The sequence below is a fragment of the Leptosomus discolor genome, chromosome 1, assembly GCF_034619465.1.
Source record: "Leptosomus discolor isolate bLepDis1 chromosome 1, bLepDis1.hap2, whole genome shotgun sequence".
Taxonomy (NCBI): domain Eukaryota; kingdom Metazoa; phylum Chordata; class Aves; order Leptosomiformes; family Leptosomidae; genus Leptosomus; species Leptosomus discolor.
This window is the reverse complement of record NC_141391.1, coordinates 87,044,247-87,188,425: the sequence shown is the minus strand read 5'-3', so window position 1 is coordinate 87,188,425 and position 144,179 is coordinate 87,044,247. Positions and strand designations below refer to the sequence as shown.

The 144,179-nt window shown below is 39.4% G+C and overlaps 2 protein-coding genes across 2 annotated transcripts in view; both read left to right on the top strand.

The window, feature by feature from the left end:
• The first annotated feature begins 57,410 nt into the window (after positions 1-57,410).
• On the top strand, positions 57,411-132,809 carry RPS6KA3 (ribosomal protein S6 kinase A3). Its single transcript, XM_086477282.1, has 22 exons — positions 57,411-57,482; positions 70,772-70,828; positions 94,401-94,517; positions 96,698-96,779; positions 100,583-100,663; positions 101,682-101,761; positions 104,198-104,304; positions 106,680-106,717; positions 107,086-107,228; positions 110,405-110,475; positions 114,248-114,336; positions 114,614-114,678; positions 114,779-114,881; positions 115,702-115,826; positions 117,856-117,981; positions 119,778-119,867; positions 124,127-124,285; positions 126,488-126,649; positions 126,848-126,924; positions 127,980-128,097; positions 130,251-130,391; positions 131,601-132,809. Exons 1-22 carry the CDS (start codon positions 57,411-57,413, stop codon positions 131,721-131,723), a joined length of 2,226 nt encoding a protein of 741 aa, XP_086333408.1. The 3' UTR covers positions 131,724-132,809.
• A 5,562-nt stretch (positions 132,810-138,371) lies between these two features.
• Positions 138,372-144,179, top strand: part of EIF1AX (eukaryotic translation initiation factor 1A X-linked) — a 9,601-nt gene continuing 3,793 nt past the window's right edge. The window contains exons 1-5 of the mRNA XM_086466626.1: positions 138,372-138,439; positions 139,484-139,567; positions 141,353-141,456; positions 143,112-143,162; positions 144,129-144,179. The exon at positions 144,129-144,179 is cut by the window's right edge and continues 31 nt beyond it. Coding sequence (XP_086322752.1) covers positions 138,424-138,439; positions 139,484-139,567; positions 141,353-141,456; positions 143,112-143,162; positions 144,129-144,179 — 306 coding nt within the window. The 5' untranslated portion in view covers positions 138,372-138,423. The remainder of the gene's footprint in view (positions 138,440-139,483; positions 139,568-141,352; positions 141,457-143,111; positions 143,163-144,128) is intronic.

The window sequence follows — 144,179 nt, the reverse complement described above, 5'->3', positions numbered from 1 at the left end:
AAATGGTGGAAAAATGGTCATATCTGATGATCTTAGAAGGAATTCAACCTTGCAATTAAGTGCCTTCAGAGCTACTGGAGAAGAAGTGGTATCAATATTCACAGATCATGTTCAGTGGACTTATCATAGTCCAGATTGTGCTTACATAACTCCCTGTGACTGCTGCTGTTCCAGAGGAGTGTTTCTCTGGTCTTCCCCTTCTCTAATTCTTGCAGTCTACCTGCATGGGAAGAAGGGAGCAGATCAAGCACAGAACATATGTTTTTCTCCTTTAGTCTACACAGAAGTAAACGTGCAGAGATTTCAGAGTTGGAGGAAATGTCAAGTTCTCCTTTTTGCTAGTCAACAGCATGGGAGGAGCAGTTTGAGGTGACTCAGATGTTCACGAGTGAACCGTGCCAGGAAGACGGAGGTAGCACAAGGGTTGCCCTGCCAAGTGAGGGACCCTGGAGGCAGGCAGAGTGAATACACATCCAGCTTCGTACTTACTAGAAAACAGAGAACAAAAATATTGACGTGACCAAGGCAAGAAAGGAGACAGACTTTCAGGACAGAGGAAGCTAGAAACTCACGACTTCAGGAGGAAGGCTTCATTCCCACATCCACTTGCAACAGAAGAGGAACAAGTCCTGCTGGGAGAAGGCTCAGGGCTGGCCCTTTCTCTCTTCAGATTAGGACCAATGCTGTCAGAATATTTTTTCAAGCGTTAGTGATCAGTGACCCCCTTCTGTAGGAAGGAGAAGCACCCCTTTGCGAGCCAGACCTATCAGACCAGCAGATTTGGTGCTGGAGCAGCTTTGTCTGGAGCCCAGATCCATGATACTGTAGAGAGATTGCCAAGGCCCAGGCAGATGCCTGACTGTTCCTCTTTGTTGCTCATCCACATGGGTACCAGTGATACAGCCACAGAAAACCCTGAGCAGATTAAAGGTGATGATAAAGCCTCAGGGATCAGGGGCCCAAGTAGGTTCTTGTTAATCCTTGCAGTCACAGGGGGAGGCCCTGAAAGGAGCATATACAACTGGCAGACCAGTGTCTGACTGCACAGCTGGGATCACTAGCAAGGATTCAGCTTCCTTCACCATGTTGTCTTGTCTGACTATGAGCAAGGGCTGCTGAGAAGGGAGAAGACCAATTGGACAAAGAGAGAGAACTTTGTGGCCATGTTTGTTGAACAGCTGAGATCTTTAACCTAGAACAACAAGATGACAGGGGCTGAAGTCCAGAGATGAAAGAGAAGCTGCAAACGAAGGAGATATGCAAGAGAAAAGGCCCCCAGAGGGACTTTTGCATTCCTGCTTGGAGGGGAAGTTCATTCAGAGCCTTCCTTCTACTGCTTGTACAGAGCTGATGTGCAAAGCCTGGACAACGGAAGGACCCACAAGTCCAGGTGCAGTTGCAGACCTACAACAGGACTGGGATGGTGGTGACATGGTGGGATGCTGCACCCACAATTGGAGCATGGTTCTGGGTGAGTACAGGCGGATCAGGAAAGACAGGCAGGGAAGAAGAAGGGAAGCAGTCACGATCTGTGCTAAGGAGCTCTTTCACTGTATAGATCTCCAGTAGGAATGTGGAAGTGAGCCTCTAGCTCAGTACCAGACATTGGGAAAAGCATGGGGAAGGAACACTTGGAATGCTGAAGTGGGATCTGTTGCCATTTGCTTTAGAAACTGATGGCTATCCTGGTCACCCTTCTCCTTCATGGCAGCTCCCCAAGGGATCATGCCTGGTGATCCTCGACTAAGCCCCCATTTATTCCCCCAAGGCCTGAAGTCCCAAGTCTGCTGCTTACCTTCCAGTCTTCCTCTGGACCCCAACCTCCAGTATCTCATGGTTGTTGCAGGAGAGGCAACCTTGGGTAACCAGTGCTGCCACCAATTCTTTCCTTCTTGTAAGCAGCAACTCAGGCTGGCAAAGAGAAGGCTAAATGGCACTGTCATGACAGCCTACTTGGAGGTGAATTACAGAAATGATGACCAAATCCCTCTTAGTATTGTGAGACAGATGATATGACCAATGGCAACAAGCACAATTTGTTGATCAGAACAATCAAGGTGGGCGTTAGGAAAAACTTAAAAAGAAAAATAATGCAGTACTGGGTCAGGCTGTCCAAAGAGATGCTAACGTCTCTGGCCGCCTGGACTAAGCTGATCTGGCACTATCAGCTCTCCTGCTCTGAGCAGGAGCTGGGCGAGGTGGCCACAAGGGCTTCTTTCCATCCAACATTTCTGTGACTCTGCAATTCCTCTTCCCTGATTTGTTTTCCTGTCTGGGAAGCTAAGCTGTTAGGTCAAGATCTAGCCTTTAGGGTGCCTGAGAGACGTTTTGCCAAAAAGCAACCAGGCCAGATCTGTCAGGGGAGGATAGGTTGTCATTATCAGTGTTCTTGGCGAAGAGGGAAGAGTAATGATGCATTTATTTTTCTATTAAAGTATCCGCTTGCCTAGCATTAACTTACATATTACACATTTGTATAGACAGTGAGAACTGTGCTTTAGGAAGTAGCAAACAGACTTTTCAGCACCTGGTTGACAACCCTAATGCATTCTGGCTTTCTCAGGGCTATTGATTGTTAGGCATCAGCTACAGGTTAAATGTTGTTGTGTTGTTGTGGTCTCTGGATGGGTTGATCAACAAGGTTGTTCAACAAGGCCAACTGCAATGTTCTGCACCTGGGCCACAGCAATGCCCAATATCAATACAGTCTGGGGGATCAATGAGTTGAGATCAGCCCTATGAAGAAGGACTTAGAGATACTTACTGGTGGTTGAAAAATCAGACGTGAGCCAGCAATGTGCACTCACAGCCCAGAAGACCAAACCATATCCTGGGCTGCATCAAAAGTGTGGCCAGCAGGTCGAGGGGGGTGGTTCTCCCCCTCTATTTCGCTCTCATGAGACCCCACCTGGAGTGCTGCATCAAGCTCTGGGGTCCCTAGACGAGAAAGACATGGATGTGTAAGAGTGGGTCCAGAGGAGGGCCATGAAAATGGTCAGAGAGCTGGAACACCTCCCCTTTGAGGACAGGCTGAAAGAGTTGGGGTTGTTCAGCCTGGAGAAGAGAAGGCTCTGGGAAAATCTTGTTGCAGCATTTCAATATATAAAGGTGGGCTTATAAGAAAGACAGAGACCTTTTAGCAAGGCCTATAGTGACAAGACAAGGGGTAATGGTTTTAAACTGAAAGAGGGTAGGTTTGGATTAGACGTAAGGAAGACATTTTTTACAATGAGGGTGGTGAGCCACTGGAACAGGCTTCCCAGTGAAGTTGTGGACGCCCCATCTTTGGAAGTGTTCAAGATCAGGTTGGATGGGGCTTTGAGAAACCTCATCTAGTGGGAGGTGTCCCTGTTCACTGCAGGGGGGGTTGGACTAGATGATCTGTAAAGATGTCTTCCAACCCAACCCATTCTGTGATTCTATGACCCTATGATTACACAAGTGAGATCACAGCCTCTTAATAAGGTAGCTACATTTTTCAGTTGAACATGTTTACAGCACAGGAATAAATGAAAGGTAAATAAACAAAGGAACTACCTTTTTGCTTTGATCAAGAAAAAATATTTCCGTCTACCATGACAGATATAAGAATCTTGAGCTTATAAAAAGGGCATTTCTGTCATGGAAAAGATCATCTTTTTTTTCTTTCAAACTAAATTGAGCTCTAAATCCAGAAGTAATCACAAAAGATTCTCTCCTTCAAAAATAGTTTTTATGACTCCAAATTTTCAGCTCAATAAACACCATTTTAAACCTCTTTTTTGTAGAAAAACAAAGTGTATTTTGAAGTGATAATTTTTTCACTCTGTAAACTTTTTTCTCCAGAAATAACTCCAAACAGCAATCCACTGAAATCTGTATCAATTTAAGAAATACATTTCACTAGCGCACTCTTCTTTCTAGAGACAGCTGTTCAACAAATGTTTTTGAACAGCTCTTATGGAGTCTAGATGGGGAGTTACAAGGAAATATGTCTCGTCTTTATGATACGATCAGGATAGTTTAATTGTTAGAAAGCTTTAGCTACAACATGCATGTCATCTCCATCAGGAGATAGAAGTTGAGGTATCCTACCCCCCCCTGTTTTATGTGGTCACTAAAACAACATAAAAGTGGCCAAATTCAATTAGTGGAGACAGATCTTTTGCAATATGATAAAGGTTATGCACAGAGCTCTTCTTTCTTTCCCAAATGTACTCAGAAGCTACACCCTGATCTTTTAAAATAGATAAATATACAGCTATTAAATGCAGTGGTAGCCACTTGCGAGAGTAAATCTGCTGCTTTAATGCTCATCTTCCTCTTTTGTGTGAATATGGAGGGGTAAGTGTGGAGTGCATGTCTCCTTAGGGAGAGGAATCTTTTTTAAACAAATCTCACCAAGGTTTCTACAGGGTTATAATTAAAAGACATTTAAAAATAATATTTATTTTGCACCTTCTGTCCATGATCTGTTAGTCCTGTGCTGCACTCTGAGATCAAAATGCAACACAAGCAGAAAGATGTACCACAGTCTTTTCCACCACAGTGAAAGATGCCTGTCTCTCTCTTATTTTCTAGCCGCTACCATTTCAGCAGAGTGCCTTTATGGGATAATCAAAAGAAAACATCCCGGAAATTTCTGACATAACTTCACTTTTTTTTTCCCCTCCATCTCAAACAAGGGCCAGATGCACACTCTGAGACTGAGTCATAGTGAGGGACTTTTTAGTTATCTAATTACAGTATTTAATTAACGTGAGAAAACTTAACTGATCCTAAATAGTGGTAGCAGTTGACAAATCACAAGAGCACTCCATGCCCACAGAAAAGCCAATGCTGCAAGGAAAGCACAGACAGTCAACACTAGTTTATAATCAGTTACATTTCAAAGAAATAGTTTTTCCAAGTGTCTCTGTGCATGTGGGATTACTATAATCTTTGAAGTTTAAATCGTTTTTAAGATCTGGCTAGGGGTAAATTAGATAAGGTGGCTGTGCAATGAAATTAATAATTTGGAAAGCTCGTATGGTTATAAGATCCAAATACTTATCCTGATAAAATGCTGCCAACACTTTAAAGAGGTGTACTGACTTATTTTTTACCTATAAATTTTGTTGCTGACAGATTTGGTAGGTGCATGATTCAGTGCTTAGCACTGGTTACATGATTCATGCAGGTTTCCGAACAGTTGTCCGAGACGAAGGCTCCAGTGAAAATTCTAGCACTGTGAATCAACTTCAGTAGGTCTTGGCCGCACTTGCAGTACAGCTTGGAAAGCCTTGCTGAGCCAAGGCTTGGGGCTGTTCTCCAGCTCAGCCCACTGAAAGAGGCACCAAAAACATCTGCTTGAGGTGGTGCCAGACCCATCGAGTCCCACACATGATCACAAGGCTCATTTCTGTACTCCCCTTCACACCCACCAGCCAGGGCCTCTGAGCAGCTGTGCCTGGTGCCTGGCTTCCCTGGGCAGGGAGGGCTGCGCTGCAGCCGGGGACAGACACCACTCACAGACAGATGCTCTAGCAACAGCCTCTCCCATGGCACATGCTTTCCCTGTGCCATCTTTGTCATGTTGTCTGGCACACTCATCATATTACTTCGTCGCCTGATGAAATGCCTGCCGCCATCACTGAGCCCAGTGCAGGGTTCCTGCACAGGACTTCGCTAACTTGAGAGGTCTGTTGTGATGGACCGTCAGATCCGCACTCTGCATCTCCTTGTAGATTATGTGCATTTGGACTGTCAATCACTCTCGCTGACAAAGAAATCAATTCTTTCCACAGAGTCAAGTGGCTCTGTAAGATGCATTCTGAATCATATCAACCGGATGCCTTTATAAAGCTGCATTTGTGGCTAAGACTTGATAAAAGAAAGGGAGTTGCAAACTAAAGTATAGCGTAATCTTTAAACCACTCGAAAAGTCAGCTAACTGTATGGAGCAATGGGAGGCACCTGGAAAGAGAGGTGTTACTTCAGCCTGTGTATATATATCTTCATTTCAGCAAAAAACTCCAACAAAAGTAGTCTAATTTTTTAAGGAGGAAAAAAAAAGTCTCATCTGTGCTTGCAAAAAGAGAGAGCCAAAGCTTCATGTAGACTCCTTTCACACAGACTTCAGGAGCTGAGCCTGATTTGTTTGAGCAGCAAGCGTTCAAAGTGATTCACTGTGATTCACTCCCAGAGAAGTTAGATACCTGTGTTCTTCTGAAAACCCTATTACATGATAGTTTGCCTCTTTGTATTCCTGAATATTTTTAGAAGTCTGCCCTGGTTTGCCTGTCATGTAAACACAGTTAAGGTGAGGTGTTATTGCATTTGCCAGACTTGGAAATGGACATGCACAGAAGTTGAATCATTTACCCAAGGAAGCACACAAGAACAGTCCACTGGGTTAGAGCAAAGATCCACTTAACCCAAGAGACTGTCCTGAACAGTGTCAGCAATGGAGACTTAGGACAAGGCTGTAAGTAACATATCTTGAGTTGTGTTTCCTCTGTTTTGCCTTCACAGCTCCTAGCAACTTTTAGCATAGAGACTTTCTGAGACAGAGATGCATCCAGTAGACCATGTTCAACAGCCATCAACAGAGAAGCTAGCTATTAGCTGAGAATGGAACAGATACAAATTTTTAGCCTCTTCCTTGTAGGCTGGATGCTTGTAAAGGATGTCTGAAGCCTGAAATCAAGTTGACTTTAAGACTGAAATCTCCTGAAGATGAAAGAGTGAAACAATTGTCCCCTGAGAAGTTGGAGACAGAACTCAGCCTGGCTTCAGGGACACAAGGTTTTCACAGGGACTCTCTCACAGAATTTAAATTTTCCATCTGAAACCTGGATCTACCAAGGTGAACAGAAGTTTTATAAAACCCCACAGAGACAGCTGTGCAGTTAAGTTTGACATCTATGAGACAGAGCAATGTGAGTCACTTAGCACCAACATAACATTCAACATGCTCCATAAGAGGAATCACTGAGAGCTTTCAAGAGCACTTCAAGGTTTTCTTAGCTGCAGTATCTGTTGCAGAGGACTGCATTTTCCATTGTAATGTACTGCTTTAGGAGGCATTCTAACAAGGTAAATTTTTCTTAAGCTATTGTGGCATTACAATTTTAATAAATATTTTCTTTGTTGGTTACAAATTTCCCTAGTACTCTGCAACCAAAGCGAGGAAGGAGTCACTGCAAGCAATGTCAACTAACAACTGAAAGGATCAACAAATTCACCAGCTGGGCATCACTCACTCATCAGCATTTACCTAAAACACCCAGTAATGATTAACAGTATTTTACTTGCCCACTAAAGAGAAAAACCACACTTCTGAGAAATTAGCTGTATTACATCTGGTAGGATGTTTGTGGCAGAGGGAGGGGCAGGTTCTGCAGCTTTTTCCAAGAAAACCCATGCCTTTGCTTAAACAAAAAAAGTCAGAAAAGCACAGGGTGAGAAACAGAGGGCAGATGGGAATGACGCTGCAGCACCACAGCTCCTTGGAAGCTGGACAAGGTTACAGGAGCATCTCTGGTTGAGCAAGTCAGTTCTGCAAAGTCCTAAGCGTCTCTACTCCTGCTGGAGTTAATGGGCAGCCAAAATCCTGAAGGAGGAGAAATATTTCTAAACTAAAAACTCTTTTACTCAGCAATTTCTTCTTGCTGAAGCAAAAAATCACCAAGCTCAAAATCAGTGAAAAGCTGATCCAACAGCTTATGCAAGTGCGTTTCTTGCCAAAAGAAGGAGTGCTGGAACAAATTAATAAGTTAAGGAAAAATGGGAATACAGTTGTAACATCTACAATGATTTAACAACGTGTCTGATCCCATTAAATTAAAAATTAATACACGTTTCAGTTCTCTAGTAAAAAAAAATACAATTTTTTTTTCTAGACTGGAGAACTGAAACATGTATTTATATTTCAAAATAAAAACCTAAATGTCATCTTGGCAATTATTAAGCAGTTATAGGTATTTCAAAGGAATCAAAAAAAAATAATTGCAGTTTATGTTTATATAGCACAATGCAGTATCATGTAAAGATGCCCAGACTAGCCCTTAACAATGGATGTTGGAGAAGGGTATTGCCAAGCGAGCAAGGACACTATCAATGCAAATACAACCTGCTGCTGCTTAGGAAGGGTAGTAAATCAAGGCAGGTCATGCTGTGATGACCAGGTCCCTTCTAAAGTCAGAATTAGTTTGTAGAGACCTGGCGTGAAAATTTCTGGATGGCACTGCTCTTTGCTATGTAGTCTCAAAGGAGGTTATGTACACATAGACGTTTTATCTAAACCTCTTTCTGGCTTACAGAGGTTTTTGAGCAGTCTTCTAGACATTGTGTTTGGTTTTCCCTCTTTGTCATTCTATTCCTCTGTATACTTTATTCAATGTTAAAGGGGGACAAGCTCATAAAATGCAACTGATGCATGTCCAAGCTAAAAAACTTTGGGTATTTCAAAAACAAGCAAATACGAAAAGTATCAAGTGAATGTATTTAGGCTCTTGTGACAATCCACACCGCTCATAAACCACGTGTCTGCAGTCCCTGTGGAAGTACTGGCCAGGAAGCCAACTGCGTTTTGGCTATGCAAACCTTCACCTTGACAGACACCCTTTCATCTCCATCTTCAACGTAAATTCCCAAGGGCTGTTAGCACAGACCTAAAACCAGAGGCTCACTAAGTGAATTGGCTCCTTCATAAAAACACGGAGAACACAACAGAAAGGGATTGATTTGACAGGTCACTTTGCAGCTCTCCTTGGCCATGAAGCTACCAGGACAGGGTTTCCATCCCCAGGGGAGCCTGATCAGGGTGTCACGTGCCAGTCACACTGCACTGAGATCTGCTGGGAGACGCTTGGGAGCAGAAGGAGGGTTTGACACAGAAAAGACTGTTGAAACTAAGCTGCTTTAGACAAGGGACAGTACGAGTAGTTGAACAGGTGGATAAGCTAGAGGAGAACAAAATGATAAATTTGACATGCGTGTCCATACTTTTTTTAATAGAATTTTTATAATATTTCTGTGAAAGACAGACATTGTTTTTCGATACAGTCTATAACAGGTCTTTGAACAGAGCTTTACCGTTTTTTGCTCTATTTCCGCTTAGGTGTCTGTTATCTTCCTACTGAGATCCTAACAAGCAAAAACGCTGTTTTCTGTAACCTCATCCCTTTCTCCGGTATGCTGCCATTTGCCCTAGCCTCAAAAACTGAAGTCCCAAAATACTTTGGGAGGAGGCTGGAGGAGAAGCAAAGAACACAGTAAAACTCAAGTCTAATTCTCCTGATGAGACCAACATATTTCCCCTCCTGCTAGTCTTGAGGTCCTCTGAAAGCCACATTGCAGATATAGAAAACCTCACCAGCAACAGTCCTGTGCAGTAGCCCTACCTCCTTTTCCCAGGCATAACTGCAGGCAAATGTCTAACCTTCTCATCACAGATTTTTGATAGCATCCAACTTCAAGATATTTGAAAAACAGAGAAAAGCAATTTAGATAGATTTGATTTCTGCAATAAAGAAAAACCATCATTTATCTAGATTTACAGGACTTACCTTATTCACTCTGACCAAAAGGCACTTTATTCACGGTCTCCAGAACATAAGGATGTATTTCCTTTTAGAAGTGCTGTAGAAATACTGCTTGGGCATATCTCCAGCTTCTTCCTCTTCTCACTTTTCACAGTTAACCTCATTCAGAACTGGCAATACTAGTTTCCCCTTTGGACGTGGCAGTTAGTGTAATTGCTGGAAAAAGTAAAAACCATGCTGAAAAGAATGGCCTGAGGAGCCCACAACATTGAAAGTCACATAACAGACAGGTAGGCAGGTCACACTTTTAAGAGGAGAGTCAAAAAGCAGAGGATTTTCATGAATTCTGGAAAATGGCTACGTACCTACCAGCTGAGGGCATGTTGTATGGTAGGGAGTAATCAATAATAATGTGCCAGATGTGTTCATCCTCCAAGTCATATTTCCTTTTGTGCGCCTTCCTTCTGTTTGTAGCAGTGTGCAGACTGCTACAGGCTACTTGAATGTTTTCTTCTTGCATCTCTCTTATTTCCAGAAGATCATGTCAGCAGAGGTATTTCCACTCTCGGCAAAAGCAAAGTGTTTCTTTTTGTATCAGGCAAACCAGACGGAGAAAACAAATCATTATTTTATGACTTAGAAGATACATTTTTATGACAGGACTTTGTAACACCCAGCACTTCTTTTTTAATTTAATTTTTCATGACATTTAAAGCAAATAGGAAAGTAAAATTAGAAACAGGAGATTCCTCACAGCGACAGCATGCTGTCCTCAATCTTCTGGGTGCAATTGCAGATCCTCTTCTACCAGTAGTAGCCCCAGGTAAATCTGTTCCTGCTCCCCCATACTCTCAGCACCCTGACACTGGTGGATGTCAGCTGCCAGGGCTGTCTGGTGGGGAAAGAGGGGCAGGGATGGGCATTTGGGCATCTGGGGACAGCAACACCTTTACTTAGCTGAGCAGCAGCAGAACAGCATGCCTGACCGCAGCCTTGGCCAGCAGGGATCAGTCTAGCCCAGAAATCCCATCTCTTCTTTGGTTCCGGATGGTATCCAACAGCAGGTGACCTTTCCTTCCCCATGCTCCTCTGCCAACCTCAATGGAGGAGAGGCACTAGTTTTATAAGCCTGATGAAAACATGCCTGACTGCCTCCAGCATTTGGCAATGCTTGGGAAAGGAGGCAGGATTTTCACCCTCCTGTGCACTGGCCATGTTTAGTGCTTTGCACAGATACACCCACGGTGTCCTGCACACAAATGTTGCACCCTCTTGCTAGCAGGGGCTGGGGAGCGAGCATTTGGGGTGAAAGGGTCCCGTTAGCCTGTGACAGCTCCCGCTAGCTCTGTGACAGGCGTAGGATCACTTCTCTGCAAATAGCCCAGGATCTTACACTTGCAAGATTTCCCAACGGCCAGGGAAGGAAAGGCCTGATCAGAAATATTGCTTGTCATGCTTTAACGAGGCAGGGAGCCTTTCCATCTCCCCTATTGAATAATTCCCATAGCAAAAGAAAGCATGTGCTCACTCTCTCTCTGCTCCCACAGCTCCTCAAATTGCTTCACAGAGAAAATGATTTGTGTACCTCCGAGTTCTTTGGATAGCCCTTCTTGGTTTTTTCATGGACCTCTGTGCATCACAGTTATTAATCACCCAAGTCATGGATAATGCTGACACAGAGACAAGGTTATGAAAGTACACATGCTTTGGAAACTGGACGTGATTATTGGATTTTTCTGTAGAACTGCTCAGATTGTGGGAACAGTGACAGGCTCAAAGAGGGCAATTTAATTTTTTTAAGTCAGATGAAGCGGCTGCTGCTTTTAATTAATTGCCAACTCTATTTTTCAGTACTAAACAGAAAACAAATTCTATTCTATTCCCCATAATGAGCCAGTTCCAATTAGGGTAATTACAGTGGGATAATTGTAGACTACCTATGGTTAATTAGGGTTCCTCTGTGTGTTTACAGCACTCCAGGGGTGTAAATATTTTATGATAACCACAGCTTCATACATTGTTACCACTTAATTTAATATATTACATCATTGTTATTGGGAGGGTGGGAGACAGAAAAGGCAAAACCTTGAAACACAATCACAAAAGCTGCAATGGGCTCTTTTCCCTGTAGTAAACCACCACCCCTGGTAACGTCATTATGCTGAAAGAGTCACTTTTTTTAGGTCATCTTATGTTCACTCAGCAGGAAAAACAAGTGCACCATCATCAGCACTTGAACTTCTCTGGGCTTGATGGCAAGCAGAAAAGCAAAGAGAGTCAGGAGATGGTGCTGGACTCGATCCTCCCCACACAGCCCCATCTCTCTGGAGCACCATGCGGGTGGAACAGCAGGCATCCGCATCCTCACTCCACTGAAAAACACTTCACGAAACACAAATAATGTTATCGGGATGAAACAAATAAGGAATGATAAATATCTGCAAGTTGTACATGGTATGGAACGTGGTTGGCTGGTCTCCTTGGAAATGTATGTGGTTTTCATTTAGTTATTGTTTCATGAAAAATGTGACATCATGAGCAGGAAGAGAGAGAAAAAGCAAGCATTCAACGTCTGGAGAAACATACAGGAAATTCCACTTGCAATCGGAATGGAGATCGGGAATATAAAACCCACAGAAATCCCTCAGTTTACTAACTGGCCCCTCAAAAAATTGTCCAAAGAAGATTCTCCAAAGCATGTCCATATGGGGGGTGTGAGCAACTGATACAGTTTGACATTTGTGTAGTGTAACTCTTAATCTGTTAAAGCCTTTTCTTAAACATACAGAAGTCCAGAATCCCCATCCCAGACAACAAAGAAAAAATTTAAAAATCAGTTCCTTCCTCTTCACTATACAAGTAAATACCCGTGTCTGATACGGTCTCAGTGTGAGTGTTCATTGCAGTTTCCAGCTTTATCGGTACTTCATGATAAAATAATCTCATTCATTTGTAAAGAAAAAGTTTAGTCAAAATCTTGGTATATAACCTTTCTCACAGAACAGCCCTAACCACAGCAACTGAGTTAATAACTCTCATTGCCAGTCTCCTTCAAGATAATCTCCCATTCAAGACACAACCGTGACAACCAGTGATTTTGTTCTCCACTTAAATTCTTCTATTCTCTGAATACTATAAGTAATTTGGAAACGTCCTGCTTGAATACCTCTGGTGTGCTTCAGAAGGGAAAGCTAGGTTTGCAGCACAACTGGTGAAAGCTTCTTTATATGCCATGCCAATGCTAACGGGCATTTTTGCTGCTGATCATCTTCCACTGACTTCCAGCCAGAACAATAAATCAGACACATGGTATTATTAAATCCCTGAGTATAACTCAGCAGTTAGATGAAATTATGAGAATTATAGACATCCATGAGAATGATAATGTTTTGTTCACGCTATGCATCTAACCGCTGGACTGTACAAGCTAGGAAACTAAATGTGTTTCATCTGCCTCATTTTCTGCAGAAGCAAGAAAAGGGTGGGAGCACTGTCAGCAATTTGTATCTCCTCTGGAGACGGCGGCAGTGCCACTTCTTGACCCATAAGTATGTCGGTAACTCCAGGACCCCTATTTATACATAGCCTCTGGGTCTAACCCAAACATGAATCACTGTTGGTGACAAAAGCACAAGTCTATGTGCATTCCCTGGCTTATTACCACCCTCTTATCCCTCGTGAAGAATTATTTCAGACTTATTTCACAATCCCTAAATATAGTATAATCATGCTTACAATTTTGATAGTTATGAAGAAATCTTCAAAAGCACAGAATATTTTAAAGTGTTACTGTACTGGCTGCCTGAGTCTGCAGACTGTTGCCAGCTTTGTGGTGCCCAGTTCATCTTAGAAACACTGAATGATGACAATTTATATGAAAACTTTTTGTTACCTTCCAGTTCTTGACATTAACGAACTTTGAAATGATTTGGAGTTTTGCTCATAAAAAATCTCCCATATCAAACATTTTAGATGCTTTTCTAGCCAGCTGCCAAGAGCTGCAGCCTACTTTTGGTAACTTCATCAACTGAGTTAGGACTGCCTTCAAGAGAATTTAAAAGATACTACAATTTGAAATTGTGGGACAGCATTAAAAAAAAAAAAAATTAGGGATTGTATTGTATTTTCAAATTACTGTATGTATCCAGTTTTCAAACCATGGCAGAATATCCACTTTGCAAGTTGTAATAGTCCTCTGTTTTGCATTTAGTGTTGCTGCCAGTTTTCTCTTGCACTTAATCCAGAGATCTCGCAGGTAATTACAATCTGTTTTGCTTCCAGAACTTGACAGAAGGCCAGCTGAGACACTGGCATTCTTGGCTACTTGCATATTAGCAAAAGGCAAAGGCAAAGAAATTGCAGTCATTTAAGAAGCTTTACCAAAGGCGGACAGGAGAGGAGGTAAGTGCGGTTAAAAGGCTGTCCTTTGTGGAAGAAACGTACTGCAGGAGAGGCGTGCTGCAGGAAGGCAGAGGTCAGGCAGAGGGGATCGTGGCTGAGGCATCTCAGAAACAGGATAGTGAGATGGAGTCGCAGACAGCAGATCCCTGCAGACACCCCTCGCCTTCCATGAGCATCACCAAAGCCTGCTGCGCTACCGGGAACATGCTGGTCTTCCACGAAGTCCAGCAGCTCAGGAAACAGCCTGCCCGTTTCTTTTTGTTTCCTTGTGGGTTCACACCTTGCACGAAATGTGGATCTAAACTTCAGCTTCTGAAGGTATTATTTTATTAGATTGGCATTTCTTGGCTGCAGACTGTAGCAACTGAGTGAAATGTGTTTTATTTTCAATGCCAAAGAAAACGAACAACTGCATTAAACACTTACAGCTCCATCTTGAATAAGATTAACTAAAGTTACCTGACAGTCGTTTTTCATTTCCACTCCTCATTAAAACTTCAACATTAGTTGTTTGCCAGAAGTAAAGTCTTATTTAAATATGCAAGTGATAAGTGATTTATTTCAAAGCTAAAACTAACAATTCTTACAAGAAAGCCAGAAGCTCATACAGTAAAGATAAAATCCACCTGATCTAATCACATTTCCCTTTCTTAGACTCATCCTACTATTTAATAGCTTAAATCACCTCTGAAGGAGAAAAATAATCAATCCACACACGTCTTTGGAGCAAAGCAGAATTATTTTTAGATTGCACTTTGTGGCTAAAGCTATAACATACTGTTCTGCTCTGAGAAAACACTCCCTAAACGTGGCATCACACAGGTCTGCTTCAGCGAATTTATCAGCTGTTCATTTCTGAAAGAGCAACAATAAACACAATGAATTAAACTTTTGAAGAGTATACTTCCTTTAAAAACTATTTTATGGCTGTACCAAAGATAAAGGCCAGTAAACAGTTGCAAAGTTAGTTATAATCTCAGGAGGACAACTGTTGTACACAGCCAACCCTCTTGAAAAATCAGGAGGAGGTAGACAATGAAATAACTGCCATATGGATGCACTTTTCAAGGACCTTAAAAAAAAATACATCAAAAAAATTTCAGGAAGGAAATCTTTATACATCGTAAAGAAATGCTACACAACAGATTCGGAAAACAGTCAGCTGTCATTACTAAGAAGCTATCAGATCTTAAGCCTAGGCAAATTCCTGTATAAAAGCGGGTCACAGATGAACTGATCACACTTACTTGGGATATATAAAAGAGCAAGGGAGACCAGGAGAGCAAAAAAATGAGCCTGATCCTGTTTTATTTCATCTCTGTGCTCAGAGCAATACTAGAGTATAAATGCAGGGGGCAATATGGCTTTAAGGTAGCTTCTACTTCTACTTAAAGGTGACTTTGAAAAGAACAGAAAATGACAGACCCAGAGAAAACAGAAACTCAGCAAAACACAAGCCCCATATTCTGTGCTCCCTTGGTCCATATAAGAAAAGCAGGTGTCCGTACTAATTCATTGGCGCTCCCCACCATCCACTAACGATTCGCTCTTTCTCAAAAACTACCCTGGTCAGCTTCCAGTTCCTTTGGATGTGCCCAGGAGCAGCCAGTTCTTCAGAAGTTTCCACTTCATATCTAACTCTCTTTAGCACCACTTTCAGCCACATTTGACAGCTGTGCTCTGGAGGCATTAAACTTCTTCCAATCTCTTCTCATAAGGAAAGCCAAGTCCATAAAATACGTCTTTCTCCCTGAGAAAAAGCTGTGGGAGAACGGTATTGAGCATAGCAGGGCAAGGCAATTATAGATAAAGTTGAAAATGTGGCCTGTAGCGGACTTTATATACAAGCTGCGCTGACCCATTTTAAGGAAAATGGGAGATAGTTGATGAGTTACATAATCTCTGTACCTCCTACTGCCTGCATGGCTTAACTTGCCAAGCACTCGTAGCTGTTGAGCTATTGTTTTCAGAAAAAAAGGGTGTGGGTGAGTTTTATACTCCTTCATGCAGAGTGAAACATTCTCTTCGCTCTCCCCTTCAAGTCATAATGTGCTCTGGCTAAATTGTCAGGTGGAGTCAATACCTTTTGTCTTCTCAGGATCTTCCTATTTCTGTGTCTTTCTAAACTCTGCAAATGCTCTATTGCATTTCAGAGCAGATGCCAGCATGGACCTACAAGCATCACTTCATTATTTCTCAATTACACAAACCACATTTCTGAAATTGCTTGGTTAACTTTATTATATCCATGGGTTTTTTTAAAGGGTTTTTAATTATATCCCCTGCTGTCTTAGGTATCCAGCCTTTTAATAGGAAGCAAATTTATAAAATTAATTTCACAACAGGCTACAGCAGCAGTTGTATTTCTCAAAAGACCAAAAAGGACCGGATGTTTTTGTCTATACAGTAACACAGATTCAAAACAGAAATGCGAGACATCAACATGTCAAACTGTGACCACGGTAGGCATTGCAATCATTCTTTTATTTTAAGAGAGAGAAAATAGATTTTTTAAAACATCAGTTTAGTTCCTTGGTATTTTGATGACTGTTCTATACAGTCCAAAGACAGAAGAAAGATTGGGCATGTGAATACTAGTGTAACCCAAAAGCAGCATACTCATATAGTCTAAACAGCTAGGGGAGAAGAAAGGTTTTTCTAAGGCAAAGACTCAAGAAGATGCAATTTCCATAAAATGCGACCACGTTAAGGAGCTGCAGTAGAGCCACAGTAAACTCTATAATGAACAACCTCACTTAGACAGACCTTATGAAAACAGAAAACAAAATAAATGAAATGCCTCTTTTATCATATAGATCATTGTCCGTGCAGCAGTAAATTTGAAATCTGTTATGCCTGTAGCAAAATACGAGTTTTCTTGGTTATTTGCCACTGATGTATTTTTCTTGACCTAAAGATCCCATTTTGCGAGTCACGATGGAACGTGTCACTGTGAACTAAAACCTGCAGCGAAAAGACCTAAATAACAACCAGGCAGATCATAAAGACAGTGAACGATCCATTTGCTCAAAGCAAAATAGCAAGAGGAGTGATTTGTACTTGGGCCTTGCTGAAGATATATGCTATGGAAAAGAATTATTATAGTTTAACATATCTATAGGTCATATGGATTTGTTTATGTAGCCACTAAACTCTGAAAGTGGGGAATATTGTGTAGCTACAGATGACAGACTGTATCATGACAAATGTGTGAACTATTTTCACTCTATTATACAGCTGATGCAGTCAGGAACCAAAGTGTCATACCCTGAGCTGTGCTTCAAGATGATGGCGTCATGTGAACCCATCTGATAAAAACATGGTGCTCAGCACTTAGGTGGGTGCATTGAAGCTTCCGATGAGAATCCTTCCAGACATTTAAGAGTCTTGGACCTAGAATATGGCAACTGAATCTCTTCAACACATATATCATATATATTTTCACTTGCATACCATGTCAGGTTCATAATCTTGTGCCATCTTCCTTTCTGTGAGAAATTTTGTCCTGAAGTTCCTTTCATATGTCATCAAGATCAGCTTTCCATTGCACAACAACCCCATACCTCAGTCAATCACTTGAATATTTTTATTACTTGCTACTAGCACTGCAGTGCTGGAAACCATAATCTATATATGTAAAGATTTGGGAAATCTACCTATGTTCAGATGAAATTATACTATTGTTAGCTTTAAAACTGAACTATTGTGGAAAATTGCTGGGTGAATATATATTTATTTTTGAGGCCTGTAAATGTTAATTTTTTTTTTTTTAGGGGTGGAAGCATCCCATGACGAGAGCTCAGGTGAAGCCAGCAAAACCAGTTTTCTCCTTCCAGACAAAAAGAGAACGTAGTCTATAACAGAGGAAGAAAATCAGTACCCATAGGAAAAAGCCAAGCATTGCACAAAGCTACATTAAAAATCTCGTACACTCTATGTGTTCTGCAGCATTGGCGACTGTCTGTTGTAAAGAATTTATTAACATATTGTGGACCCTCTTATTGAATTTACAGCTTCTAATGTAATCAAACAATATTTTCTTTGTAACACTGATTACTTTTTACTGTATATGCACAGGTATATTTTACAGACCATTTGGTGCTATATATGACCAACTCAATTCATATCATTTCCAATCAGTTGTCCACAAAAAAACACCAAATAATAAAAGTAAGGGGAAATCCTGTTTCCATTAAAGTTAATGAATACTTTGCTATTGTTTCCAGCACAGGCGAGATTTCCCCATAGAAGATAACACTTACATAAACTCAGTTTGATTACTTGGCAGAGTCACAAAATTGTATCAGTATCTTTGCCCGTAGTTTTAAGGGGAAGAAAGATCTTCTTCCAGTCATTTTTATATTTGAACTCCATATGATGCCATTATGAATGTTTTAGGTATTTTACAAGTAGCTGGGATATTTTAGAAAGGAAAGAAATTGGTGAAGAAGCCAACTAAGATATATTAGACAATCTTGTTTCATTGCATTTTGTCTTTGATAATCCAGAGATATATCTCTACTGTCATTACTATAAAAAGATTTCAACACTATCAATTTGCTACAAATCCCTTGTTGGAGTGATGTTTTTATTGCCAACACACCCAGCTGATTGATCAGCCAACAGCTAACAGCTGACAAATTCAGGTTTCATCAAATGAGGGGATAGAAGGCAAATCATGGGATTAGCTTTAAATGATTCTTCTGGTGTTCCTATATATCTCAGTATTTGTCAAGTGTATATTTGTGCTGCTGAGGACGAGTCACTTAAATCAAATTCATCTTCCACAGCATTTTCTGTATTCCTGCAAGGATAAGTGCAGACCTCTGCTCTGACATGAAATATGTAAGAAAAACTCCCTGATCTCAGTAGTGGGGAGCATGAGATTGACAGAAAGGAGTGAGCTCAACTACCTGAGCTCTAGTGTCATGCCCAGTGGGGTCAGTAATGAGCTGGACAGTCTAGCTGAAGGTGATCTGGTGTGGACTTCAATTATGCTCTGTTTCACCTTTTCTGTAGCTCCTACTTCTCTCCTGTGAAGCAGCAAGCTAAACTAGAAGACACAGCTAGATTAGATGCAACTTGATCTTATCTACAGCTGTGCAGCTGAAATCACTGTAGCAATAGTGCAGCTTAGGATGTCCCACTGAACGCTGTCCTCAAAAACCAGAATAAAATTCAGGGCTCTAATTACCAGCACTAAAAGGCATCAATAATAGAAGTGCCTGCTGTGTGTTAGCAAAAGGGATAAAATGTCTGAGAGTGCAAAACCTGGAAGCAGTAAAACAGACACAAACATACTCTCTGTGTTACTCTCCAGGTAGGCAACAGCAACTCAAGAGGTCTCGTCAAACTGTCCTGTAAAATGGTGTTGAATTTTACGTACCTTGTTGCACGGATTAGCAGAATTAATATGATGCCAGACAGGCATCTAGACAGACTGACAGTCAGAGGAAAAGTAAACAATAAAAATAAACTTGTGGAGAGCATGGAGGCGAAAGGATCTACAGTCCAGAGAGGGAACAAAGGTATGCTAAATAGTACACAGAAATACGCTTAAAATGCTAGTACTATAACATGGAAAAGAATATTAAAATAAGTCTAGTTTCAAACAGTCAATTCTGTCATTCTTATAAATTGCTGTCCAAAAAAAGTGCTTAACACATTTTTCAAAACTTATTAAAGGATATTTTAGTGATATTTTGGTGACTCTGAAAAAATATTTGGACTAGAGTTTCATTAACATGCAGGTGACCCAACAGTCATTGCTAATTCATCCAGTTCTGCTATATATCCCTGAAGTAGTATGTAACATCCCTTACATTTTCTATGAGTCTGACATCATGTGAGAAATGCTACTGGAAACAAAATGAATGGATCAATTAGCTCCTTATTATCTGTGTGCATTTTCAGCTTTTTATAACAACATGAAAGCCATTAAAATGACAAGGCACATTTTATAGATATTTATGAGTCTGTGGTCCACCAAGAGAAAGAACTGCTCCCTGCCATCTGGGATAATATGGCTTAAATTTAGCGAAACCTACAGTTTACACTGTTCAATATTCATACAAATACTATACACATAGTGTACAATATCAACAGTAGGGACTTTTTTTAAGAACTGTAATAGCTTTATAAATACAGTATATATTTTTATATATCTTGCATACATGAAAGTGTGTGTATATATACGTATATGTAGACCTGTAGTAATTTTATTTGATTTCTTCCCAAGAAAGGAACCATTTATGGTGTCCAAGACAGAATTCAGCCATGTCAGACTATTTCTGTGCTTCCTGTAAAATTTATTTCTTAACAGTTAAATAAATAAATAATCCTCTAATTTGAGTCATTATTTAAACAACACTTCACTGTGGACAGTTGATTTGTTCTCCTTTATTGTTATGAATTTGATTCATTGGAGATTGGGAAGCGGAGGGAATGTGGCAGAGGGAGAGTTAGGGAACAGTAACTGTGTTGATCCTGACCTGCACGAATTCTGGGTTCCTCACTCACACTAGGTTGCTGATGCCTGAAAACCAGCAAGCAAAAGGTAAGCTGTTTCATCTGTATTCTACAATTTGTGTGACTTTCATTAAAATTAATAGAATATACAAGCAACGAAAATTAGCTGTTAAAATAATGATGGGAAGGGGCTGAATAGGCAAGTCTTCTTCAGGTAGACCTCAGTACAATCCTCAGTGGTTACTGACTCAATCTACAACAAGAAATGTAGTTTCTTGACTGGGAAGAATAGTCCTTTTGCCATGTTTCTTGCATTTACAGAATCAGAACACAGCCCAAGCATTCAGATGAACAGCTTTCATTTGGTCCATTATATCTCCCAATTCAATGAAGAATTTATTTATGATTAGTATGACTTCTCAATTAGACTCTCCTATATACATTCTTACCCATACATAAGGCGTTGAGGAGAACAGTTGAAAAGCCAAGAGGAAAACTGACTGAAGAAGTCCCCAAATTAATATTAATAAAATGTAAAATCATAGCAGCATCTGCCTCCTTGAGCTGTCTCTCATTTTCTGTTAGAGGTGTACCTGAGCAGTCCCAAGGGCTTAACTAGGTAGAGTCTGACTTCCCTGACAGCTGATTATTTTGCAGTCATTGCAACAGCTGATGTTTTTAAAACTGGCAGGTTGTGTTAAAAAACAGTTGGGTATTTTATGCCTCCCGTTTGCTTTAACTACAGTGCAACACACTGTATTATCTTCCAAACTGGAAATTATCATTGATTATGGCTGGGGAAAGGGAGGAGTTGGGAGGGTCTCAGAAGTGCTGTGGGTTCAGCAGAAAAAAGCAATGAGCAGTTTAAAAAGATAATAGACAGAAATGACCGTGAAGTATCAGTTGCATGATTTCCATCTCTCAGAGGAACCCTGATAAGGAAAATGCTTAGAAAGCACTTTGAAATCTTCCAGTGGTAGCGCAAACTGTTATTACTATTATAATTTCCCTCCCTCCCACAAGTTGGATTGCTTAGTCACTGGAAGTCAAAAATTACTCACGGAATGGGCATGTGTTTGTGCCTGATCGCAGGCACGGAGAAACGTCAGGAGATCCCTGGCTTTAGCGAGGAAGCTAAGGAAGGAATTGGTGTGCCGGCAGACCCCTGGAGCAAAGGACGGAGGCTCAAAAACTGCTCCAGCAAAGCTCAGTGGTTTTGTTTCAACAATTGCATGCTCCTGAAGGCTGAACCAAAGCACCCAGAAGAGAGCGAACCCAGAGCAGGTCCTCTGCCAGGACAGGTCCTCAGGCACTCAGGCCAGGCTGAGCCACTCGGACCCAAACAGTTTCATTTTGGACATGGGCATTGGACTGAGCCTAGAGAACCCTCAGAGGATGGCTCAGCCAGCCTGTGACAAATGGACATTAGAAATTGGGTCAAATAATCCTTCCCGTGGCTCTCCCAACCCTCTCGTTGTCACTTTTCCCATGTGACAGGCACCCTGCACTGGTGTGCCTGTGCTACCGTCCCCATGCTGGCTTCAGCACAATCCTCATTCAAAGGCAGTGTCACTTCTCCTGAGAAAAGCTGGTTGGGATGTGCTAGCTAAAGGCCAGGTCCGGTCCAGAGGGTGACCTGAAGGAATTAAATGACTAGGAGATATTTTGGGAGACAATGAGGGACCTTGTGCTGAGAGGTAATTCAGGTCCAACATCTGTACCCAGGCAGGCACATAAATGAGACTTTCTTTGGCATTTTCTAGTGTAACCCTTGGCAGCTGTTAGACAGAGCCCTGTGTGAACGCATTAATAAAATATGCCCTGGCATTGCTAGCAACGATGTCAGCAAGTTATTGTTCTTTAAATGCTGCAATAACATTCATGCATGAGGAGCATAACACTGAACGGAGGTTTCACCCTTGGCAAGGTTTATCCTTGCTCTGACTTCCCTGATAAAAGAGGACGTACAGCAGGCATTAATTGTGCCTGGTATGTCCAAGAGCTTTGGACATGAACGCAATTGCTTCCTTTGACGGCAGGAGGAATGTGACTTATGTAAGAAGAAGAAAACGACATACCCTCTTGCAAATTACTAAGCACATTGTGTGCCGAGACAAAGGCTGCAGGAATAGAAAGCAGCGGGCATAGCTGGGATCTTCAAACGGTGTCCTTGGCCGTGCTTCTAACATGGCCTTGACCATGCTTTCACACGCCTGTATAAGCTAAACACATCTGAAGAAATCGGCAGCTGCAAGGATGAGTGAAGCACAGCAACACCAGAGGAGCAGAGCGCAGCCCTGACAGGGGTGTCCTGAGGGCCCCCTGCGGGGTACGTTGGAGAAGCCTCTGTCCTGGCTCACTCTATGGACCATCTGAGTGTGTGGATCACACGGCCATTTGAGCTCACCTTCAGCAGGGTGTACTCGCAGGCGAGCTCTGCTTCCATCCCCATAAGCAGATAGAGAGTGGGAGGGAAAGGAAACATTGAAACTTCTCTGTGGGGGAGGAAGGGAGGATGCGCAAGTCCCATGGGTGCAAATGGGCTTTTCTGCAGAATTCTCACATCTTCTGGTAGACTCGTAAAAGTGACCATCATCGGCACTTTTTCGCAGCAGAGCATTAATCCCAACAACGGAATAAGCAGAGGACACCTTACTTTGCATTTTTCAAAGTAGGAATGACATGCCAAGAATATGCGCATGAATAATTATTCGAGAAAAAATACAGGAAGCTTTGCCAAATGCTACACATCAGGAAGCACTTTAATCCACATGACCAAAAAACATTGCATTCATCAGTGCTTTCATGATAACAGGCTTTCCTATGCTTGAACAGCTAAAATACATTGTTACATCTACAAAAGGATTGGTGACAGTTGTTTTGCACTGTATTTCCTGCACTTTGTCTGACAGCTCATTTCTCACAAAGGTGCTTGAGCTGATCCAGGCATTTATATACATACATATGAGATGACAGTAATTCAATATTGCAGAGTGAATTCTACCTCCCATGATTACCTGTATCGTTTGAAAATTAAATGGGTTTGAGGATGAGGATTGAAACTCACACTGCATTATGGTTCTTCAAACACAAAGCTGATGTAAATCTTCATCAACTTTCCTTCAAGCAACAAAAGGACATTAAGCTTCTACCCAGAAGCAGTGCTTGTCTTTTTCCTCAGCTAAACAGCTAGCTGTTGAAAGAAAATAAAATTAACCAGAAATTAAAATATTAAAGCTTTAAAAAGTTGAGAGAAGGATATGAAAAAAAAAAAATCCTTGCAGATACCTCTCAAAAGCAAATGCACATTTAGTGTCTTGTGTAGAATAATATGTTTTGAATAAAGTTTGCAATGTATTTACTTCTAGGTCACATCTGTACCAACCAAAAGTCTTTCTGATCTAAAAAGCCATGTTTGGGACATCAGTGTTCTCACAAAGAAGAGAGGACATCCTGAGGAAGGATTCGTGAAGAGGACTACCTGACAGAAACTTCTCCCCAGGTTTGGTCCCTCTCAGGCTTTGCAGGCAGAGAAGTGGGGAGCAACGCAGCAGCCGCAACCACCGTCCTGCTTCTGCCAACCCCAGGAAATGGTCGCAGCTGGAGGGGTTCACGTGAAGTGTCACTGGCCATGCAGTGCCTCTGTCCCCCAGATAGAATGCTCCCTTTTGATTACCAGAAGCAGGGAGTCCTCAGGGAGGGCCCATAAGTCACTATGGGGACCTCGGTGACTTTACAGTACATTTTTGGCAAATGCCATCACCACCATTGCCAACATGGTGACACCTGCAGAAGAGGCTTGGGAGAACTTCCCTGGTGAAGAGGAACCTTGGAAGAGACCTGTGGTGGGTCTGATGAGACCTGAGAGAAGCAGTTGTCCATTTGTCACTCTTCTGAAACTTCCTTACCATGGAAGTGAAGGGAAAACGGCTTTAAAATTTTCATCACAGACCATCAGAAGGTTGCACAGGCATTTCTGCACTGGTAAGGGGAGGGTAAATATAAGCAGCAGTGAATTTCTTCCGCTTTCAGCCTTTGCCATCACAATGAAACTACAAAAAATACCTGTCCTACTGAACAGCTTATTATGTAGGGTGATTTACTGTTATTGCATAAGGCACCTGGAGATAGTAATTAGAGCCCAAATGCTGCTGTACAATTTATGTGCCCTCTTGGAGGCCACAGTTAACCAAATTAACCAAATCCTGATTTGGGGGAGGGTGGGGAGGCTTTTCACGACCCTGCTGACTTTGCAGTGAGAGTGGTGGTCCCCAGCACCAACCCCAGCTGCAGGTTATTTGCTTCACCATCAGACACGAGGAGGGGTGAGGAAGGACTGCCAGCAGTGAACGACCGGGAGCTCAGTTCCTGTCACTCGCCAAATTTCCCAAGCCTGAAGGCAGGCCTGCTCGTGCAGGGGCATTTGGCCAGAGCTAGAAAGGCATGCAGAAGAAGAGAGGCAGAGCAGGAGGGCGGTTAGAATTAGTACAAGAAGAGAAGTGTCCCATCCCCCTGGGGTACAGGGGGACAGCTCTGCCGAGGGCACGGGGCCAGGGTGCACTCCCCCTGGGCTTGGGGAGGGGGTCACACCAGCCCCAACGGGCTGCCCCTGCCTGCCCTGCGCCTGGGAGGCTTCACTGGGGACTAGCAGAAATGCCACTTTTCTGCTGGGTTTGTTCTGCTGAGGAGGAAGAGAGTGTGTGTGGTCTTCTGGCTTATGAAACTCTCAGCGTTTTATTGCTCCTTAGCTTTAGCGTAACTGAATTGCAGCAGTTTGTCTGCTGTCCGGGCCAAGCGTGCCTCAACTTGCATAAAAGGAAATTAACACTGAGGGTTTGGAGCTAAGATCATTTCTATAGTAGGGTAAAACTGAAGCGTCTTGACACATTGAGCTAATTTGTGCTGTAATCTAAACAGTGGGAAAGAACTCCCTCACGTTAACCCACAAGCAGCTAATATCCACTACAACTCCAATTTCTTCCTCCATAGAAGGGACTGAATCCTCTCTCATTAGAAAAAAAAAGGCAGACATCCCTGAGGATTTCAGCACATGTTCATTCACACTCATGAAACATCATTTTTCCCTGGTTGGCACAGGCCCTCAGCTAGGCTGAAGCATTCATGAACAGTAAGTCTGGAGGGAACACCAAGAGCTTTGCTTTGACAAACCACTGCAGCTGGACCTGGACTTCCTGAGCTATGCTGAGCATTAATTGGCTTTATTTAATTTATTTCTTTATTTTAGGAAGGGCTAATGAAGTTCACCTACGGTAAAAACTAAAGCAGTGAGATATCTTCACTAAGCAAATCCATTTAGCATTCAGAGGGCTTTAAAAGCATGAAACTATAATGTCACTGACAGAACATAACCCAAAGGGGAGGCTGTGTTTTCATCTTTGAGGTATTGATTATGACTGTTATTGTTCTTAGAAAAAGTCAGATGCCAGTAAAAAGCCAAACTGCATCACAGTTTTACAACTGTAATGATCCTAAAAATGATCCCCAAAAAATGATCATCTTATTTACCAATTAAAAAAACCAATAGCTAAAAGTAATATGAAGCTAATTATTTTGCGACAACAGCACATACAAATCTAAACCCACCCATTTCAGGGAACCACAATTGAACAGCAAGAAAACGGTCATGCAATTCTACACAATCTCTTTCTGTGGAAATTTGTATTAGCTGGAAAAGAAACTATAATCATACCTCACTACATGGAATGGGGAAAGACTCTTCAGCTGCCCCATGAAAAGTGAACAAGATTGTGCTTTCTGTAAACCTTTGAGGTCCATCTTAAGTACAGTACTAGCATGAGTGTAACTTTTCTGTGAAACATATCTACATCTGACCTGTGGCTCCTGAGATTTTCAGCTGCAAACCAGAAGTTTACATTGCCAGCAGTCTTCTGGGAAAGGAGACTTTAAACTACAGAGGTAGAGTGAAGAGTTAGAGCCCTGATCCTGAGGGCAGCCAACTGAGACAGTGAGCTCCTGAAGAGAGGAGCCTATCTCCTGACAAGTAGCTTAATGGCACTGTTACAGGTACAGAGCTGGAGCTTCCCGAGGGATCCAGCAGCTTTGTCCAACAATTACAACTGATCGGTGAGGTCTTTCAGCCAGGCAAGTGTCACACAAACTTTAAACAGTGAGGTTTGTAGTAAGATCCCCACAGCATTCAGGCTATGACTGACTACTAGAAAGAAATATTGAATGCTTAGAGGAAAGTAATTATTTATACTAACCAGCAGAGATGTCACCACAGTGGGTTAGGGTCTGCCTGAAGCTGCACAGTGTCTTTCAAATACCCACTCCTTGCTGCTTCAGAATTCCTTCCCAGCCGATCAGTCTTAGTGTTTTGACATCTGGCTCCACTAAACACATCTCTGGGTGAAAGTGCATGCTGGCTCGTTTGGCTTTACCACCTCCAGAAAGAGAATACAAACCAAACTTACTGGTTTTACTCTGGACTTGCCTCTTTGCAGGTGACAATAGAAGGGGCTATTCTGGAAGAGCCAAAGGTTGATATCTGCATTGCAAAACTGGAGATGAGGTTCCCAGAGGCAGAGCAGAGCAATGAAGTCTGTTTCTAGACTATCTCAGTCTGCTCACCATCAAATTGATTCAAGGCTATTCTCGTGTCCTTCATCTACAATCCCTAAGTCAGGCCTTGGTCAGTAAAAGTGCACCATCAACTACTCCAGCAGCACCCCAAGAGCTGAATACCAACCTCTCCCAGGTTTATCAATACAGCCCTTTCAGTTTTCCTTCCTCAGTGCCAATGAGGTATTCAGGCTTTACCTCAAGGTTGCTTTTGATATTGATCTTCTTTGAGCTACTGGCTCCTACCACTTCCCTAATTCAGATGGGAAATTACTCATGCATATCATGACCGGCTCCTAGAGACCCGTCCAGATACAGGTGAAGTATTCATGGCTTATCTCGGGTTGAGGGGTTATCTCAACTATTCAAAGCACTTCCTTGTTGTTACATTTATAAGGCTGATCCCGTATGCTACTAATTACATTTTAGTTGTACGTACTCTTACTATGTGTCATTAAACAACCTCTACCATTATTTTGGCTTTTCATCAAGATTACACCATGCATAGATATTATACGTGACAGACGTTGTAAAAGGGCTTTTAATCCAAGCAGCTTCCATGCCACCCCACCAAGGCACAGGACACTACAGTGCCATGCTGACTGCTTCAGAGATGAGGAGATGATACCTGTGAGAGCCACAAGTCTGACGTCTGCAAACACTGATCTTCCGCTTTGATAGCTGCTCTGCAGTTGCTGAGACTGGTGTTGCCTGAGTGAATTCAAAACAGAAGGGAATTACTTATCCTGTTTTTGAAAATTACAAGAAAATTCAGCTCATAACAGATTTTCAGTAGAATCAAATGCTAATCACAAATAGAGGCCTGAGTACACGAGCCTAATTATTGTATGGGGCTGTTTCTCCAAGATTATGAAGTGCAAAAAGTAGTCATGCTGCTTGGCTCCAATTCTAAGCTAAACTACTACAGTAAATACTGCTTCATGATCCTGAATATGATGACATATTTGTATTGTTTACTGTGTGATTTCCTATGGCCTTTTTAAGCAAGTCCAGAAAACTGACACACACACAGCTGGAACTAAAAAGGCTTTTATATTTTACATTTAAAATGCAAGGATACTAGGAGGATAAAGAAGAGTTTAAGTTTGTGAGACATTTTATTGTCGGGTTACTTTCAAAAGTTTATCTGTGGAACCTTGGCTTCCTGAAGCGAAACCATTCAGGACTGCTAGGAAAGCACAAGAGACAGGGAGAGCATTCTGGAGCCAGGGGAATGAAGAGGGCTGTGCTGCTCGACTGTACTGCTGCACCCCAAGCAGCACAAGCGCTCTGCACCCCATACTAACCCAAAGGCAAGCTTTGGGTCCCTTCAGTCAAGCTTGACCAGAAGGTGTAGCTTGTGTCAAGTTGATTTCTTTGGCATTTTAGGCCACCTCCATGATGGCTGGAGACCAAGACTAGCTTTAAGGGCAGGTGCAGCCAGCAGGCATGTGCCAGGGCACAGAACCCACCAGCACCCGAATACCGGCCCCACTCCGGGCTCTGCCCCTCCACAGACCGTGGGCACTACTTATGCAGAGTTATACCTGTAATACTAACAGTGATGCCAATACACATTATCTTTGGGGTCGGAGAGGTGCAAGGAGCATCAGTCTTGGTAGGCCGTAGGCTAGAATGCCATTTCTTCACTGGTCCTCTAATCCCTCTGTTAATAACATCTGCAGCTATGTATGGGTGTTCATAAAATCTGCTGGCGACCACGTATCTCGTGACCTCAACCCAAAACTAAACTCTTGCTTTACTTGGCATTTATTGTTGTCATTCACATTTCCTTTTTCTATGTACACAACTATAGCATGTCCCTGTGGGTTAATAATTTCAGAAAGCTGTGGTATGTATCCTAGGAGCTCTGACAAGGGGACTTGCATTGATCTGATGTGTATTCAGGGGGCAAATGCAAAAATGTAAGAGGAAGAAGTATTCAGCTCCTGAAGACCCCAGCTTTTCAGGTATTGCAAGACGTAGTCTTCCCACCCACCAGGCCCGGCTGGCAAGCAGAGCAGTTGGGGCACTTGCATGACATAGTCATAAGCCAGAGCTGTTAGGCAGAACTGCAGTACTTTCAGCAACGTAGCCACAAAAAAATAACAACCCCCCAAGAAAAAGGAACAAACACGATTTATTTGTCTGCATCTTCATCTACTAGTAAATATGCAGTGCCATCACATAAGACTGCTTCCAGTTTAAAAACTTATTAAATAACTTCCACAGTCTATAAAATTTTCAGCACTTCAGAAAGACCCCGGTTTGTGCCATCTTCGTTTTGGTCGTCTTCATAAGCTAGCTGAGTCACTGAGATGGCAATCTGAAGGGAAACGGCCGTTTCTCTGAGCCACTGCATCCAATGTGAGTGTATGAATGTGACTTTTTGAGGGCTCTTGGAAGGAAAAAGGACAGGATAATGTTCCAGATATAAAAAAATCAGAGAGGCTCTGTAAAGTACTTCAAGCACATGCAACGAAGGAAAGGACTGTTAAAGGCTGCATCAAGAAAATGCCAGCACTATGGTGAAAAAGCAAAACAAAAAGAGATAAAATCTAGAAGCCAGAACATGAAAGACAAAAAACTGCTTGCACGCGTTAAAAGAAAAAAAAAAAAAAAGTAGGGGGGGAAACAGGCACTTAAGATCAACAATATAATCAAAACTGTCTGAAGATCATGACATTTGCTGCCTACTGGCACTGGCCCTTTTATGAATCACCAATTGCAAAAGTTGAGAATTATTTTAAAAATAAGCTGCAAACCCATCGTTTTTTCTCAACTTTCCTGCTGGGGCACTTGCTTGTTTTTCAACATGATACTGCAACAGGTAAACTGGAAACCTCCCTTACACAGTGATTGGTTTTGATATGTACTAGTCACTCTAAAACTATTCTCCTGACACCTCAGGAATTCTGTGTGCATGTTACAAAATTAAATTCATTCATGAAATGTCTCTGTCACTCACTGATCTGGAGTTTCTCAAAGATGTTACCCGTGAAAACAAAAAGAATGTAGATCTGTGCCAAGTTAGTGTTTATTTCCATAGCAACTATGTGCCAAAAAAAAAGGTAAGTATTGTCAATGTGAAACAATTCTCTTGTTAAAAGGTTAGAGTCATCATAAAGGGACAATAGAAGCAGGAACATTGCTTGTTATCATAGCCAAAGTCTCCCAAAAAGACATCTCCTACTTCATAGGATCCCTGCACTGATCATAAGAATAGTCATTCAGAACTGGACCAAAGCCATCTAGTCAAGCATCTGATGGTGAACAATAGCAGATACAAGAAAGTTTATAAAACCAGGACAGGCATATGAAGATACTCTCCCAGAATACTCTCCCATCCCACGCAATGCACTAAATAATTTTCTGAACCAGAGGTGCATGTTTAATCTCCACATTAAATAGGCTTTGATCTTTTATTGTTGTTTTTTTATTTTATCTTCATGAATTTGACTAATCACTTTTTGAATCAGTGTAAATTTTTAATACCTAGAAATCCCCAGGCCTGCGTTCTACAGCTGAGCTGCTGTCTGCTGATTTCCTTGGATGCTCTCTCTTATTTTATAAGAGCAAAATGATCCTTCCTTATTGATCTCCATCCATACACGTTTTTATAGCTCTCTTTCTCATCTCCTCTGAGTCAACTTTTTTCATAGTTAGAGTCCTTGTATGTTTGATTTTTTTTTGTATTGAGCCGATTTCATACATATGATTGTCCTTGTCGCTCTACTATGATCTTTTTTTGGTCCTATTTTTAATATATATATAGTGGTATGAGGGCTAAAAATGTCCACAGCATTCAAAATATTGTAGCCTAATATTGTTTCATTGGTTATTCTCCCTTCGTTCCCTGGTAATTGGCTTTATATTGACTGCCATTCAGCATTGTGCTGATGTTCCTACAGAACTTGCTATTCTAATTTCAGAATCTTTGTACTAGTTGATAATAGCTTTTTCAGAGTCTGTAACTGCATATATTAAATTAGGATTTCTCTTGTGATCTCTTTTTATATTTTCATACGTTCTCTTCCCCTACCCCACTATGTTATTCAGTATCACAAGATGTTATTACAACTCTTCACACTTTGCTAGCTTTTGCTTTTTCCACCAGGAATTGTTCAGAACAGTCACTGAACTTTGTTGCTTCATTTTTCACCCCTTTTCCCATTCATTAGTGAATGTGATGAAGAACAGGGCTCCTCAGATAAGTCCCTATGGGACCACAGTGGTAAGCTCCCTCTGGTAAGAAAATTAACTACTTATTCTTTTAATCAGTTGCATATCCATTTCAGCACTGTCCATCTCATCCCAATCTTAATTTATTTAAGACTCTTTGGTGAATGACCTGGCGTACTACAGGCCAGTCAGTCTCACCTCTATGCCTGACAAGATCATTGAGTGGATCCTCCTGGAAACTATGCTAGGGCATATGGAAAACAAGGAAGTGACTGGTGACAGCCAACACAGCTTCACTGAGGGCAAATCATGCCTGACAAATTTGATGGCCTTCTAGAATGGGGTTATAGCCTTGGTGGATAAGGGAAGAGCAACCAATGTCATCTACCTGTGTAAGGCGTTCGACGCTGTCCCACACAACATCCTTGTCTCTAAACTAGAGATACATAGATTTGATGGATGGACCACTCAGTAGATCAGGAATTGGCTGGATGATCGCACTCAAAGAGTCACGGTCAATGGCTTGATGTCTGAGTGGAGACCAGTGACTACAGGTGTTCCTCATGGGCCAGTATGGGGACCGGTGCTGTTTAACATCCTTGTTGGTGACATGGACAGTGGCATCGAGTGCACCCTCCGCAAGTTTGCTGATGACACCAAGCTCTGTGGTGCGGTCGACATCCTGGAGGGAAGGGAGGCCACCCAGAGGGACCTTGACAGGCTGCAGAGTCTCATGAACTTCAAACCTCATGAAGTTCAACAAGGCCAAGTACAAGGTCCTGCACCTGGGCTGAGGCAATCCCAAGTACAGAGACAGGCTGGGCCATGAGTGGATTGAGAGCAGCCCTGTGGAGAACGACATGAAGGTATTGGTGGACGAAAAGCTAGACATGAGCTGACAATGTGTGCTCGCAGCCCAGAAAGCCAACCACATCCTGGGCTGCATCAAGAGAAGCGTGGCCAGCAGGTCAAGGGAGGTGATTCTGCCCCTCTACTCTGCTCTGGTGAGACCCCACATGCAGTGCTGCATCCAGCTCTGGGGCCCCCAGCATCGATATGAACCTGGTCGAGCAGGTCCAGAGGAGGTCCAGAAAGTATCCAGGTTATTGGTTGTAGGTGAGAGATAAGTGGCTGTATGCTACAACAAGTAGTTCAGCTGTTTCACATTTGCATCTCTTTAGAGCTCTCAGGTGAAAAATGTGGTCCTGCTGGTAAGCCTCTGTTAACTCTCCATGTGGTGTCCACTTAGGGCAACCTGTATATTCACAGGTTTGCCATTGCCAAGGCTCAATCCTCCAAAACTGCTTCAAGTTTGGGACATTCTGAAGTCATTCCTTATTCCTGTGAAAGTAACTGAACTGAGAGTTGTGAAAAGGCCAGGAGAGGAAAAAAACCGTAACAACCTGTCACTGGAAGACCACATCAGAATGCTCCTTTTGAAGGGTGGACATTTAAAACCTCCTTATTTAACTTCCCATGGTGTTACTTGAAAGGCTCTGTGGATCAGCAGAAAAGCAAGAGCCTGTGTTCACAACAGCCTCTCTTCCTGTTCAGTTGTGTTTCTTTTTCAGTCTACACTCTCCTGGTTCAAAAGTAATGAACAAACAAAATGTCATGGTGCACAGGCATGCTTTTTTTAAGTAGGATGAGCCATCATGAAATAAAAGTTTCTGTAACAAAGGCTTTTAGACACTGGGGCTTTTTATACATTGCTCACATATAATTTAGTAATGAGTAGTTACCAATGTAGTTAGGCAGTTGTGGACCCAATTATCCAATTACTGCAACTGACTGCACAAACAGAGTAATTGTACAGCAAACGTGCTCATGTACTTTGCATTCGTGCTTTTGTAAGCCTGGCGTTACCCGTTCAGTGCTATGGCAGAGTGGGGATGGCTCACCCTGTTTATTATCACCTCTGTCCTTGGGGAAGTTTTAGCGCATATTTTGGGGAGAAAACATTCTGGGTTTTCACAAAAGGCAGCAAACAGTAGAACTACCATGAGGTATCTGGCAAGCAGGAACATTAATTCTCTCAAACTCAGATGACATTGAAGTTAAATTTTCTGGCTTCTCTGAGCTTCCTATTCTCAAAGTTCTCTTTTGTGATAAGATAATTCTATTCCTTATAGATGCTGAAAAGCCACAGCTGCCTCATCATCCCAAAATTTGCATGCAACTGAAATAAATCGACAGTGAAAACTGAATTTTCTCCTTTGTCTTAATGGAATATTAAAGTTCAGTGCATGCCACAAAACACAAACCCATATTTAACTCACAACAAATTTCAGCATTCTTCATGTTATTCTTCTTGACACTTGGGTTTGGCTTGAGAAGAGAGAGGTGCATCTGTCAAGTCTGTGCTTGTGGACCAGCAGTATAAAGAATTAAGCAAATTTTTCTTCAAGTTCATGTGCAAAGCTAAATAATAAGAGTAGATTGTATGGGCAGTTGCAAATAAATCAGATCAAAATTTCATGCCAAGAGGGACTGGGGTACATATTCTTCCACAAACTGAAGCAATGTGTTTCCCTTCACACTTACATTTCTGACTGTGAATTGTTGTGTAGGAAGTATAATGGCTTGGCACAATTACGGAATAAAATGGCACTGCAGGGAAGGAGATACTCTTTGTGGGATGTAGCAAAGGTAAAATCACAGTTTGTTCTAAATTGCTTGTATAGAACGTACCTTATAAGCATAAAATGTGTAAGTACTTTCGCCTTGATACAGCAATGTTCTTACAGTGTTAATCTTTTCTCTATTAATCTCCTGGATTCCCACAGTGCATAGTTCTCTTCCATTTGTCCCTTATCCTAAAAAGTAGTTGATCAAACTCCAAGACCATGTTTATCTTGCTGGAGGCAATTAGTTAGGACCAGCTGTCAAAGCCACAGCCGGTTCCTAGCACACGTGTGTGTAGCTTGTCAGCATGCACAAGTAACAGCATATGCCTTCCAGAAGATAACGATACTGATCTTGAACTGGAATCAGGTTTTGTTTGGTAGAATAACACATGGAGAACCAGATTACACCATAACCAAATACTATGATATTTCAATAAATGATTCAACTTTAGGCCTATTTTTGGTTTTGTAGACTGTTAGCACAGCAGCTGCTTTTAATATAAGCTCTGGTTTATCTACGCCCTCCCAGTACTTAGAGGTTTGAATACTCCTTTTGAATTTAGTCCCATCTCTATTTTTAAAAGTTCATTTATCAGATCAGTGCAGCTGAAAGACCAAGAAACTTCTAGGCTTTGAATGGGTGGATTAGCTTAAAGTGTTGGGCATAAGAAGTGAAGATTTTATTCAATTATACAACTATACAACTTCCCCAGTGTGTTTTCAACACTTTGTCATATTTAGAATCTGTTTAGCTGCAATATTATTAGAAACACTAGTTAAGTGTTACTTATAAGAGAAAAACAAAATAATGTTACCAATTTGTGAGCCAGAAAAGTCTACCTCCTACTGAATGAGAACTGTCAAACAATAAAGAGCTCTTTGAAATCTATAAATGGCTCCTGTAGCTAAGTATGATCTACATCAAACCTCTGTAATTCCCAACAAATTCAAAATGTAAAATTGATAAAGAACAAATGAAGATTAAGCTCACAGCAATTGCTAAGTATTGGTCAGAGATGGGAATATTTCATTCGAGGAGGGGCTTATCAGGATCGAGAAACTCTGTATTTGGGTTGAGATACATTTCTAAGATGAGTTTTATTCCCTTGCACTCCTAAACATGCTGCCTCCCTCTGAGAGGCTGCGACGTCCCCAGAAGCGAACCACAAAGGTCAGGGGCTTTTCTGCACAAGCGCCTTTAGGAAGAGAAAGTGTTATCAGGTCTGACAAGGCTGGAGTAGTTTATTGGGAAACTGAGACAACCGTCTGCTGGAAGGGAAGTTCAAACCCAATGTGGTGATCTCTTCTGAAACTGGGAAGTAGAAAAAGCAGCAACAAACTGCTGAAGCTTGAGCCACTGATAACTGCACTGCCTTGCAATAAACAGGAAGCTTATTAAAAGCAGACGAGTTGATGTCTTGGAAAGAAGCAAGACAAGAAAGGCTTTCCCTTTTCTGAAGCATAGATGTCCCAAGCTGGATTTGGACATGTGGATGTGCTTTCTGCCTATGCATAATTTTGACTATTAGCTTTGACATTTAAGCCAATGCACAACTCCTGAGCAGCAGAAGTGTTTGGATTTTTTTATTTGCTTTTGAATTGCTGGGTTCTACACTATGGAGGTGATTGACAGCCTCTTTAATAAAAGGTGTCCCTTTCTTTAGAAAAGGGAAATGGGGCTGGAAGCTCACAAAAGGGGTAATTTTGAAACTCACTATCTCCACACTAAATCTTCAAAACTATTGCAGGAAGAGAGGCAAGATCATAGCAACCTCTCTCTATTCTGGATTGCATTCTGTGAAGTGCAAGCCAGAGGAGAATATGAGCAAAAGAAGAAATGGGAGATGGGAATGGAAAATGTTGAGCAGATTTTTAAAATTATCCAAGTAATGTCTTAAATTAACGTAATCCTTGACTATGAATGCAGAGGCTACAAGTAGATGGGCCTTTCGGGTAGAGAAATCTTCTTACAAATCAGAAAGAGAAACTCTGTGCAAGCAATCTAAAAGGAGAATAATGGTATTAGTCACTCCTCATGCTCTGCGATTAAATCCTTTCAAAACACTGATTACAGCTCTAAGTGCAGCCCCAAACTGGAATTTACAAATCAGATGAGAAAGCGTGACTTTAGCAGTTCAGTTTCAGAGCCTATCCATTCCCTTTCTGCATAACTAAGAGTAGCTTTTATAAGCTCATGACATTCCACTGTATATAGTTTTTCATCCTATATAGTGAATCTTCCCTATAAATCATATTATGCTTCGGTCAGTTTGACAGCTTACTGCCTAGGACTGAAAGTTGTGCAGTGTAACGCAGCCCGATGAACAGCCCCAGCTACTGCAGAGCTCTGTGAAATGTCTCTCTGCTTGGCTTTTAAATCTCTTCAGGCGTTTGCATAGAGAGGGCAGGCTGAAAACATAATTTTGCACGTGGGTTTCTTGCCTTCTTTGCCATGTTTGGCCTCCCAGTTGACACAGAACCCATGGGAGGAGACAAGGACAGTTCTTGCATCGAGCACAGGGTGCATGGGAACAATGAAGCCTGACCAGCTACTTTCATGTGTCACACTTGGATATGCTTGGCTATTGTTTAGGGCACAAGAGTTTTCAGCCCTGAATACCTGGGGTCAGTGATAGCTAAGCAATAAATTCTGTTGCGAGAGGATGGTGAGCCCCTGACAGACATCTGGAGAGAATAACACAGAAGACCCATTTCGGGAAGAAGACAGGAGGAAGAAAGAAGCAGGAGCAAAGAAGGTTGTCAGGCAGTAGGGACCCTTCTGTCAGAGGATGCCTAGTCTGATTTTTTTAAAATTATAGCCTGAGAATTTCAGCACAATAACCCTGAAGTAGAAAACTTCCATGGATTCTTATTTAACAAGCCTGCATGTTCTCTGGCTTCTCAAGGAATTAAGTTGCAGTCAGTTCCTGCCTGCTTCACCTCCAAACATCTGGGGGTTGCATATTGCAGGTGCCCAGAGCCTTTTGCAGGCTCCTAGGAAGACGAGTTTGTCTCAGAAAAGCTTCTCCCCTTCTCTCTTTGCTTTTTCTCCCTTGTTCCTGAATATGCATGGTGAATCATGGCACCCCTAGGCTCGACTCAGAGAAAGGACATGTTTGTCCACCAGAATTCACATAACTTTAAACATACGCTTAAGCTCTTGCCCAAATGAAAGCTTTAAGCACTGCTTAGCTCATACTCTGCCAAATGAAGTCCATAAGGACTAGTAACACCAGTGCTCAACGATTATGAAACTGTTTGGTCAGACTAACAAAGCAAGTGCTCATCCTATGCTGAATCTGAAGGAAGCAGACTGAAAGCTTGTTAACATGGATGATGTTGCTAGAAAAGATCCTAATATAATTTTAGGATTAAAAAAAAATATGTAATAAGTACATTTCATTATTGGCATTCAGAATGTACAGCTGGTAACTCAGGTGAAAGTGAATTGGTCTCAGTCTATACATTGATACTGTATCACCTATATGTTCATTAAAAGCACATACATTTAAAGAACATGTAATGCTGAGGTTATGCATTCAGTCTTAAATGAGTCCCTTTCACTGTTTCTGAACTGGTAATACAACATTTATCTCTATTTCTTTATTTCTTCCACTGTATCAAGACATTTATTTTATATTCTCACCTAGTCCCAAAGCCAGCCATTTTTCCTTTAATTGTTCCTCAAAGCAGTTATTAGTGTGTCCATAGATGTCCAAATATTAATATCAAACAGAAATATTTTAAAAAGGAACAAGCATCATTGCTTCTTTTACGTCTCCTTTTTCCTCTTTTCAAATTATAACTTCACTACTCACCTCCTGAATTAAATGTGTTTCTTTGAGATATACATAGCTGAACTAGGGTCCAGTTCAGTTCCTATTCGAACCAATTAGCAGAATTCCCAATGATGCAAATGAAAGGGAAAATGAGACTCAGCTGTATCTCTCACTCCCAGCCTTAGCTTCCTTTTTTCTCTTCCTTCTTAGATGCACTATACGTTTGGCTTGGTTTCTGAATGAGATGGGGCTTATCTGACCACATTTTCTGTCTGCCCACCTTCACTTTTGACTCTCTGACTAAATCTACCTTACCTTGAGAGAGCTACTGATCTCCAAGAGATTATATTTCTGCACATTCTGGGGAAATAGCAGAGAAGAGACAGCCAAACCATTCACCCCTCTAGTAGAAAGGCAACAGTGTGAGATGGGTAGTTACTCCCCCTGTTTTGCCAGTCTGTGCTCCCTCTTGCTAAGGCAGAACTTGGGAAGCATCAATAGCAAGGTTGGTAGCTTGGTGTCACAGAACACAGAGAGAGATGAGCTGGCATAAGTGTGACAGGAGTCTTAGGCAGATTGGATGCCAGACTCTGGAAATTAAGATTCATAAGTGACAACTCACAAACTGAATGGTCTGTAAATTAGTTTGGGTTTGTTTTGGTTTTTTTTTTTGCGGGGGGGAGGGGGGGTGTCAGTCTGATCATGACTTGCAGTCCTTGTGCAGATCGAAGTTCTGAAGAGAAATCCAGCTGAGCATTTGGCTGAGCTAAAACTCAGCCCGCTGGCAGCAAGAACTCAGTTCCTCAGAGCATTTCCTCCCCAGATGTCAAATGACTATTTCACCAGAGTACCAGCTTACCTCACCCAGGGCAGCTGTGACAGCTCCTATCAAGTCCAGCTTCTAAAAGTACTATTTCACCTGGTGTTGGATTTTTCCCTCTTCCCTCAGTGATAAATTCAGCAAAACTTTCATTTTTGTTTCAGAAATACGATACACCAAATCCCAGTTCTTAAAAATGAAGGCTGCTGTATGTAATGTCTTGCAAACGTAAAAGTAGGACAAGAAATATGAAAATCAAATCCCATGGCACACTCAGTTGTGGGAATTTCTTTCATTATAATAGCCAATGCAGCTAACATAGCTCAGCTACAGCTAAAATTGTTCATATGTATGTTCCATTTTCTTCTTCATGGCAGCTTTGAAATTTAAAAAAGCTTAATTTAAAAATGTTTTCCCCATATACTGATCCCATAGTCACATTGGCCAGGTCCTCTAGCACCTTCAGGTAAACCCTATCCAACACCATGGTTTTGAGTACATCCAGATTATTTCAAATCTCTAACATGTTTGACCCCTCCCCACTGAGGGAGGGCTGTCCCTCTCCATCCCAAAACATGCCAGCACGAGAGCAGCCTTTGCCTGTGAAGACTGAGGCAAAAAAAGTAATTGAATACTTAAGACTTTTTTTGCTCCACTGTAACTAGGGTTTCTTCTCCACCCATCAGTGGGCCCATGCTTTTCCCAAACTTACTTCAAATTAGCATTCCCAGGGAGTCTGTCTTGTTCCCGTCAGTGGACCTCAGCAGTCTCAGCTCCAGCTGGGCTTTGCCCTTCCTGATTTTGACACTAAGTACTTAACACTGCTTTAGATTGTGTGTCCTTGCTTCTACCTCTTCTCCACTCCCTTTTTGTGTGCTAGTTCAGTGAGAAGCTCCCCACCTAGCCATGCAGACATTCTCCTGAAATTCCCAGTTTTCCCACATGACAAGACGGTTCACTCCTGAGCTCTCAGTAAGTTGCCTTTAGAAACCAGTCAGCTTTCCTGGGCACCCTTCCCCTTCACAGCAGCTTCCTGGGGGATCATGCCAGGCAATCGCTGAACAAGCCCCTCTTTGCTCCCGCAAAGACCAGCATCCTCTGCTCGCCTTCCAGCCTTCCTCTGGAGCCCAACATCCAGCATCTTGTGGTTGCTGCAGCCAGGGCTGCCCTGTGTGACCAGAGCTGCCATCAGCTCTTCCCTGCTTACAAGAAGCAGGTTGAGTCAATCACTGACCCTGTTCAGCTCATCTTCTGTTTCCATGAGGACCCGTCACCTATGCAGACCAGGAGCCTCCTGGGTTTCCTGCCAGATGCCATGTTGCCCTCCCAGCAGGCATCTGGGAGGTTGAACCCCCACCCCGAGGATGAGAGCCTGCAAGCAGGAGCCTGCTGCTAGTCAGGAGCTTGTGCTAGTTTCCGAGGAGCAAGCACCTTTCTGCTGTGGGTAAGCGTTGTCTATCAGTACTAGCGGCATTGCCAGCCACAGCTGCTATTAAACTTCATAAGACAGTTCCATAATAGTTTGCCATTGAAGAGGCTAGCTGGTCTATTTTTAGATCAGTGAGAGACTTTCTATCAATTACAGTGAGGCTTAATACAACGAAAATTATACTTCTTTAAAAATCTGGACTTTTGAACTCCTTTCTGAAAATAACAGGAACAGCAACCGAAATTCCTGCTTATTAAATGCTGATGTAATTGGAAGATGTTTTACGTGCAATACAACTTTCCAGTTTGTTTTCATTTTTAATTATTTTCTGGCATGACACCCATATATCTTACCATGCTCTGGTCAAAGATTTCTTTTTTTTTAAATTTTAATACAGCATCTGGGTCTTGGGAGGGGATGCTGGTGGTTAAAAAACCAAAATAGTATTGTACTGAAAATACATTTTTTTTAGGATTAAATAAGAAAATTACCATGTCTGTACTATGGCACTTCTATTAAGCACAACTACACTTTGTCCAATCTGTGATTATGAAACCACTGCTTAGTAAAAGCAAAGATCCCTTTGAATGCATCGTGGGTGCAGGGAAGAGTTTTCAGCATAGTGGTAATGGAGTCTTATGTCCCTGACAACAATAGCATGTCTGAGAAATCCCACTCAGGGATAAAAATGGTATAATTATGGGGAAAAGAAAGATATATTGACTTGACATTGGCAGCAGTTTGTCAGGCTGGGTGGCTAAACCAGTACAGTCTGCATCCGTGAGACATGGCCTTAATACTATGTCGCAGTATACATTAATGTTTTTATAGCATCTCAAATCTTCAGTGCTGAAATTCAGATCCAAAATGTGGAAAGTGATCAAAAAGCAATTACCTTTGAGACTTTTCTCATCTGAAAGACTTTAAGGCTCCTTTTTCTACAAGAGAAAAAGACATTCCTACCAGAGCTGCTGAGTGTGGTATACAAGTGTTTTAAGCAGTTTTAGTCTGTGGGCCAAAAAAATAAAGGCAGAGAGTGTTGGTTTTCATGTTACTATCTATATTCTTCCCTTTCTATGCCATTCTTTTTGATCCTTGAGGTTCACACTCTACAGATTTTCACTACTAGAAACTCTAATTTTAGCATCAGAGTAACTAAAATGAGATCCTTATTCCTGGAGATGAAGAATACACCGAAGTTGATAAAGAAATGCAAATAATTCTCAGGAATAACTATGACAGAAATTTAGAAATAGACAACTTTGGCCCATCTAGTCCAATATATCTTATTCCAGTCAAAGGTATCAGCCACCAGTAAGGATTTCTTTCAAAGCTCAGAAGTTGTGTGGTGCTTTGCTGTCTTGGTTGCAGTAGAGTGGAAGTCTGCAGTCCTTGAGTATTTTGAGTTTTAAGGACCATATAGAAATGAAAATATTTTTCCCTAATGTCTTATTGCTTTCAAGTTTCTAGGTTAATGGTGTTCACCAGGCCACCTCTGTAATGTAATCACTGTTTACAAGGCATTATTTTGTATTCCCTACCTTACCCTGGCTGTCTTTATCTAATCAGGTTTGTACGTTGGCTCTCGTGCCTAAACAGCTGAATGCTACCAGCAGGAACTTGATTCTAGTATCTACAGGGGCATATTATCTTCTAAGTAATTACCCACCCTCTCACAGCCAGCCACTAATATTTTAATTTTAGTTTAGCTTTAGTTTCCTCTGTTATTGACACGGGCTGTGTCTGCCCAAGTAGAAAGGCTAGAGACAGACCCAGGGGCAATGGACTGGATGGAATTTCCCGGTGTATCAAGTTCCACCTATCTGGTATTACTGGCAAACAACCTGCATCTTTCTTTTTATAAACTGATCAAGTTCTGTTTTAAAACTACATAGGTTCTATCCTCCCTTATTTCCACTGTTTTTTTAAAAACAACCACAACTTTATTGCTCTGATGGTTATAAACCATCCTAGCCTTCAATCTACATTTATTCATGGTCAATTTATACTCATTCATTCCTGTGCCAGTATTGTTCTTTAGCATAAGTGCCTCCCTCCCTTCCAGGTGTTTTACCTGTTTTGCATTCACAGAGAGTAACCATGACCTCTTTCAGCCTTTGCTTTTCTAAGCTGAGCAAGCTCTCTTCTCTAAAACACTTTTCATTGACATCATCACTTCTCTGCACCTGTTCCAGTCTGAATTCACTCTGCCTCAGTCACTGATGCTCAGAAGTGCATACAATACTGCAGATCAGGTTTTGGCAGAGTCACGCACACCTGCATGAATATGTCTCATTTTTTCTACAATTACCTCAATTGACACATCTAAGCACTGCGCTTCAAGGAAGCTTCTCATTAGTGGCCCATAGTCAGATTCTGATCAGTTAATACACCCCAAAGCACTTTATGCCCTCCGTCATTCACACCTGGTACTCCCACAACACGTTCCCCGGGATATTTCGGCAGGCAATGGTTTCATTCATACAATTTCAGCCATCTAAATGTTAGTGGACAGACTCATCAACTTTAAAGTACCTGTCCAAGGTGATTTAGGTAGATAAATCCCACTCTGTGATTCATCCTATCTACCTCAAATAAACCTCTAGTACTAACTGGATGTCTAAAACCAAAGGTCACACAGACTCTGGGACACGTGGGCCATGTAAATATGTGCATGTAAATATCCAGCTCTTGCCTAGGACCTTGGGGCCATTTCTCTGTCCCACACTAGCCCTTTAAGCCCCATTTCTGACCACTGTCTCCCCAGTTCTCCCTGAGCTTACACCATCCCTAGCCAACCCAAATGAGTGAAAACCAAAGCTCCCACACTGTCAATCAGGCTTACCCACTCTGTGTAAACAGTGACTCCCTTGGCCTTGAATTACCCAACACCAAAGAGATATATGAGATGTGTTTTCACAGAAACCATATAGACTAAAAGTTACTCCAGATGTTAAGTTGGGATAGAAAACGATGAACAGGAAGACAGTAATGGGGCTTGGAAGGGATGTTAGGAAGAAGATAAGGACTAGACTACTGCTCACTTTCCTGGTCCTGGAACAAATGGATGGACAGATCTAGACCTAAGACAGCTTTAAATTTTGGTGAACCAGTCTGGGGAATCCCTGAGATCATAGACTATGGGACAGCTCAGGCCATGGCTGCAGGAGGGGTAAGGGGAGCTGCTGAGGAAAACACTTTCTCCTAGACATCAAAGAAGCAGTAAATACTCACTACCACAGTTTTTTTTTTTCACTCAGAAACTTTGACGAAGAGGTTTATAGGCAGGAGGAAAAGGTTTTTAGGCATTGCTTTATGATCTGAGCTCAGGCCTTTTCTTCCAGGATTGTTTGTCAGATGGTTCCTGAGTGTAGCCATAGGAAGTCCAAGCAGGGCTAGAGCAATGTTAGGGAAATGGCCTTTGACTACACCTCTCTGTGCTTTCTCATTGTTTGAAATGGGCAACGCCAGGACAGACATGGGACAAGCCCACACTATCTATGGAAAAGCTGTTGTCACTATCTGAAAGAAAATAATGGTTAGAATTTAATTGAGTATTTTCCTGCATGAAAATCCCAGGCTTAGGACCCCAGCAGTCATGTCTGACTTGACAAGGAAGGTGACAAGGTAGGTTTAGGTCCATCCATCCATTCCAGAACTAGGAAGGCAGATACTATGACTTCCCCTGAACCTGATTATCTGAGCAACTTCCTGGTTGTTGTAGTTTGCCCAGCTGGCCCCCAGTTCTGCTCTCAGGCCCACACCCAGCGTTTGCCCTGACCACAATCCTCCTGCTCTTATCACTGCAGGTATTTCGGCACTTTGACGCACTGGGTGTCACTTTTTCAATTTGATTGGGTTTGTGATTTGTTATTTTTTAACATTTCAGCCCAAGGAGTGAAGGTTCACCAGCACACTGCTGACTGCCCACCACTGTCTGCCAGCAGACAGAGGCTTCCCGCGCAAAAACTCTGAAAAATGCACCCTATTTAGGTGCAGCCACTGGTCTGCTTCTTCCTGTGAGGGTCAGCTCTCACCTGACTTGGCTGGATCCCTCTTGCATCTCTCAGCTTTGAGGCTGCTGTGAAGTCTATCGAAACACCCAAGGCTGTCTTTAAGAGGTGGTGGGCTGCACAGCAGATATGTGTCTCCTGCCATGCCATCCAATGCATGGCTGAGAAAGGAAAGGAGGAGCACTCTTGCATTCTGGGCAAGAAGTGTTCAAAATTAGGGGCAGAGCTGTGTGGCACCATGCCAAAGGATTCCCACTAAGTCCTTCAAGTGACTGGATAATTGTTTTGTACAACACGGATCTCATGCAAGAGAAGAGACTTCTGCCAGCCACGTTCTCTACTCCTCAAATCCACGTTCCTCTAGTGGTAGGGAATTTAGGGTGGTGAGAAATGTCTGTGTGTGAGAGTAGCAGTCTGAGACACAGGCCCTGCCAGTGGCTGCCCAGGGGATTGAGAAGCTTGGTGTGTATCCATCTTTCTATCATTTGCAGGTTTTGAAGACCACTGAAAGTTAACAGCGCATATCTCAATGTAACAAAATTGTCAATGATAATTTTCACATTCTACTTTACAATTTTCAGACAGTGAAGTTTAGCTGCATTATCATCAAAACATGCTACAGATGTGCTAGAACCAACACTTCTCAACCTTAATAAATCCTGCCTCTCCATCCTAGAGAAAGTTTTTTGAAAGTGTGTTGTCTCAATGTCTCTGAAAAAAGGGCATTAAATATGTTTTACAAAACAATACAAACTCATAAAGCTGGGATAGCTCTGTATTTTTTATTCTGTCATAGTCCATGCATCCACCTGGCACTTATTACATCATAAGTGCTATAATAAGAATGTTGATGCACGCATCTATTTAATTTTGGCAAGTCCCTGATTGCAGCCTTTTGTGCAGAGGCAGTTCCTGGTGCTTAAGAATTGCGGCTAGGAATTGTGATAGACAGTAAATCTAACTGATTTTGAATTGGGAACAATAGTTGTAATGAAGATTTGCATTTTTAAAGGCATGTAACTAACATCAGTATTAGCTTCTTCCTCCAGCTAGAAAGTCAAGCTGAACTACCTTTTGCTAAACTTGTGTTGGGTTTTGTATTTCTTCTGCTTTGCTGACAAGTATAAAGCATGTAGGTGAGCTGCTGCCCAGGTAATACTTTGAATATTGCTCATACAAATGGTTTACCCATGAGAGAAGCAGCAGGACAAATCAGTAAATGTGCCAGGAACCAACAGATGAAACAAATACATAGCTTATTTCAGGGCCTGATCTCAGACATTACCATTAGAAAACTTGGGCTTTACTCTGCTTTGTAAGGCAAAATTATACAGTGCATAAGGCAAGACCTTCCCTTCCATAGTTTCTTCACTTCTGTTGCATTTTATGTGCACGTTTAGCTAATGCACACAGTATCAAACACAGAAATGGCTTAGGTGTCCTTTATGCTCCTCCAGCCTTCAGATGTAGAAATTCAGTGAGTTTGAACAGACCCCTATGAAAGCATGACACTCAATCCAGCTATTACAATTTTTTAAACATCACCAAATATGAAATAGAATAATATTATGGTAGACAAAGTACTAATGCTTATGGTTTTGAACAACTTAAAAATCATCTATCCATCAAGAAGGCTGAGTTTCTAGTTCTTGCAATGCTGTTTACTTACTATTTCTATCATTTTTTATTTTCCAGGTATGGTTTCTTTAGGTGTAATGTCCTTCAGCTTGTTTACCAAGCTCAGTAGTAACAGTGAAGAATGACTTACTTGAGCTTTCTCTGGCCAGTTCCTCAGGTTTCTGTTTAAAGTTTATTTGATTCTTTGTCAGACAAAAATTGATGAGCTTTCAATGGTCTTTGCCGCTCAAAAGCCACAAGTATAAGCCATTTTATAGGATGCAGAGCAGTTTACATGAAGAGTTCACCAACTGTATGCAGAGCTAAAAAGCAAGGCTAAGCATGAACCTTTTAGAGGCCACTGTGGGATGAAAGATGAAGTCCCTCCTAGTCTTGTTTATGACACAGAGCCCTTGAAGCATGGAAATTCTAGTTGTCCAAGTTAAAGTCCTTTATCAGCCAACAAGCAAAAGGAACTATTCATTAATCTTCATTAATCATTACAGGCTGAAAAATAAATACTTGGATGTTTTCACAGAAACTGTGTGTATTGGTATAGCCCATTTAAGCCAGAGATACAATTATCTAAGGTAGTGCTGCAAACTCTCCTCATCCTTCATTCATCCTATCCTGAATCTAGGAGGATTCCTAAAGCAGGATTAAATTAGACTACCATCATCTGCAGCATTAGGATGACAGTCTTCTCCATGCCATCCTAGAAATACCCAGATACAACATCTAATTCTGAGTACAGAGACAATGTCTTTTAAATGCATGGTGTTATACCAGAAAGCTGTTTTGACAGCTCCTAAGTTGAAGGATACTATGCAGCAGTCCTCTATATCTGAACGAACTTTGCCATTTTAAAACAAAAGTTAAAAAATTAGATTGAGTTTTGCTCCTGTAGGTATTTATTTAAATTACACCTATGGTTTCAATGGGAAAAGAATTGTATTCATTATTTTAATGTACTAGTACATTACCTTCCCATGTACCTTGTTTTTAAATGAAATGTTGACATTAGTTTTCACAGTTTGTTTATAAGAAGATAGGTCCTACAATCGAAATTAATCCCTGGGGGAAGATAAAAGAGTATTGTTAATGTTGCTGTGACATCAATTTCTAGAATTCCTTGGGTTTTCCTACAGAAATACTCAGTTCTATCATTTACAATGCATGCACGTGATCAAAAGTGTGACAAATAAAAAAATGATTCATTGAGTCCATGAGAATTTAGAAATATGGCAATATGTTTTTCTCCTGCTGTAAGGGTAAAAAAACCAGCAAGGAGTAGCTCCCAACCTAAACTCTAAAAGGAGGAACTAAAGCAAACAAGATAAAGGCAGAAAATAGGATTAGATCTGATATGAAATAACTTCTAAGGATTACAGAAAAATAAATTGAAACTAAGGCAACGCTACTTAAACATCCTGAGGAAAACCACACAACTGAAACAATCTGCATCTTTTTTCCTATTATTATTTTGTGTGTGTATTCTTCTTTGCTCTAAATATTTGGAGCTATTAATTGCATTCAAATATGCCTTATCTTTTGATTATGGACACAACTCCACTTTGCTTAGGCGAGTCAGTGGCAGTCAAAGCTTTAAATCCCCAGAAGATGCAAAGTGGTTAAAAAAGCTAGAGCCCCTCTCATCTTCTGCCAGCAGAGGATCTGGACCCTGGGTACTTAAATACAGAAGGAGAGCCAAAAAAAGTATGCTTTCAGGAAAACTCTCCATTTGATGCTACTTTGCCAGTCCAAACTAAACTGCAACCTTTCTTTTTCCCAAATGCGCATAAAATACATCATGTAGAACCAAAAATATTCTTTGTGTGCAAGAGTAATGCTGCCCAAATTCACAGGTACATGGAAAACAAAGGATGACGAAATGGACAAAACAGGGTCCATTTGCACCCTGATTTTCCACAAGACTTCAGCTTGCAGAGACATTAGGGGGGAGGCCAAGAAAGAAAAATAAAAGCATCTGAACAACAGCTCTGCAGCCAAACCATCGCTTGCTGACACCACCGGTACTGCGTCAGGTCCTGGGGCTGAGGCTGAGGTAACAACTCAACCACCCTAGACAACCAACAACTAGACCACCATCGTGGCCTAGTATGAAAGAAGAAAACTATTCAGTAGGGCAACTCTGCAAAAATCTTATATATTCCTGCTTTAGACAACATCTTCTCTATGATAACAAAGTGCAGAGTTTTTTCAGACTGTTCATTTCCTTTTTCCTTCATGAATAGGAATACCTATACCTGCTACAAAGCGGGTGGGTATTTAAAGCCCCAAATTCATGGCCAAATAGATGAAATAAACACAACTACTTTACTTCAGACCTGACAAGTGAGTCAGCAGTCAGATTCTGTTTCCCCTGCTGAAGTCAGAAAACAAATTAAGCTGACAGCATGCCTCTAATGATGATGACATCACTGAGAGTGGAGTTATTTTCAGTCTCCACAGCACTCGTAAAGGAGAAGCATAAAAAAGAGAAAGGGAAGCTTAACTTCTCATGCCTACTCCTAATATATTTGCTTTGCACCCACTCCCTCAAACTAGGTATTTTTTGCAATTGTCACTCCATGCTTAAAGGTACATATGCATTTTGCAAAGGCTTGTAACGGAATAAAACTTTTTTCTTTCTTTAGGGAGCACCGATACATAAGGTTTACAGCAATTTTAGCCCTGTATTAAGTGGGAACAAGTCCTCCAAACACTTTAGAATTGCACCTAAATAAAATAGGGAAGAGTTTAAACCATTTGCCAAAATGTTCAAAAGTGACCTTATATGGAGTCTGTCAGTCTTTAGATGCCCAACCTGTAAGCCCCAGAGGACAGCATAGAATGTGGCTCTACATTTGCAAAAAAATCTCTCAAGTGCACTCCTTACTTTTAAAGTGGAGGTAGAAAAGCTTCTGCTTTTTGACAGTACAAAAGCTGTGCTTTGAAGAGTTTTCTAACTTGGAAAAAATACGCTTTCTGGGACAGTGGCTGAGAGACACTGTTAAGGTGGATACAAGAAGACTCAAGGGGATTTGGAGAAGAGCAGGGCTTTCTACACGAGAAGCCTGAAGCACAGAGTGACATAAAAAATGCATGAGGCTGAGAAGCAGTAGGCAAGATGATGCAGAAGGATACAGAACCATGAACAAGGTAAAGGATAAAATGAGAAAAGTGAAATAAGCCAGGACAGAGTTCTGCTGAGCCACCAAGCCGAAACTGAGTAAGAAGCAGAAAGAAGTGAAGGTGTGGAAACGCCAAGAGAGATGGGAGCAGTCTGGCTTTGTTGGTGAGTGATGAGATGCGAGGTGATGAGAATGTTGCAGCAACGGGACTGCAACTCCTGGCAGTGGCAACAGACAGGAAATGCTGAATTGCAAATACACAGCTCCTGAAGGTACACGATTTAATGAGAAGCTGTTGACTTGACAAGGAGAATTGGAGAGGTTTCTTGTATGGCAAGTGGGAAATTATTAAGAGAAAGGGTTTAGGTGTGAAAAGGGGAAGCAAAGTTTTGGACACACTGCATGCAATGCAGAGCTAGGTAAAAATAAAGATGACTGGGCAGGAGAGAGGAGGTGCGATAAGTGAGGAAATAGATGCACACGTGGTGGGTGACCACTTCAGATCCGCTGGATGTATTGCAGGGAGAGCAAGGAACCTGCTTATTCTGCCAAGTGCCAGCTTGGAGCTGTGAGAGAAGGATGAACACCTTGAAAGAAACACAAGAAAGAAGCTAAGAGAATGAGGTCTGTGTTCAGAAGATAAAATGGAAAAGAAGAAATGTACAGAGGATTCAGAGGACTGAGAAAAGGCAGTCAGAGCTGGCTGGAAGGAAATTAGTGACAGATTTCCTGCTTGTCTCCAAGGAAAAATAAACCCAGTGTGGAATGTAACCCTTTAAACAAGAGCATTGGTGTGTCACTAATGTAAAAGGGGTTTCTGTGGACTAAAGTGGACAAATTTTGTAATACAGATGAGTGGTGCTTTAAGGAGGCCATAAAGGATCTCTTTGTCCTCAGAAACTATTAAACCAAAAAAATCTGTAGCAATGAAATTAATAATTAAAGAATCCTTGCAACAGACCAATTCAGCACTCTCTGGAGATGGCCATCTTACTGCAATTTACACTCTTAACCAACGTCATTACTAGTGGTTCTAGAAAGCACAAAGGAATGAGACACTGAAATACTGCAGGAACACTGTCAACACTGATCAAAGCCCTCATCGTAGCTTTTGTTCAACTAGGGCAAGCAGCTCGTTTGTGTGCAGCAGAGGAACATTCATTCTGGTGAAGCAGGCAAAATAACATCATTCCTTCCTGAAAATTGTAATTTTTAAAATAGCTTCTTTGAAGTCAGACAAAGTTTCAGTTTTGCTGAAAGTGAACCAGTAGAAGAGGAATAGAATCCTGACAACTCGTTTAGTCCTTTCTACTGTCTGTGGTGATGTCATACCAAAGACTCTATTAACTTGCAGGCCCACTCATGAGCTGAAAATTTGCTTCTTATTGCAAACATTTAGCTGAAGCCATTAGAAATTTTATCTGGTTGTAATGGATTTAATGAGACACTGAACAGTTGTTTGTTTCTTCAATCTTGTATCAAGTGACTCTAAAGAAAATATGGGCAGATTTCTACAATTGCTTAGAGCATCTCTATGGCTTATCACTGTTAACACATCAGCTTTTCCGATTTCCTGTGATTCACTAAATATTGACACAAAAATTCCTATACAGGACTAACTGGCTATTCATTGCCAACACACAATTGTTCCCTATATGCCCTTTAGAACCATTTTGCTCTTTTCCCTCTTCCCTGTTAAAGGGCCATCTCCTGTACTCAGCCTCCCCGTTCCATTTCCTCCTGCATCTTACATTATCTTCCTTTTCACTTACTAGAGAACGACCAACAAGCCAAAAAACTTCCACAACCTTCCTTCCTCCATCTACACTATCTTGCCCAATCTCGCAGCAGGTCAAGCCCATACCACTTCTTAGCTTAAGCATACCACAGCCCAGAGCCTTTCACAGCTCAGACAGCACAGACTTTACCATTTCTGACTCACCTGTCGCATACGTACCTTTCTGAAATACCAAAGCTCCAAATAAGGGACTGTGTCTTAACACAGCCTTCAGCAAGGTTGTGACTCTGGAGCAAGGCCTCGAGATGTCTTTGTTCCATCAAATACGGCAAAGTGGGTCAACACAGCAGGGATAGAGTGCCGTACCCATGAGGGGGAGAGGGTTGTTTCAGCTAACACGTTTCTCTTCACTCCTTCCAGATAATAAGCTGGCTTCCATCATGTTCATGCCTCTTTTCAGTAAGCAGTGACTTTGAGTAAGGAAAATGAACACTCACTGTGGAACTGTATCATCGCATGGCCCTGGAACGATTACCAGGGATCTAAAATATCCATGTTCAGAGTAGCCACCTTTTCACCAGTAAATCACCCATGGGACATAACGAAGGGTGCCAGTATGCTTTGGAAGTTTGCCAACCCCCAGCTCGTACTGAGTGGTGAAGAAATACTCCAGGGTAAGTCAACCATCACTCAAGTTCCTTTTCCACAGAAGTCATATATCAATAATACATAGGAGTGTGAATTCATCACATACCTGAATTACAAGGAGGCCAGGGCACACAGCAGGCATTCCCCAGCTGCACTGGAACAGCAGACATCATACAGGGAGATGGGGAAAATACTACGTACGTACAGCCTCTTGTACAACACGCACAATTCCAATCCCTTGTGATTTACTTTTGACAATGCAACAAGTTTTATTGATCACTGGAGAACATTTATGGGCATGGTCACAAACCTGGGCCCCTCTCTGAATGGCACTGCTTGGTTCTTTACAGCGAAAAAGGCAAGTCACAAATGTGACATGCTGGTGGAAGAGCGAGTGAACTGTCTTGAGAGAACACATGGATCTTTCAAATCAGTAGAGGCAGTAAACTATGGTTTTAGGTCTGATCACTTCAGCGGCAGGTATTTCAGAAAGATCAGCAGACTGCTAAGAATGAGGATCAGGTGTTGTCAAGAAGGATAAAGGACAGCTGTTAGCTCAATCAGGAAAATCCTGTTGACTGTATTTAAGGGTCAGGAAAGAGAAAGTAAAGCTTTCTAGATTTAAAAGGGATTCTTGGCTAAGAGACACTGGATAATCTATAAAGGCAGTAATGAGCAAGATTGTTAGAGTAGATGACTTGGTGGGTAGCTTTCGGAGAGACCAAGGGATAGGGAAAAACATTAAAACTATTTAATTGGGAGAGCATAAAATCAGGAAATTGAGGTAGTAAGGGTAGATCCCAAAAAAGCTAAACCGGGCTTTGCTTGTGAGAAGACTCTTTAAATCAGACCTAATTTGATAACAATAATAGAAAGGTACGTGACCCTTAAACTCCTAGGTCTGGGGGAGGAGACAGGTAGGTTATATATAATGCTGCAGCCTCCTCTAGGCCTGGTGTGTTTTACAGCACTGACTTGTGAAGCTGACAAGTTTGTTATTGCTATACTGTCTTGTACAATATAATATCATATTCTACCTCTATCATATTTGTATCTTTTTTTTTCTTTTTTTGTGAACTGCTAGCTTGTGTCACACTTAACAAAGGAGAACCCCGACCCTCAGAGATCAATCCTTGTTCATGCTCTACTGTTTACTTTTGGTCTCAAAAGACCACAATTTGAAATTCTGATCTGCTTCTCAGTGTTCCACTGTAACAGGGTGACAACTTGCATTCAATATTTGATAGCAAGTTTCCATGCAACCTTCTCAGCAAAAGGTTTCTCATACTCTGTGGTGAACAGGACAAGCTTTGTCATTCAGAAGACAAATCTGAGCTATCTGTATGTACACAAATACTAAAATTAGAACATATGTTGGAGACAGGTATGCTGTAATGAGACCATATTTTATTGAATTTCAGATTTCCACTCAGGATGTAGAAACCACAAGCACAGTATTTCCTGCTAGTATAGTGACCACAGATAAAACTCAGAGCAGTAATACTATCGAGTCTGATCCACTACTTTACTCTTTCAGTGCAACTTTATATAAACACACACACATCCAGAAAAGCTAGAGTTTTAAGCGGTGAGTCAGACACCGTATCTGTAGGATTTAGATCTATTCTTACTGTCACTAGAGCGTCTTCTACTACACTTGCAGGATCAAAACTTCAAAGAAGACTCTGCCAGAGGAAATTGTAGGAAAAGTTTGCATTCCTGTATGACTCCATCATCCAGGGGCCTTAATGGTGAAAGTACCCTTCAACAGGTGTTGTTTGAAAGGTCAGGTTAAGTCTTAATGCATGATAGACATTCATTTCAGTTCTTCCCTTTTCAATTATTGACTATCACTCTCTCTAACCCTGGTTCGTATAGCCAGTCCTTCTGGTGTCTCTGCTATGACAACTCACACCAGCTGGAAACTTCTTGTGGTACTTTGAGGTACTCTCCCTCCCTAGTCTTTGTCAGCTTTCTAAACATTAACGAAACCATCCTTTCAATATCCCAATGAGGTTAAGGAGATGTTCTTTATATTTGCAACTAAAGCACAGAGCAACCAGTTCTAATTAGCACTAAGGCTTCCTTAGTCTATTTGGCAGGATGTATTTACACTTCTCCAATCAAGGCCTCTTCACACTTTTGAAAACATCATTAAGAAAGACTGTCTCCTTAGTTGAATCTCATCTATATTAACTCACTTACTAAATTACACAGTTGTCCTTTATGATCTGCTAGGAACTGAATCCAGGTGTCTTGAGAGTAAGAGACTCTCTGCCTCTACTAGCTATACAAATAAGTGGGGTTTTTTTAACTCCTTGGAGGTTTTTCCCATGTAAATTTGGTCAGTAACTTCTGTATATTTTCTTGTGCATTAAATTCAAATTGTATACCTCAGTACTACAGTTCTAATAGTTGAAACTGAATTTCACGCTTTTGGAATGCATTTACTTTTTCACATTCCATTCATTTTAATCCAGAAGATACTGCATTATAATTCACATCTAATACACTACTACATCTTCTAGATGAGCATTGGATTGTGGGTTTTGTTGGCACAAATAGTTTGCTTTGGTTTTCCCCCCTTTTGTTCGTATTTTCAAAATGCAAGTTCAAGCTCCCAAGTATTATTCTGATAGTAATATTAGCAAACTTCTTATTTTTTGGATATGACTATGGTGATTTACTAACTCTGCCACAAATTCTCCTTAATTGCAGAGTCAATAGGTACTACGTCAAAGCTAGGCAAAGAGTAGTGTTGATGGTTGGACCTGATGATCTCAAAGGTCTTTTCCAACCTGAATGTTCTATGATTCTATGATTCTAAAGCATTAGATACCACCAACCATAAGCAAGCTTCCCCAGTTTGTGCTACTCACACATCAAGATGCCTCCTGTGGGGAAAGACAGGTAAGTCCTATTAAGCTGATGTCTCCCTTTCAATAGGGTGACATTTTAGTCAGATTTGTTAGAAGCGAGATCAAAAAATGGTGCAGCTTGTGAGGCCCACCTAATTCATCTCATGACAAGTTAACAGGATTTTATACAGCGCTGTTATTTCAGTGCCATGTGCTACCCTTTTCCTAATGAACGTGATCAAATTATCCGGTGCAATACATGTAAAACATCTCTGTGGATGTAATATGATTGCAACTCACTTATGCAAAGGTGAAATCAAGCCTCAGAGCTGAGTCTGGTGACAGTTATTTTGTAGTGACTACAGTCAAGTAGTGATGGCTGTGCCCAGAGGGAAAGAGGGTGAAAGGAAGGTCTGCTGCCACAGGTGAAAGCATGATCTTGCTTTGGCCTGAGACAAAAGGAATGAAAAATAGGAGCTGCTGTCTTGAGGCAAAATATCTTCAGCATCTTACCTCTTACTGGGAGGATGATCCAACTCTGAGCTTAGCAGGATCTGAAAGTCAGAATCCCCCGCATCTCCCAGAGATTAACTGATATGTTTCTCTTCCCTGTGGAGACAATTTCCAGATGATTTTCTTGCCCTGAAGTCTCTTCTTGCATAGTAGCTCCGATTAAAATCCTGATGCAGCTTTCTCCTTTATAAAATTTAAATGTGTGGTGTGATAATACTCAACCCCCTGAACAATGAAACAGCATACTTCTGCCTAGCCTCTGCACTTCCGTGCCTGAGAAAAGGTCAGATGTCTATTGTTTGCAGCCCTCTGACATGCTAGTGCGTAAGATCTTTGCCCTTGCTTTTTCTGGATTCATAGGATGCATACAGAGAAGGACAAAAGTTGACCAACAAATAAAATTTAGAGACACTAACTGAAATGTGACACCCACTCTCCTTCTAAAAAGTTTTTAATTCAAGCAAGTAATTTGGAATAGGCAGCTATGGCAGGAAAGGACTAGCCAACTATGAAAGAGGAGATCATGGAATTTTTTATTTAGAGGAAGGAAGTCTTATCATATACAGAGGGATTGCTTAAACTATGCTAAAGGAAAGGTTAGGTTTAGGGTTTTTTGCTGTTGTGGTTGCCACCTTCCAGCTGGTCAGGTTCTTCTCCATAATGGCACATCTCAGATGTACATACCTGACTGTGTGGCTGATGCAGGTACAAATGCATAAGCTTTGATAATGTAAAGCAAATTATCGCTGAGAGGGAACAGAAACTGATGTTTAGAGGATGGAAGGAAACATTTTTTTTCATTACGGATTTTTACATGAACTCAAGGATTTTTAAAAAAGTCCTGATTTGTGTGTTAAACATGTAATGTACAACTGCTGTGAATATGAGTTTTCTATTCTACATTCCAGCAGTCAGTTTGAGACTGAAGTGACCTCGCGCTGATCACACTACAAAAAAATTATCCCTCTCTATTAACATTATGCTACTCAGCATAAAGGCTGCCAAGCACTACTGAATTATCTGTTTTCAATTACTTTGTTCTAAATCTCATACCAATAATTGGCCAGAATTCCGCAAATTGCCCCTGTTTTTGAAGGACGCAGTCCTGATCTCTCTTCAACCAAGCTGGATAGGGTTGTTTGGTGAGGGTTTTTTTGAGGACAAACAGAAGGTAAAAAGGGTAGGGTTAGTTTTGACATAGTTCTGCTCCCCAGTCTAAATCACCACGTGGCAGCAGAGGCAATTGCACCTCTTCAAAAGAGAGGCTGATGCAAGGGACAGACGGAACAGCAGTAAGCAAGGGAGGGCACAACTGCTTCTCCTGGCAGTGGTGATGGCTTCAAGTGATCATTCAACTATGACCTTTTACTCCAGATACGGAAGTCTCTGTAGTACGAGCTGAAGTCTGATTCATTACGAGCAACTGCCTATCCACTCCTCTGTACCTCTTTGTAGATAGGTATTTATGCTTACATGAATATAAAGAGGGATCAAAAATGCTACCAAGCAGAAACAGAAGTAGCCTGTGTTCATCACATTAGTGTGTGAGTGCACGCTCACACACATACATACATTTTTAATTACTAGCACTCCTCCCACCCGCAAAAAAAACTCCAAATATCTAAAGAATGTTAACTTTTGTCAAGGATGTAACAAAGCACGTGACCTGTCAAAATCTAAAAATGCTTCAGGAGAGCGAGACCTGTTGAAAACAAAGTGGCCTTCTCAGGCACAGTTCTGAAAAATTTGGCTTCGACAGCAAGATGTCTGACACCAGCACCCATCTTCAGCTGCTGGTCTAACGTTTCAAGGATTCTTCTGCATCAGCCAAGCCATCTGATGTTGCAGAAGGATGGGTGTTTATTACAGTGCTTAACATTTTAAGAGAACCATGTGAGATCACATACATTCGTGGATCTCAGCATATGTTTAAGTCAGCTATTTGTATACTAGCTAACAGCTGAGGATAAAAAGTAAAATAAGGGCTGTTTCCAGAACCTGTGGCATTTTTTCTACAGCTTTATCTTCATGTCTCTTGGCCTCCAGAAGTATGACTTCCCCGCTTCGAGGCAACTCTTACTCATGCCGTCCAACCACTACTCAAATGGTATTGCCATAAAAACAAATTCCTGCATCTTAATTCCTTTCCCTCTTTACCAAATGATATTCTGCACAACACTACATCTTTCTCCCCGTCCTCACTCGCCTCCCAACTTCTCCATCCCCTTTTCTGTTTATGCAAACAAACTTTTCGTCTCTCCCGTTCCCCCCAGCTCATCTGCCCGAGCGGTGGCACCCCCGGGCCCCGGCCGGGCTTCCCAACGCGTCTCTAACAGCCCTCTCCGTTGGGGCCGGCCCGAGTGAACCTCGCAGCGGCAGCGCCGACGGTGACACCCCTCGGCCGCTGCCGCCCTTCAGCCCAGCGGGCCTGCCCCGCAACGCTGGGCAAATCCGACCGATGCCGGAGAGCGGCGAAGTACGGACGGATCTCGCGCCCGGGAGCCCCGGTCCCGCACCGGCCCGGCCGCCCGCGATCACCGAGCGCTTCCTCCGCCCGCCGGGTCCTCCACTGACCCGGTCCTGCCCGAGCCTCCAGTCCTGCCCGAGCCTCCGGTCCTGCCGCCCTCCAGCTTCGCGGCCGCCGCCTCCCGCTAAGCCGGGCGCACCCCGCTGCCCCCGGACCGGCCCGGCCCCCGCGGGCGGCGAGGGCCGCAGAGCCGGTAGACCCGCCCGGCGGCGGCGCGCGCAGGCGCCGTTGGCCGGGCAGGTACGGCCCGGGCGCCATGTTGCGAGCGGAAGCCGAGCCCGAGCGGCGGGCCGGGGGGAGGGCGGAAGCGCGGCTCCGCCTGGCAGCGGGGAGGGGGCGGGGGGAAGGACGGGCGACGGACGGACGGACGGACGGACCGACGGCGGCAGCAGCGGGCAGCAGTCATCGTAGGAGCCGCCGCTAGAGCCAGCCGGGGTGTCCCGCGCCCTCCGGAGGGCTCGTTGTCTGCCTCGCCGCCTCTGCCTCCCTGCCGCCGCCGAGGTGCGGGAAAGCGGAGCGCGGAGGCTGCGGGAGCCGGGCGGGGAAGATGCCCCTGGCGCAGCTGGCGGACCCTTGGCAGAAGATGGCTGTGGAGAGCACAGCCGAGAGCAGCACCGAGGTACGGGGCGGGCGGTGGGGGTGTTGCGGGGAAAGTTGTGAGGAGGGGACGGGACCTGGGCTCCCGTTGCCGCCACCGCTCAGGGGACGCGCGGAGTTTCCCCTCCCGGCTGCTCGGGGCGGGCAGCGCCGCGACTGCGGGGGGGGGGGGGGGTGTGGGTACGGAGGGGGGTAGCCGGGGAGGCAGCGGATCGGTGGGAGAACGGGGTGGTGCGGGGCGCCGGGCCGCTCGGGAGGGCGGGGGGGGTGGGGGGGGGATTGAGGGTTGGCGCCTGCCGCCCGGCCGGCCCCTGCGCGCCGCTTGCTCCCCGGAGCACTGACTCACGGCCGGGACCGGCCGGGACTCCCCCTCGCCGGGGCTCGGGGCGTGTTTCACGGGACCGGGCTGCTCCCGGCTCTCTCCCTCCCCTTCCGCCCCCTTCCCCGGGAGGGAGTAACCTGCTTTCTGCGGCGGCGGCGGCCGACTCGGGCGCTTTTGTTCCAGCGCGGTGTCTGGTTACTGTCACGGCGAGTTTCCCTTCCCGGGGCGGCCCCGCCGCCTCCGCAGGCGCGGCCCGGGGCGAGGGGGGTGGAGGGGCAGGAGAGCTGGGGCCTGCCCCCACCTTGCCCGGTGCCCTCGCCTTGCCGTTGTTCCGCCTGCGGCGGGCAAGGGCCGTCCCCGCCCGGGTGCCGCTGCCCCCTTATCTAAGCAGGATGGGGTTGCCTCTGCAGTTTCGCAAGCGTTTGGGAAACCGCAGGGACGTTTCGCATGGGTGAAGCTTTGTGCTTGGCGGCGTTTATGGGAACATCCCTGAGATGCCGCGCAGTGTGGTTTCCCGCTGTTGGTAGCGGGGAGTTCGTGTTGTGCTCCTGTCCTTGTTAGGCAGGACGCGTGTCAGCTTTCCTAGGCTGAGTTAATGAGAGTGGCTGGAAATTAGATTCACCGAGGCCATAGATGCCTTCGGTTATTTTCCTTTTTTCCAACAGTGTACTACTATGTTGGTTTGGATCTATGTAAACACTACACCTACACAGTCAGTTGTGCTTGCTCCGTGATTCCCTAGTAGCGCACAATGCATGTGCTAGTTTGCGACCAGACTCCCATCTGAAAAGAAGCAGCTTCCCCTGACAGTGCAGCTTCTACCTGAATTTGCTCCAGCTGATATGCTGCCAGACTGCTTCGAGTGATGCTGATCTTGAACGGTATGGACTCAGGCCAGCTCACAGTTAGTCACAAGGTTAGAACTTACTTCTTAGTGAGTGGAGCAAAGAGAGAGACCAATGCAAAGTTTCTGCAGTATCAGATGTATTTGTCCTTTTGATGTTTGTCTTGTCTTCCTTCTGCTTAAAGTGACTGCGTCTCTGGGGGGGGTCAGAAGGATCTGCAGTTCTGATCTGACAGGCAGATCTGTCTTTTAAATTCTTGCCAGTTACTGTAGTTACTTTTAAATTCTTGCCAGTTATTCACTGACTTGTGAAGTGGTAAACTTAGATTTATTTTTTTTTTTTTTTTTAAATGGGGAGTAACTACAATAGTAGTGTGGTGCTTGGGGGCAGGGGAGAAGGTGGTAGGGGAGATGTTTATGTTGGACCACTTAGACCAATGATTTAGAGAAAAGATCTTAAGTGTTACTGTAGTCTTCCATGCTCACTGCATGTAGTCTGTGTAACTTCAGTCATAGTATATATGCTGGAAAGGTAGCAAAATAGACTATGCTACTTGAAATGTGGGTATGTGCATGATTAATTATACTTTGTTATTATTTTAATGTATTTCAGGCATGATTCATTTTTAAACTGCTTTCATAAACTTCTTGAAACAAGTGTATTTTACCTCTTCCTAAAAAAAAAAAAAAATAGTTAAAACACTTACATTGACATAAGTCTACAGCAGTTTGTCACCAAAAAAAAAAATTCTAGGACCACTAACAAAACATGAAACAGCAATGAACTGACAGGTTTGCATTCTAAGGCTAGAATAAACACTCAGTTCTTGAAAAGACCAGGCTGCACCTGTAAAAGCTTTTCAGATGACCCTCAAAAGGACAAAGTTAGACTTACAAAGGTTGCTTAGCTGAATAAAAGATGTTTTAGTGAAAATAGATACGTTAGTCAAATACATAAACAAATGATTAAAGTCAAATACATAAACAAATGACCCAAATACATAACTTACATTGTCAGTTTGCATGAGTTGTGTTTATCTGTAACATAGCAATATCCTAATTACAGACCCTATCCTGCAAGAGTATCCTTGGGCAAAAATATTTTTTACATCCACCTGGAAACTCATTGTGATTTCAGTCACAGTTTGATAGTAATAATGTCTTCAGCTGTAACGCTGAGCGAGGTAAAGAGTTTCCACTAACCTCTCAGATTTGCTGACTCAGTTCTTGTAACACTGTTATCCACACAGAATTACAAATTATTGAGCTTTAAAACTCAACTCAGGCACTTGCCTTGTCTTAACAACTCGTTGAGTTTTTATTTGGGTTATTTTTTTTATCTGTTTCCCAGTGCAGTCCTGTATTTCGGTTTATAGTGGTACCACTGAGGAGGTGATTTGCTGTGACATGTGAGCAAATTTAGTGGGAGGAGTAGAATACCTTTAACTAGTGTTACTTTGGAAGACAGTGTAGTTAAGCACAAACAGCTGCTATAACTTAGGTGTACAGGATGGCAGATCTGTAGAACATGGTCCTTCTTAAGAAATAATGCAAACGGGGTTTTTTAGATTTATGGTTTCCAGAGATCAGTTACAGGACTTCTGTTTCTGCAGATGCAAATAGGCCAGTGATCCACATTACATCTCTGACAGCTTTTTCAATGTGTAATGCTGTTACGCTATTTATAAAATGATTTGTCTATATGATATAATGTGATTTTGTCTTGTTTTTAAAGTTTTATGTTTTAAATCACAACACCTTTACAGCCTTTAGAATGATGCTATCTTTTATTGACTCAGGGTCTACTCAAGATTTATAACAAGCATAGGTTTCTTTTTCATGGTGAGAATGTGCTCGTTGTTTCAAATCACCTGCTTTCAAGAAAATTAAGTATAGATGATGTTTGTATTTGAATGCCTGAATAACTAGCCTGATCCTTTGATCTGCTCTCCCAGCTATGCATATTTATGTCGCCTGGAGGAGAATGAATACAGTTATGGCAGCCAGATTTTGGACACCAATACGATGAAAGAGCTGGCCATCATAAGGAGATGCCGTTTGCTAGACTTTCCGGGAAGCATTTGAGCTGTCTATCTTTAGGAGTTTTAATTTAGGTGCTCTAAATTGGCTGTGGAGAAAGTTCAGTTTTTTCCACTGCTCTTGGCAGGAGATTTATGTTCATCTTTTAGGTGTCTAAATAGATGATACGAATTCTCTTTGGCAACATTCCTTGGTTTATCTTCTGTACCCAGAATTATTTGAACCTTACACAAGACAAGGGTTGCTAGCATTTAACAGTCATGCTGATGCTTTAAAGAATTTGGTGTAATGTAATTTTTGCTTTGTAATTCCATTCTGATGTCAGTGTGACATTCTCTGTGTCAATGTATACTTCTGGCACGGAATCTAAAATTTATCAGATCTCTTGCCACCTGTAGCCATGAGATTGTGGTTGCGATCATCTCTTCACATTCTGTACTAGCCTGTGTAATCAGTGTTGTACTTGCATTCCACAGGAACAAAGGCTACATTTACAGTCACTTCTGGTATAGCAAACACAGGTAAACAGTTCGAAGCCAAAGTGGCATCACCTAAATGGACGCGTCTTGGTGGATTTTTAAGACAATCTGTCATCCCTGCGTTATAGGCAGAGTTCTCTATCACTTCGCATACATACCTGCTGTCAGTACAGTGCATTCTGAAGATTTGTGGAGTGACGTTTTCTTACACTGGGTTTAAGCGTCAATTGGCAATTTAATTTTCATCTAAATGAGTAGTATACCCTGTATTCCACAAACTACTGCGATAGAGAAACAGATAAGAGATGTTATGTGTGTGTAAATACTGTCTTGAGAAACACGTCACCTGCATGAAGGATATTTAGGTGTGTGGAGTTTCTTCTTCAGCTTTTTCAGATCCTTAATGGTACAATTTTACCTGCGCTGTTTTTTAGTTGACACAATCCTACTATGTCCTTGCCCTGTTGGCTGGGAGGGGTAGGAGGGGGCAGGTGCTTTACTCTGCTGAATTCAGTACCTTCCTGCAGTATGCTCTCAGCTCTTGGTTTCCTCGTGGGAGGTGTTGAGTTTGACTTCTTGAATTGTTCCGTTAGTTTTCTTATGACATCGGCAGTTCTTAGCTTGTTATTGTTTTGTTCATTACAGTGTATGTAATATTTCTTGCCACAGCAGGGACATCTAACACAATGTAGATGTAAGCAGACTGACATGTTTAAAGGCAGGTCTGTTGTCTTTGATTGTGATCTGTCACACTAACTGTAGTTGTTTGTCATTTGAAATGCTCAACTTAGATTCACAATGATACATAGACTAAGGTGGGTGTTTAATTATTTCTGCACATCAAAAACACTAGCTTTATGAGTTGATTGATCTTGGCAGTTGGCAGATCTATCAGCTGTAAGAACCCCTTCAGGATACTGGTTTTGGGTTATGTTTTTTTGTGGGTTTTGGTTTGGTTTGAGGGGGGGTGGTGGTGTGGTGGTTTGTTTATTGTTTGTTTTGTTTTGTTTTCCCCCAAATACAACTCATAGCTGTATTCAAATAATGAAACAAACAGTTTTTCAGGGAAGAGTAAAACCTTGCCATTGTTTTTTCAGTCTTGGTGACTTTTGACAGGGGAATAATTTAATCAGTAAAACTGGATAGGTTAGAATCTTTTCAGGGAATTTTTAGGTTTAGGCAAACTAAAGTGGTTGATTACTGCATGTATCGTGTTATATGCTGGCCTGAATGATACTGTGCTACTGAATTCTCTGAAATAAGATTAAATGCCTCCCCTGTTGGAAATCGAGGGGAGAAAAAATCCTGTGTAACAGATGGGAGAATGAGGCTCAACAGCATAGTGACTTCGTCCAGTATCATTCATGGGGTCTGTTCTGGAGCTAGGAGATGAACTCTGATTTCCAGGGACCTACTCCAGTGGTTCAACCACAAAGTTACTGCTAGCTCATTCTTATCAGTAACAGTTACCATATGTTCCCTTTGATGAAAGGAACCCCCTGTGGTATGCTTAATGCTCCGCTTAACTCATTTTGGAGGAAACGTGCTGCCTTTTTTTTTATTTATTTGGGTTTTTTTGAGTGAAGCAATTGAATTGTGTAAAAAGTAGCATGTGTCTTCTAAATATGTCTAGGTCTGTTTTCTGACACAATTTCTAAGGTTCTGTTTAATTAAATTAATTAAATTTCCATTTAACATTTAATTTCAAGCATTAATTTATCAGAACATGCTTAAGTATATGCAGAAGATGTGAAGAAATGGTATTTTATTGTGATTTTAAATGTCTAGTGAAACAGCTTTGAAAAATAGAATCCTCTGTCGTGCAGACTCAAAAGGTAGTTGGTTTAGGTGTAATCAGAGCCTGATTAATATTATTTGTACTATTCCTTACGTAACATCATTGCTAAGATTAGTTACCGTTAGAACTTAGACTTGCATGTTAAACAATTTTTTTCACTTAATGGAGAGTCTCTCTCCTCCTGTCTCCCAGCAGTTGGCATTTGTTGTATAGTCACCTTGAATATCCTGACTTTTAGGAAATAGTGAAATTGCTCCATAGCTTAGTCTCTATTCTTAGTAGGATTTATTAAAATAGCTAAATGACAAAATGAGCATAACCAAGTACTGCTTTAGTTGGCTTCAATATTACCTTTGCCATTTATCATGCAAAGGGATCCTGAGAAACCAACTCATGTCTGAAAACCTGTGTCTGTGCTGCAAGAAATTGCAGCACGCAGCATTGCTGGGCCTGTTGGCTGCCTCCCGACTCATGAGGGAAAGACCTGGCAAGGAGATCCTGACAGTACCTCCCTTGTGGGTGCCCCGGTCTACGTTGGAAGGAGCCCAGGCAGGCGCAGGGCATTTTGGTGGGCCTGGGACTGCAGGAAGCAGTGCAAGTGAAGCACACCTGCCTTCTGCAAATGCAGTCTTGGTAATAAAATTTGTATACTGTCAGGTGCTAGAGTCACTCTTAGGATAATGTGTGCGAGCAGAGGAGGAATTTCTTTTATTTTCATATGTGCAGCAATGGTTGGATGTATTGAAGCAAGTGATTTCTACATGTGTGTTTCTTCTTCCTCTTTGGAGCAGATGAACAGAGAATAGATGTGTATTTTTTGTTTTGTTCCTTTTTTTTTTTTTTTTTTACTAAGGCTGCTGAATTGATGTGTTAAGTGTAGTCATTTACCGCTCCTGGGTAGGGAACTAAAGGAAAATTTCACTTCCCTGTCTTTTTTTTTTTTTTTTTTTTTCCTCCTCTTCCCTGAACACGTGAACATGATTTGGAGCTTGTTTCAGCTACAAAAATGGTTGGCCTGGACAAAGATTTTGTGATACTGTATGTCTGAGATCTTGGATAATGCTGTGGCACCTGTCTGACTTCAAGCTGAGTTAATTCAGAGAATAAAACTGGGAGCTGCAAACTTTTTTTTATATTCGTTTTCTGACCTGACTTGGCACAGGGCTGGACGAATGCCAAGGAAGGCATCGCAGTGCAGGAAAGGGGACTGCTTTTCTGTATTGTTAAATTACACTGTTGAGTCATATTTGATAAGGAGGTGGTAGTGTAAAGTAGATAGGGTTTACGAAATCACATAGTTAAAGCTGCCCAAGTATCCTAACTTATGGAACTTTGGCTTTGTACCTAAATGATCAGCATGTTAATGGCTTGTATCTGAAGTTGATTATCTACAGAGAGGCAAGTTTCAATGTCCTACTGTTTCTTTTAGTACTCAGCAAAGGAAGAAGTCAGTCACCTTAGTCAATAAAGTTTAGAATAAGTTATGTGGTATTAATGGAACTTGAAGTAACAAAGTTTTATAAAAAGGAGTAATTTTGTTTCATAAAAATAAAACCTTGTATCTTTAGGTTTTTTGTTTGATTTTTTTCAAAAAATGTAAGGGTTTTTTAATGCTTGCGTGTACTATTTTTAACATAGTATATGGAAAATGTATTGAATATACGCTACGCTACAAGAGAATAGCTAAAGAAGTCTAAGATGATAGCTCACTTCTGCTACTTACATATAATAAGTTTTAATCAGGTCAGGATTTAGGGAAGTACTTTGGATCTGTGTGGCTTTACAGCTCTGGAGTTAAGGCACAAGTCATTAATTCAGATCCTATTAAAGCCTTATATTTTAGTTAAGCACTGGAATAGATTGTGAAAACTCCATTACTGAAGATTTAAGAAGAGGTTAGACAAATGTCTCATGAGCAACATTGTAGGAATAGTTGATCTTGCCTTGATGCACTGAGATAGATTGGATGACCTCTCAAGGTTGTCTCAGTCTCTTTTCAACTATTTTTCTGAAAAAATACAGATTTTTTTCTCAGGGTAGCTCATTGCTGCTTAGAATAGCAAGTTTTAGTACAGTTTGAGAGGCTTTTACTGAATGTAGTTCCATGCAGTGCCTTGTGTTGCTAACAGCAAATTTGTTATGAATATTTCAGTGGGAATACTGTATTCTGTGCTGCTTTGAAACAAGCCAGAAGCATTATTACAGCTTTACTCAATTCAAGGATCGTGTGGTTCTTGAGCTTTATCTGTTGGTTGAGAGTCCCTTGAAAACACCAGAGTGTAAGTGCTCTGATCTATATATGGCTAGTGTTTTAATGACTAAGGAATAAATAATACTGAAAGTTCTTGTGTGTTTTGAAATATTTATTTTTGGTACCCTAAACTTTATTTCAGAAGGTTTAAAGGGGAAAAAAAAGGGTTGAAAGTTGTTGGGTAAGTCCGGAAGTTTTGATAGCTGAAAACTAGGAATTACCTGGGAGAAACTTCAGACTTATCCAGGTAATTTATTTAAATTATAATTCCAAAGCATAGTTAAATCATTGCCTACATTACTCATTGGCATGTTAAAACTTCTAGATAATGATTTTTAAATGGCGTGATTCAGACATCTTACCTTGTCTGCTTATTTGTGTACTCTGTACGTCATCCTGCACTTATACACAGTTCAACATTCTTGATCTGTCCAATTGCTAAGTCAAAGAATATAACACTTTTTTTATTATACCTTAATTGGGTATGGTTCTACTAAAAGGCACCAATTACACAGAAAAGTCAATGGTTATATAATATACTGAGCTCTCTTAATAGTGTAAAGACTAGTTACTAACTTATATGCTCAAGCCAAATATGGATAATTAGGAAATGTTGAGGTTAATGGCAGAAGCATTATACCAAAAGGTACAACTGGTATCAATTTGATAAGGGATTTTAAAATAACTGACAAACCTAGTCAGGTAAAAACGTTAAAGTAATTGGCAGAGAGGCTATTTAAACATCCCCAGATAGTCTAGCAATAGTCTAAACACAAAGCAGAGATTTTTTTGGGGTGGAAGAAGATATTTGGTGGTGTCTATATCAAAAAAGTTTTGGGGACAAACTTATGTCCTTCAGAAAAAAATTCTGTTAAACTGTAGGAAAGAACATACAGTTCAGCAAATCCAAATCAGCAGAACTTTGATTTTCAAACAGAATGTGAGAATGGAGATACTAAACTAAATCTAAAAACTTCAGGTGTATACTACCCAATAGTATTATTGATGAAACTAACGGGAAAAATAGGAAAAAATGGGTACTACAGGAAACATAGTAATTTGTCCACTTAGTATTTCAATTAATATGGTTTAGGTACCTGTTTAAAAAAAAACAAAACAAAACAAAAAAAACCCCCACAACAATAACAAACCTGTGTGATGAGAATGATGGGTACCTGACATTATTGTTAAAAATAGGATATTCTGCTCCAAATTGTTATGTACAAATTGCTGTTACGTGTGCTAGATGGCATATTTTACATACAGGGTTATCCATGTGGGTCCAGGGCTAATCAGAAGGATAGATGGGTATAGCACTAGGTTTATTGTGCAGGTGTCCAAGATAGTACAATTTTGTGAGACTTCTGAGATTAATTGGATCTCTTGCAGCAAATGTTGGAACCATAATTTAAAAAAGAAAAAAAAATCGCAAGTGACATTAAGACTGTGGATCAATATATAGTTGTAGTGTGTAGAGCGCAGGATATTACCTGCTTCACAAAAAGTGGTTAATTGATTGTGGGTGGGCTGTGGGCTACATTTCTTGATGTACTCCTTTCTTACAAAGGATTTATATTTTCTCAATACCAATACCCTAACATACGCCAGTACTTGCTCCCTCTTGCCGCCTTGCAGTGCAGTTATTTGTGGGTGTGCATTAATGGTCAAGAAGTGAAATAATATCAATTGTTTGTTTGTTTAACAAACAAAAAAGGAAGGCCTTCTTTAAAGTGCCTTTTTGCCACGAAAATCAAGTACTTGATCATATCCCAAGAGTTCAGTGGGTTTAAACCTGTAATTTTTGATGGATAGAAATACCGATGGTTGTTTTCCTGTTTTGTATTTGATTGACTTTTGTGTCAGAGGTTCTGTTGGTTCATATGGGGGACATTCATGTGCCAGCTGCTTGATGCAGATTTCCTGATATTTGTCTGCTTTATGCTTAATTAGGGAACCTGTAGGATCTCTTTTGTGTTCCTGTCCATATGCCTTGAGGAAAACTGCTGGAACCCAACTGTGTTTAGATATTAATTTCTACCAGCTTAGTAAAATGTGGCAACAGGTTTAAAAGCTTTTGGAAGTCAAATTTTGTAGCTAACTTAATGTGACTGTTTCCACTGGAAAACGGAATAGGAAGTGGAATTTGAGTGGACTGGAAGAGCATTTTGTAGGTTACCTTTTATAAGGGATGTGCACCCTCCTTTCATGGTATAAATTGATTACTGATGTGTTTAGGTGTTAAGTACAAACTTTGAACCTTTTCTGTTATTTTTTCCTGTAGTTCTCTCATGCTATCATCTGAAATATTCTACTTGTAGAGCCAGAGTACTGGAAATAACCAGATCTTTGATCCATTCTGCTTGCTTATGTCCCACTGTGGGAGGAGTGCAGCTGAAGAATAGTCTCTCTCTTTTGAATTTAGACCAATCTGTACATGTGCAAGATAAATTCAGCCTTTTCTTATTCTGTATTCATCAGGCTGTTATATCTAGTCCCAATCTGTTATGCCATTGAGACATGACCTTGGTTCTAGTTAAATACCACAGGGAGTCTACACCCAGCAAAACACAACCTATTTCATTTGCTCACCCCTTAAGTAAGCATGCTGCTGACCTCCTCACTCCACAGTGGTTTAAATACTGACACTTCCAATAGGAACCTTTTGGCTTTATATGTTAACTCATAAGAAAGGCAGTACGCTTTGTAGACTTTCTGAATACACAGCTGCTTTCCATTTAGTAGTATCATATACCAGCAAACCATAAATCATATATACATATTCTTCTTTACCTTACATGGCTCAGACTGTTCTGAGAAAAACTGGTTCTACCATCCAGTGATTCCTTTAGCATAATCATTGCTTGGGTAGACCTATTTTAAAAGATCTTGCTAATCCAGTGATCTGGCTCAGACATGACCGCACGGCACACATGGTGATTTCTTGAGTTTGTTCCTAGTTCCAATAAGTGTGCTTGGAATGCATTGCTTGAATTCAACTGAAAAGTAACTGAAAGCAAGGCAGGAGTAAACAGGAAAACCAGATTGTACGAAACAGTTCATTTGTGTTGCAAAAGTCTGCTGTGTTTTTTCTGCTAGACTGATAAAATGTTGAAAAAGTCAGTGAGGTTAAAGATTAGAGCCTTTTTAAAAACAGGGGTGGTTCTTGCCTTTTCGTCTTCCGAGAGGCTTGGCTCAAGTTTCTGATAGCGTGTTCCACTTTCAACTGTGTTTCAGTTGCCTTAAAATAGTAAACATGAAATCTTAAAGCTTACTGTGTAGTAAGTTCTTATTTAACCTGCAGTTAATGTACATTATTATTATTATTATTGAGTGGAATGATTGTTGTAGCAACAATTGCCATTTCTGAAAATCTGCATGTGGAGTCAGTTTAGAGCACATGGCTTTGATACACAAGTTGCCCCATTCTAGGCCCCAGAGTTTAGCCATCATTAGTTGTTAGGACATTATAGACTCCTCCTTTCCGGCTAAAGTCAATTGTCCTATTTGTTCTGCTGGTTTTCTTCTCATTTTTTCCTATCAATGAGATACTTTGGAAGCTATCTTGTAGCATGAACAGAGTATAGAGATGTGTAGCTAAAATACAAATGGTAATTTATGTATACACCATAGATTTGAGAAAAGGGAAAGCGCATGACTTGTGGCCTTGATGGTAACGATACATGTATACACAATTGCTTCCTTGTAAACAGGCTTTATTAAAAACACTAATTTCTGTTACTTAGCGAGGCTGGTATTTTTATGGTCTTCTAATTGATAATTTTACCTTTTTATGTATCCTGAGGAAAGATAGTACAAGACTCACTGCCTGTACACTAGAAATAACAGATGCTACAGTGAGGGGAATTTAGACTTTTGGTAGCGTCATCTTATCAAATTACACTTAGCTGTACAACTCTTAAGGTTATACTGACTGCCCTTAACCGATAGAGCTTATGAAGATTATGTTCACCTCTGTAGTATCCTGTAACATGTGAAGCTGACTTCTTACTAGTTCTCCATCATGGAAAGATGACTTCCAGACTAGAGTCATACTAGAAGACTCTGCTATCTTCTGAAGTCAGTTAAGATGAGAAAATGTCAGTGCTACCGTGTGCCAGAATTCTGCACTGGAGAGGCAATCAGCTCAACCTTCTTCCCCTGCCCACTCACACACAAAAAAAAAAAAAAAAAAAAAAAAAAAAAAAAAATCCTGTGTCATATTTGGGCAATCCATAATTCTCATAATTTAGCTATATCCAGCTTCATCTTTTAGCAAAAAAAAATGCTCAGGAAAAAAAATTGGTAGAGAGCTGGTAGTCACCTGAGATTGAACATTCTGTGTGTTTGCAATATTTGAAAATTAGAATCTTAAATGCTTCAGATTTAATCTGTTGCTTCATGTAAAAGATTCTCCTTCAGCCATGTGCAAGCTGGAAGACTATATTAATCAGAAGTTATTATAGAAAAGTAGCTAGGAAGATTCCACACAAGAAGTCTGCTGAAAAACAGAACTGTGGGAAGGATAGTGTAGAATGAAGCTAAAATCCCTGAATCTCTGAGCAGCTTTTATTAACTTTCTAACATCTAGAAAATATCTGACCATACATGCATGTAACTTTATTTTAAGTCAATTAAGTTCTGAAAAAATAGAATAATTAGTCTTTGTGTTCTCTAGGGAAACAATGCACAAATGAACTTAAATTCTGCCTCCAGTGGTAATGGAAAATGTAACCATTTTCAATGGGTTTTCATTTGTTTCTAAAATCATACTGAATTGCTGTTGAACTTTAGGAGCAAACTAAGAATTAATGCCTCAGGTGATACCCCATACCATAATTTAGGAAATATGTATTTGTGCTTACAACTTGCTAATACTCATGGTTGCTGTGTAAGCAAGGTCATTCTAAGTCTTTCTGGGAAAAATGTCTCTTGGAGATTCTCCAAGTATAGTATCACTGACAAGGAAAGGAAACCATTTGTTGACCAGCAAGGTATTTAAGCTCTTTTAAATTCTTTATGGCTAAATTTCAAATTCAAAAGCATATAGAATGGTCCTTGGAAAAGTACAGAAAAGTAAATGCTGACTAATAAAATCAGCATTGCGTTCATAGTTTTTATAAGGCTATACTGTAGTTATAAATGTTCTTGAAGATTACATGGTAGAGTAAGGACTGACTTGTCACATAAGGTCTTGCTTTTACAACCTGCTTATCTGTTCTTTCTTGTGGCTTTTTGCTGTTCAGCCTTCATCAGGTTTAACTCTTTTTGCAGAAGTTGCAATAGTGGAAAATAATGTCTAGCTGTGTAGTAGTAAGGCTTCAAATGCCGGATTGTTTTCTATCTTTCTTACTGTGACTTCATCCAGTTTGATAATACATGAGGATCAAAGCAAGGGTGGCATTGCATGCCAGCAATATGCGGTCTTCTGTGTTTACTTTCAGTGACTTTTTTTTTTTATAGAATAGAGAACGCTTGATCCTGTGCAGTAGTATGCTATAAACGCGCATCTGCAATATATTTATTTCTATACTTGGATTCCACATTTCTAGTAACTTGCTGTGTTTGGTCTTTTTACAGAATGGACAGCAAATTGTAGACGAACCTATGGGAGAAGATGATATTAACCCACAAACTGTGAGTAAAAGATGGTTGTGATAAAGATAGTACAATGTTCTAGCACACTGATACCACTTAGTTTACAGACAGTTTGCTACTAATGTTGTGTTGTTTAGATTTACTATACATGAGGTGCAATCTGGGATCCTGTAATTTTTGAGGGAGGTTCTTTCTCACTGCCTCTTGTCTGGTTTGTCAGCCTACTGTTTCTTCTGATGAACTTTTATCCTTTTTTATGCTTTCTCTAGTATTTTTGTATGATATAGGCTCTCGCTAGTGTATTTACTGTGAGGTAGGCTTTCCTGTGGAAAGCACAAAGCTGAATATAGTAGAAATTGTAACTGGGTTGGGAAGTGAGAAGGTTTGATAGTAAGATGTGGCTGGTTGGAGCATTCCTGAATAGGAAGGGAGGCTGAGCTCATCTTATCTTAGCAAACCTTAAAATGTGTAGTTGGTTTTATACTGTCCATTTTTCCTAGTATCAGTGAGGAAAACACTTCAACTGGCTTCTGTTAGTCTTACCAGTGCATAGGTGAAAATATTTTAGATCTATAAGTTCCAGGGTATGCTTTATTAATAGTCAAGGTTTTGGTTGTGGTCATGTCACAACAAAGGATTTTCTCATGGTTAAATTCCACACAGATTCAGTTGCAGATGCGTGTGCGCTTACTGTTTGAAATATGATTCTTTGAGCGTGGCAGTGTGCACACCGTAGCTTTTATCCTTCTATTTTGATATGCAACGTGTAACAGCAGCTATCACCTTTGTTTTTCCATACTGTCATAAGATTTCTTGGCAGTGTATGTCTGTGCCCTTTTGTTGTTAGCATTAGTCATTTCCTATTTTCCTTGTTGAGCTGTGTAGATTATTTGTGTAATAAATCTTCATTATCCTGGAAGATTCTTTCATTTCTTCATAGAACTAAGAAACCAAGAACAAAGTTTTAGGTCCTCTTCCTGGGTTTTAGATGTGTCACATAGGTGTGCATTCAAGAATAGCAAAGCTAGTCCGTTGAGGCCCAGGGTTTCTTAAGTCTTTCCTCTCTTGATGTGGATTCCAACTTTCCTGTTGTGATGCTAATTTGGAGTGGAAGAGAATTTCTGTTCATTGGTTCAGAGTTGACAAAGCTAAGGGCTCCAGAAGTGTTTGCATGGTTGTAATCGAAGATGATAGCTGTAGGTATTAATTTAGACAGTGACTTAAGACCCCATTCCTTGCCTCAGATAAGATGCTAAATGCTGAAACTTTCTTAGTGAAATTTTCATACTGATTCAATAGCCAAAGGCAGAGGCTGAACTCTTAATGTTGATCTTGAGTGTTTGCTGTAAATCAGATCTGGACAGTGAGCGTAAGAGAGCTCTGAACTAGCGCGTTGTGTAGCATACATAGGAATAGAGTGGTCACTCTGAGCTTGAACTAACAAGTGAACATAAAAAACTAGGTATCTCTCCCTCTTTTTCATCCTTCCCCATAACTTTTTTTTTTTTAAATTTCAGCTATCCATAAATTCTAAAAGCTCGTACCTCATTTCAGTTCTTTCAGGGGAAGATCAAGGGTGAGGAAGGACTGTGAAACTGTAGTTTCCATTGTTGTCGTTATTGAGAGACATTAATCAAAAGAATTCTTAACCCAGGCTTCTTGAAAATAGAGGTTGCTGCTAAAGAGGACATCAGAGTCAGGAGGGTTCATTGATAATTTAAGTTCCTTATCTTCATGTCAAACTTACAGTTTACAAAAATGCATAAAGTGAAGATACTAGTAAGTTCAGGTTTCTTATTGAGATGCCTATGAGTTTTTCTCAGACATGAAGGCAACTTTAGTGTTTACCTTAGTTTTGTGTTAGAGGGTACTAGCTGACTGTTAGGCCTGGTGATAAATGGCCTTACCAATAAAACACAATTTTTGGAATTCCACACTTAGTTGGAGTTCAGGGTTCCTATGCTGGGATTGTGTATTGTGCAGACTTCAGCTTGTGATTACACAGTCAAAAGCTCTTTCCATCTATGCAGCATGGATATAATTGCAAAGCCGTAGCAGTTTCTCTCTCTGCTGAAGTTGTGGACAGAGCCAATTTAGATAATGAGTGGAGTTGCCTTTTCCATGCTTGTCTTCAAACACACCAGCAATAGATGTTGCTCTTAAGGTGGTACAAAAATTAGGAGATTAAAAGCGTGCACTGTATAATGGCTTTTGGTTCCTCCTCAGAGCGTGCAAGGCTCTGCTGTCTTTAACATGGCGTGAAGAAACAAGGCAGGTGCTGATAGATGACTCTAAAGGAGCGCAGTGTTAAAAAGTAAGAAAGGAACAGTATTTGTGTGGTTAGAAGGCCACACCAGGAGGAGATCATTTGTTCTAATATTCTGCATAACATAGACTACAGTGCTTACTCAAATTCTTGTTTGAACTAGAACATCTCTTTTTGGGAAAGTGTTCAGGTTTGGTTTGTTAATTAATTCTGACTAGTGCTATTGGTTGATAATTTCCTTGTTCTGAGTCTGTAACTTCACCTTAAGAGCTTTTTTGTTTTGTGTTTATCTGCTAAAATTATATTCTTTATCTAGTGTATTTGGTTTACTTGACAAGGTTTCAGTAGCAGGGGCAGAGGGTGAGCTCTGTGAGAATAGCTGTCAACAACACTGGTGGCACGCCTCTGTGGTAGCAGGTTTACAAAAGGGTAAAAAAAAACGCTGCACAGCAGCTGTGAGTAAGGAGTGAAGAAGTGAGAGAAACAGCCCTGCAGACACCAAGGTCAGTGAAGAAGGAGGAGGAGGAGGTGCTTCAGGTGCCAGAGCAGCGATTCCCCTGCGGCCCACGGGGAAGACGATGACAATGCAGGCTGTCCCCCTGCAGCCCGTTGGAGGACCATGGTGGAGCAGATTACCCACCCTGAAGGCTGTGGAGGACTCCACACCAGAGCAGGTAGATGTGCTCTGAAGGAAGCTGTAGCCCATAGAAAGCTCCGGCTGGAGCAGGCTCCTGGCAGGAACTGCAGCCTGTGGAGAGAAGCCCACACAGGAGCAGGTTTTATGGCAGGAACTGTGGCCTGTGGGGGACTTTCACTGGAGCAGTCTGCTCCTAAAGAACTGGACTACATGGAAAGGACCCACACTGGAGCAGTTCTTGAAGAACTGTAGCTTATGAGAAGGACCCACGCTGGAGCAGAGGAAAACTGTGAGGAAGAAGCAGCAGAGACTCTTACAAACTGACTGCAGTTCCCATTCCCCATCCCACCTGCACTGCTTAGGGGGGACGAGGTAGAAGAGTTGGGAATGAATGAGTGAAGTTGAGCCTGAGAAGAAGGGGAGGGTGGGGAGAAAGGTTATTTTAGTTTTGTCTTTGTTTCTCACTATCCTACTCTATTTTTAATTGGCAATAAATTAAATAAATTTTCACCAAGTTGAGACTGTTTTGCCCATGATGATAACTGGTGAGCAATCTCCCTGTTCTTATCTTGACCCACAAGCTTTTATTCACCTTATTTTTGTGTTCTCTCCTGTTGAGGAGAGGGAGTAAGAGAGTGGCTGGGTAGGTGTCTGGCAGCCAGCCAAGGTTCACCCGCTACACCTATCAAATTGCACTTTCAGTATTTGGTAACTGCAGGATTACTTACAAGTGATTTCCTTGTAAGTAGACATTTCCTTTCTTTAGGCATTTCCAAACTGCTGCTTTTTTGGGGAGCAACTTATTTTAACACAGTATCACCATCAAAAAATTAAAACATTTCTCTAATATTCTTTATATCATACTTAAGCTACTTGGTTAAGATTGTTTTAGCTTTTTAATGCCTCAGAGCAGTATTTTAGGAACTTCTTTTGCATTTATTTCTAGGCTGTGGTGAGTAAAAAGTTGCCAATGATGTAAAATAACCTAGTTTTTAAACAAAAAATTACTACAGCTGCTCAATCAGTTATTAGCAGGAAGCTAGCCTTTGCTGTCTGTCAGCTAATAAAACACTATTTCAGCTGGGATGTGATATTCTTTCAGTGCTTCATACCTGTTTTGGTGCAAGATAAGAAATAATTTTGTTACCACTGAAACTCATTTGAGTTATCCTGTTTAACTTTGCACTGAAAAGGAGTTAGAGCACTTATGTGGTCACTGACAATCTATGAAATTTCTCGGCTCTAACTGAGGACGGTGGAGTGAACAGGCCTAGCAGGTATTACCACATCAGGTAAGAAGACAAAATATTTTGGTAGGTAAAGTATGCAAGTTGAGGATAGCGAGTTGCCATAGCTCTGTGAAGATAGAAAAAGGTAAAACCTTGAAATACTGAATCCTTTTGCTGTCTTAAGCGTTTGGATAGTATGCTGATAATGCAAATCAGGTAAGAAATTTAAAATAAATATTGAAGCCTAACACAGTTCTATCTACATAGGAAGTCTCTTTAATATTCTGCATATGAAAAGATAAATTTCATTTTATTACATCCCTGTTCTTTTGGTCAAAAGTAAAGTTAATTGACAGGAGAGTCCGAGTTGCAGAGCTTTGAATCAATTTCAGTAGTTTGTTTTGAGAAAAGCAGGAGCTATAATGGTACATACCTGTTTCTGAGGAATCCAAGATGCTGTATGGTTCAAAGTCTTGCTCCTCTTAAAGGAATCATTCAGTATCCTAGCTTTATTAAAATGAATGTATTGGTTATAGCTGACTTTATAGCTTGCTGTCAACATTTTTTGTCTGGTGTATCTCATAAATGATCTGGGTCTAGCAGGATATAAATGTAAGAACAAGTAAACAACTGGCTGAAGCTTGACCTAATGTGAAAGCTTAAGTGAGCATTACTGAAAGAGAGGAAGCCATTTAAAGCCTTTGATTTGCTACCTTTCTCACTCATGTGCTGTCTACCATTGCTTTCTGTATCTCTGTGGCCATAGAGATTGAATAAATTAACTGAGCAAATGAATTGTTTTGAGCTCTTATGATCATAATACATGCTTTACTACTAGTTAAATCTAGACAGAAACTACAGCTGGTCCAGCAGGTAGCTTCCCATTTGGTGTATATGTGAAGAGCACACTGCAGGTGTTGTTCTTTGTTACATTATCTGGCTTCAGTTTACCTGTTAAAACACTTAGTACAACTGATGTATTATCATTGCCCTTTAACTAGCTTAAGTATAATTTTTAAACATACAAAAATATTAGGTTCCAAGAATTTGTGAACGTTTGTTTTCAGTAATACTTCATAAGTTGCAGAAAAACTTACATATATTTCTTTTCGGTAACCCGCAAGGACTGAAGATTACTACTTTTCAGTACAGGCAGGAGTGGAACCTATTCAAGCTGGAACAACTGGGATGTTGTAAATCCTCTCTTCAATGGAGGTGGTTGTGTAATGTTATTACACTTGACTTCTTGTATGCTTTGGTAAAATTTTCAGCAAAACCTGGCTTTAAAATAAGCAGAATTAGAGCATACATAGAATTAAACAGAACTAAAGCATAAAGCAGTATAATAAAATATGCTCATCTGGATGATGAAAACCTAAATCTTGTAGCTGTCATCCTCTTACTAAAAATATATACCTAAGATAAATAAGACTGTAGTCAGTGGGCAGTCAAAAGGTAGTGTAAGAAATGCCTGCAAAGAAAAGTCGGTAGTTAAAAATGTCTTTTTCATTTATTTTTCTCTAGTAGAATTTAAATAAAACAACTGTTGGCAGTCAGGAGAGATGAAAATTGTGTTCTTTGTCTTACCCAATCAGTGTTTTAATAGAAGAGTTTCTAAATAAAGCGTGATCTTGGAAAAGGCTTTAAGATACATTAGAGCAATAATGTGAAACATGTGGGCAATATAGTCTCTTTGTCAAAATACTGAACTTGATCGGTCAATTATATGTAGTAGTAGTGTTGGAATTCTATATTATACATGCAAGTATACTGTATGATGATATTATACTGTTACCATGAATCTATAAAACACTGGTCAACCTGGGGGCACATGTTGAGGAGGTGTTGAGATAAGGACAGGGAGATCACTCACCAGTTACAGTCATGGGCAAAACAGTCCCCCATCACTCAGGCAGTGATAATAAAACCAGAGTAATATGTGGTAATCTCGTTTGTTGTGTCACCATCCATAAAAACAGTGAACGATAAGAATGTTAAAATGAAGTAATTCAGCAAAAAAAAAAGCATAGTGAAACTGGCAAATGTTTAGATTTTAAAACATTTGAGAGAGGTTTTAAGTGGTTTTTAGTTTCACTTCAATTCTTAATGTTAGACCGTTGTACTAGTGAGAACTTCTAGTTTCAAAAACTTTTGCCTTTTGGCAGGTGAAGCACTCTTTCTGGACTGCTCTAAACTTCTGTAGGGTATGGCTGTTCAGGTGCTCACTAACAGTTTCCAGTTACAAGAATAATCGTGTATTGACCTGACAATGAACATATTTCTGATCATTTTGATCATGTTAATTTTTCTTTTGCTGGTATAACCTTTACATTTCTATTTCCTCTGTGTGTGTATTTTTGTCAGGTTTTTATGTAAATTCTTGGCTCTGTGGTAGAGGCTGTAAGACATAGCCAGAATTTCTTAAATATTACAGAAATATTTGGGTTCGTGAGTATTCATAGACCATTGACTTTGGGATTTTTTTTTTTTTTTTTTACAGACTGATACTTAATTTTAGCTGAAACAGCTGCTTGTATAGCTGTAGTAAAACAGTGACAATTTAATATTTTTGCAGTTTAACTGTAAGATGAGGTATGCTGTCAAGTTATTCTTTCACATTCCTTACACATTCTTGAATGTGTAATTATTGCCTGTTTATATGGAAATCAAACTGAGGAAGCTTTCTTTACAGCCATAGCAATGCAATTGTTTGAAACAGTAATACTACATAATTCGGTATAACACCACGTTCCTTGTTAGGAAGTTGTAGTTTCCGTTAAAGCCCGCCGATAACCTGCCTGTATAACGAGACAGTGTCTACTCTGTAATGGAGTGAAGGAAACAGTCTGGGTTACAAATACTGAACTCTGACGTTAAGGTGGTCCTTAATTCCTACATTCCTTCTAATGTATTCTACTAAATATACTTAAATATACACATGTATTTAATTCTATTTTACAATCAAATAACTTAATTCTTCAACAAATAAGTTTCTCAATCAAACTATTTATGTCTGTAAAACTTTAATCCGATTATTCCCTCCTCAGTGCTCAAATTTTCCTTTGTAAAAGGCAGAATACCTTTTTTTTTTGTCCTCTAATGTGACCATACCAGAAGTTCATTATCTTCGAAAGCACTGTGCTGTGCTGCAACTTGGATGAATTTTGCCAGAAACTTAGTGAAGTTCATGCTTCTTACCTGGGTGAGAATGTTGCGTAAGAAGTTACAGCATCCTTGTAAACAGTGCAAAGCATTTAGTCTGAGATGTTAACTGTTAGGTAGCAAACCCATATAAACAAGGCAAGCCCTGAAATATTTTTTTCCCCCAAGATGTCATCAGGTGTTGAGAAAAGTTTATAGCAAAACTCTTTCATGTCTTCTAATGGAGTTTTTTTGTGTGGCGTATTTTGCACTTAGTGTCTTAGGTGCAGCATTCTTTCTGGATCTTTGTGAGAAAACTGAGTAATTGCAGAGTGTAAGCAACGTTAGAAGTCAAGCTGCTTACTTTTTACATGAAGAGAAAACAGATGGTAGCCCTGAAAAGCCTGTAAACTAGCAGATGGAAACTGCCACACCCCCTGATTAACAGAATATTGCTGCTTTGGCTATACAAACATATTTATTATGAAGAGAAGTGTATTATTCAGCTTCTGAAAACTCCAAAAAGTAGCACTCTCTTCCTCAACTGTTGTTCTTCATCAAATGAGGGCTTTTCATTCCTTATGTGTACTCCATCTTTGTTTTTCCAGATAGCTGAAGGTAATCCATGCTACAGAGTTGTGCTTGTCTAGCAGCATAAAGACTTAATTTGCATTATTACAATTCTCAGACTGAGGGTATAGGAAGATTGTCAGTCTACCTGATGGACTCCACTTAGGTGAAATGCTTCAACTTTTTCTGGTTATGTGTAAAAGTGAGCATCCTACTGTGGCATGCACGTTTTATTCAATAAAACCAATGGATTCCCACATGTCCTATACTGCTTTGAGTGTTCCTCCAGCATCTTTCAGTTCAGCCTCCTCTGAGGAGACTGTGAACCCCATTCTCTTGAGTGTCTGGACAGCAAGTCTGATGACATCTTCTCTTCGTTTTTGTAAATTCAGAGTATCCAATTTAAAAGAAGAGGAGAGGAAGATGGGAGATGAACTCACTTTGTATTTCTGTACTGGAGGAGGAAATGCATTGTGCAAGTGGAGTTCCGCAGTTGACAGAACTGTCACTGGCAGGCATAGCAAATTCCATTTGTTTTGGAGGCACTTGTGTTTCATGATAAACATGTATAATACAAATCCTTATCAAAGACTTCAAGGTAAGGGCAGCAATTTGCTGAAGCAATTTGTCCTTGTTATCACAGACTTCCCTGTTGGGGACTGCTGCCCTCTAACCTGTCTCCTTCTCATATGAAGGAATATTTAAAAGGGCAAGCTCTCTTCTCAGGGATTCTCAAAATGAATTATGTAGCATATATCTTAATGTTTCTGGTTGGCTGGTAGTGCTCTTTGGGAACCATGCAGGCTTTATTCTCCCAGAACACAAGAAATTTCTTCCACCTGCTGCAGACCCATGCCAGTTATAGGAGACGTATTGTTTTGAAGTAACCCTGCTGACCCCTGAGCACTGTGCTTTGTACTTTGCTGGGAGGTCACATAAAAGGTTTGGGAGAGCAGTAGTCAGTAATTGTACAAATGTTGCAGTTGAAATGCCTTATTCCTGTCACCCGGAGCAGATACAGCTTATCGGTGGGAGAATACACGCATACCCTTACAGCAAAAACAGAAGAAAGTGGTTATTTACCCACAGTATCTTTTCGTCTTTAAAGTACATTGTAGTTAGTGTAGCTCTTACCACTTACTCTCTGTTTCTGTTTTTAGCTGTCCTTGCTACCATAGAGCTTAATTTAGTGATTTGGAGATCTCTGCTTTTAGTGCATTCACATGTGTTGTTGACAAAGTAAGGCAGAGAGCTTGAACCGCCTCCCATGTATTTATTTAAAATTGTTTTAAGTCTTTGAAGTGCAAACAACTATATTGCTGTTAAACTGCGGTTCTTGAGATATTTCAGTTTTGAGGGGGGAAGTAGCTGCTGGTTTAAAACAATTGACGAGAGGAAAGCTTCAACCAATTTTTGTTCTATTTATAGAATACTTGAAATCCTTGTGTTGCAGTAACCTCCTTGTGTTCAAGAAGCTTTGTTTATCTCGAAACAAATACTGAATCATTTTTCATGCCGTGTAGCTGCTGTTGTAGTAGAGGCTGTTTCTTCCAAAAAAGCTGTAACACACTGGACTGTAAAAAGTACATTGGAACTGTGTATAGTAGTAGTTACCGAATGCCTGTATAATCTATAATAATAATTGCGTATATGCAGTACCTAGAATTTGGAAGATCCATCCCTGTGGATGTGACATAAAGACCCAGAGGAATACAAGAGAACAGGAAAAAAGGCACAGTTTTGCTTGTGGGGTCCTGATAAAGCCAGGGTCTTCGTTTCATCTCTGCATTTGAGCAAGAGGGTCTTTGCTCACAGTGGGGAAAAGTATAATCCAGGTTTTAAAGGCAAATTTAGAAACTCATACTGTGGGCAGCCAGGATGTTGTATAGAGATAAAGCAACATGTTCTGTCACTTAAAATAAACAAATTACTAGCTTTGTCTTCTGAAGAGGAATTAACAATTTTAAAAATTGCAGTAATCCAGATATTTGTTAGAATGCAATCAAGGGAGGCAGTTTGGAGGGTTGGTTTGTTTTAATGTCTTGTTCAGGCAGTAGTACAGTGCTTTGCTGTCTGTTCCCTTTGGTACAGAGTCACTAAATGGAATCACCTGGATCTGTTCATAGCTGAGAACTTCTAGATGCCTTTGACTAAATGTTGTTACTTGCCTTTATTTATTGCTTGAAGAAAAGCAGTCTCGCTCCATATTCTAATGGAGCGTGCACGGTGTAATTCAGTGTTCTTAATAAATACTGAAAAAGCTAAACATACTGTCAATATTCAGAAAAATAACTTTCATACTAAGTCTACCGAGATATTAAATTAAAAACTTCATCTCTAGCTGTTTGAAGTAATTAGATTGAATTCTGATTCTTAGAAACGTTTGAAGTTTTTTTTAAAAAACATTGGAAGAAAGCTTAAGTATTTTTATTACATTAAGGAATATTTCACTCTTCACAGAGCAGTAGAATATTGGTGCATAAGTCAGACGTTCGAGCTGGGTGATCCAATTCAAGTAATTTCTGCAGTCTATCTTGGCCTAACCTCTATAACATCTGTGTAGCATTTTTCGATGTGCAGGATTTCAAAGGGCTATGCACAAGGTCTGTTTGGTCCTCTTAACTCTAGTAAATAAAAATAGTCAGTAAGCATATGTGTACTGCGTTCTCTGCATTTAAGTCTAAAAAGTAGTGATATATCTTAACATTTTGTAAAATTAAGTTGCAATTCATAAATTATCACATGTAGGTCTTAAAATAGTTGCTATTCTGCTTAAGTAGTGAAATGTTGCACAGTAGCATGGTTTCAGAAATAGATGTTGATCATCTTTGTTCTTTTCTGGGAACCAGGAATAAATAACATCTGCAGCAGCGTGTTGCTATCAGGCAATCTGCTTAAGTTTCCTGTGCTGATCTATACAGCTTCAGCAACATGAGTACCACTGCTGCTTAGTTGTCCTTTACTGGGGGAGGAATCAATGTCTTTTTTTTTTTTCTTTTTTTTTTTTTTTGAGCTTTTTTCCTCCCCTTCTCTCTCCCCATCCCCCAACTGTGTCTGACTTGCCTGACAGGAAATTTTCTAATTGCCGGAACAGCTGGTCACAGCAAAAACACCAGGGTTGGTCTTCCCTGCTAGACTTACGATCGCTCAGTCAGAAAACCTAAACATCATGGTTTCTTAGTCATGTTTAAGTTTCTGGCTCTACGTGTTCGTTCTATTCGGGTGAGCTTAGTTTCTTATTTAAAAGAATAAGGGGGTAAAAAGGGGACATTTTATTTTATTTAGACTTCTAATTTTAAAGCAATTTTAGTCTTTCACTGCTTTTGGATCAGTACTCTGTATATACAAAGCCTTTTGTATTTTCTTAAAAAAAAAAAAAAAAAGTTTGTGGTATGCTCACATTTTGTAGAGGTTTCTAAGGTACCCGTTGATAATTTAGCCTTATTGGGAAATTTTACCTGTATGTAAATACTGTAAAATTTACAGCTAAGCTCATACATTTCTGGAGGAAAAAACATATGCTAAGTTTTCTTACTGAGAATCTAGTTCTATTAAAAATGTTTGTGTTTTTAAAATTAGTACTTAGTGGATATTTTAATAGCTACGTTTTCATGTGGTACTTTAAACTGTAAAATATGGTTAGATGTGGAGTGACAGTTAAAATAACTCAGGCTTATTAATATCTTAAATTTACTTCTGAAAACAGTATTAAGAGTAGTGACTCTTGCCTTACAGTTACTGTTATGGTTATTTCAACTTTTAAATGGTAATTTTGTCATAGCAGACATTTAATTTATATAAATTGCTTTGTTGAGCATATATTTAAACATCAAAGCATTTTTTTAAGTTGAGAAAGATCTACAGTGAACTGGTTTATCCCAAGCACTGTTTCCAAACTATTTAACAGTACATGTAAACATGCCATGGGATAGAACACTTTGTTGTTGAAACTCATATCACTTTTCATGTTTCTCCCCCGTATGTCTTCAAATACTTTTCATTAAAAAAAAAAAAAACAACAACAACAACAAAAAAACCCCCCACAAAAACCCAAACCACCTTCTTTTATACTGTCTTAACATCTTAAGTAGGGATAGTGATTTAACACCTACTAGCCTATGTACTGGTTTAAACTTCGCAATATGTATTAGAAAATAAATTGAATTTGCTTGCCGTAACTGAAACACTAGAACAAGACATGCATGTAAAACAATAGAACATAGACTGTGCTACATGCAGGGTTTTTCAATGAAACCTTGTAAAATAAACATTTATCAACTCACAGTCCTGAATTATAGTTCTTTTCCACAGGCAACATGAAAGGTATTTCTTAGAAGTTGCTGATTTAAAAAATGACATTATTTTGTCTGCTTATGGCAACTTGCTTATATGTCTTTAACATTCTGTTCATTTTAAAATGCTAGACAGTGCAGACCAAACGAGAGGGTTTTAGCCCATATAAATTTTAGAATGTATTTAGAATATTGTCTCAATAAAACAGGAATCATAGCTTTCATAGATTAGTGCTGAATATGCTCATGGAATTTTTTTTTTTGTCATTGATTATTTCTTTTAACTTTATTTTTGTTTTAGTTGCAATGCTCTGAAATGTTGGTGCTTACAAAGTAGGAACAAAACTTCTATCAAAGTTACTGGGAAATGAAAGTTCCACCCAATGAGTATTTTTTTCCAATGCTGACATGCATAGTTTGGTTCATGAGATAATTTTGTGATGTTTGATCAAAAGGGAACTGCATTACAAAACTGCTTTTGGTGACCAACGTTGAGCTTTTAAAATACACACAGGAATTCCTCAGCTTTACCTGCTAAACAACCTACTGCTCACAGTTCCTGTGGGAAGGAAGGAGCAGAGTCCCACTTCCATCCTGGCCTTGGTATTTTCATTCTGAGGGGCAAAAGCATCTTCAGAATTACCCTCCCAATCTGGCCAGCCATGTTTATCCAAAGGGCCTCATCTATCCTTTGACTTGTTGCTCTGGGACAGGACTCATTCTTCAAACTCCTACCTTGCTTCATCTGTAAGTTCAGGCTCAGTTACCAGGTCTGCAGTCTTCACTGTCCACATTTGTTCTAGGTAGCCACAGACATCCTTCTAGATCTCAAAACTGTGGTAGTAGAAAGCCAGGAATGGAAAAGAGTAGGAAGTATAGAGAGTAAGGAATAAATACAGTGATTTTTCTTTATTATCTCTATGCATTGTTTTTCTCTTAAAGACTAAACAATTTAAGAATAAAAAAAACCCAAAACCCTGAAACGAAACATTCACAAATAGAGTTTACTTTTAGGAAATCTTATTTTCTATCAGATGAAACAATAGATGCCATCTGCAACAAGTAATTTGATGACGGTTGAATGTGTAATTTTTTTCCATCTCTCAAAAAGAGGCAAAGACATAAATTGTGGAAACCTGTATTTCTGACTTCAAATGTCCACATTAATTAGAACTTACTTCTGCTCTATTCTTGCTTTCCTTTGGTACTAGTCTAAAACAGACAACATACACAGAATATCCTCAAGTCAGCTTGATTTAATTTTATGCATGGCAGTGCTTTGCTTCTTGTTGTATTATAATAATTGCTACCCCAAAAGCAGCATTTTTAATCAGCTTTTTAGAACAATTGTTTGTGTATGAGCATTTAAGTAATCATTAGTTCTATCAAGTGATTCAAATTGAATATTAGTCATAGATATAAGGAATGTTTTTTATTCCATGGTTTAGCTCACTAACATTGCTTACTGAAGTAATGGGAGATTGTGAAATGCTTGTTGGACATTGAATTTAATTTTTTTTAAGGCAGTTTTGAATTCAAAGGTAGGAGCATAAGGAGTATAGAATGTGTATAAAATATGAATGAGATTTTTGAAATACCTTGACTGGTGCACTCCTCTCATTTTTAACTCCCATTTTTACGTTAATAAAGGTTTCCATAAGCCCTAACACAAAATGTAAAAGTAGTTGGTTTTCAGTTTGTTGACTCTCTTTTACTTTCAAAAAGCATAGCTATATGGTTTTTATTTTTTCAGGTAATACTGAAAATTCATCTTACATTCATAACAAGTTGGGAAAATAAAAATCCATCTAGGAGACTTCCTGACTCAAGGGAGGGGAGGAAAAGGAAATTATGTATATGAGCTGGGGAACTGTGCCAACATTGAGTCATCCTTTTAAAATCACTTGATACCCAATAAGCTTACTGTCTTTACAGGACATAACTGCTTTATGTAACTTCAGCACCGAGGTTTAATATCATAGTCAGTACTTCAGAAATGGTTTCTATTTGATTACAGGAATCAAGTTCATTCTGCCCGTGACAGACAGAGAAACATTTTGACAAATCCAGCAATGTCCAGCTGAGCTCTGATAAGTACAAGGAAGGCTGACAAAGTAGCGAAAGGAAACCTGCAACTGTGGTTGGAGCAGTGTGAAGTAACTTGCTGGGGAATCCGTTTTTCTGGTTTCAGCCTTATCTTCACTTGTACTGAATGTACATGTGCTTCAAGAACACGTGTTTGTCTAGAGAAAGCAAAACATTCCTGAAAAAGAGATTGAGTGAGGCGAAAACAAAGCTGCTATTTCCGTAACAAAAATGGAAACATCCATGTAGCTATATACATAATGCTAACAAATGAAAATTGATAAAAGGAGTATTTTTGCTGCTGTTCAACTTTCAAGTGGACAATAAGATTGCAATTAGCTCTTTATTAACTTGATTTGCTTTTTTGAAAATTGTATGGTTAATGGTAAAACCTGATACAGCAGTGAGTTTGTCAGATAAGTTAAAATTCATTAAGTGCAGTTGAACAGTATTACAGGGAAGTTGAACAGTATTACAGGGAAGTACACTATGAACTGTCCCTTACACTGATAGAAATTACTGTTACCTGTCTTATAGGAAAAGGGTTCCACCTTAATACTGTTGAAATATTTGTATCTTTATTTCAGGAACTTAATTCTTAAATTTATTTTAGGGCTGTCATCTTATCTTGAAAGATGGCTGATGCTTGAGGGGGGGTATTCACCAATACTGGCAAGATAGATCTGACTTAGTTGTGATTGAAACTAGCAGAAAGATTTAATTTTTTTCACTCATTCTGGTTCCTGACCATATAGAAGTTGAAATTCCAGAATTGTCCACTTTCCTAACTGTGATTCTAGCTGTTTTTCATGTGTAAATTATCACTATACAAAATAAATATATAAAAAATATTTTAAGCCATTTAAAAATGTTATTTTAAATGGAAAATATTAATAAAACAGTTGCTGGAAGAGTTTCTGGTAGGATCCCACCAACGTTTCTTATTTATTATTAGTGTCTGTTCAGAAGGAGTGTTGAAAATACCAATATTGGCAGAGTTAAATGCTAAATTGTGTATTAGGAACAAAGAATCTTGCACAATTTGGGGGAGTGACTTTACTTTGGCAGGCAGTGACTCTGAAGGGACTAGCAATACCACTGAAGAGTCAGCTGAACAAACCTCATGGTTGGTGCCTTAGCAACTGCAGTCTCTGCAGGTCAAGGCAGGGAGATTGTGGCTAGAAGTAGTATGGGGCTATTGCTCTTTATGCAGCATAAAATCCAACCGTTGTTGCTGTGTCTAGCAGGAATGCAAGGGCTTCCAAAATAACGTTAAAAAGCAAGTACTACAAATTAAAAAAAAAAAAAAAATTCAGAGAAGACCTTACAGGAGCAGGAGCTGGAAGGCCACTTTACAGTGAAAAATCTGAACAAACTCTTACTTATCTTAAGGGGTAAATTAAGTCATAACTAAGTCTGTAAGTAACTATACACAGAAGATGTTTCTGACGGTACCTTCTTAACTCTGTTAAGATCAGTACAGAATTAGCAGATAAAGGTGAAACCTGGATAATGTTGGAACCAGGAATATCAGTATTTAATTTCTCCAGTGGTTACTTAACTTGGCTTAGATATTAGAACATATTTTAATTATTCATCGAGATGAAAATATGTTAATCTGTTTACCTAATGTTTACCTTAAGTCTCAACCCCATTTTTACAGTTTTTGGTCAGCATGTCAACAACGTTTGCTGTCCAGAAATAGCTTTTTTTGAATACAGGACCTCTCTAAGGATCTGTTGCATATGACAGATTGCCCTCCCATTGGGTTTTGATGAGCTCAAGTGTGTATAGCCATGTCTGTCCTGGGCATCTATACCTCTTTCTAGAAAAATGGTAAGCCCTACTGGAGGCAAGTTGCTTCTCAATTCCAAAAGCAAACATGCTATGGTATTTTTTTTGTCCAGAAATGGTGTCAAAGTTCAGAGGTTTTATTTAAAGTGAGTGGAGTGTTAATGTTTTATCCTTGTTCCTTTTTTCCATCAGTTATTTCATAACTTCCATCTCTGTTAGAGGCAGAAGGGGTTAATATGTGCCCTTTTACTTTCTCTCACTGTGAAACCTTTTATTCAGATGTTCCAGGTTTGGTAGTGTGTTTCTTGATATATTTCATATAGCCAGCAAGCATGCAGAGGGAAAGTTCTTTGATCAGTGCTTAGTCCTCTGCCAGATGAAATTCACTGCACTTCTGAGGAGATTTTCACCTACATCTAAGCAGTATTCATTTTGTGGGAAAGTGAACATGCAGGCTTGTTTTGCAGTCACTTCTGTCCCTTTTATTAACAGAATATGGATGTTGCGTATTATCTTTTATATCCCCTTCCTGATGCAAAGGACTCAAGATAGGATGCAGTTATTCATCACGTATCTTATACGATAAGAACTTCTGGGGTTTTATAAATCCATATACAAACTTTTTTATAAAGAGCATTTTCTCAGAAATCTGTTTCTGAATTTGTTAGAAGGTTCTTGGTGAAATTCGGATATGGTGAAGGAGCCATTTATTTTGTTTAGCCTTTGACTGCTGTAACTCCCTTTTTTGTTATCAAATAAGACCACCCATTTTCCACAATAACAGGCATCAGAGTCATCAAAAATGTAATGCTAATCCTTTTGAAGTGATTTAGCATGTTAAAAATAAATGGAATGTTCTTTCAAAAAGCTTTAATCTATAGATACTCATGGCATGTACTGCACATCCTTATCTTTGCTCTTGATGTTACAGAAAATAAAGTGCCAGTTGTTGTTATACTCTGCATAGTTGACCACAAATACATTTTTAAAAAATCCACACTGTTATAATTAAATAAGACCTTCCTGCCCCACTCCAACCCCCAATCTTGTTATGCATGTGTGTGTTTGTTAGAGATCTTACCTCTGGATATCTTGGGTTTGGTTAAATTTCTGTGTTTCATCTGATGTCAGTTTAATGTCATTGAAGCTGAGACAATGCAGTCAGTTTTTCTGTTCAGGATGGGTCTAGTTTACTTCCAGAGTCACATTCTATTTGACCTGAATGCTTTGGATATCTTAAGCTATAAATGTTGCCCTGTATTTTTTCTTACCTTTCCAATTTTATGTCACTTTACAACCATTAAATGTCGCCTATATGTAGGAACAATTTAAATACTCCAGTCACAGAATCACAGAACGTTAGGGGTTGGAAAGGACCTCGAAAGATCATCTAGTCCAACCCCCCTACCAGAGCGGGACCACCTGGAGTAGGTCACACAGGAACGTGTCCAGGCGGGTTTTGAATGTCTCCAGAGAAGGAGACTCCACGCCCTCTCTGGGCAGCCTTGCTGTAAAACTGTACATTTTTTGATAGCTGCTGGTTTTTCCTTTAGTGTAATTGTATAATTTTAACAGACACTTTCAATATATTGAAGAGTGTATACTCAGATCTTTGTCACTCATTGCGAAGCTGATGAACTAATTGCTCTTTTAATAGCTGTTAATTAAAATACACTGTCATAAAGACTTAAGTATTTAAAATTTCTACTCATATTCACATAATTTTGAGTACCCAGAAAATGAGGAATCTCTCTTCTGGAGATACCTTTCCTAAGTAAGCATTCCATACATGACCTACAGCTTATTCTTTGATGTTCTTTTTAAGTTAATTCACATCTAATTCTTGCACATCCTTGAGAGTAAGGTAACTTTCTTGCTGAATTCCCCTTTCTGTCCCAGAGTTTTGGAATTTCTTTGTCAAGCACTTGTCACTGTGCATGTTCACACTTTGCTTATGCATTTATTCAAGAACCTGAAACCGAGAATTTTAGGTGCAGCAGGACCCCTATGGTGTTGGGTGTGCTAATGTTTCTTATTCTGGATACTCTTCCTCTCTTCGTAAGAGCATAAATCTCATCCTGTGCCATCTATTTAGATGATTCAGAGCTTTTTCCTTGTGGATTATTTTGTTGGTGTCAAAGCATACATTTAAATATTATTTTAAATTATTTTAAATTATTTTAATCTTTAGCTGGTTGTTTCTCTGTCCTTTTTATATAAAATTTGTAGACTAAAAATACTTCTATTTTTTGAGATTCTATTTAAATTCTAATGAATGTTTACTGTATTTTGTAAATTTATCAGATTTAGGTTGTGTCATAAGAATATATCTCATATTGCACTCACAGTACTTGTAAGCGCATGTCTGGCAACCCTCTGTTAAAGTGTCTACAGATGGTTTAAGCTCAGACTCCAGAATTCTCTCGTGGACCCCTTTTACTTGTTTTTCCTTTCATACCACTGGCACATTATCTTCGGAATTTGGACGTTAGAGGTAAAAGGGCTATGTACTCTTTTTGCTGCTGTATTCACGATTAGAAAGTCAGTCTGTGAAAAGATTTGAATTATTAGGAGTAATGAAAGTGGAAAGGACAAGCCTGTGAGAATAGGAATGATATTGTGGATTATACTGGCAGCCCTCCTAGCAGTTCAGAGGCCAGTTTACTAGCCCTAGACCAACTCTTCAGTTGGCCACTTCTTTGCACGCGGAACTGTTTTCAGATCTGCTACAAGAATTCAGAAATCTGAAGGATAAATTACAGAAGATTCTAGGTATAGAAGAACTCATATTTTTCTCTGTCTTTTCTGGGCTTTTCTGTTACTACTGAGAAATACTTAACTAGGAAGGCTCTTTTGCTTCTAATTCCTTTAGGGTTTGAAGTCCGGTTTCCTTTTAATACGTTATCTAATAGTTGTTTCTGTAATAAGACCTCAGAAACAAATACAAGTATTTTATGTTACAGCAGAGTTAATTTAGTCTTGAATTTAAAAGTGAACAAAAAGAAATTCACACAAATTCAGTTACTAAAACGAAAGTGAGTATTTGGTGTTCGTTAAGTACCTGAAATATGGAATTTTTCCAGCAACATGATTGGGCTATTATTTTTATAGCCTAATAATGGTTAAATAGTTTTTCGCTGCTTGCCTAGAAGGTGTGTATCTTTTTTTTTTTTTTTCCTGACAAGCATGTTTCCTATTCTAATTTGCAGCTGATTTCTAAAGAGAAAAATGAGTCACCCTTGGTGCTGCTGAATACTTTTTTTTTTTTCCCTAGTATTTCTCTTTTAGATTTGATTTGTCTGTGGAATATTGTTATTCAATGTTCTTTCCTATGTCTGTATGCATTCCTATGCATAGACCTATATTGTGAGGTACGTTACTAAGAGCCTGAGAGCTTACTTATACTGAGATACTTGCTGACCAAAATAGTTCTGACTTGCAAACTATATATATCAATACAGGAAGTTATTCTGAAATAGTGGTGTTTAAATTCATACCCAAACTTGTTTGTCACTCACTTCCCTTCTAGGCCAGTGTTGATTTAATGCTATTAAACTGTTAAGGAAATGTTAAGGAAACGCAGAGTGATGTTACCTTCTGTTTGTTTCCTTGCAGTCTATATTTAGTTTCACAATAAGAGAAGGCAGTAGCAACCATTTCAAGTTGACTAACACAGTATTTTATTTTTTTTGAAAACACTGCTTTCTGTGACAGTTCTACTTTCTAGTGTGAAGAAGGCCTTAAGAGAGCGCTGTGTGGCTAGAAAAAGAAATTTGTCTTGGGACTTTTATTTAGACATTGCTGCAGTATAAGGCTTGAAAAAATGGAGCTTTTCAAGCTTATAAATACCAGAAATAAAATACAGGCAGTAGGGTGTAGTTATAACTGGAAAAAAGATCCCACCATTGCAACAGCCAGATTACTGGTGAGCGTCTGTGTGTAATGGTATGAAAGTTGTCAGGGAATGGAAGAAAGGACACGAGGACCAGAGTCTTTCAGCACCCTATACATCATCTCATTTAATTTGAATTCATCACATGGGACAAATAGAGGTTTTTCCAAATATCAGGGAATGATCAGAAGCTGAGCTTAAGACAAATTCAGTACCAGACTGAACAGCTGGATTCTCTTCCGTAAGACAGCATCTATCAGTTGGCTAAGAAATAGGCATATCTCTTCTTTTTTTTTTCTCTCCTTTTTTTTTTCTTTTTTCCCCGCTTTTTTTTTTTTTGACAGTGTGAAAGGCTTGTATTTTATTTCAGGTAGGTAGTGGGTACAGTGAGAGTTGATTACTTCTGCATATTGGTTGCATTTCTATAAAAGGCATAGCTTTTGTATTTTTAACTGTATTTGCAAAATGCTGTATAGGCTAAAATAACAAACATTTGGTAATTATGTCAGAAAAGGGAACTGCAAATTTGTGGGTTACTATTCATCACAAATCTTGCTTCCAAGCATATGTTATGGACAAGCTACTAAAGTAGGATGTGATCTGAGTTCCGTTTCATTTAAAACAGAGTTGCAGGAGGTCTACCTTAGAACAGCTGAAGAGTATCTGAAGCCTGAGAAACTGTGGAGACTGGGAATATTCTCTTAGTATCAGGAATGCAAAGTGGTGGTTTGGGTTGGTTTGTTTGGTTTTTTTTTTTTAGAGGGTGCCCAAAATAACCACTGGAAAGTTGGCTGCATAATAATCGCATTGCATTCAAAAACAATTTTTGTTTGTGTGTAGAGAACAAGTTAATATCTTTTCTTCTTAATTTCTTTTCTTTTTTGTTACATTTTGTGATGCTTTAAAAGCAGTGTGTCCACCTGGTTGCTTTGTGTCCCTGAATCTGAATAGATAACAGAAAGATTTAAGGAAGTTCTGTTTCGCGCATTTTTTACTTTCCAAAGATTGCCAGGTAGCTAACAGATAAAACAGTTGAGCAGAAATGGATCGAAGTATCAGAAGTAATGTGTACTTGGCAATGTGTTCTACTGTGCTGTTCCTCCCCTGGGATTCTCTTGAGATTGCAGTGAGTGGTTTTAGTAGTATGTAATCCAACTGATCATATACTAATTGAAAAGATGAAAATACAAATCTCCATCAGCAAATAATTCCTTTGAGAAGTAGAAGGAAGCAGTACTACTTTCAAACTCTGTAAAGACTCAGCCTTGAGTCAATTGATGGCAGCATTTTCTCTTGAAAGGGAAGAGGAGTTTAGGTTTATTAGGATTAGTACACAGCACGCATACATGCACACATATGCAAAATTTTGGCTGTCTTACAATGGAAACTGGCACCTATCCTCATTGGTCATCTTCGTTTTAGAACCCCAAGACAAATCCAAGTTCTTTATGGTAAAATACCGTTTTTTTTTTTCACTTTCTGATTTTAAAAGCTGCCAGGATGTTCTGTGAGTTATTCCCAAGTGTACATTGGAAATGTTTTATGTATACACACACTCTCACAAATACATGCTCAGGATTTGTTAGGTACAGGTTGTTTCCAACTTTGGTTGGAATCTTTTGAAAAAATCATCTTTTGAAAAAGAAATGTTGATCTAGGAAAAGCATGTGTTTGAGTCTGCTGACATGTACAGACAGTTGCTGTGCACTTACACACAGTAGTGAAAGGACCAGATACAAAGGGATACTTTCAGCAATAATTCATGCACATAAATTTTGCTGAATACTTGAAAAAATATATAAATTAGCGCTTTAGAAACAGAGCTTTAGAACATTGCCTCTGCTCCCTCATCACTGGAACTATTAATGCACATTTTGGTGCATATAGATAAAGGGAAAGTCTGGAGCAAGGAAGACGTACCCTTGGTGGAAAAGGGTCAGGTTAGAGAATACTTAAGCAAACTGGGGGTATGTAAGCCCGTGGGCCCTGATAGAGTGTGCACATGAGTGCTGAGGGCCCTGGCAGATGTCGTTGCAAGGCTGCTTTTGATTGTCTTCTAGTGATTGTGATGACTGTGAGAGGTGCCTGAGGACTGAAGGAAAGCAAATGTCACCCCTATCTTCGAAAAGGGTGAAAAGGAGAGGGCCCAGGGAACTACAGGATGGTCAGTCACACCTTGATCCCTGGGAAGGTGGTAGAACAACTAATCCTAGAAACCGTTTCCATGTACATGAAGGACAAAAAGGTAACTGGGGTTAGTCAGCATGGATTCACAAAGGTGAAATCACATTTGACTAGCCTGAAGGGAGGTTGCAAAGAAGATAGAGCCAGACTCTTTTCAGCAGTGCCCAGTGTCAGGACCAGAGGCAATGGGCACAAACTGAAACACAGGAGGCTCACTCTGAACATCAGGAACCGCTTTTTCACTGTGAGGGTGACTGAGCCCTGGCACAGGCTACCATGGGAGGTTGTGGAGTCTCCATCCTTGGAGATATTCAGAAGCTGCCTGGACATGGTCCTGGGCGACTGGCTCTAGGTGGCCCTGCTTGAGCAGGGGGGTTGTACAAGATCACCTCCAGAGGTACCTTCCAACCTCAACCAGTCTGTAACTCTGTGAAATAAATCTGAGACTTCCTCATTCCATAGAGGAAAAGTATTCTCAGATTTATTTTTTTCACTATAGCCCATAGAAGGAGTAGGAAGAAAATGCAAAAAATTGAAATTGGAGTTAGTATGTTTGCATTATGTGAGTTAGCTTTCAGTCAGTGCTGCTTAGGTTGGTTTGCATGTAATGCTTAGATAGTTCTTCAGATGATGTTGATAAGAATGCGGGTTTTTACTTACTTTTGAACAGTTGCTGATAAGTTCTGAAATTCTTTCTTTGTGTGGCAAGGAGTGTTGCTTTTCAGGGGATTTTCAAATTCTGTGCAGAAAATACTGAGTTAAGTGCAGAGCACAAAAAAACTAGAAGATCCACTGCCATTTAGAGCTTTCTGTTGACTAGTTTCTCTCAGAAGGGGGAATGCTGAAGACTGGCAGCTTTTATAGAATAGACTCTCCTTGAGAAGAGAGGCAATGAGATTCTTTTCCTCACCAGAATTTTCTCAAAGGCGAGTGGAGAGTTTATTGCTGCTGAAGTGGGGGTGGAGGGCCTGCTGCTTTGCAGGGAAATGTCTTGAATCTTACATTTGATAATTGTCTTATAAAGGTGAGCGTTAGCATGGCTGCAGCATAGTGGTACTCATTCAAGTGTTAAAAAAGAGACCTTTCCTAAGAGATCTGGTCCATTTGATGCACTGTTAAATGTGCTTTAAGAGGACTACATTCATAGGAAGATTGGTTTCCTTTAGTGGGTTGTGAATCTGAAACAGAGATTATGAACCAAACAATATGGGCCTAAGCATGAAAGCTCGGGAATCGCTGACTTGTCTTGTCAACTCTGATATTGTCTGGATCCTGATGCATCCCTAGAAGTTTAAGCCACATCATTACTGAACTACTACTGCGTTTTGTAACAGATATAATTTTTTTGTCTGTGTCCTAATTATGCAAATAGTGTTGCTCAGTGTTTTTTATCTACATTTTGGGAGCATGTGGTTGGTTAGATTCAGTGGCACTGGTGTTTTTCAACATACGGTGAATTTATAAACATTTTGCAAAGATGCATCACTAACATAAATTTATTCCACACTTTTTCTGTGTCAGGAAGAAGGAAATATCAAAGAAATTGCAATAACTCACCATGTAAAGGAAGGACATGAGAAAGCAGACCCTTCACAGTTTGAACTTCTGAAAGTACTTGGACAAGGATCCTTTGGAAAGGTTGGTAACTGAACTCTTGTGGAGCAAATTATTCAGGAATACGACATTGAATAAAATTAGGAGTGAAACATTTAGAACAGACACAACCTTGCATTAAGGTAATGTTGCAAGTGAAAACTGTTTTCTAAATTAGTGCTAGCTAGCCACTAATTGTGGCAGATCTTTCTGGAGCAGTAAATACTTTTCTAGTTTGTATGATATGTAGATCTCAAAGTTCCATAGAAGAATTGGCTCGATGCAAAATAATTGAGTATTCAGTGTTAAAATGGAATGTCATTTTTCTATAACTACTCATTTTCTGTATTTAAGGGGGAGAGGGTTGAAAGGTTTTTTTGATAAGTATGCCTAGTTGCTAACTTGCTGATGGTAGGTCATCACCAGTACAGAAGCTATAGGCAGAATTTATTTTTGGAGCAGATTGTAATTGTGAGGAACAAATTTTAGGCAATAATGGCTGTTGAAGTAAACATGTTATACCCTAGTCATGTTCATGCTAGGCATTGTCTGTCATAATTTGGCTAAGGCACAACGTACCTTGATATTTATTTGAAGCTCTGTTAAAGACTCAGTGTTTCTGGCATTTAGTGAGTACTGTCCACACTGAGATCTCGCTAGGTGTACATGATTCATGCTTTTGGTTGTCCAAATCCCACTTGGGATTAACTTTGTGTGGCAAGATAGATCATTGAGACAGAATGGAATGTGCAATGTGAAACAACAGAGCCTTTACATCCATTTTCAGCCTTAACTGCAATTCTGAATGTGATGTTAAGCTGTAGCATATAATGCAAATCCATCTTGGATATGGGGGAAAATGAGAATAATTGGTCCAATTCTCTCTTCGTGGTAGGAAGTTACTGTTAGTCACATTATTGGAGTAGCAGTTCAAGTTCAGCTTGGAAATCTAGATGTTTAGAAAATTTTCTACTCAAAACTAGTAAGTTTTCACTGAGAAACCTGATTTCAAAGATGGTTTCCTATGCTGTTTGATTTTACCCAGGATCATATACCAAATTGTTATTTGATAATCTTCAGATCAGTAGTAGTAAATCATTCAGGGGCAAGGAAATGTAAGCTAATAAATGGTAATTGCAACATCCCTTTTATTGATATTACTAAATTCAATGCTATAATGAAGGGGGGGTCAAGTTTTGAAAAAGCAAAAATAATTAAATGTCTAGCTGACTCAAAGTATTGCAAAACTGCCGATCTCGTCATCAGTTGTTTTAGCCTTTATGCAAAAAGGATTAATATTACAAAATCAGTAATCCCTTTTTTCTAATAATTTGGGAAAACGTCACTGCTTCCCATTCAGTTAAAAAAGGACACTGCAAATGGATGTTAACATAAGTGAGAATTGGATACAAAACCAGACATAAAACTGATTTCATACAATACTTTACAGTCTCATATACCACATGTCTTTATGCTTTTTCATAAATACCCAGAAAACCTGTGGCAGGTGTATTTTTTTTCTTCTGCTTTCTTCATTTCAAATTTTGCTCTACTGGAATTAATTTTGTATTAAAGATATTAAAAACAATCCCACTCAAGAAATCCCATTGCACTAAAGAAGGAAATGAAACACACTTGAATTGAGGCTCGTTGTCCTTTATTGGTATGTGCAAAACTCATCCAAAGCATGTCAAAAAAAAATACAGTTTTATAACACAAGAGGTTGGTTCCCATATTTTTATAGGTTATTTTTTAAAAAAATTATTTTATTATGCAACTTTTGTACACACAGTCTTCATATCTGACAATATTTTATTAGCACTTTTGCTATGCCATTTTATTAATTTTAGTAAGGCAAAACTATTTATAGATTTATAATAAAAACCTGAATTTTGTGTTTAAAATTTGTCTCAACTTCTGAGAGAATCCAAATTTATCCTTTCTTTTACTCACTGAAATCAATTAAGTTAAACCAAAATTAATTTGGTAGACTGTCTTGAATGAACCTTTTAGAGTATGAAATGAAGGAATAGTAGGAAAATATGCAAGGAGATTCTTGTTTGGCTTTACAGAACCTAAAACTGTCAAAGAAGCCAATAGTTTTGGGAGGAATAATAATGTTGAGTTTCATTGAAGTAATACGGACTACTTGAATTTCATAGCAAAGTAATTGATCTGACTTGCCTTTGTTTTCTTTTAAGAATTGTTTTTAATTTTCAATGCAGGTCTTTCTTGTCAAAAAAATCTCAGGATCAGATGCTAGGCAGCTTTATGCAATGAAGGTATTGAAAAAGGCCACCTTGAAAGGTAAGTGCTGGGGGGGCAGGGAGATATCAGGGACATTATACCAAAACTTAATCTTTACACACGTACGCATATCTACAGATCACGTCTTAGAACTTTTTTCTATCAAACAGCAAATAGCACAATACACTGCCTTGTACTGCAAACCCAGAAGGATTAAGTAAACAACAGAACTATAATGATAGTTGTAGGGGAAAGGAGGTTCCTCTCTATGCTAAGTTCATTAGGTGATGATGGTTTAATAGAGTAGTTGTGTTACATCTGCCACCTGACTTGCTCCTGAGCTGTTATTTGAAACTTAATATCCTTCCGTTTTTCATTTGCTGTGTATCACCAAGGATACAGTTAATGCCTTTTGCTCAGTTTATATTTAGATCATGATATTTAGAAGTGCATTATATCAGCTTTTTTATTCTGAAAGTTCTAAGCACAGGAGTTCTTTAAAACAGAAGTATACAGTACATTTTCCCAGAACTTTTTGCACTTGTTCTGAATGTAGAATATATTTGATAAAATCTTAGGTTAGTCATCTAAGTTACCTGAACAAAAATGAGTTGTAAATTTTTTTGTTTCTTGGCTGGTTTTGGTCTTGAATGGTATCAGTATCAAAATAAGTTTAAACCTAAACAATCTCAGTTCTGTCCTGGAGAATTCTATAAGAAAAAAGAAATAATGGGGTTTTTACTGTAGATCAAAATGAAAGTGATCTTTCACACTGATCCCTTAACTAGAATGTGCATTTGTTGCTTTATGCCATTGTTTAATACTTCTGTCTATTTGTAGTTCTTCTAACTCCTGACTGCACTGAAACTGCAATGATAATTTTGGGATAGTTCCAACAACTTGTAGTACTTCTCCTGTGTTAATGATTATTATACTGATTTGCAATTTTAACATACGGTTTTGTCTGAAAATATTCATAGCATGATGGAGGGAATAAAAACTTGCATTGAATTGAGAACTGCCAAAATGTTGAACCTGAAATTTTTCTGCCTGAGATCCAGTGCTGAATATCTTATCTCAGAAATCTCATTATATAGATCACTTTCACTTAGAACTACTACAGAGGGTGTGTTTTTGAACAGTTTCCTATATTTTGATTTTTATGTGTTTTGTGGCACGTGTTATTCTCATTATTTGCTTCCTATTTTCCTGAAATTGATTTCCACTCATTTAAGGTACTTTGATATCCTCAATAGCCTTTCATTCTTCATCCTGTTAATGGCTCAGTACTGGAGTCAAAGGTCATTCAGCAGTTGCTTTTTTAAGACGTTTGAGGGCTTCTCTCCATCACCTTTTGATTGTGGTTTAACCTTACATGTAAAGACTACAGTCCAAGCTGTGGATCCAGTTTTGCCTACAGGTGGCAGAGAATGATAAATACTGAAATTGGAAGCTTGACTTTTGGTTGGAAAAGGAGACTTTTTGGGGCCGTAATAATTCAAGGATGCAAAAGGCTTGAGCAGAAAGGTGACACTAGCAGGAGGATGCCATGCTTTTCAACACTCTATAACTGAATTTTCAGATGCTTTTGAGTGTCTTTTTCGTTGTGATTCATGTTTTAGGAAGAGTGGAGTTGCAAACAAGTGAAGGTTACAGCTGAAATCATAATATGAAATTGGCTGAAGTTCTTTTTCCATAATTGCAACATTTTTTGAGATCTGATATTGCAATTTTAAATAATGCACTGTATTTTATTAGTCTAAGGTTCTTTAGCTCTTTCAAATCTATTTCATAAAGTTATTTTTGTGTTCTAAAATTAAGGATAAAAATGCCCTTTAAGACTGCTTCTTAATCGAAGGCGGTGTGCATGATTCACAAATCAAATTTAGAGATAATATTTTCATAGGAATGCAAATATATTAGCCAGAACATGTTGATGTAACTACACAGTCCAACCTTTTAATGTTTAGTAAATCCAAGTATATATGCATACAACTTTGTTGAGTGCAGAGACTAGTTTATTAATACACTGTGATAGAAGGTATCGTCTTTCAGTGCCCCTTTATGATGGGGAGCGAGTGAAACGGGGCCAAATCATTGCTAGAGAGCCTGTCATCAAACATCTTAAGAAAAATCAGTATTTCCAGCAGTACACCTATGGAAGCTGTAGCCAACAAAAGTCAGATTTTAATTCAAATAATGGCTAATACTAATGTCTGAAATGAACTCAGTTCCTTGTACTTTTTTTGGTTGACATTTTGTAAATTCAGACTTCCTCTAGCTTTTTAGAAATAAGGCTTGCTATCCATGTGAGTGTTGCGTAGCTTACAGACACTTAAAAGTCTTTTGAATTATTTTCTCAACTGAATCTGCCTAAAAAAAGAATATCTGAATTTCAATTTTGTGATTCAGATGAACCCTTGGAACAGTGAAATTGCACAACCATCTTGTGACATTTTCCTGACTTTAGATGTAAAGGTTAGAATTCAAATGTGATGTTTGCTCTGTGTTTGGTGTGCATTTATTTCATGTGATTCCATTTTTAGGCATCCGTTCTGCAGGGAGATGGCAACTTGATAGCTTTATTCATGAAAGTGTATCTATATAACTTTTTCACAAGTACACCTGTGTTACTGTGAGTGCCTGTTTCTGAGAAAAGATAGCTAAACTTCTAAAAGACCCTTTTGCTTCTTGCCTTTTTTTTTTTTCCTGCCTAGTTATGTTTTGATTATCTGAGAACTCTGGCTTGTTAACTGTACAAGGATTGCCAGCAACTTAAACACTGGACTGGACTTCATTGCTCTGGGGTGCTTCATTCAAGAAGTTGTAGCATTTAGGAGAGGGACGGGAACAAAGTGTAGAATAAGGGAAAGAAAGAGAAAAGCAACATCTTAAACCACTGTAGCAAGCATTGCTAGCTAGCTCTCATCTGTAAGAGTTCTGTATTTTGTCTGTGTCCTGGCTGATTTGGAGCTTCAGATGGGAACCAGGCGCTAACTGGAGTGGCAGGAGAGTTGCCTAGGACAGCTGAAGTGAGTCCCGTGCTCAGCTGACTGTCCTGTCTATATTCGTGGATTGCCAGCCCCATATGTGGGGCACCTGCACGTGATGCTCATTTACTTTAATCTATAGTGGCATAGGAGCAGATACATGTCCCATTCGGAGCCACCATAGTGGGACAGCACAGGCAGCTTGAGTAGTAACTGCTTCTGATGTCTGACATGCTCCTCCGTGCACATGTTTACTCTCAGTAAACAGTTTTAAAATCAAAAAGATTGCCTGAAGTACACACTACATTAAATGGATATTCTTTTTATTGTAAGTTCATAATAAAGACAGGAAACTAAAAAAATTTCCCTTCCAAATTGGGAAGGTACTTAATATCTTAATAGTGCAAATTATTTGAATGACTTAAACCAATATAAGCATCTTTATGACAGTATAAGCGTATTTATGTTGTAAGTTTGTTTTGCTATAACTTTAATTCTCCCTACTTTTCAACAGTAGAGAAAATGGCTGTGTTTTCTATACATAGCTGTGGCTGGTTTGCTCTACTGTTTAAAAGGCTGACTAAGTTATAGGGCAGACTGAAGGGTGGTTATGTTTTCTCATGTGCTTCTGTTAAATTTATTTACTCAGTGTCAGATTTTGACGATAGCGGTAACTGAAATGCATAAAGAGATTTGTCAGAAAACATTGCACTGTGAAATAAATTCTCTCTCAACTCTCTTCTGTGTAAAGTATAGTGACCTGCAGACAGTTAGAATGCTATGGGATACAATGTGAAGTACCTCCGGAAACATAGGAGAAATACTGATTCATAATGTAAATGCCTTTTTTATCTTACTCATGTTCTGTTGTAGTTCGAGATCGGGTTCGCACAAAAATGGAACGTGATATCCTAGTAGAAGTTAATCATCCTTTTATTGTCAAGTTACATTATGGTGAGTTGCAGAAAAATTCGTTTTTGTATCGTAAAGGTGGGTGCTTGTCAAGATAGTACATAATATTTGTTTTGTGCTTCAGAATATGATAGAAAATTAGTGTGCTACCTAAATCCTGATTGTGCGAAGACTTGCTGTGTAGTAATTCTCATGCAAAGTAAGCACGTGGCTAACTTCATGCACAGTGTTAAGTCTTTATAGGACTGAGAGTGTGTAGCCCTTCTTGTTATTAAAAAGCAATTACCTATTTATGTCTAGCCGTTCTTTTAAAAGCATCTTATCTTTTGTATATGTCATTCACTTTTTTTATTTCTTGCTATATTGACTCTGTAGAAAACATATGCAGTGGCATTACTTCCAGTTGCATCAAAATGGGTGGGCATATGCCTTTTGCTTTTAATAGTATGGGCAGCCGTAAAAAAATACTCATGTGAGGCACTGGGGGAGGAAATCAGTGCTCTTAATGTGTCATGCAGAAGGTAAACTGAAAAAAGATAGAGAACAGTTCCTGTTGTTCATTTGGTTTTCAGTTTATATTTTTCTTTTAGGATACAGTTTTTCCTGTAGTTCAAACCTCAGGTCTCTATCACTCTCTGATATGGCTTAAATAATGTAGCGTTTACTATTTTACTTGTCACTCTTCTACAAACTAGACTAGAATTCCCTGTTAAGCTGAGTTTCCAGAGGTTTTAGAATATGTGCATTAGTATACTAATTTGCCATTTTAAATCTAAGCTTTTTACTTCCAAAATCCAGAATGAAATGCTGACTAATCGAAGTATAGTTTATTTTTTTAGAAATTCCATTGGTGACTTGCTTTGCTTTCACATGGCATGGGAGTTACTTGGTCCATGATAAAGGAGCAGTTACTTAATTCATTTAAATAATCTTTTTCACAAAGGAAAAAGAAGGAGAATTCATTTTGATAATGAAAATAAGGGTGAATTATTTGGTATGTTATTCTTCTGATCATGGGTAAAATTAGACGATGTTTAATTTTTTCAATTGATCTTTTCAGCTTTTCAAACAGAAGGGAAGCTATATCTTATTTTGGATTTTCTCAGGGGAGGAGACTTGTTTACACGTTTATCCAAAGAGGTAAACTTTTTTAATATGAAAATTGTCTGTTAATAAAATTTGACAATAAATTGCCTATATTAGGAGAGTTTGCTTTTTAAATTCAGTTTTCATTGAATACAACTTTGAATATCTTTTTTTAACCAGCTAGGTTTTTTGTTTGGTTGGGTTTTTTGCACAAAGTATTCATTTCATGAAAATGTTGTTGGTAATTTACATTTTTCTGAAAAGAGGCTTAGACAAGCAGTCTTTCTGTGCTGCTTTTTACACCTTGCAAAATTTCCTTTTCCTATTGCTACAATGTTTAAAGATGAGTCTCGGAGCATGGATTTTAGAAAGTAGTTGTATTCAAATTAACTGATTTATGTCTGGTTTTAATATCCAGAATTTACTGTCAGGTAGATTTTTTCAACACAAAAATACATTAATTATAAATATTAAAGAGGCAAGAATTGTATTGCACTTACTTTAGCAATTTTCCAAACATGAACACTTTGCCTCTGTCATGGTGGTGATATCTCTATGTAGATACGTGAAATAACAACTTTGAAAAGCTTTATTACCTCAAATTAATTTGATTATAACTCCTAAAATAAACTGTAACATTTCATATATTGGATTTAAATTTTTTTTTGCCATCACTCATGTGCAAAAACTTCCAACAATTATATGGTAGGATAAAGATATATCCAATGTGTATCTCATAGCCAGAACTTGTAATTGTAGCTGCCTTCTGCTTTCCCTTGCTACAGAGTATCTGGGACAGTTGGGTCACCACTACAAAGCTATATGGTTATTAAGAGGAGAGTAGAATGCAATGCATTTTGTGTGTAGATAATTCACTTTTTCTGTGCTGACCACATAAATTATTACATTTAATTCAGTGAAGCCATCTGTTTCAAGTTGCTGCTTTTAGTTTGTTTTGCCACAGATAAGTAGAAAATTATTAGTACTTGAATACTGAGATACTTTTTTCTTAAAATCCATAGTTCTTTCTTAATTCCGAAGAGTGTATATCGCTTTCCTGCTGATGACTCTTTCATCTTGAGCTACTCGAATTTTATAAGATTTAATGTGGTTAGATAGGAAATATTCATTAGAGATACCTGAATCTAAGCTAATTGTTCATAACTGATGGAGAGAAATGGGCATGCTGGATGCAATTAATGTCATCCTTACATCAATTCATGTGATTTTAAAATAGATCAGGTGAACTGCAGCGTAAAAATTTTGCTTTTTGCCCATTGACTACAATGGGAAAAGTTGTTAATTCAGAGCTAAATGTCTACACTGAAGAGGTTTAAGTTTAGGAGAGATGAATTCCATGTAGTGTTTTTAAAGAACATAGTGTGGATGTATTATCATCCTCATGGGATCTTTCAGTGTTTGAGCTTTTAAATGTTTCTTATAGAGATTTCCCTTCTTGAATGTGCCTGTACTAAATATTGGCTCTTTTGTAGAAGTAACATCAGCAACAACCTTTAGTACAAACTTTGATACCACTTTCTCTCTTTATTCTACTAAGGGAAAATATGTTGTATTCTCCATTCTTACCTATTGCTTAAAATAATGTTTATCTGTGCTCCCCATTGCTATTCTTTTTTTCCAGATCCATATGCTGTATCTAAAGATGTTAGTCTTAAATTAAAAAAAAAAAAAAAAAAAAAAAGGAGGGGCATGGGGAAAGACTGCATGGTAACTGAGGTAGAATCAAGTCATGCAGTATTTTTTATTAGTTTTATCTTTCTCTAAATTTTTAGGAAAATTTAATTGCTACACTTTCTGTCAGTGGATCACAACAGTTGTCGATGTAATTGGGACAATAGGTTCATTTCATTGAATGTAAACAGGGATTAGTTTATCTTCCTAATGTGGAATTGCTACCTGAGATCTTACCTGTGCTCTTACATAGGCTATTTCCTTAGTTTACTCGTTGATCTGCCTTTTTGGCAGTTACATCTCAGGTTGCATCTTGGGGTTTTTCCCATCACTGTAACTTCTTTCTCATAGTACTTAGAGACAGTCTTCTCAAAACCAAGATGCATATTCTTCTCTCTCTGATTTTGTAGATGAAATTCAGGCATTTGGACTTCTTTAGTCCATTTGTTGTCTGGAAATGAAATGGTCACATCCGATAAAAAGGTAGTCACGCGTTTTTCAGCCCCTCTACAATGTGTCTGTTACCTTGAACAATCAGAAGTGAATAACCTCCGTTTTGCAGAAAGAATAATATATTGGCTTCAGAAGTTCTTTTTCAAGTATGTACTGTGAAATAGTATTGATTATAAAATCTGAGGTTTTGTCTAACCGAGAAATTTTAATTTCAGCGTTTTCTATAAAAATGAATTGAAGTATTATGAAGAGCCATTCTACAAAACCATTGTTACCATTGTTTAATTGGTGCTGGTGTAAACTTTACAGATTTTACATGTAAAATATATTGTTTTGCTTTTTCAGGTGATGTTCACAGAAGATGATGTTAAATTTTACCTGGCAGAATTAGCACTTGCTTTAGACCATCTACATAGTCTTGGAATAATATACCGGGACCTAAAACCAGAAAAGTAAGACTCCTCTGTGACAAATGCAGGATATATATTTGATTTCTCTAGCACTTCCACCTATGCACTTCTCTTTCCAGCTGTTAAACTTCAGTAATTTACTATATAAACTGAACAGGGAGGGAGCTGGGGGAAGCTCGTGGGGTATTTTAATTAAAAAGTTAGGATTTCATTTCCAGTAGAACATCAGCATCTAGTTTGAGTGATATGCCAAATACTATAATCCATGTTACTTTAAGTAAAGTGTGTATTGAACTATTCCTACCTCTCATTTTCCAGGTGTTTTAGGGTCTACAATGGAGGAGTTGTCGTCTTGGCCTTTTGGGTTTTGTCATTACTGTAGAATTTCTGGACTAGAGATAAACTTAGAACAAATGCATGATATAAAGTTATAGCTGAATCTTGTATCTTTGCATTTGAAAGCCTAACAGCAAACATTTTTTTCCAGTGCTGGTTTTTAAAATGCACTGCAATAAAATCAGAATGGAGTTTAGAATTTAAAGTAAAATATGAAAACAGTAAGTCTCAGCCTTTATTTAGTGTATTGACGATCACATAATTACACTGAAAACTTAAAATAAGATTGAAGCTACAATTCCAGTATGGTGTCATATATTAGCCATCCATGCTTCATTCAAATGACTGAATTCTGTCTCCTATTTATGTCTTGCCTCCAGTAATAATTTTTTGGTTTAGTTTTAGAAGATGTAATGAATGAAATATTAGTGCTGTCATTTGAGCCTTTCAGCTATATATATGTATGCTGTAGTGTTACTCTCTACCTGGAGCGGAATCCAAGTCACAATACAATGCGTGCATCTTCTCTGTTGTACGTAATCAGAGAGTTAACGTACTCTGCCTCATTGCCAGGAAATCTGTAATAACTCTGGAGTCCAGGTGTCCTTGATGATTGAACTTCTCTGTTATGGAGAACCTGAAAAGTCTGTGTGAGATAACTGTCCTGTGTAAAGTATTGGTGGGGAGAGCAAAAATGAGTAATGAGTGTCACAGAACCTGGCTGTTCCGTGGAACTTCCATTAGGATAGCTTCTTCTTTTGTGCATCTCCTGGAAAAAAGACACAAATTTTGAAATGTTTAGCCCTGACTGACAAGAAGGGAAAGATTCAAACTCAAATCAGAAATTTGGAGACTTTTGGCATGGTGTCGCACTTAAAAATGAACAGGGAATTAATTATGTTTAAACTTTGGGAGTGTTCTGTTAAGCTTATTTTTCCTCCCTTCAGAATTACTTACCAAGTGGAAAAAGATCTTTAAAAAGCAAAGCAAGAGAACTTTAGTTATTTTGCTAACATTTACTTCCAAGAGGAAAAGAATGAAATAGTAATTGTCAAGACTAAATAGCTACTGCCTCAAACATAGGGGGGGGGTGGGGGGGGGGGGTGCGGAATGAGTTGGGTTTTTTTTTTTCTTTTGTAAATTTTGTGTGTCTGTACCTATTGCAAGGCCTGGTTTTAAGGCTTGTGTGCATCTGATTAAAAAAAACTTATCAAAGATTGAAATTGCTTGCAAGTTACGGACGAGAGGGTAGTAACTCTCACTGCCTGTATCAGCCTGCGGGGCTGTTTCCTGCAATGAAAACTGCAAGGAGGAAAAGGGAAAGGTAGGGGAAATGGCCAGGTACTGTGTGCCTGGGTTGGGTCTCATCCCCAGGATGAAACACAGCTCCCCACAGGAGAAGCTGGAGGAACTAAGTCCGCTGTGTAGATGGTGTTACAGAGTCCAGTGCTTGAATACTTCGCATGCTTTGAATTGCAGTTGTATTCAGCGGTGGTTGAGGATAGTTGGCATCTCGGAGAAGTGTGGCCTTTTTTGTGATTGAAATAAACAGGTAGAAGCACAAGGCCTGCTCTAAGTGCAGGGCCCATGGGTCCTGTCCTTTGGTACAGCGTGGGAATATTTATTACTTGATGTTATTTGAAGTGGTCAACACCCTTTGAAATGGTAATTACAAATGAATACCCATTTTATATACATATGCGAACATACGTTGTATTCACATGTCTTGCTGAGTTTGAGAAATAAAACTATGTTTTTAGTAATTATGGTAATGACACCTGGTGCAGATGGCCAAAACTGAAAGTTCAAGACAAGTGTTTCTACATAGTGTGCTGAATTTTACCAAATAGTTAAATAAAACTGATACGCTGGTCGTGTTTCATGATCTCTAATAAGAAAGAATTGAAGAAAATGTGTAGTTTCAAAGTATTTCTTCCCAATGATTCATTTTCATGTATGTTCAGTTCCGCTTGTCTTGTGGATGCTGTTCTGTGGATTCCTAAATGTTGTCAGAACATTGTCTGAAACAACAGTTAAAAGATATTTTAAATAGTTTATTTTATTCTTTTTCTTTTTATTAGCATTCTACTTGATGAAGAAGGACATATCAAATTGACAGGTGAATAAAGGGAAATTGCAACACCTGGATCTTTTCTGTTCATAGTAAAAACTTTGCTTTTTCTTTTTTTTTCAGGGAAGCAATATGGTAAAATAAGTAATTTTAACTGGTAGTAATTTTGCTGAGGAGTAAATACTATAATTAGTTTGAAATAAATTAAATACATAAATATTTAAATAAGATATCTGCTTTACATTATGGACCTATGATAATGCGGGGAGGGAAAGAGAATTCTGTAATTCCCATATGTGTATTGGGTGTATATATGGATAATGTAAGCATCACAATTCACATTATAATGAAAGTATAAACCATGAGTGATTTTTTTTTAAAAGGTAATTTACATTTAGAACTATTTTTTCTTACAGATTTTGGCTTAAGTAAGGAGTCAATTGATCATGAAAAAAAGGCCTACTCTTTCTGTGGAACAGTGGAATATATGGCACCGGAGGTCGTCAACAGACGAGGCCATACGCAGAGTGCAGACTGGTGGTCTTTTGGTGTTTTAATGGTAGGTTTCTGGTAAATGTAAATAGTAGCAAAACTGTGCTTTGTGAGGTTTGGTGAAACAAATCAAACATTAAACTCTAAGGTGAGCTTTAAATGAATTCTAACTACCAAAAAAGTCTAAATTATGCAAAATTAATAACAATACCACAGTTTGGATCAAGAGCATGGACTGGGTCTCATCGACACCAACAATACGCCATATTTTGGTTATCATTGAATTGAAATGTTATGCATCTATTGTAGTTTGAATGTTACAGAGACTAATAGGAATGCCAAAGTATATGGGGAAAAATACTGTCTCTTCCAAGGTGGGGAAGAAATTTTAAATACAAATTTTAAATTTGAATTTATTCTCAAGTTGAAAAAAATGAAGGATAACTTTTTAATTAGTCTCTAATGTAATTACAACTTAATGGAATAATGACAGCTGTTGCTGTCACACATCAAAATAATCTGAACGAGACTGAGCTGATGTGGGATATGGTTGCTCAGTTGCTTATGGTGTTTCTGCAAGGAGTTAACTTCTGTGAAGTTGCAGGGTTGGGGAAAATATCAAATACGACTTTGGAAAAGAAAAATAGATCATGTTTGGTATTTTAGGAATGCTGAATGGCTTGTAATATTTATAATCTTTGTGTGCATTTTTGACATAAAGATTAAATAATTGTATTTTTAAAGGGAATGGTTTTGTTTCTTACTGCTTCTGCTACGTATGACCGTAACAGTACAACTAACGTGTGCGCTCTGTAGTACAAAACTCCTGTGTCTGAAAATGTCATCCTATCACCTTTTAATCATCTAGAATGCTGTTGTGATCTGAAAACTGACTACGTAAAAGTAGCGCCTGATAAACTCTTCAGACAGACAAGCACACACACACCTTCTCACAACTGCACATTTTATCAGTAAGAACACAGTCAATTAAAAGATAATTACAGTGTGGTTGCAGAATATTTGTTGTTGATAATGCAAATGTAGTTAAACTTCAGCTTAATTTTATAAATGGAAAACATAATTTTGTGCTTATAAAGTGCATATGTTAAAATTGGAAATTGCTGAAAGATGTCAGATGTGACTGGTGTAGCTTTCACAGTCTAAGTGCAATGGCGTTGTAAACACTTTGTCTTCTACTTTGAGTACAAAAATACGACCTTAAAGAGCAAATTCTCCAAATTAGTATATGGAATACAGTGCAGTTTTCTCCAAGGCATAGTTTTGTTGCTTGCATTTCTAGTTTGCATGGTAATTTTCATAGACAATCTGTATGTATTCACTCTTAAATCATTCCTAATTACAATCTGTATTGATTGAGAATTCAAGTGGTTGTTGGTGTGGTATGAGTACACAGTATCTAGATGGAACAGAAGTTATAGCATAGAAATGGAGACTAGAAAGTTATCCCAACAAATCATTTGGCCTCTTCTCTCCTGCTGCTAGACACTAAGTATGTTTAGACCATCCTTGAATAAGTATGTTCCAATTTGTCCTTTAAAACAGTGACTGTTTGAAGGGATGCCAGATGTCTAAAAATATCTATTTAAAGTTTTCAGAAGCATTATGTATTTGTTAAGGTACTTTCCTGCTGAAATAAGATGACAGCTAGGGAAGGCCAATGTTTTTTGTTTTCCTTAAAGTACTATTGATGTTGGAATATAGTATTTTCAGGAGGAACAAAGAACATGTATTCTGAGTTGTTAATACAAGTGTGTATGCTTGTGACAAATAGGAGCTTCCTAAAGAAGGTTTTTATTTCGAGCAAGTGTAAGTGAAACATGCAAAACTACGAATTTACCTTTAAAAAAGTTTTTGCAAGTGCAATTAGTGAAGATAATTCTAATAATTCTAACATAATTCTAAACCGTAAACAAAAGGGGATTACTTTTTTTAATAGTTTTGGCTTATGCCCCTCACATCTTCCTGATGATTGTCTTCAGAAGTGTTAAAAGTAAGCGTTTTTTTCATGTTGACATTATATTAAATTTGAAATTTTATACTTATTTAAATATAAGTATATATGTAAAAAATAATATTTAGAGTAAAATTTATCTAGCAGTAGTGAGGAGTTGGCAACTTTTATTCTCTGAATGCTTAATAGGGTAGTGAGAAATTTAAATTTTATTGTAATAAAAAGGGAGTTTAAAGAATGTTGTTAGTGCAACTTTATGCTCTTATTGTAGATCTAAGAATACTACGGTCACAGGTTATTCACTCAAGTAATCCATGTACATTCTTAATACTTAGAAGGCTGAATGTTTGGATTCTACCAGAAAAGAGGGGAATAGAGGATACCTTCTGTTCAGAATGACTTAAGTTTGCACAAGCTGTTCAGAGGCTTCCTTTATAGTTATTTTAGTTTTGATGGCTTTAAGTGTATGCCATGAAATTTCATTAAACTAAATTGTTCTTCAGTTCTTAAACCAAAAATCAGGATTTCCGCTTCAGAGCGTTGGCTGACGTGACTGCTGCCAAACTGCTTTCACTACCTCGTGTAGATCTGATATCCCTGCAGCATACTGCAGCCCAATGGAACTGCCTTTACTTATCTATTTTTACTCGGTCACTTTCAGAACAGATCAGTATTTTAACAGTGTCTGTTGCCTACCACCAGGCACTGTAGAATGTGCATGCATGTACTGTGTAGCTCTTACGTGTTCCTTCAGGCTTTATTTCTGCTGTTATGCATGCAGTAACCACTTTTCATCATGCATGTCTTTGTCAATCAACTAATCTTTTCCCCCTTTCCAATGAAGGCTATGTACATGCCAATTTTAAAAATTTTGACCTTTTGAAATTTCTCTGCATGAGGAGAAATCGTCACTAACTTTTGAAAGGGGAATCTTTTTCCCTACCCCCCCACTGTCTTGGAAATACAGTTGTATAGATCAAATCTTCCAAGAGTAAAGTTTTTAGGCAGAAAAGAACACAGAACATTAGTCTAAATTTTTCAGATAAAAGCATGTAAAGCAAGGTATCAAAATAGGAAAATATTCTGCAGCTTTAAAAATGGCAAAGGCTGCTCAATGTTCACCGTAACTTAAATTGTACAATGAGAAGTTGTTTTGCACAGACTTGATTGTTAACATGCATGAATTTGGGAAGGTTAAGATGCTAAGTAGTTTTGTCAAAAATTAGATTTTGTCCAGGTAATGTAATTGATGAAAGTTTTACTCTATACAGTTTGAAATGCTCACTGGTACTCTACCTTTCCAAGGGAAAGACAGAAAAGAAACCATGACTATGATTCTCAAGTGAGTACACTCTTATTTATATATCTCATCAGGTATTCTACAGGGATGCCCTCCGGGCTGCAATATCTAATTTCTACTCTTCCCTCATTTCCAAAGGTACTGGTAAATCCTCACTCCCTATTCCATACTATTAATTCCCTTTGCTGCCTGTCTAATTTGCCTTTCTATTCCTCCCCCATACCAGGTACAAAGACTTTCATAGCAGCTCTCTCTAATCTGTAATAATAACTTCTCTAGCCATATGATCTTTCCCATCTTATTTCTGTTACATTTTTTAACTTTCTTATCCTTTTTGATAACCTGTGAATTTTTTCCTTGTTGCTTTTTGGGGGGTTTTGTTGGTTTTTTGTTGATTTTTTTTTTTTAGAAAGTATTTTTCTCTCCTTATCCTTCTCTATCTTACCAGCTTCTCACCCAACTTCTTTATATTACTGGTGCTGCCAACAACTTGCTTCCCTGATACTTCCCCTATTTGCTAAAGTGCACCCTCCTCTTTGTACACTCCTATGACTTGCCCAAGCTCCAATTTTCCCCTTTGCTATTTCCAGTATAGATTTTGCATTAGCTATGTTATGGAAATTGCTTTCCTTCATGCAGGTAACTTTCTTGTTTTTGCTAATGAAGCCCTGCTTTTTTTTTTCCTTGCTGATCCCCTTTATATTCTCTGAACTAATACAACCTATGATGTAACTGTCCTGCTTTTGGGACTGCAGCCTAACGCTGTGCAAACAACTGTTTCCTCATATCATAGTTTCACTTCTCTGTTTTCATCCAGATTTTACTAATACCTTTTTTTTTCCCCATGGAAGCTCATTTTTCTGCTTCGTTGTTCATCATTGTTCTTAGTCCTGCTACCACTTGTCTACCCATATATCGAAGCCAGCATTTCTTTTGCACCAACAGCCTGTTTTGAAAAGTAAATATATGAAATTCTTTCATATTTTTTCTAAGTAGTTGAATGTGAAAACAGCTGGAAAACAAACTCATTCTTTTACTTACTTTTGCTTTCATAATGCACGTTATGTTATTCTTTGCCCTTGTTTTTCTTCCTCATCTTATATTTGCAAATATTTAGTGATGCTAGTTTATTCTGCTGCCTCAACACCATGCCAATTCAAGTCTTCATGTTGTGATTATTGAATGTCTTTAACTAAAAGGTTCTATCTATTCACAGCAAGCATAAACTCTTTCTGACCACCTCCTATTTACAAGAAGCTAGTCTGAGATAGTTCTGCTGTACTCTCACTTATTTCAAGAGCCATGCGTTTTTTTTATATCCATGTCTCACGAGTCACATCTTTCTCTTCTTTCCTCTGCCTGCATGTGACTCCGCTCTGTTCCTCAACAGTCTTTCCACTGTTGCTACAAAAATCTTCTATATTCAGCTGCCATGTAGAATATCCTCCCTGCATCTCCCCGGTTAATTGACATTCATAATTACTTTCAGATTTCATCTGTGCATGTATCTCTAATTCCCTTTCCAACTTCTTTCTTTTCTCACCTAGTCTTTGTAATTGTTATTAGTTTCAGAGCTGTGCAAAAAATATGATATGAAGTAAAGAAATTTTACCTCTGTTTTAATGTTCTGTACACTTATGATTATTACATACGTATGAATCTGTTTTGCTGTTGGTAATATGAACAGCTGAAAAACAGAAGATATTTTAAAGTTTTTTCTGATACATTCACTTTTTTTTTTTGGTCTGGCCCCATAGGTATGACAATATGTTTTCTTTTTATTTTCTGTATACTAGTAAATGTACTATATTTCTCCCTAAATTTTTCATAAAACTGTTTAAAATGGACAGGTGTACATACAAATTCATATTTTCACGGTGTATAATTTAAGATCTACTGCATTTCTTACTTTCTGATCCTGAAAAGCCACAGAAAATGTATTCTTCTTGCAACACTTTTTTCTGGACTCTTTATTTCTCACATTACCAAGACAAGTTTTTGTTTATTCGTGTGTGGTTTACCTAAAACTGAGGAACCCTACAATTTAAAGAAATCATAGTTTGCAACAATAAAGTTAACTTTTTTAAGCATCTTTTCTCCTTTACTGAAGAGGTATGCCTTCATATAAAATTTTGTCTTCATCCATCGGGAATGTCAGAAAAAAAAATGCTGTCACTCATGTAGTTGTATAACCTAGGAACTCTGAGGACCTGGTGATCACCTTTTCTGCTGTGCCATGTGGCCAGCAAAGGATTTTGTGAAAGGTGCTGCTTCATGATGGAAAGGGAGCAATGACAATCTTTATCTCTGTGGTTTGTATAAGTGCCTTAGATTCACTCCGCTGTGGCCTGCAGTACATACCAGTCCTCTAGAATTTCTTCTACATGTTCTGTTTCTGTTCTTTGAGTCACTTCTCCATAAAATTAATTGCAGTCATGTTTTTGGCCTGGTTTTAGCTTTTTCTAAGCAATTGACCTCTCGTGCTGAACCTCCAGGGCTGCATCCTACTGTTGGAGCTGGTTTGGATTACAATAGCACAGATTTCCACCCACTCCAGCATAGTCCTATCGTATTTAGTTGTCTGTTCTCTGTCCTTCAGTAACGTTGTAAATGATACCATTGTGCTTCTGCAGACAATGTGTTCCTTGCTTCCTCCTTACAGTGTAGCTCTGTGCTACTTTGCTATGAGCAGAAATTACATCAGGTGAACGTGCAATGAAGTCACTGCATATAAAGTGCCTGAGTAAGAGTTCGGCCACAAACGGTGCGTGGCAGTCAGGGAAGCGTTGGATGGCCTGCTGCCCGTTCCTCCTCTCCATTGGTGGTCTTGATCTGCCTGTAGTAAGTTACTAAAGAGCCCAAAGAAGGCAAAGTTTTTCAGACTTACTCCCCCCAGCTTCTTTAATGCTGAAAGGAATTGAAAATAAATCATGTCTTCTGGTTGAAAACACAGCAAAAGCTTGTGTTGTGGATTGTTATGGGAAAAATAGAAGCCACAGGTTGAATAAGAGATGGAAAGGAGGGAATTTTATCCAACCTTGCCATTATCATGGTCATAAGAAAAAGTGAGACCTAGTAACAGTGAGAGGATGGAGGGTCAACATTAAATGGAGACAATAAAAATGTGGCAAGGATTACAAAACAATATTAAATGACAGAACTACAAAGCCTTGAGTCTAAAAATTCAAGACTGGCATGTTGGAAAGGAATATTTGAAACTGATTGAGGGGAGCAAAAAGAAAGAAAGGATTGATCTTTTTCTTTTTCTTTTTTTTTTTACGTGCTAATCTTGCAAGTTCTGTAATCTTGCAAGTACCTTAATTCAATTTCTGTCTTCTGGCTTAGGTTTTCTGTTGTTTGCTTGGGTATTCTTGGTGTATGTCATACTGTGGTAGTTTTTTTACCCCTTCTAAAATGTCTTTTATCTTACTATCAGAATGAATTTGCTTGTTTGGTGTCATTTGGTAAAAACTGGACTTAAAAGTGGATCAAAGCATATTACAAAAATTTACAAGTTTGTAAACTGTTATAACTTTTATTTTCTACATTTTTTTTTGCCACCTTTTCCTCTACTTAAGTTCCTGAGTCATTACTGAAAATATTATACTGCTTCAAAACAGGAACAAAAAAATAATAAAAATTACAGGTTTACATGACTGACAGCACTTTTGCTCTTTCTGGTGTCTGAAGGCAATTTCTCAATGATGCTATTTTGTTTGATATGGATTTGTTGAATGACAAAGGACAGGGGGAACTCAAGAGTTAATTCTTACCTAAATATATTTGTATGCTATTAATTATTTTTGTTCTATAGGGCCAAACTTGGAATGCCCCAGTTCTTGAGTCCTGAAGCACAGTCTCTTCTGCGAATGCTCTTCAAAAGAAACCCAGCAAACAGATTAGGTAAAGTGTTTAGCAGAATATTTCAATATTTGATCATAATATTGATAACATCGGTGATCATTAAACTGACTAAATAAATTTGTAGAGTTTCTTGTGTGAAATAGGCTTTGAAGTAAGAACAGAGCTTGCCTGTTTGCTCTTCTAATGATCAACAAATATTATTTCTGCTATTCATATGTTTAAAATTAATGCAGAAGAAATAAGAAATATAATTTTACTAGTCACTCTTTTGACCAAGAAGAAAATAATTCACAGATGTTTTTTTTCCTTATAAAAGGAGCAGGTCCAGATGGAGTTGAAGAAATTAAGAGGCATGCATTCTTTTCCAAAATAGATTGGAATGTGAGTATCTAATTCAAAATTATTCAGTAAATTTCTTAGTTAAGTGGTTGGTGGTGTCATATAACTTTTTAATTTGCTCTGGCCTGTGCCTTCTCTTCAGAAATTGTACAGGAGAGAAATTCATCCCCCTTTTAAACCTGCAACTGGCAGACCTGAAGATACATTTTATTTTGACCCTGAGTTTACAGCAAAAACGCCAAAAGGTAAAAAGAGAAGAATTAAACAATTTACGTGTTTAAAAATTAGAAACATTGTTCCTGTTCAGCTTATGTAAAGTATCTTGTTCTTCCAGGTGTTTCTGGGCTAAATGAGTGCTCACAGACAAGTGTTCCGTAGTTCGTAGAAGTTTTTGTGGTCTTTGGTGCAAATATATCATGAGGGACAATTGATTTGTCCTATGTTAAAAGTAAAGTAATCCTCAGCAACAAAACATATACATAAGTTCAATTTTACTTATCTAAGTAATGTTTTTGAATTAAAAAAAATGAGATTATCTGTATCTGTGTCTCTTTAAAGGCTATATTTTATGGCATCATGTAATTCATGATGGTGACTGTACATGCTGTTTATGTAGAAGCCTGGTCATTTCAGACTTTGGGTGGCAAAGTTGCTATTTCAGTGCAATCTGTCTGTATAGTTTTACGCTGATCCATTCAAAATATGATAAAATGTTTTGTCTTTTCAAACTTAGGGTATTACTAAAATTTGACTACCTGTCCTCCATAAATATAACATAGATATGCTGCTATATGAAAATATTTTCTGCAAAGTTCTGCTTTTTGTATAATAAAATATTGTCTGACAGTAATATGATCTTTGTAGTCACTGATTACCAGTTGTGTTTCTAGGTGGTATATGCAAAACAGTTCAGTACTTATTTGTATTTTGGTCCTCAAACACTTTCTGCATGTTCTAGTTTGTGTACTTTCTAGAATAAAGCTGTGTTTTGCTCTTCAGAGTAGACATAATCTCATCTCTACATTTTAAAAACTCTGCTTGTAAGTAGAATGCTGTGTTTTTCAGATTCGCCTGGTATCCCACCTAGTGCTAACGCACATCAGCTTTTTCGGGGATTTAGTTTTGTCGCTATTGCATCAGATGACGAAAGCCAAGCAATGCAGACAGTTGGAGTGCATTCAATTGTCCAGGTGAGTACATCTGCCTTTTTTTTTTTTTTTTAAAAAAAAAAAAAAACAAAAAACAATAAAGCAGTATTGCTGTCTCTTGGTGGAGGGATTGTTTGCTTCATCACAGAATGAAGAAACATGACAAAGTCATTATCCACTTTATACAAGACAAGTAAAGATCAGGATTATTTTATCCTAACAAAACCCCTGAAGATGCAGGACCTGTTTAATTACTGAGCAGCCACTGGTGTGAATAGAGGTCAATCCTTAAACGAAAACATTCTACCATCTGTACTGTATTAACCCTTTAGTATCAAGCCATAATTGTAAGGTGGAGAGGAATAACAGACATCTTGATCTTTTTCCCCTGCGCATGAAAATATCAGGGGATTCCTGCAGTGCAGTAGGAGGCACTGGAGTACAATTGTGAATTGTACCTGGGTGTTTTGGACTGCTGTGTGTTTTGGAATCCATGCACCAGGACATATTCCGTCCCTCCCAAGCCACTTCGTTAATGTGCTAATCTGTGATATTTTGTGACTAATTTCGATGTATCATACAGTCAATGTCACAATATGCACTCAAGCTTTGGCTTCCTAGTAGTATTAGAATGACTCCAATACAGTCTCCTGTATTAATAATTGTGAGGCTGTCACTTTTAATAGCCTAATGCAGTTGCAATTCTTATGTATTCTGTTACTGCCAGTAGTGCTTACTTTTGGACAGCAAACCTTTGGTTAGGTGCAGTTTCGTGTGAGACAAGAAAGGCAGACCTCATGCTAGAACGGGGAAGAGACACTTGTCTCCTTATGAGGCTGAGGTCATTCTGACAGCATGCTTCAGCGCTGGAGCATTTACAGCCAGTGGGGAAAAAAGCAGATGCATGTACAGGAAGCAAAACTGAAGGACCTCTGCAAAAATTTTCTACCTCCTTTTTCTGCTTTTAATAATACTAATTACCAAGGAAGACTGTCATGAAAACCAAGTGGTGATCTAAATTGTGTTGAGAACGTATTGGTGTATAGGTAGCAATAAAAAAGTATGCTGTGTGATTGGGTTTGCTTGTATTTTTCACTGCAAGGATATTTTGCAAATTTCTGAGGGAATTTTTAAAAAGCGATTTATTCAGAACATGAGTAACTCTTGTATTTCTTTAATCCTCTTATTATGTCTGGAAGAGTTGTAACATGCTTGTTTGTGCTTGTTTGTACATATTACCTGTTTCATGTGTAACAAACCATTATATTTCAAGGGGTTTTTTTAGATCCTTTTTTATTATGAAGAAGCTGTCTGATTTGGTACCTGTGTCAGAATGACTACTTGTCCTGAAGTCTTGCTAAAAGTTTCTGCAAGCTTTACTGTGCTCCTTCTTTCCCGCATAGTTTTGTGGATGAAATTCTTTCTCTTTGTATATGGTTTCTTTCTCTCTGTTTCTCTGCTGCCTTTCCTCTGTGCCCCTCAACTGCTTCCTCACTCCTATTTCCTCTTTTTCTCTGCTGCAGGATACCCAGATGGTTTCCTGCAAATGCTTTGCATCCTTTGCACAAACTCCTTATACTAGAACACCATTTCCTTCCCTTACAAGAGTGAACACTTGTCCTTCTTTCAGCTTTTTATTTCTGTGAAAGGATTTTTGACTGCCGTTCCATGCAATTTCCAGTTAATCTGATTCTATTCAGTAGGTCTGAATTTTCCAGCTGCATTCATCTATTCAGATAATAGAAACAGTGATGCTTTTTTACCATTATTTTATCATGCAGTCTTTTGATCTCCTTCATTTTGGAGATTCTGTCTTTAAAGTAATAAATCAGTAACCAGAAGAATCATGTTGTCAGTTTCTAAAATAGTGTGCATTATTTGCAATATGTCTAATACATAATTTATCTTATACTAATATCAAACAGAAGGTAGCAGCTATTTAGACTTTGACCTAGTACGGCCATCAGTTTAAAATTCAAAGCAAATCGGTAGGAATTCAAAAACTTTTTTTTAATATAAAGGTCAGTTATATATTTAGAATATTCATCAATTGATAATGTTATTTTGGTAGCAGTTGCACAGGAACAGCATTCAGTTTACTGATGGATATGAAGTAAAGGAAGATATTGGAGTTGGATCTTACTCTATCTGCAAGAGGTGTATTCATAAAGCTTCAAACATGGAATATGCTGTAAAGGTAATTACTTTGTTACAAAACACTGTTTTCTGGTTTTAGCATCATAGATGTTGAGCATCATTAATTTATTTGCCATAAAGAACATATCAAATTAAGATAATTTTTTTAATATAAAAGTATTTTAGATGCAAATGTGAATTATACTTATCAACCAAATAGAATAGTTACTGGCAGATATTTATGTAGAATTACTGTGGGTTTTGATATCCATATGGTGGTTTGGATGGTGAAAAGCAGTCTTCAGTCTTTGAAACACCTGTGTAACTACAGTAAAAGTGATAGGAGTTACATGACAGCTTTTAGAAGGAAATACACTATGAAAAGCTTATGTGACTTTTCATCTTTTTTTTTTTAAGATGTGATTGATTACTTTTATATAAACATAGTTATGTATGGGGTTTTTTGCTTCCAAAGTAGATTCCTAAATTTCAGATAGCTAGGAGTTCATAACAGTGCTTAAGTCTGGTATGCTTTCCAGAATAAACTTCAACTCTTTGTCTTTGCTTGCTAGTTTTTAACAAGGTTCCTAATGTTGTTTTTATGTTATTCTATCGGGCTTTCTAGCACTTCTTTGAAGGTGTTAAATTCTTAGTTGAAATCAGTTGAGTTCCCAGAAGTGGAATGATAAGGGGTTTTTTGTCTTTCTGTGTAACACTGTGGGGCTGAATGGTTGCTATGAAAGCAGGAGTATGGATCAGCAGACTTTTAAAGGCAGGAGGGGAGGAATTTAAATCCTGTACTATGAGGCAGTTCTCTTTTTGAAGTTTACTACTTTAATATGTAAAATGCAAAGATAAATTAAGTATGTTTTGCTGTATGCTTGTACGCAGATTGTCCACTGGAAACGCTCCAATTTCAATTTGATATTTACGTACGTGTTTTTATTCTGGTTCTGGCCAGGAACAGATTTGACTTCTGTGCTTGCAATTCCAAGTAATTTCTTGAAATTGGAAAAAAAGTACTGGCATAACTGTTAATTCTCTAAGCCATTTATTGTGAAGATTGCCTTGCTTTTCTGTTGCCTCTGTTGTGGCTTTTTTTCCTCAAGGAATCAAGAGAGAAGAATGAGGTGATCGGTGTCCAATGTGTTAGGATGGTGCTGGTAGCAGTAAGAGCTTAAGGATGTCAAGAGGAAGAAGGGATAAGATAGAGATAGAGAAGACTTTAGAGGAAATTCTACAGTTCAGAGGGAGAGGGGAAAAAAAAGAGAATAAGAATATATTTTAAGTAGGGCAAAATAATATTTTGCTTGTTTGCACAGGGAGAACTTCAGAGCCTGACAGCCAGCCTCCAGAGATTCAAATGAGCTTTCATAATGGAATGCCTGTCTGAATTAACTCTGAGAAATTTTTCCCTTTTCTTATTTTAGGTTCCCTTTACTCTCCTGCTTTCTTTGGCTGCACTAAGTATTTGTTTGAGATTTAGCTCTGTGAAAATCAGTTCATTAGCATCATAAATCAGTATCTCATCAAATCAGGAACTTCCTATTTTATTAAATGATGGGTGACTGAAGTCTTACCCACTAAACAGCCTTGAGTTACTTATCACAGCCTGTGGGATCAGATCACTTATCCTTCAAAATTGTTTTCAACTGAGAGGTTTTTCCATGTTTTTCCAATGTGTTTTTTCTTTGCCTTGCTGTTCCAGTTTAACAAACTTTGTTTGGGTCATAATCCATGCCATTACCAACAATAAATATTGTTTATCTGTTTATGCTAGTAAGCACACCAAAGTGTTAACGCTACATAATATTCACCAAAAAAAAATTATGCCTATATATCTATTTGGTCTTACAGATTATTGACAAGAGTAAAAGAGATCCGACAGAGGAGATTGAAATCTTACTGCGCTATGGACAGCATCCAAATATTATTACCCTAAAAGATGTAAGTAGTGTGTTAAAGACATCCTTTAGTGTATTATAATTGCGTATCGCTTTCTAATCTGAAAGATGGCAAATTGCATGTTTTAGATTTATTTTCATCTTTTTAAGTATTTAAAAATAAAACAGTGTCCTAATGCAATTTATTCAACAATACCAAATCTTTTACTGAGATATCTCATTGTCGTCTTTTAAAGATGCTCATCTTTTGGTACAACCTAATCCTAAGCAGTCAAATAATTCATCCTTCATAAATCCTGGCACAGGAATAATTAATTTAAGGTTGGCTGTGTTTCTAAAGGAAGCAAGTTTTTTGATTGCTTAGTTAACTTTGAATCTACTTTTGCTTGTATTAGTCAAAAGCAATTTCAAACTATGTTATTATATCACTGAGGATTCTCCGTTAGCACAATACCCAAAGTAATTTTCTTGGACAGTAATGAGTATTACTCAGTAGTGAGCAAAATCTTTTCATATCCATGCTCATCACATTTCTTTACCTAGTATATTTTTCTGGTCTTTGTATGGAAGATAATCTAGCTATTTTTTTTCTTGTATTATTTGCTCTGACCGTGGAAACACTTTGACCATAAAAAGCAAAGTAGAGGTTTTTCACAGTGAACAGTAGATTCTGATGATCTAACAGAAAAAGAAAATTGTCTTTCTCTCTTTGATTATGCATTAGAGAGGATTAAAAATTAAAAAGGCATATGCTTAATGACTGACTTAGTCTGCAGGAAAGTATTCTGGTCCCCAAAACCAAACCTCAAGCAAAATAGCTAACTATTTCCAGGAACTGAGCTCAGCTGAAGGGAGATTCTCAGACATTTTGAAGTCATTAAAACAGTAGCTCGTAAATACTGTGGAGATGAGTACTAGAGAACTCCACCTAAATTTCTTCCCTTACTATAATTTGTCTTCACTTTATCAATATCACGTCGTTTGGCCCATTCTTGGGAGAACAAAATAAGTCAGATATACAAAGCAGCTTAAGCACCATGGAGCTTATTGCAAGCTAGGTATCATAATTACAGTCCCACTTTCTGTCTTGTCTGCTTCACATGCTTGGACAATAAAGCCACCTGAAAGCAGCAGCGCTAACACAGAACCTGTATTAGCATTCATGTTGCTTTTAGTGCTGCATGCTAGGTTTATGTGTTACTTTAATTCATAATAGAGGTTATGTTTTTTAAGCAGGAACACAAACATAAGGAATGTGAGCACTTACTGAACTTTAGCATTATCAGTATTGTACACTGAGAGCAGAGGAACACAGGCAGCCTTGAAAAGTTGCCACGTATGCTGAATTATTTTACTTTGTAAGTAATTCTTCCAGCAGCAGCCATTTTTCCTTCACACCAACAATAATGCACAGATAGCAAAAGGAGACCACAAAAAAAAAAGCCTTAAGCTCACAGAGGAAGAAAGACAGTAGGCTGTAACTCTCACTTATTTCTACTTCAGATCAGTTCCCCAAGCAGAGTTTATGGAAGTATGTCCAGTGTAAGGAAACAGATATAAGATTCGTATGTAATAGAAACTTGTATAATATGCACTACTGTGAGAATCTAATGTTGCTTTAAGTTTTCATTGGTCTAATAGGGATGCATGTGGCGGCTCGCTTTCATATCCCACAATATAGTGGTGTGCTATTACAGCTTTCAGAGGAAAGAATAAGGAGTACTTGGCCTTCAGGCTTCAAGCTCATCAAAAGCACCATGTATTATTATATAAATAAAACTCAGTGTTGATTTGATTCAGTTCCACACCAAAATTTAAGTGTTTCTATTTTGAAATGCCAAAATAAAATGTTTTAGCATTTAAGTGCATGTCTTTGGAAATTACTATTTTGCAAGAAACAATTTATTTCTTTTCTTATATTTCACAAATACATGCAGTAATATTTGTATCTGCCTTAGGATGGAGATTTTCATTCTTGCTTGGCCTTTTTATGTACTTTAATTCTGAAGGTGTTTGGATTGAAACAATGGATATTCAAAAACCCAAATTATTTCTGCAATGCACAGTCCTCTGGGGTTTTTCCTTCTGATTGTTATCGGTGGTCTCTTTCAGTTACACAGTATGTAAACAAAAGGAGCTATATTGTGCTAAATCAGATGTCCTTCTTATCCAATATCCTGCCTCTGACAGCAGCCGTTAGTGGATGCTTAGGAAACAGTGTAAAAACGGAGGAAGCACACAGCTTCCAGCAAACCATTACCTAGGAACTTCCTGTGCCAGACCATTATATGTATTTTACCCTTTTTTACCTATTAGTTACTGTTTTGTAACAGAACTCTTGTCCTGTTTTGGGTTATTTAAAGCATTGGCTGAAGAATCTCTTCAGAAGCATTTTAGAAACCTGAATACACTATATCCAGTCACCCTGCTCAAGTGCTTATTTATGAGTTCAGTAATAATCCTAATATGTGTGTGAAATCTTATTTCACTTTGCAAAACCTGTGTTCTCTTTTTCCATTACATTATATTTTGTTCATGTGCCTGTATGTTTCTCACTATAGTTTCTTCCAGTTTGCCTGGTGAAGACGACATACTGACTGATCTCTGGCATGTGCCAGTTCATTTTCACAACTAGCATCACATTTATGATCTCAGCATAACACTGTGCACCTAACCATGAAGAAAACTTCAACAGTATTTATTCAGTGCAAACAACTAAACTGATAATACGACCAGAGAAATCAGGGCAAGGGGAATAGTTTGTTTGGGGTGGGTTGTTTTGGGTTTGTTTTTTTTTTTTGACAGGCAGACGGGACCAGCAAGGGGTAGCAGATAAAACAGTAACCAAATGCAAAGTGTTGCTTGAATGCCCTCTGTGGTGCTGAGATGTGTGTGCTCTGTCATGTCAAACGAAGTAAGCTTATTTCCTCATGTTACAGCAGGATTAGAGGGAGCATGCCTATTAAAAAAAAAACGTCCCACCCTAAAATGCCAGTTTAGTATCTTGAATTAGATAATTCTGCTTTTTTAATACTGCATAGTATTTAAAGTCTTAATACAAACACATTCAGATGATCAGTCATTTATATTTCATGGGGGAAAAATTGCTGTTATATGAGGACATAGAAACCTGTCGTCTTCCTTTCCTTAAGATCATAAGCTTGTAAAGCCTGCAGAGTTATGTCTTTAACACTCTTCCTCTTTTTTTTTATTTCGTGAGAAAATAAATCCTTTTAGTACATTTAAGAGCGCAAAAATTTCTAAGCTTAGAACTTTAATAGCCTGTATTTCCCAGATGGGTTAAGACAAGGAAATTGCGATGAGACTATTTATTTATTTTTAATCCAGCTGATAACTATTTCTACATTTATTTTACAACTTGGGTAATTTTTTCTAATTAAACATAAACTAGTTTTTATTTCAAATGTATTACAGAAGAGAACAATTCCAACATTACTATAAGAATAGCTTGAAATAATAGTAGGGAATAGAGTCTGTAAAAGGTTTCGCTAAAGCAGGAACCACTTTCTGGATTAAGTTAAAACCCCAAGAATGTGCAACTGAAATGAAATGCTTAAATATACCTTAAAATGTGTTGGTATAGTTCAGTCTGTAGTGCCCCCTGGTGATAATATAAATAATTCTCAAGTGTTGTTTCCCTAGAAGATAAGACATGCAAAAATTAAGCCTTTTTCCATAACTAGAAGTAAGGGCTAATATATACATACTTCATTCATTTTAGACTTTTGTATAGGCTTTATGTGTGGAGTAATGTGTAAGTGGTAGGGTTTTATCATCGCAGCTTTGTATGCAATAACTTCAGTGTTCACAGAAGCTATTTCAGGCGAACTTAGATTTAAATATTTTCTTTCTCTGACTGTTCAGTTGGCCTGATCTCTGTTTATATTTGTAATTTGGTGCAATAATCACTTCTAGAGTTAGCTCTGGTTTTAGACTAGCTTCCCTTTTATTACTACTTCTTAATTTCTCCCGTGTCTAGTTTAATTTGTTTCAGTAAAACTATGTGAGGAAAACTACATGTTATTCATCCTTTTTTGTCTTGAAACATTTACGTGCCAGTATTTTTATGTTATTACATTACTGTACTGCATTTTTGTAGAAGGTTTTGTGTTCATGTCCTAAGATGAACAACATTTGGATAGTGTGTGGGGTGAGAAATATGGGGGAAAAATAATTGAAGAAAACAGCTTGTGGACACAGCTGCACTATCACTGTGCATTTCACAGGAAGATAGCAGAGAATAAATACGCTGAAGTTTACATCTTTATGTACTTTTTGCAGGTGTATGATGATGGAAAATATGTATATGTAGTAACAGAACTTATGAAAGGAGGAGAACTGCTGGATAAAATTCTCAGGCAAAAATTTTTCTCAGAACGAGAAGCTAGTGCTGTTCTGTTCACAATAACAAAAACAGTTGAATATCTCCATGCGCAAGGGGTAAGTTTTCATCTCAGACAAAATGCTTATAGGTGTTAATTTTCTTCTCTTTCAGAAGTATAAACTCATATCTTGATATGTTCTTCTGTGCAGTAATTAAGTAATTTCTGGTAAATAATTACATTGCAGCAGGAGTTTATGTTGAAATCAAAACATTCCTCATCAGTTGTTTAGATGTCCAGATAAGAGATGATGCAACTGTTCTGTTGTCAGTTCGTGCAATCCGTCAGCAGTTCTGTGGAATATGCAGATAATGACTAATAGAGAGGATGTGAGAGGAAGTAAGCCAGGAAGAAGTGCTGGGACCTGTGCTGTTGCTGAGCCATGGGACCTAATGTAATTCCAACCTCATCCTGTGATAGACCCTGAAAATTTTATTTTCCACCTGTCACACTTGTAATTTCTTCCACTTCTTGGTTTTGAAGAACAAGGTTTTTGACTTGTAACTCCTCCACCATTAGGGTCAGGAAGTTGTAGCGGGCTGTTAGGAGAAAGAAAATTGACACCTCAGGAAATCAATTTGGAGACAGAGGAAGTAGTTCAAAGACAGAGAAGGCCGGTGTGACAACTGCATGGCAAGAATGACGGGTTGTGTTGTATTTTTAAGTAAAAAAGAAAAGGGGGACAGAGAAAAAGCAGAAAGTAGAGATGCAAGGATAAAGTCAAGCTGCTAATGCCTAATGTTACTACCCAAGAAAAAGGTGCTTCGGAATGCATAGTAGTACTCGAGATTATGTTAAGAAACAAATAACAATTCAGCACATGCTGTCATTTCTGGGAGCTATTATTTCAGAAAACTTATGATCAAAGTTATCTGGTGTATCTTATTCTGTGATTCATCACTTTCTTCAATCACTTGCTAATGTGTGGGGTTTTGTTTGAGCCTGTGTGCACAGGACTAGAATCCTTGGCCAGCAACATTCACGGGAATTATGAATAAACCTCAATACCTTCTGTATGGAAATATAAATAATAGAATAACACAAATCATAATTTGGTTCCTTCTTACCACATGTGGCCAAAAAAAGCCCAGTGTCTTTGCATCAAGTAAGGTATTTTAGGGGCCTTTGTTTCTTTACTGTAGATCTCTGTAAATACTGGCATTTTAACTTGCATTAGATCACCTGCTCTTCGGAACTTTTAGAAATTTTTGGGTCGTCTTGTGTTAAGTACACTTCTGCATGAAAGGTGGCCTTATATCTAAATAGTGAGCGGTTCAGTCTTAATTTTTATTTGGAAGAATCCTCCCTGTCTCCAGTGGATTTTCCTTTTGTAGCTCCTTTGGACACTGGAGGAGCTCATTTGAATATGGTATTAGGTAATGTCTGGTTTGGCAGGCTATGAATCTGTGTGCAGTCTCCACAACCCTTCCCAGAAGGAGTTTCCTCGTGGACATTCATAGGATATTTTTGAACTGAAAAATTAGCTAAGCAAGGAATTAAATCCTCTTCCTCAGGGTAAGCAGCCTTCACCCAAACCATTCTAAAAGTGTTAGGGCCAGCATACAACAATTAAGTGTTGGCGCAATAGACATCATAAAAAGGATAAACAAGAAGGCTGCTTCATATCATATGTCATCTTGGAGCAGAATACTTCTGTGTGCTGGTAGATGCTAATCAAAAACATGATGCTAAGAAATAAAGAACTGAAATGTCCTGCATGTTCTTTTTCTGTCTTCCGTTGCTCTAAAATAAAATGTTGTTTCTGTGCAAAATAGCAACATAATCTAAACAAACAGACATTTTTTAAAATTCACCTTTGGGAAAGCAGCTTAATACAGGGAGTTATTTATTCTTTGGCATAAACATTTTGATATCTTAGAAGTCAGTGTTTGGGTTTGAACTGAACTGTAACACTTACTTTTCTTCCCACTTGAGAATTGCTTCCTCTTCTTCCAAAAAAAAAAAAAAAAAGTACAAACCAAGCAGAGTGTTTTTTAGAAACAGTCTGCCAAATCCCCAGCTCTGCTGATTTCATTGCCCACCTCTTCCTTTCTACCCCTTTTAGGATCTGTTTAAAAAAGAAAAACACGAACTAGAGTAAAAGTGTTGTGTTTTTCTTCTGCCTGTTGGAGCAGTACAGGATGTTTCATTCATTACTTAGAGAAAAAGGATTCTAATCTATCTAAACACCAAAATTATAATATAAAGCCTTTTGTATGTTTAGCTTATTGTATTTAGTGGTTTGGTTTTTTTTTTTTAGGTTGTTCACAGAGACCTGAAGCCTAGCAACATTCTTTACGTTGATGAATCTGGTAATCCAGAATCAATTCGAATTTGTGATTTTGGCTTTGCAAAACAACTACGAGCAGAAAACGGTCTTCTGATGACTCCATGTTACACAGCAAATTTTGTTGCACCAGAGGTAAATACCAGTATAGCTTATATGCCTTGATTTATTTTGATGGGATTTTTTGTTAGTTAGGTATTTGTTTCATTCTTGTGTAACAAGTGAAATCACTTTGTAAACATTGAAAATTATAAATCTTGCTATTTTTATGGCATAATCAAAGCATTTCTAAGCTTTCTTTTTTTCCTGAAAAAAAATATTTGTCTCCCTCAGGTTTTAAAGAGGCAAGGTTATGATGCTGCATGTGACATATGGAGCCTTGGTGTTCTACTTTATACCATGCTTACTGGGTAAGGGTAATTTTAGTTTGCTGTAGAATAGCAAACCAATGTAAACAAGAAGAAGAATAAATGTAGGCCCACTGTTAAAGATGTTTCTATCAAGGCATTGGTTAATAGCAATTTTGGCCTCGGTTGGGGGTAGAATATGCTTTGCCTTTAGTAGACCAAGTTTGCAGGGCCTGATGTGAAAAACTCTTGGCTTTTCACGTCTCATCTATTTTAGGTGTTTAGGAGTAAGAATTAATTGTTTCACGTGAAAATTAGCTGATTAAGCAGTATATATGTTAAAGGAAATATATATAATTGCAATGCATTGAAGCATGATTGTGTGCAAAATTCAGCCACTGGATAGTCTGAAGAGGTGCAGTTAGGATATAGTAAGTGTGATAGAAATTTAATTTATATATGCAGCAGAAAAGAATTGTATAAAAGGCGGTGAATAATAAATTCAACTATAGTTCCACAAGTTCAAAAGATAGTTGCTGTTGTATCTTTTTATGCTAGATTATACAGATTGCCACTTTGGTTAAGAGTTACACCATCAGAGACATGTTGGCATTTTAAAATAAATGAGTGACAAAAATATTTGGTTTTAAATATATCTCTTCTTTGGTTGTGAATATTCTGGTAGCAGCAAAAATGCTTATAGTGAAGCAAGGGAAATTGCTGCACCTTCCTTCCTCCAGTATCAAAACTGCATTTATCCTTTTTCATTCTCATCATAAAGGCTTCACATTTATTTTTATAACAGCTTGTTCTCTTACTTCACTAAAATATGAAGGCTTAAGGAATACTTTCTGTAATTCAGGAACCACCAGTACTTAGACTAATGTAGGAAAAATCTGGTTTTCAGACCTGTTATAGAGGGAATACACACAGTAAGAACAGATCTGTAGTCAGTGCTGTACATTTTCACAGATTAGGAATAATTTCTTTTTACAGCTATTTGACTATCTGTTGCCTATAATTGTGTTGAACTTGCTGAATATTATGATCAGATTTATAATAGCTGTTGAGCTACGGGTTATGGAAGTTACTAATATTGAAATTGTTTGGTTAAATAGCTACACTCCTTTTGCAAATGGTCCTGATGATACCCCAGAGGAGATTTTAGCCCGAATAGGTAGTGGAAAGTTCTCTCTCAGCGGTGGTTATTGGAATACTGTTTCAGATACAGCTAAGGCAAGTATATTTGCTTTGTCCTTTGGGGGATGAGAAATGGATTGCAATATAACATGTTGCTTATAATGTACATTATTATATCCTATATGATTCTGTAAGTTCCACCCATTGTTATTTTAAAGTACTGATCTGATCCTTTATGTGCCTAGAAGTTTGTTTCCTATTTATGATCCTTTCATATCTCAACAGTCACTTGCATGTATGAAGAAAAAACAGGTGTGCCTTACACTACTTACACTATAGTAGTTAACAACTGTCCTTAAAAATACAGTGTGTTTTATCAGTATTCACACACGTGTGTAATCGTCCATGATAAGAAATGTTGCAATAAAACTTCATGTGGAAGCATGACATTCAAAAATCATACAGATAGTCTAAATCAGGCTAATGAAAATGTTCCGATAATTACCTTATACTCGCCTGATTCAGGCTAGAAAAATAGTTTTTCCCATTTTTCTGTTTGGGTCCGTTCTTCAGAGTTACCCAAAACCGTTTTATCTCATATGCTTTCATTAGGATTTAAGCAGTTTATTCTTTTAAGTACTGTGAGAACTTTTGGTCCTTAAGGGTGTCATATATCTACTTAAAAAAAAAAAAAAAAAAAAGCCCACTGAAGTATTATATTTTCTTTTCACTGCTTTGTACAAAGTTAAAACTTTAGACAACTGGTTTTTTTGAGAAGTACATTTTTTACAGCAGATAGACTCTAAACTTGCGTGCAATATCCTTTATTCCCCTTCTGTGTAGCTACGGTGAAGTGCTGAAGTTTTCCCAAAAAATGGTTTACATATGTTGTGCTCTTTCTTACTAATTGATTTGTGATGTGCTTTCTAAGGTACTGTTCTCATGACACAACCATTTTCCCACAAAATGTGACATTCATTTGATTGACAAATCAACCTGTTGGAATAACATGTTTATACTAATGTGGTAGCATCAGCTTTTACTTCCTTCAGGGCCATTCTGTTCAGTTGCACTTGAGAGTCTAGAAGAAAGCAAAAACCTATCAGCTATGAAAACATTGTAGATTCCTCTTTAATAGTGTCTTTATGTTCAAATTCTTGATTTGAATTACGAAACAAAGAACGTTTTATATGAAAATGTCCAGTATTGCTGATGTGATTTAAATTATCTTAAATCCATCTGTAGTCAACTAAATGTGTTTCTGCACAGGTCGTTGCTTAATATAGAAACGTTATTTATGCTTTACCCTTACTGACTGACATCTGAAGTCATCTATAAGATATTAGGCTGCTGTATTAAATTTGTTTTCAACATCATGAGTGTTGTATGCAATTCTCGCTACCATAATTTGAAAAAGATGCAAGGGAAGTCGAAAAGGATGTATCAAAACAAAAGGAGAAAATCTAATCAGATGTCAAGAGACACTTCCATGTAAAGAGTAAATAGGATACGGTGTGTCATCTCAGCAGTGTTGACTGACGTAACAGACAAAAAGAGATCATTTCACGGGTGATACAAAGAAGGAAAGACTAATTCCTTTTTTTCCTCATATGATGATTTTATTAGGGAAAGCAGGAATCATTCAATTAATACATTCTGTAAAAGTTAAAAACCAACCAAATTAAATATCTGTTCATGTGCCCACAACTTAAGCGTGAAACAACTGTGAAAGGTGTTTGAGAAGGAGGCAAAACCAAAAGTATAAGCAGCAAAATGAGTTCAGAGACGATGAGGTAAAAATCACTAAGGGTACATATAGGGCCAGCAGGAGTGCTAAAATTCAACCTTCAGCTTGCACAGTTGTTGAAAGATTGTTAGGCACTGGGAAGTCACACAAAGGGAAGGATTGTCTCAATTTTATTAATCGTTCCTTTTTCAATACCCGTTTCCTATGTATCTGCTATTTGTCATTGTTAAAAATATAATATTGGTATAGTGGGGCCTCTGCTCTACTCCAGCCCAATGTGCATATTTTAATGTTTGTGTATTTTGCCTCAGTTGGATAGCGTCCTGTTGTGTTACCAAACATCCATTAGGTCACGTAACTAAAAGATACAGTGTCAGCATTGCTGGGCAGTTTTTCAGCTGTTTCCAACTGGCATTATGAACATATTTTTATACTGCTATAATCTGTTTTAAAGCTGAAGTTTTACTGTTATGTGCATTGAGTCTTGGTATATTATTGACAGGACCTTGTTTCAAAAATGCTTCATGTTGACCCACATCAAAGACTGACTGCAGCCCAAGTTCTTAGTCACCCCTGGATAGTTCACTGTGACCAGCTGCCTCAGTACCAGCTGAATAGGCAAGATGCTCCCCATTTAGTGAAGGTAAGTAGATATTTGTTCAGCTTGCTGTTCAGCCAAGATTAGTGTAAACAACAGGATTTTTTTAAAACAAACAAAAAAGAAAAGTTACCGTAGCATACGTTTCCTCTAAATACTATTTAAAAGTTGTTTGTGACTGGGAGTTGCACTAAGCCATAAAGTGCACTTGTAATATATAATAGGATTTCATAAGAACCCACTCATGGAGAATAAATCTAATGCATTGGAAAAAGACTTTCATTTTCTTAGGTTTGAAATTGTTTGGACTGACTTACACTGGGAGGCTTAACTGCCTTTGGAGACCAGCATAGAAGAAATCACTGTTCTGATACTGAAAAATGTTGTCAGGTGATTATAGGGCCGCAGAAAAATAGTTTGGCTAATCTTACAGCTTCAGAAGAGGTTAATTGCCAGTGACTAAAAGAAAACAGTATACTTCATGATCACAGTATAAGCTAAAGAGAAGTCAAAAAGGCAGCGTTGTTTAATATGATATCGTACTGTTCCACGCTAAGTCTGAAACACAATCTGGTTATGACCCTGATAAACTTTTTCACTTTGAACAAGCAGAGAGAAATCAAAAACAATCGAGTTGTTCTTCTCTATATTCCACCCTGCCTTCAGTCTTGCATCCAAGAATCTGTTGTGCCACATAAAAGGGATCTGAAGAATATAATTAACACACTCTCTGAGTCAGCAATTAGAAATTTCTAGGATCCAAAAACACACGTGGGAAGAGGGGGAAGTTCTGATCCCACGGCTCACAACTTTCAAACTTTTTTTTTAAAAATAAATCTTCATGTGCTTAATAACGTGGGCGATTTTTTTAAAATATTTTGTTGAAAACTGAAACGGTTATGTAAGAGATAAGCAGAGAGAGCCTACCAATGGGATTTCATTCCCCAACCATCTCACAAAGCATGGAAAGAGAACTTAATTTAGTAATTTGTCTTACATCTTCTGAGTTTGGCTTTTTGAGCAAGGTAAAAGCGCTTTAGATTGATCTGAAAACTATTTATTACCTGAAAAAACATTCACTCCTAACACTACTGGTATGTGATTTAATGCAGTGGTGTGCTTCTGTTTCGTAGATGAAAGTAGACTGGAAGTTAAAACTCTTTGAGAATCTGTGGCACTTAGTGCTGTGTGATCTCTAGTGTGTGCATCAGTCACAATGTACTCTGCTTGGTTTTTTTCCCCTCTGGCCCGCAGGGTGCGATGGCAGCGACTTACTCTGCTTTGAATCGTAATCAGTCACCGGTTTTGGAGCCAGTCGGCCGTTCAACTCTTGCTCAGAGGAGAGGTATAAAAAAAATTACCTCAACAGCCCTGTGAAGTGACCTCAACCAGATGTTTGGTACCATGGCATAAGATGATAGCACAATTCATGGCGACAGGTAGCACATATCTGACAGATACCTGCAAGCACACTCTGTCCCAGCTGGTACCTATAATGCTGCTGCTCCTGCTGCTGCTACTGCTTTCATCTGTTCTCGCTTTAAACTGTTGATGGCAAGTTACTGATCTTACTGGAGCTTCGAACGGAGTGACAAGTGGAAACACAACGAAAACGATCATGTTCACAATTGAATAAACCCGAAGAATTACGAATGCCACCTCGGTCAAAAATACACTGAATAAAGCACTCTGCACCACATAGCATTATTTTTATAAGGAATATTTTTTTTGTCCCCTAAAATATTCTTTGTTACAGGTTAGAGATGGACAGTTATGTTAAGCACTTAGCTTAAACAATCTGTTTATATTAGCACTATATACTTTGTGCCATCCAACATTTTGTATGTTTTTGTAAACAGTTCACAAGCAGTACACTTCCGTGCTGTTCTCTTTAATGTATACATGCCTTGTTTTACTTAGATATTATTAATCATTTTGACAATTAAGTCTGATTAAACAGTTCACCTGGATTAATCAGTGTTGTTGGACAGCTCTAAAAGAAGCCTGACTGTTAAACAGCTATTGAATGTAATACTATGAATATGTACTTCTCCTTGCCTATGTCTTTTCTACATTTCCATGTTTTTGACGCTGCATGTCACGTTATGAAAATCAGGATACTGTTTATAGTATTCAAAATTTAAACAGTGGCGCTCTCACCATACTACATATACAATAGGTAGTAGAACCCAGAGAAAAGATAACTTGCTCTGTATCTTACTCCGTCTTTTGTTCCCCCTCCCCTCCCTTTAATTCCCTCCCATCTAATCTCTGGACTCAGGAATCATTGCTAAATACTTTCTGATAGAGGACATTTCTATATTGTTTATTCTTATAATCCATCGTTAATATTTTATCTCTGTTCTGTGACTTTTGTTTAAGCTGCAAAGGATGTGTTCAGTGAATGTTGGCGTTACAGAAGAAAGGCAACATTGAAAATAAAGCAAAACATGTTGTCCGCTACTAAGCAGAAGCCTGCAACAAGTAGGTTTAAACTGCATTCGTTGCGATTGCGGAACTGATGGATCTAATGTTCTGTCAGTTGTTTTCCGGTAATTTTAATTGACATCCAAAGCACAACGAGAGGAGAGTCATCTAGATCTGTCTGGGCTTAGAAAAGGGTCATTATAATTTACCATGAAAATAGTATTGTCCCAGTCAGGTAAGACAAAGCTGTTCAGGGTGAGTGTTCTCACTTTTCCCCAGATGGAAGCCAGTTTGTGTTGAGCATGAAAGACTCATTTTAAATACTAATATAAACTTCTAATACTCTTGGCCTCTCGGTGTCTTAAGTAATTAAAGGCGCCTCTTGATGGCTAGTCTTGAAAGATCAAATTGCCCACCTGAGAAGGGGCACTGGGATGTGCTTGAATTCGGTGAGCGTCCCACTCCACCAAAATGATGTGCTATGTCAGCTCATTCCAGATATGAAAACGGCTGTTGGGGATTGCAGCTTTAATGAACATGGGTCTGGGTGAACAGCTCTGTGTGAACGATACAATTTGAAAACTAAAAGGTGCAATTTTGCGTTTTGCAGAAGAAGGTATTTTCTTGGTTTAGTGGTATTAAATTTCTTTTATGGTGATTAATTTGCTAGTTTCCCTGAAATCATCAGAGGTCTGTCGAAAGGGAGAATCATCTTTATGACACCACAGATTTGCTCTCAAGTGAGCGTGAGAGTGTTCCTCCTTCCACAAGTTTTTCTGAGTTCCTTGGGGAAGCTTCCTTTGTTAGACTTGCAAAGGATCCCACTTTTAATGCCCTTAAAAAAACTGTTAGATATTTAATCCATCATATAATTGTTAAGGACTTGGATTTTATGAACCAGGATTGTTAAATTACTATAGATCTCAGAAATTTGAACACACAGCTCTTCCAAGCAAATAGAATTTTTCCCTTACTTGGTGCTCTAGCATTGAAGTTCCCTTCAGCTGTACAGGTGCATCTACCCTTCCTTCAAGAAACATCTTTAACTGGAGGCAGGGAAAGGCCATTTTAATTTTTCTTTGACAGTGTCTGCAGTTCCAGAGGGATTTGGTAATACCTTACCCTTCAGAAAACATGTTTTTCAGCTCTGTGAGCAATTGTAAGTCAGGCTTATCAAAATCTAGACCCATACCTTCTGGAGCGGCTTTTAAATGTGTTAATTTGAAGATTGTTGCATTTAGCCAACAAACAAGATTTGAAACTGATACTGTTGAAACAAAGGGGCGGCAGTGCTTGCTAGTGTGTCAGTAATCGCATTTCAGTTCAGGAAGGACTTTCTCCTGGGGTCTCAGTGTGTGTCGGTGGGTACCTGGCAAAGAACAGGCCAAAAGGAGGACGCGTTAAACTGCTTCACTATTGGCACTATCCGTGTTAAAATAATACACTTTCAGTAGGATTACTTTAGCCATGTTTTGTGGCCCTCGAGCTCACTGGTCATTAGCCAACCAGTGAAGCAAAGTTAACCCCCGCGCTTTATGTATCTCCATTCTCAAGTAAGCCGTTAATTTAGTCTGGGCTTTACAGATGTTGCCCCTGTGTCGTGTATATGGCAGCATAGGGTGAGCATTTTAAATGCTGATAAAACAGAGCAGTTTAGCACATGCTAACTCGAAGGTGTTAAAGCCAGATCCACTGTGTTTGTAAGTTACTTTCTAAACCAAGGTATAAAGGGCTACCAAGGTTCAAGGGGCCCGTCTGTGCAGGAGGTGTATTTTACAGGCTAGACTGACATGGGTTTATGTACCTTACCCCCTGTTTCGGATCCATGTTCGCAACTTTCACATTTGTCTTGATGTTTCTGTAGCTGCAGTCGTTAGAAGCTATAAAGAAATCCACATAGTGCTTCTTTGAATCCCAGCACCTTTCTGTTAGAATGTGAGTATACATGACACACTGTGTGAATTCATTGCTGGACTGCTGCTTGGTCTGCAAAGTGTGGCAAGTGACTCTAGCATAGAGAGTCACAGAGGATAAAAAAGGAGAACTGCAGATACAGGTGAATTTTCTATATGTGGGCCATGGTTTATTTTCTTTCGTGTGGAATTACCACTTACTGTGCTTGAGAGCGTGAGAGAACAGAGGGAAGAGCGTAGCTGCAATACTCTTTAAATGCCATCTGTCTCCAGTAAGGGCAAAGTTCTTTATTCATAATCACTATAACGTTAATGAAACTTATAAGGAGTTTTTCAAGAGAATATTTAAAACTTTTTTCTAAAGAGACAAGGGCATAAGAAAATAGATGTACGTGTCTGGGATTTTTTGTGTGTGTTTTGCTTTTGTAAATGTGGTGTACCAACTAAAGCTGTGCTTTTCTATTATTGGAAGGAAAGGATTTGTGTGTCCTGGTCCTTAGTGAGCAGCAGTGGTTAATGGATGAATTTTCACTTATGAAAATGATGTAAATGATTAAGCTTTATCTTGATACTCTTGACCTAATCAAAGGGAAGGTGTACTTATGAGGGATGTAATTATTTTGCAACCTAGTGGGGGGGGAAGTCTTACTTAAAACGTTTTTAAAAAATTACAAAATCACAGATAAAATATTTTTCTACAATTCTATACAATCATACTTTATTACTAGTTTTCTCAGCATGGCATGTGAGTGAGTCTAAGGTACTGTGCCAGGAAATCAATGGTATCGTACCTTGTTCTAGACCATTACAATAGCATCTGTTAGATGCTTGGCACTGCTGTCATAGAACTGAAATGCTAGTAAAAAAAAATTGTACTGAATACTTTAAATGATTGTTTTATTCAGTCTGACCTAGGAAATGTTCCAATCTTGCTATTAATATGTAATTAGAACTGTTCCAGATGTAACTATGAACAGTTCTGGGAAGATATCATTGCTTGTACTCCTGTCTAATGGCAGGTTTTGTAGTCTTCAAAAGAAATTGAAATTTCTACTATGAATAAACTTTCAATCTTAAAAAAAAAAAAGTGGGTTTTTGGTTAATTATTTGTTCTGCCCAGTTATAAAAGTTGTTGTTTGTTCATCATTTAATACTGAAGTACCTTTGCAGCATACCAAGTGTGCATTTCCAACCAGATAGAGTTTTCAATAAGCAAGTGTTTGTCAGTTAAAGTGTCACTACATCACAGCATACTTAGTTGGATCACTTAGTAAGGTAAATAGGGAGCTGAAGGAAAAACACTTGTATTCAGTAGATGCTGTACACCAGATCTATGACAAGGCAAGACCAAAGTGCAAGAATATTGTATGTTAATACCTGTAAATACTCCAGTTGACCTAAAGTACAACTTAAAGGGAGCCTGCTTGCAATGCCTGCATTGCTCTGGACATTGAAAATAGAGGCATATTTGGTAATTAATGAACCTCTAAACATTTGAAAAATGAGAATATATGCATTAAGTACTCCATAAAAAACATGCCTGCAGGTTTCAGGAATTCACACGACTTGGAAGCTTGCGACAATAGTTCTTTTTAGCCTTGCAACCTAGAAAAGATGGAAGATCTTTAAAAGTTTGCATAGCTCCATAAAACTACAGTAATTGTGATAGAGAATATATGAGGAATGTAACCAGTGGTCTTCCTAAGTATACCACAAGAAATACTGTAAAAGGACTTGGAGTGAGTCCAGAGGAGGGCCACAGAGATGACCAGGGGGCTGGAGCATCTCCCCTGTGAGGACAGGCTGAGAGAGTTGGGGTTGTTCAGCCTGGAGAAGAGAAGGCTCCGGGGAGACCTTACAGCGGCCTTCCAGTGCTTAAAGGGGGCCTGCAGGAAAGGTGGGGAGGGACTCTTGATCAGGGAGGGTAGTGATAGGACGAGGGGTAACAGCTTTAAACTAAACGAGGGGAGATTCAGACTAGATAAAAGGAGGAAATTTTTTACACTGAGGGTGGTGAAACACTGGCACAGGCTGCCCAGAGAGGTGGTAGAAGCCCCATCCCTGGAAACACTCAAGGTCAGGCTGGACGGGGCTCTGAGCAACATGATCCAGCTAAAGGTGTCCCTGCTCACTGCAGGGGGCTTGGACTAGTGATCCAAAATTTGGAGCTTCCAAACCCCCTTGCTTTCTAACGCCCCTCACCAAGGTGGGAGGCTAGGTGTGGCTGGGTAAGGATTCCGAGATGAAAACCCAGTAACAACAGAGTGTTATTAAGCAGGCATTCTTCATTGCAGCGCTGGGGATTGTTCCACCATGAGTGCTCCAACAGGTTAGCAAAACACATCAGTTCATATACACAAAAATCATACATATTCATCAGATTTCCTGAGAAGGGCAGTCTTATGGTGATGGATTCCTAGAATTCATCTACATAGTCCAAGTATGTGCAGTAGATTTAGGGTTAGGCTCTTTTTACCCTCTGGTGGTCATACATAGTCTTCCTCACACTGTCAGCTAGTTGAACTTTGGGCTTCCTTTATCCATATATAGTCATTGAATGAGCTCATCAGTCCTTTGGCCTCGGAACGTTACTACGGGTTGGTTTAAACCAGCTCCTTGGGTGCTTGCCTCGGCTGAGTGCATGTTATCCGTGAGCTACACAGCAGGCCTGATCAACTTGCTCAAGGTCTGTTTAATCTTGTCAGGCAAGATGTTACCTATTTATCAGCTCTGCTCAGCAAATAGTTAAAACTGGCCTCGTGGGGGAAGAAAAACTCAGGAAAACGAGGATGCAAGCAAAACTAAAAAAATGCAAGTAAAGCTTCTATGTATCACAGTGAGGCCTTGGTCAGGGATGGTCGGGATTTAGCTCTTTCATTCCCCCCTTTTCTTTAAACTTTGTAAATTCCTTTACAAAGGTTCGAAGTTTCCGTACTTCATTACCTCAGGCAAAGCCCAGACTCCCACAGCCGCTCTCTTTAGCTCACGCCGCAAAAGGCAACTGACGGCTGTCGGTACAAGGACAAACACCACCGCTCGCCTTTGGCACGGCGCCTTTTCCCCCCGGCGCGGTTGCGCGCCCTTTGGGGGCGGTTTACCTCAGGCTCGCTCGGCGGAGGCGCCGCCCCTCCTCCTTTTTCCTTCAAACCCACCACAAAAAGCCCTCGCGGCCCCCACGACCGGCCGTTCCCCACGCCGATGCTGGGCCCCACGCCGGGAACGGCGGCTGCAGGCGGGGAGCGGGGCCGCGGCGGCCCGCAACCGCCCCGCGCGAACGCTGCCGGCCCCGGCCCAGCGCCGCCGCTCCCGCCGTCAGCCGCCTCCTGGAGCCTCTGATTGGCCGCCGCTGCCCGCCCGGCGCGGAGTCCTGGCCAATCGCACGGCGCCCGCCGAGCACGACGCCCATTGAGGAGGGGAGGGGGTGTCTTCCCCCCGCCCCCCGACATCGCTGCGCCTCCGGGAGCGAGCGGGCTGCCAGGAAGGTGCGCGGCGCCTGCGCAGAGGCAGCGTTGCAGGGAGGCGGCGAGCCCGCCCGCACGCCAGGGGGCGCTGTGGGTCGGATCGGCGCCAGCGGCCGGAACGCACGAGTCAGCCGCAGCCGCAGCCCCGGCCCCGGCCCCGGCCCCGCCGCGACAAGAGGAGCCGCCGCCGCCGTCCGCCCCCGCCTCGCCGCAGCCGCGTGAAGCCCCGACCACCGCTCCTGCCCGCAGCCCCTCCGCGGCGGAGCGCCCGGCGCCATGCCCAAGAATAAAGGTGAGGCGCCCTCCCCTCCGCCGGGCCTTCCGCGGCGGCCCGGCCCTTCGCCGTAGCGAGGAGGCCGGGCCCGGGCGCGGCCGCGCTGGGGAGGCCCGGGGAGGCGCCCCCCGCCGCCTCTCACGTGGGAGCCGCCGCGGCCCGGTGCCCGCGGGCGGGGCGGGGCGGGGGCGGGGGAGCTCTCCCGCCCACCCCGCCGTGCCGGGGCCCTGTCCCCGCTCCCGGCCCTTCTCGGGCGCGGGTCCCGGCCTGGCTCCGCTCGTACGCGCCCCAGCGGCGTGTCGGAGGCCTCTGGGGCCTGGCCGGCCGGGAAGGGAAGGGAAGGCCCTGGCGGGTTCGGACTGTCAGGGGCGGCCCTGTCCGCCGCCCCTTTGGGCGGCCGCCGAGAAAGCGGCAGCCGGGTGCGGGTCTCCCTCCGTGCGCTCGCTGGGGACGGCTGCTTCTCCCCTTCTCCCCCCGCCCCGCTGCGTGAAGGAAAAGAAGAAAAAGGGAGAGGGAGGGCAGAGCAGCTTTTTAACAGGGGGAGAAGTATGAGCTGCTCCTCTGCGTCTGCACGGACAGCATCTAATCGTGTTGCCACGTGTGTGCCATTTAAAAAGGGCGTCTTCGCTTGGAGCATAAGCTTTCCCCTGAGTATTTCAGGGATTTCAGCACTACCGTAACCCCTCAAGTTATTCTTCTGCTCTTTGGTGGTTACGTGCATCAGGGTATCCCGCCATTATTTATGAGGTATTTGGTAGCAGCAGTCATGAAAACTGAAAATATCGATCTTGTGCAAATCCTTGTGGACGCTTACCGTCACGCTGGAGCAACCAGGGCATCTTAAATTGTGGAGGCTCTAATCTTTTAATTTCTGTGTTACTACTTAGTTAAAAATTTATAGCTAAAAATGTTAAAAGCGAGCAAAAAATGTGGATCTGGACAGGGTACTCAAAACAGACGTGTAGAGAACACACACAGAAATCCCCATAAGTCTGATTGTTTCATTCACTGTATTCAGAGTAACACATACTCTTTTTTTTTTTTCACCCTCTCTTAATTTAGGCAAAGGAGGTAAAAATAGGCGAAGAGGTAAGAATGAGAATGAATCAGAAAAAAGAGAACTTGTGTTCAAGGAAGATGGGCAAGGTGAGTTTTTAACTGTAGTATGGCAATGCCGTTGTTTTCGGTCAGATACTGTAAGTGACATACATTGTTAGTGGATATGCAAAGAAAACATCTGGATGTTTGAGAAATACAAAGTTATTGTGGAATAAAGGGAGGTATTCTTATTGGGCTTGTGTTTGAATCCTAAATGACGTATAGAGCATAGCAGGAAGACATTAGCAAAAGGGAAATTTAAAATAGCTTCACCACTTAAGAATGAAGCTTGCCTATCCCTGACCTTATTGTGATACTCTGTGTAATACAGTACGTGTGTAAACATTCCCTAGAAATCCCTTGAATAGCTCTGCACGAGGGTCTGTAAGCAGCTAGCTAGGCTGGTGTAGTTCGGTGTCGCCAGTAGTTGGTTGTTGTCTCCTGGATGCACGGTCTGGCTTTCTGTTTTATACCAGCTGTAACATTTCATGGATCTTCTGATGAGCTGGCAGAACAGCACATCTTGCCGTTCTTCCGCTGCCCCCTGATGGTTTGGTTGAATTGGCTCCTGGGTTGGGACATCTTAACAATTATTAAAACAGGAGCAAGACGTAGGTCCTTACTTGGCTGTTGTCAGGTGAGGAAAGTCGCGGAAGTGTTCAGCTGGAGGGTGATGACTAGGATTCCCTTCTCCCCTGCCTTTTGGTGACAGTGAGCTCACCTTCCTTCTGGCTTACCCTGTCTTGTGTGCCACACCCTTGCGGTTGCTCACATATATGCGAGTACTTGCCTAGTGACCAGTTAATCAGTTGGTTTATTAGAAATACAGGAAAAATACTGACTTAAATCGCTGTAAAAGAAGTGACCACTGAACTCATTTTTTTAAGCTCTTTCTGATGTTTTGTGACAGTTGTAAGCAGAAAAGGACTTGATTTTGCACCTATAAAACTTAAAATCCTTTTGAACTCCCAAGCAAAATCTACTTAATGAAACTTTGTTCTCAGTTAGTAATGTCTCCTGTGCTTTGTTGGAGTATCTTAATTTGCATGAAGGAAAGGTTTTAGAGTACTAGAATACAGCTCCATGTAATTGAAGATTTTTTTTTTCCTGGCAAATATGGGTGGTCAGATAATGTTAGAAGCTTTATAATAATAGTGTTAGAATTCTTACAAGATTTATTCTTTTTAGTTAAATGGTAATACACTATGCTGCAGACTTTAATAGGGTGTGCGTGAAGCACTTCAGTACTGATTTCTAGTACTTGGTGCGGGAAGGAGATTAAATGCAAGGTGAGAGATTGAGAGTGGGTGTTGGAGAAAGGCTTCATAGTTTTTAGCTGAAGCCTGATACTTGCTTTTCAGACAGTTTCTGAGAACACCAGAACGTGTCCTTTCAAGAACAGCATTTTTTTTCCACGGAGCCTCTGCAGAAGGGATTTGGCGGATCAGTGGGGTACACGGGATGTGCCGCTTTCTCCTCTTCCCTCAATAATAGCACAAGGTTTTGTCGGTTAGGACAGGCGCTGTGATGCTGTCGTAAACTTTCGAACTCTGAACGCGACTTGATAGCTCTAAAAATTACTTGTAGTAAGTATTTCAGAGGGAACAAAAGCACGGATACAACCAAGAATGAGCAGTGTTTGGAAATGTTATCATCAACAATGATATGAAAGCTGTGGTACGTTCAGCAGCCTCGGTGGCTGACCAAAGCTCCTCTCAGCTGTTCACGTTTGATGAAATGTTACAGCACATTTTGGTTACAGTGGCAAAAGTTGTTGGTTGTTTTATGAAGCTGTATTTGTGAAGTTTTGCTGTATTTTACTGTCTTTTTCAGAATACGCCCAGGTGATCAAGATGTTAGGCAATGGAAGACTGGAGGCATTATGTTTTGATGGTGTGAAGAGGTTATGTCATATTAGAGGGAAGCTAAGAAAAAAGGTAACTCTGAAGCATTGCAATAGAGCACAGTGGCATTATGCGTGATATGTAATTGTAAAAATTGACGTATGTAGCTCGTTACCAAAGTTAGTATTTCTGCTGTACTTAACATCTTGAACTTCTTTTTTGATAGTTCTTCCGTTTGTATTGCCGACACAAAAATCGGCAGTCTTTGGCTTTTGAGTGAAGCTCATAGTTGAAAGGCTGCCTTTGGATTTGGGTGTTTCAGGGAAGATCTTTTTTTGGCTGTTTCTGAAATACTAATTTTTCATGTTCTAGAAACTTACATGTATATGAAATATTAAAAAGCTCCCTAATTGTAGATGGGGAACTTGATGACTACTTGGAAAATCAGCATGTTGTACCTGGGACTAGATGAGTACTCAGCTTAGGAGGAGAACTTCTATTAACATGAAGACTGACACCCGGCGCTTAGGAAAATAAAGGTGTAAGAGAGTTGTCCAAAACCACCCTTTTTTGTATGCTATTTCCTAAAACCACAAGCATCAGGGTTTGTCACCCCACATCGTTTGATCTGGGGAAGAACTGAATAATTATCATCTCACGGGGTGACGTATCTGAGAACAGCTCAATGAGGGAGGCTTGTGAAGGTTTCTTTATAGCTTCCTGCAGGCACGTCAGATCCCATCGGTTCATTGACCACTCCATCAGTCCTCGAATCAGGGGGACTCCATCCATTGTCCACTCCATCAGTCAGCTTCTGTGCAAAGCTGAGCTGCAAAAGTTTCAGGGAAGGCAGGTGTGTGTGTTTGCATCCTTAACTTTGCCACCTTTGAGTGGTGTGCCCTCTTGTCCTTGTGCAGTGTTACAGCTTCCTAACCTCTCTGTATGGGACAGAGGAGGTCCTCTCAGTCTCTTCCCGATAACACCAGATGTTCACTCTGTTCGCTCTGGATCGCTCTACCTGTCTGATTTGGGGGACCGTTGAATGCGCGTATCTTGGTGGCAGCGGGAGCCCTGCTAGCTGCCTGCAATAAACTCGAAGATAGTGGAGAATGTACGCAGATACATAGTAGGTGCTGCAGAATTTCTTGCTACAGAAAGCATCGCTTACCTATTCCTCATGTCTAAAAGAAGCAAAGTCTCAACTGAAATCTATTTCATCTCCAAAAAAAATCGAGCTGATGCCGGATAGAACTATCTTGTGCGTTTAAATCAGCATGTCCTGTTTTGCAGGCTTCTGGCTTTGGTTCAACTGATCAGCACAGTCAGTTACTAGAAACAGCTTCATTTTCTTGTGCTCTTCGCTGTGCTTGTCCATCAGCCTTTCATCAGGTTTTTCTTTCATTTTTGCTCTCATAGAGCTCAGTTCAGAGTGGGCTTGCTGCATTATTTCTGTTTTCCCAGTAATTACGACCTAACCACCTTGTTGGCTAGAAGCTCTTCAAAGAAGGTTGATTTACCTTAGTAATAGCTCTGTAACATGTGAAATAATGTATCAGTGCGTGTTTATGACCTTGGTTTTGCTGTTAAAATACAAAATTGGGGATTTCCGGTTTACTGGTTAGAAAATGAAAGTGATGGCTGTAACGAAATGTTTCATGTCTCTCAGTAAACCCAAGTGTGCTGTTTGACTCTTGTGTTATACAACCACAGTTGAATTCCTGCAATATAACATATGTTTTCTCTTTCAGGTTTGGATAAATACGTCTGATATTATATTGGTTGGCTTAAGAGACTACCAGGTAAAAATTCAGTCTGATTTGCCGATGGAGAATATCTTACAAACAGCTTTGTTTAATGTTTAATTGCAGCAGGTAGCACGAGGAAATTCCCATCTAACTTTCTTTGGGTTTGTATTTAGTTATGCTAAATAATGACTTTTAGTGGTGAGTTTTACTTTACAGAAAGATTGTCATGAGTAGATGACAAATCCTGGTTCAACTTGTTCTTCTAAATTGCATGCTGAGACCATGTGAGTGAACGTCCTTACTGGCATCACACCTGATCTTCTTTTTCCAGGTGTAGCTGTCTGATGCTTGGATCTTGTGATATAAGGGAGATTGAGCCAAGCACCAAACATTTTGTTGTGATAATCAGAATTTTTGGTAATCAGAATTTTGAGGCTTTGATGTTTAGGCTTTTACCTTAAGAGGCCAATTGATCAGTGATTAGTTTCTACTTAAATTTCCAAATAATGAAGTAGCGTAATTTTACCTAATGTGAAGGTTAATAGAAAACAGCTGTCAAATTTTCATAGGTAAATGCTTTTCCGTGAATGGTAGCATTGTGTCATCAATTGTTTGAAGATAGATTCTGCTTCTGAAACGTGCATTAGAGTTGTAAAACACTTAAGAGACTGTCATTTACTGTGTACATTAAACTACTTAAAACTAAGAAGTTTTGACACTTTCTGACTGACCACCAAACACCTCACTATGTGCATTCCCTGAGGAAAGATTAATTTCAGAGGCATGAAAGTGAACTTCTCAAGTTACTTACAAATAGGAGATAATTAAGTTATCACACAGAAGAAATTAAAATATTCTGCAAATGAGCTTTTTTTACTTCACATTTAAAGGAACTGGAGGGGAAGGAGGAACAAGATGCTCTTCTATGAATAATACAGGTGTTACTAGTCTTCTGAGGTTAATAGGGAGGACTTTTTTTCTTCATAGATGACTAATAAATTCTAATAAATTCTTATTTAGGATAACAAGGCTGATGTTATTCTAAAGTACAATGCAGATGAAGCCAGAAGT

Excerpts from the sequence above, each read along its gene's own strand:
- RPS6KA3 (XM_086477282.1), top strand. The coding sequence starts at position 57,411 with ATGCCCCTGGCGCAGCTGGCGGACCCTTGGCAGAAGATGGCTGTGGAG. Across the intron at positions 101,762-104,197 it reads TTACACGTTTATCCAAAGAG|GTGATGTTCACAGAAGATGA; the intron begins GTAAACTTTTTT and ends TTGCTTTTTCAG. Across the intron at positions 104,305-106,679 it reads CGGGACCTAAAACCAGAAAA|CATTCTACTTGATGAAGAAG; the intron begins GTAAGACTCCTC and ends TCTTTTTATTAG.